This window comes from Corapipo altera, unplaced genomic scaffold (genome assembly GCF_003945725.1).
Source record: "Corapipo altera isolate COAL_440 unplaced genomic scaffold, ASM394572v1 56, whole genome shotgun sequence".
In the NCBI taxonomy this organism is placed as follows: Eukaryota; Metazoa; Chordata; class Aves; order Passeriformes; family Pipridae; genus Corapipo; species Corapipo altera.
The window spans coordinates 2,021,283-2,165,461 of record NW_020884896.1 but is presented as its reverse complement, the minus strand read 5'-3'; the positions used below and the strand labels follow the sequence as shown (position 1 = coordinate 2,165,461).

Below are 144,179 nucleotides of genomic sequence, written 5' to 3'. Positions count from 1 at the left end.
TTTTAAGCATCTTTGAAGACAGCTCTTAGCAGAGCCTTCCTTTTCAAGTTGTACATTAAACATAAGAAATGACATTTGAAGAAATACTTTTGTATATGGTTAGTCTCTAAGACTAATCTTCTAAGAATAAGCCAATCAAATGCAAATCTATTTCCCAACTGCATATAATATGTCATCTTAATATAGATATCTTTCCAGGCAGTGTGGTTTCCCTAACAGCAAAAAATAGAAAGCTGTTCTCATGGAAGGGGGTGGAAATAATACAACACTGATGAAGTAATCCTATTGCAACATAGTCAAGAAGCTTTCAGACTGTAACTTGCCATTGAATCCTGGTTGTCGTCTGCAGCTGGTAGCAAAGCTAATAGTGCACCTCTGAAAAGGGCCTTGCTTCAGGGGTTTACCTCTATTTACTTCTAGCACACCAGAAATACTGTTGAAGGGATGCAAGTTGCGACATCATCAGCCCTTTGTGAACACAAGGTAACTGCACACAGAACAAAAAGCAGTCTCAGGTCAGCTATCGTCCCTGCCCAGAGATTTTAGTGAAGCAAGAGAAAGGTGGCAGATCTTCAAAGAGTCATCACCTGCTAAAGAAAATCAGAAAAACCCAAGTGACTCTTAGCTGAATGTTCTTACCTCCCATCAGTACTGAACGTGGGAAGTGAGCAACATGAAAGGGAAACATTTTCTGTGTGCGAGCTTTCTTACAGCACTGGGTGAGAACAGTAGCTTTGTTTCAGGTATAAAACATTGTAACTATGAAATTGAATGTGTTCTCAGTTTTCCCTTCTAAGATTCTTCCTCAGCAAGGAAGTAATAGTAGAAACTCTTAATTTTTGTGTATAGAAAATAATAGGAAAACTTCACAATTATCAGCTTTGTAACACTGTAAGATGTTAAACAATGCTTTATAAGAAATAACATCTTTTCTTTGACTTGATTTATGTAACAAAAACACATTTAACATCTCAGGAAAACAAAACCTAGTAGCTCAACACAAAATAACTGATGGATCACTATGGTTAATTTTCTTCAGAAGTACTAAAGTGCTGAACAACAGAATGAGAATTCAAACAGCAGTAATGTGCCAAAAGGATAATTTCATTCACAGTTTCACTTATGCAAAAATGAAGACACAAATAACCCCCAACAAGACAAAACTGCTGCAGTGAATGCAGCAAGGAGTCCATATTTCTACCTTTGTTCATCCAAGAACAATGGAAGATTTGCAAAGTGCATTCTGTTCTGTCAAAAGCACTCAGTGTTTGAGTCACCACAATGCCTGTGACCTGGAATGCCTACAACTTTTTTTTTTTGTGTTGATTAAACTTCATTAGAGGTGAAAAAGCTGCATGCTGTTGCAGGAGAGGGGAGGAGGCAGTGCTAACAGGCCACTTTCCAAACAGATTTCCCAGAAACAGAGCAATTAATAAAGGGCCCTAGAAATGCTTTTTGTGCATTTCTATTTATTGTGTCATGAAGTGCCAACTGAAAGCCTAATGAATCACAAAATGCAGCATTTTTATAATTATTTCTTCATGTCTGGTCCAGGTCTGCCTAAATAAATGAGGTTAGTAAGGTACAGGCAGTATTTGGACCTAACTTCCCCTTGGCCAAGGTCACATGCACAAAACAAATGGTTCTGTGAGGAGAGGAATTCACAGAACCTGGTTTGCTTTGGTTTTTGTGTGGGACCTGAGTCCACTGGTAGCAAACTGGGTGTAAATTTTAAAGGAAGTTTTATCTAGATTTAGGATACTCATAACATAGTTCTTCACGTGGAATCTTTTGTGTCTTGTCCTTAGTAGAGGCACTTTCCCTTGTAAAAGAGTTCCCACTCTTAAAGCTTCTCTCTCTCCCCTTTGTAATGGACTTTTGATTTTCTTTAATATATAAGAATATAAATTGCTTGGAGACTCCTGCTGTTCTCTAATTTGGTTAAAGTTTACTAATGAGTTAAAAAGCTGCCACAGCATGACACACAGATGCAAGACCACATCCAAATCACATGACTGCATAAGCCTTGTTTCCTTAGAAAACCAGGCGAAGAATTCCTAGCGCCACAAAAAGAAAGTTACAAAGAAGGAAAAGAACAATTTAAACAATATATTGACAATACCTAAAAAGCACTTCCTACTTGTATCCACAGCAAATCTACACACATAAAAGGAAACTGAGGCTAATACTGTTAATGGACTAAAAACATCTTAATGGTCTCTTTTACCTCAATAGGTTCCCTTTTTCTTACAGTAAATACAACTGAGCTTCACTAAACTACTGCCAAAGGACACGCTTCATCATCCTAACATCAATAAAGCAACTAAAGAAATTTTATCTAGTGAATGGCATTTCTTACTGTAGAAGCAAAAAGACATCAATACATGTCCATCTTATTTTCTAAGTTTTTTTCACAGACAAGTCAGGTACAAGTCTCTGTTCAGATAAGTAGGAGAATGAGGATTTAATGCCTTTAAAGATTTTTTGTGTGTGTGTCCTGTAAGCTATACAGTTTTCTTTTCACAGTATTTTTCACTAGAAACAGGATCAAAGCAAACTTTCAGAAAACACCTCCTTGGTTCTGCAGAAGCTCTGCTTTGGAAAATCGTCTCCTTTGATTCCCTTCCTTTTCCCTCCCCGTGAGCTATTTTCAGTGTTTCCAAAAAGTTTTTAGTCATAACAAGTTACTGAACCTGGAGGATGTTTTGCAATGAAGCAGAAACAAGTCATGGATGAGGTTCTCTCCCAGTAGCTTTACCCTATGAATGACACAGAAATTGTAGCACCCTGGCTATATTGATGAACCAACAATTTGGCCATATTTTAAAAGAAATGTATTTCTGATGAATAGCTTAAACAGGCATCTCTTCCATAAGACAGCTTTATGTTGTTCTAGAAACATTTACACAGGTGATAGGGGACAGGGTTGTATGGCACCAGGAAGGCACATTTGCCCTAAATTAAGATCTGTAATGATGGCCTGACAGCAACACTCGTAGTCCTCTCCCAGTTTTACACACACCTTCCATCCGTTCTTTTGTCTTTCTTCCCAGTTGTAGTTCTTGCTCAGTTTCCCCCATTTCTTCATCTCCTTCTTGGCTCCTGCTGTGGAGGGAAATGCCAATGCAGAGGCTGGCAGAGACCATGCACACTGCCTGGCAGCTGGTGCAGATGCATAATTCTCTTAAAGTTTGCTCCTTGCAATATATAGTGGTTAAATCAAGTCAAGATTTTAGTATTTCTTGTGTTTAATGGAGCACTCTTGCACAAGCAATACAGACCTCCTCTAACAAATATACTTGGAGTCTTGTATTTTCCTGGTGTGGGGTAACAGCACAATTTTTCTTACTAACTGTCCACATACACATAAAGAGTTGGCTGAGAAGTTTGTGTACAGAGAACTGTTAGAGAAGTGCCAAGTTCGAGGGTAATGTAAGTGCTCATTACAGAGGTAGCCTTTCTCACAACAATCATGCTTTGTCTTTTTAGGAGACAAGCTGTACTAGTTGTTGCAGGGTTGTTTTTCTGATAGCCTCCTCTCCCAGGGAATCAAAATCCCCAGCAAGCAGCAGCAACTGCTACAATTGCTGAGAGCAGAAATAAATGCACATTCAGGACTGATCAACTAATAGTCTTTACTCTCCTCGCCCCAGCTCATTATCTGTGTTTTGCATCAGTTACACAGCAGCCCAGAAATAACTAGACAATTCTGAAACCTGAGCAGCTGAAATTGTTTCAGTCCCTCCCTGTCACCAAGAAGCTCCATCCACCTCTGGCAATTACGCTATGGTTTAAATCCAAGCTTTTTCATTCAACTGAACATGTACATTTTTTAAACTACTCACATACACACACAGAGGACATTGAGTAACCTGGAAATAACAAGGCATTAATGCAGACAAGAACTTTACTGCTCTCATATACAGAGCATTTGTAAATTTCTTATCACTTTTGAATTGTTTTCTCATGTCTAAATGGCAGTCTGCCAGTTGTCTCCATCTCCTGAACTGCTACTTTTTGTATGCTAGATCCAGTACAAGCATCAGCATGTGTTATTATTTCTATTTTTACACCAAGTACCAGTTTGTAAAATGAGAAATGTGGTAGCACAAACCCAGAATTTACTAGAGGTTTATGATCAGAATCACATCTTTGCTGGTGAGAAGCGGAAAGATTTTGTTGGGACCTAAATGAAGCAAAGTTCTTTGTCATTGGCAGCTCTGGGGAATCAGTTGAGTACTAATTAGAAATCACCCTTCTTTTCCCTAAGATTAGATATTAAATATATCTGCTCAGAACTCACATTATTTTCTTTCTAGAAGAAAATATGCTTGAGAGACAAATGCTACCTTTCTCACCTCCCCATCTCCTCCCTTGTGGCTTTATCTCAAGTTCACATACAAATAGTTGTCTACCATTATCCTACAATGAAACATTCAGATTTGGCAGTTGGGTCCCCTTTGAGATGGCAGGATACAAATCCATACACCTTTTAAAAACAGCAAAAGGCTTCTTCATTTATAATTTATCTTTTGAACACTTCCTAGTACAAAGGCCTTATTTCTATCTCAAGATCCCACTCTGGAAAATTTCCCCCCCCAATTTCCTGTTTCCATTTAGCCATAAGAAGGCAGAATTCAAATCCTTCCTTTACCAATTTTTCCTTCTTCATTATACAGCAGCAGAGCTCACAGTATGATCTGCATCAAGTGCTCCTCTTGATTCTGCCTTCACAACAAGACACATTTTGAAAAACATGCAGAAGAAGGTAGAGTTTATATTGCTTACAGTAATGGAGCTAAGAGGATGTTGGGCAAGAGAGATAATAACCATGCAAAACAAGATTTCTGCAGGAGTAGATCTTATAATAAGCATTTTAGCAGTGGATACTCTAGTTCATGCTAATGTGATTACTAGTAGGGGTTTATCATCAAAACTGGTCCGGTATGCACCTGTATTTTGGGACAGCAGAGCCTAGCTTCTAATTGTAACAAATCAATGTTTCAGTCAGCTATTTATTGTATTTTAAACCAGAGTCAGAGCAGTTAAGACAACAATATTAATTCCTGCTGCTTTCACCAAAAGCTGAGATTTTCAGGCAGGACTGACGTATTCTTTAATTACAGAGCAGTTGGCTCACTTTGCAAAGATCTACTCAGTGAACAAACTCAAATCTAAAAAAGGCATGTCCAATTTAAAGTCCAAAGGTAGCCTCAAAATTGTACATACACAATTATATACATAAAAACTGAAATAAATACATATATACAAACATATACATATAAAAAGATAGTTAAAACAGCCTTGCACTTCCCCCTACTCTTATTTAGCTGTCTTTATCAAAAATACTGCAAGAGAACAGCTGGTATTTAGCATTTTGAACAGCACAGCTTTGGACAGCCTGCATTTGTCTTTACTTTGTCAATTGTTGAAGAAATTGGACATGAGAGGCTCTTGTTTGTGTGATTTCCCCCACTATAACCCTAAATAACAACACGGCAAGAAGCAGACTGGATTTTACTGTCCCAGTCATCTAGTTCAGGTTTGATTTTCCACCTCACCTTTCAGACAGCCCTTGCCCATAGCAGTGTTCCTGCTTTTCCTTTTGGAGGAGGTTTCAGGAAGGGACTGTTTTGGCTGGTGTTAGGCAGTCAGTCATACAATCCACTGCAAGTCCTAAAGCGGAACTGCAAGAAAATATTTCTTACCACAGCAAGAGCTGTAACTTCACTGCTTTTCAGGAGAACAGCATAATTTCTGGAGATGTCCCATGTCCAGAACATGTTCCACTGCCATCTGCAGCACTATCAAAATGTGACTCAGCTACAGTGCCAGAACCTCTCTGTAGGCTCATAGACACAGTCACACTGTTGCTCCTTACTAAAATTTCAAGTCTGGCAGTTCTGGTCATGATTCCAAAGTAATGCCAGAAAACGTTACGACTCCAGAGACTTGCAGTGCCGTTTACACTGGAGAGAAGGGTGGCCTGAGTCAGTTGTCAGAGTCAGCATTCATAAAGTCATTTATGTGCCAGGTATCTTACATAATTTCCTGCTGTGTAAGGAAATAGCCTCTCTGCAGAGCAAGGGTAACTGAAGCACTGGAGAAGTGAGGTGTTGAGATCACACTAGAAGTCTGCTACCAAACCATTTTTTCTAAGTCCCAGTGAGTCACTTTATTCCCTAGTAGGCCCATTCTCCTTTCTTTTCCATCACAACTGATCACTCTGGTGAGCTTGGTTTATGGTCATTTCATGACTTGAAGCTTCAGCTAACTTCAAGAGTAGCTAGGGCAACATCAGATGTTTTTCAGAACTAATGAGTGAAATGTATCTCAAAATTAAAAATAATTTGTTTAAAATAAGGCACATGAGAACAAAACAGTGTCTCTTATTCCATGCAGTTAGAAGATTCACAGAGAGCCTTGAAGCCTACTTCAGTTGTGATCTGGCTTGGTTTTGTAGTCTTTAGCTTAGATGATGTGTCCTCTTTTCATGCAATGATGCTGAATCCAAGTTCTTGACAGAATTTTCTGCCAGCTTCAAGATTTTGGTTACCTTGCTAGAATCTGAAAACAATGGGGAAAAACATCTAAACTCTCACCTTTGAATTTTTTTGGGGAACCTGAAAGTGCTGAGCTTGCTGATAAATATTGTTTCAGAAGTTTTTCACTGTTGTCATGATGAGTAGGAAACAAAACTTTCACTGAGACTAAAAGTAGTGGAAGTAAAGCTCTAATTAATTTCAGGAGAGCACAGGCAGTCAAGTCAGATAATTCTTCTACAGGTTCAAAAGAGAAGAGACTAAAAGAGGCTTTGACTCATCTGTCATTTATGCTGCCCTAATATACATAGGCTACAGAACTCCTTCTGAGAGCAAACTCAGACTAAAGAGGAATTCTCAAAGCTCATTATACGGTACTTGCAAATGAGTTGAAGTGCTAAGTCTTTGATTTCTGGAGTTGCCAAACACTGGCTCAAATCCCGACCCCCTAGCACACAGCCTCTGTAACTAGGACATACACTGAGGAAATCAACAGCAGTGAGTTCTTTTCTTCCTTAAGAGTTCTGGGCAACAATAGAACCACTTTGCACTTAACCACAGAGTAATCACAACTCTCCAACACATCTTTTCTCCATGACACATCTTTTCTCCACTGCAGTGGCAAAGACAGTAATGTATCTCAGTATCCTACCCTTTTCTTTCCGTGGTCCTGAGAAGGCTAGTAGTTACCCTCTAGGATGTATAGTGTGGGTCTCCCTGTACAGTAGACCCAGAGTCTGCCTTGGTGTTCAAAGACACAGTCAGATTTGTGAAGCTGTACAGCATATTGCATTCATCTGAAAAGATAATAATTTCACTGTCTTATTTTCCTCTACAACATAAAGACTCTCCAATCTCTGAACTCCCTGCTGCAGTGCTCTGTTATCAGGCCAATCCCAATTAGCACTTGTTACAACACTGGCCAGGAGGGCAGGAGCATTTCTGTAGGAACATATTCTCTAGCTGGGCTATGGAATAGGCAAGTACCAGAGCTATGTATCTACCACAGGATTAGTTTAGAGGCAGCCCTTATGCACTTTGAATTTTGAGGTGGGGGTGTGTGTTGTGGAGTAAGCCAGCTAATATTGCCATTTCATTATTACTGTTTAAAGGTGGGTGGGGAGGAAAGGGAGAAAACTAACACGTTCTTACAAGTGCTTTTCCGAAGTGATGACATCTGAACATGGAGGATTAAATCCTCTACTAACATAGACTGACATAAATCAATTGCCTTAAAGCACTGTAGCTGCATTAGATCTGGCCCAGAGCTTCTTTGGTCTTCTTTTGGTCATCAGAAAATGTATTGTTAGTTACTTTTGGCATCCCTAGGACTCCTTCATTTCATTCCCAGGAGGTAAAAACTGATATGGAGTTATACAACTGAATAAGCATCCTTCATGTGATTTACTTCTCTGAAATCACTGAAAACTCAATTGTATGAGCCCTGTCTTTTTGTTAGCTTTGTCAGATTAAGCTGCCATAAAACTTAATAGCTGAGTCAAATTTTATAATTATGCAATTAAAATCATGCGAGAAACCTTCCACAGTCTTAACAGGAAATGGTCTAAGGTAATGGCTTTGGTATTTTTGTTAAGATGTACCTCAATTACATGGTTCTGCTATTTGGGTTTGATTATTTTTTTTTTCCAGCTAAATAGACCCATACTGTGTGGGCTGTTTTACAGAGTGCTGGTAACATCATCAAGGCTATGTCTGATCAATATGCTGGGAGCATACTAGATGGAAAAGGATTTATGCATCTCAAAACACTCCAGATGAACAGGCGGCTTACAGCCCAAGGGGGCAGAAATCATCCTTTTAGTAAATTTCTGCAGCAGGTTTTGTAGACACCCCATAGGATATCCATCACCAGGGGTTTCCAAGAGGAAAGCAAAACAGAGGGAGAGTGTAAGCAGTAGTAAATATATCATCACTAGGGCTTAAGAATGTAGTCTCTCCCACTTTGTGGAGGACAAATGGTCTAGATTGACTGTGATCCTTTCTGTCTCAGATAGTTGGGTTTTGTTTTTTAAAACTCTTAAGGTGTAATTTATTCCTTTAATTCATAGGTGAGAAGCTACAGAGTCCGCAAAGGTAAATCACAAATCATTTTGTGGTGGGTTTCTGGATTAGTAATTACACATGGAAGAAAAACAAGTCTCATGAATTATACATAGTTATTGGTTTGATTTCAAAAGCTCTTAACAGTGAGGGTATAAGTAATCTAATTAGTCTTTTGTACAACAAACCTTTCCTTTCTCCTAATGATGATAGTACATTTTAATTATTGTTGTGTTACGAGGTCAGGCCACAAATTAACTAAAACTTGATGCATTTGGTTGGCAATGATAACATGGTATTTCCATTTAACATGAGTATGTTAATGATTAAGTTTGGGGAACATGTTTTGCGTGTTCCTTCACAATTTCTGTCTCCTCTTTCACAGCCAGAGCCATGAAACAAAGTGCAGGGCAGCAAGTGTCTAGGAGACCTCGTTATGGGATGTTGTTAGAAACTGGTCTCCAAAGAACCTTTTTCTGTAGCTCTCTAGAGGAAAAACAGTGGTGATTAATCGGGCTGACCTTCATGATACTAGTCATCTGTCTTCCCTGCGTGGGAAGAAGGATGTATACCACCAGACTCTACTGTGGTCACAAAGAGAAGCTGATAACATCTATTGAAATTGGACCATAGTTCTTGCATCCTTTTCTGAAATAAGTATTCATGATAGTTGTGGGTTGCCAGGTTTCCTTCTCCTAACTACACAGCAGAAGAAAAAAACACCCTCCCCTTGTCCTTACAGTCAACAATTTCAGAGCATCTCTTATTTTTCTTTCAGGTCATAAAACTCACTAATAATCTAAAAAGACATCTCTTTTTTCCTGCTACCTACAGCAGAGAATGCATCCTGTGTTATCCACAGCCTTGGAACTCCCTTGTGTCACACCAAGGGCAAAGAAACTTCAATTTTGTTTCCTATTGCTAAGTAGAAAGGAAAGGAAAATAGATTGGTTGGTAATCATAACTCAGCTCTTGAATAAGAGGAGCCCAGGAACTATTTCATAAAATTAAGGAGCTGTGAAGTTAAGGGCTTTTCTAGCAAGAGGTGAAATTTTTACTAGGGGTTTGAAACTGTAGGTTGTGAGTTTCAAAGCTGCTTGCTCACTGTCCTCAGTTTTAAAAGACATTATGCAGTTTGCCACCATCCAGAGTGCTTGGACAGACTTGCATTTCAGGTGCTTTCAATCTAAATAAGCAAAGGAGAGGGGGGTCAAAACTGAAGGAAGAAGTTATGTTTTGGGTTTGGTGGATCAGGAAGACTGTGGGAGCAGGACAGACTGAGAGGCAGACCAGATCCCAGCTCAGCATGTGACTGGAAATGCTGCGAGCAGGTAGCAGGTAACCTAAGGACACATCAGATGATGCAGTCAGTTTAACTTACCCAGGACAGTGAAGTGATTTTCTTTGACTCTCTCCATGCTGCTTTGCAACAGTTCCATATGGCAGCTCAGTGTTCACCCCTCCTTTAACATCAGTGGTAAGCCACTGCTGAGGGTCCTTTCATATAATATTGAGTGCATTTAGAACTTTATAGGATAAATCTAAACAAACAGGAAACCCACACGCAAAGCTTTTCATTTTGGGCTTCATAGAACAGAAAATCTGTTCAAAACCTTCTTCTTTCTGCCTTACCCATTTCTTTAATAAGTGCTAAAATATTCTGATGCGATAATATAATTCATGTTGTTCTTGACTAAAATTCTGTGCCAACCCAAGTTGTGATTTTAACCTTCCTCCTGAATGGGCAAGGCTAAAAGTGAAGTATTTGAATGAATCTATTAAGTAAAATATTCCACATCTACAATTCAACATTGAAAGAAGTCTGTAGTTTTCTCACATCATCTTGTTTCACAGTAATTATCAAAATAAAAGAAGAATTATTGAATCATTCAGTTTACAAATTTGGCAGCCACACCAACAAATGCATAAAGCCTTATTGTTAAACGTTAGCACTAATTAAAGCAAAAACCCTTTTCATCACTAAAAACTACATATGCATGAACTCTTACACACACGTACATCTCTGTCATCCCAAAGCACTGCAAGAAGGGTGCTTTAGGAAGCACAAAGCAAGTGAGCAGGGACTACTTCAAAGGTTGCACAGATGTGCAATCTGGGGACTAAGGCCGTGCAGTTCCATGGAGTACCAGACACTACTGTGCCACAGTAGAAACACTGGAAGAAACTACAACTTGGATTCCTGTGCATAAAAAAATTTCAAGAAATCAACATTTGACCTGAACTGGGTACCTGGACCTTATCTCCAGCTAGAATCAGCGCATAAAACCTAGAATAGGGCTCAATGTGCTTGATCCTGCTGCCCCTCAGATCTAGAATGGAGGCATATTCAAAGCACAAAAGAATCTGGTTTAGTTGTCTGGCATCTCTTTGGATAGTCATCCTAACACATTGGCAGGAAGGAGATGGTTTGAATTTTTGGCATCTTCCATCTTCCAGGCCCCCACAGACACTGTAAAGGTGGTTCTGCACCACAGTCAGCACTAACATTGCAAACAACTATTTTTATATTTATTTTTCTTTATTTAACCTGCAACTCTTGTTTAGTTTTCCTACACAACAGAATGCCTTGATCTGCTATAGCAATGGGCACAGAGTGTAGAGAGGGCAGGGGGATGTGCTGTGTGGCCCTTAGCAGAACAGCACTCTCAGCCTTTGATACCCTCTAGTTTCTAGCAGGCATTTCTATCCCTGCCATTCTGCCCTTCAGGCTTGAGAAGAGAAGGTTTTGCCAATGTTTACAGGGAACTTCTCCTTTCCTTTTGAATCCTTCCTTCAAGTCTCTCTTTGGCAGCAACACAGAGCTGCCAGCAGTTTGGCACCTGGATGTCACTGCCATTGTCCCCCATGCAGTGGTTGCTGCCCCCCATCCCGGGGCCCTGGCTGCTCATCTCCCTCGACATCACCATCTGCATGCTTGGAGAGGTAATTCCACTTCTCTGCAGCAGGGACCAACTTTATCCACAGGACCAGGGCAATATCTGGTGCAACAGGACCCCAGACAGCAACACCAGCTCTGGGAACAGAAATGCCAGCCCCATCCATGGAAATTGGAGCCTCACATGGACCAGGCTCTTAACAGGCAGAAAAGGAGCCCATCATTCTTTGGACAAAGACTTCAATGCCCAACGTTTTCAGAGGCCACAAGACCTGCTTCTGGCTGAAGTTCTGCAACTGAAGTTGAAATTAAAAGTACAGTTCAGTAAATGTTTTGTCGAAAAATTGCTTGGGAAGAGGAAATAGGTAGAGAAAGCACTCATTAATTCAGTTCAGATTTAGAATGTAATGGTGACCAAAGAGGAAAAAACTGGGAAAATCAAAATACTTTGACATTTATCTGACATTTGTTTTGAAATTTGCCAAACAGATGCTAAAACAAAGCAAGCTTTCTCCTTTTGAGCCAAGTGAAACAGTCACAGATAAGATCTTTCCCTTATATTCTTGGGAAAACAAATCCAAGAGAATTTCACTTAGTCTCAACCCAACATTTTTCTTAAACATTCCATCTTAGCCACTAATCAAAAAGCACCTGCTAATTTAGGCAGCTCTAATTGCAAGCCACTCCCTGATCCTTTTTCTAGAAGCACAGCTTTGAGGAGGTTTTTGTTGATGCTTCATAGGCTCAATTATACGCAAAACTCCATCAGTTAGAGAAAAAACACACATCCATGTGCAATTTATGAATGTAAACTTGAGTTATCCTTTAAGTGATCTTAGTTGTAGAACCTATTTCAGCCTCATGATCTTCAGGACACTGGGTATTCCTCCACTGTCAATGACGTGTGGAGTTAAATGAGGATTAAATGTTTGGATAATCAACAGTAGAAGAGTTGTTCAAACATCATTGACGCCTTTCTCACACAAAAGGTTATTTTTTAATAATTGGAGAAAATGGAAGTAAAGAATTGCTTTCACAACCCAAGTTTTATTGGTAGAAACATTATTTATCAAGGATTGTATGAAATCCCTTATCCTTGAAGGCTGTCCTTTCAGAATCAAGATGCTGATTTAACTACATTCCAAAATTTATTGGTTTGTCTGAAATTTACCCTGCTACTTTAATGAAGTCTATTTGTATCAATTTGTTCAAATGTAAAGCTATAAGAACACTTTTGGAAAATCAAAAGCTGCCTAAAATTAAAAAAGAAGTTTGGAATCTAAGAGAATTTATCAGTCACTGTGAAAAGAAAAGGTGTTGGTGCCGTTTACAGTACTAGGGCTTTTTTACTGCAAATTAAATTGCGATGAGTGGCAATTATTCTGACTTTGGAAAACAAAGAAGATGCTTTTAGCAGCTGATCCAGACCCTATTCTCTCTCCAACCTGTAGAACTAGCAGGGGTTTGACCACAACTCAATAATCCTACAGAGATGAGACACCTGTTGAATAATCTGTTGGTAATTTTATTGCAGCTGCTGCATCTTCTGACCCAAATCCTCTTCCACGTTTTTGTTGCCAGCAGTAAACAGATGCACTAGTGAGCACCAATAAGCCATCATAGGTAGAAGGCTGAGTAAACCCTGAGTAATTAGAGTTCAGGGAGCATCATGATAACACAACCCTGTTGCTTGCTTGCTTGCCTGCATTATTATGATTTTTAGACTGTTGCAATGACTGTCCTTTGTGCACTGGAAGGCAATTACTCCCCTTACTGAAGGACAAATCCTTTCCTCTCATCCTTTTGCACATGGCCAAACAACTACATGAGAACAATAAGCAACAGAGATCATCAGCACAAATCCATGAGAATAAGTTTACATCTATAATTTTTTGCTTCACTTATTGGAAAGGCTGACTTCTAAAACAAACTCAGATCACCATGATAACATGTAGTTATTTATTTGCAATAATTTTGTACCTGAAATCTTCAGCCAAGAATTCATGTTGCAGTGCCCAAAGCCTTATTTGAGGGGCTTACCCAGCTGTCAGCTGAGTGTTACACCTCAGTGAGGGAGGCATGGTTATTACGTGCATCAGGTTCAAGTGAGAGTAAATTCAAAAGTCTAGGACTATATGTGGCTGCAGAAGCAGTAATGTATTGGTGTAGTGGAGGATTGTGAGATCACATAGGAAAAAACCAAACATGTTTACAGGAAGCAAAAGGCAGAGTCTAGGGAGGCATCACAGCAGTGAAATGCAATTTAATTAGTTTGGCAAAGCAGACATTTTAGGTTGTTTTAGTTTATGTTCCCTCTTCTTCCTAACACATATAATAAGGAATGAGGTAGACGTATGGTGCAGTCATAGCAAGAGAAAATGTAGGAAAATATTTCATTTTCAAGACTATGTCACACTTAATTTTTAGTTGTCCATTTTCTTTTCATTTTCCACTGTGATAGTTTTCATTCTTGCCTGCTCAGCTCTGCAAGTTTGTACAGTATCCTAAGAGGAACATCTGCTTATAACTCATTTTTCTGCTCACTTATTCAGGGTTAAAAACAGAAAAAACTTTTTCAGTTTTAGTTTAGGAATATCCCCAGCTCTGAACATCTCACTTTCCTAAGAAAGCTCAGCAGATAGCCAAGCATGCATCAGTAGAATAAACTACCATCCTCATAGTTATCTGTTCTTGCTGGAATTTTGTATCAACACCTAAAGAATGAATGCCAAACATCACAAGTAAATATTAAATGCTTTCCGTTTCCCTTTAGAAGTATTTTTAATTGATAGAAGTACTTCCAATTATTCATGTTTTTGTATTTTAGGTTTATTGCAATACTTTTCTCTGGCAGGAAAACAACTGTTATTTGCACATAAAGAAAAAGCTGTTAGAAGAAATTTACCCACATGAGCACTTATCTAGGTATTTGCATGGCCCCTGGCTACACAAATGTCCTCTTATGCAATAGGATTTAGTAATCTGCAAACAGATTTAACAAGTGCCAGCCAAGACCTCCCTAAGCAAACCTCCACATGACAAATCAAATGTACAGTTCAAAAATAGAAACTAAGCATAAGGTTAATGGAGTTTTATGGAAAAACGATTCCACTATTTTATTATATAAATCCCCAAAGAATGAAGAAAAGAAGGAAAACGCTTGGTAAACAGGCATAAAATTTCTATTTTGTAATAATTCAGTGACTCAGGAACTTACCTGAGACACCATATACCTGGGTTCACAACCTTACCACATCCTATTCTGACAAGAGCTTTGAACCTGTTTCTCTTTCTCCAGGGAAAATCTAATCAGTAGCTATTTGCTGCCCTGTTTTTGTATTCTGGTAGTGACAAGAATTCGAGGAAAAGCAAATTTCCACTAAAAAAATGAGTCTTTTTTAGTGAATCAATGTTTTTGATTTGGAAATATATAAAAAAATCTTTATCAGTCCTATTCCCAGAGACACCAAGGGACTTTGGAGCCACTGAGCGAGGCTTTGCTTCCCAAGGCACCTGGCAGCAGCCTGAGGCTGGAAGTGCCATCCCTGCAGGTGGAGGACCTTCTCAGGAAGATCTCAACAGCAAAACAGCACAAAATCAAGAGAACCAATAAGAATCCATCCTAGTGGATATTTAAGATCTGAGGGACTGCAAGAGAGAAAGAGTACACAGTTCTTTATTTACAGGTTATTTGATATGCTGTGATTTGAATTTAGGTTTGAGAGAGACAGTGGTGGAGAGAAGACATTAAGACTCCAAACTGTAGCAGAGCAAGGATCAAAGAGGGATGAATAGCTGGGTGGCTGCTATATGAAATTTCCTGTAGGCAGAGGAGAAAATGGAAAGCAATCAAAGCGAAACAGCCACATGTGCAGTAGCAGAACCTAAAGCAAGAGCAATAAAGGCATAAGGAGGAGAATAAGCTTACTCTGGGTGAACTTGGAATTATTGAAAATTGGAAAACCAGAGTCTTCAGGGAAGCCTTATCCTCAGGATTTTAAAACGAGAGCAGAAGAAAGTGAGAAATTATTTGAAATAGGAGAGAAATTGCAACACCTTGTCTGTTATATTTAAGAAATAAACAAGAAAAGCAAGAAGGAAAAGCCAAGGAGTAACACTTATATGTTTACATTAATGATAAAGTTGTCTTAAAGAAAAAAGGTCATCAAAACCTGATTAAAATACCTTGCAGATCATATTCTGTGATTATCTTAGCCCTTATATGACTTCTCAGTCTGCTTTAGTCTAAAGGTGGTTCCCAAGCTTCTGCCTACCTTGAATTGGGTTATTTTGATAGCTTCATGTCATTACCAAAAAAATTACTTTTAGCTTGACCTGAAAACAAACAGGACTGCTTTTTACTACAACAGGAAATACTGGGATTGGTCTTGCAGGGACTCAGTGGTTGACAAGAAGAAATTTTATTCCATCTTACTCGGGTGCTAACAAACTGGGACAAGCATATGGAAGTTTTTATCATCATTCTGATGAGTCCTGCAATTTTAATACCACAACTCATTCACATGATAGTACCAAGGGAGCTTTATTACAAGATCACCAGTAATTACTGTTGGAATCAAAGAGGGGACTCCATAATCCACACAGTGGTGCCCACTTGAAGCCTGGTATTGACTGCTGTATCTCAGCAACAATTAAACTCCACTGAATTGAAGGAGTCAGGCTGCCACATTGGTACAGCCTTCTGCAAAAGCATGAGCTGGAGCAAAAGTACTGATATTTTTCCACATGGATATTGACTATTAAGCTGAGAAAACAATCTGGAATCAGGGGATATACGTAAGATCAAGCTGATCATTACTGTGTCTCAGTCAGCTACAAGAAGACTGTAGACATCCAGACTGAAGCAGTGCCACAGGAGGGATGGCACTGTGACAATGTGAGAGCTCAGAGCACTAAGCAGTTGTGCATCACACATGTATTTTCCAGCATATATCTAAATATCTCTTTTTGCCATGTTCATTGTATGGCAAGTATAAAAGCACAGATTTGGTTCATTATGGAATGACTCTGACGTGAGACAGATAATTTCAAAATATTTTCTCCTAGAATAAGTTGCCAGAATGTTTTTCACATTGCAAAAACTTGTATCCTCTGAGCTCTCAAGCCTGTCTCTTGAAAATGAGAAAAATTCCCAGGAGGATTTGTCCCAAAGATATCAGCATGGAAAGTTTTATCCCAAAAAGCTGCTTATAGTTTCCTTAAAATAAATTTTAAGAGGTACCTTCTAACTTCCAATTCCCCACTAATTCTTTACGGGATAGTTTGCACAAATTCAGCACTTTCTTACTGTATCTCTACCATCCACAGAGAGTACCTCTATGCCATTCCCATTTCTCCTACCACATCTAGTCTATGCCAGATTATCGAAACTCCTGTAATATCATGAGATAAAAAAACCAGAAAGAACAAGTTGAGTTTTTCTGACTAAAGAAATATGGACAAGCTAAATTTTTGATGAAGACTCTAAGGTAAATAGTTTCATAGCCAGTAGTTCACTGTTTTAAATCACCCATCCTTATGATATGAATCAATAGGTCTTAGAAGCACATTGAGGGAAACGTAAAAAAAAACCAACTTTTGCATCATGAGTAGCCACCTTATATCTTATAGCTATTGTGCCTCCTCTCTTCTTCCCTCCCCTTTCATTTTAGACATCTGCTCACCATAGTCTTCCCAAGTAAGTTTTCTGCTCTCCACTTTTTCCTTTTTTACCACACTTAAACCTCATTTAAATAGAGTATAGGTGAGTGCTTCATTTTGGGAAATATTGCCAGAGAGCAAACCACATTGCTCATCCTGAGATAGTGCTTGGAGGCATGCTTTGTACACCTGATGCCCTTGACCCGGATCCTCTCCATGTCCATCCAAGATGACAAAGACACTCTTGAGAAATTTCATTTAACTTTCAGTGTTGGATCAACTGTTGTACACTTTATTAAATTCTTAAAAGCATTGAAGCAGTCTGCTCAATGCCCTAGTAACCAAAGCACGGTGATCCATGGAAATCTGTTCAGCACTGGTCTGTCTAGGTTCCTACACTCAGTTTATCTTCTGAGCATCTTCCAGCCTGGCATTAGAAAACACAGCTAAGGTCTGTCACATGCTGTTTGTTTCTGCTCCTCCTCCTCCCCACCCCATCCCCCTTCCCCCAAGCACATGTAGCTGAGTGCTTTGCTTTAGCAGCTTTTCCCCCCCCCCTGAGAACATACATCCTGCTATGTTTCTGCTATAGTTTGGATGATATGCAACTTGTTCTTGGGATTTGTTTTTTTGAAAGCTACCGCAATCTCTAGCTTGCAGGAGAACATGTTTCACTGTTTTGTAGACTGTCCCAGGAAAGATTCATCTCCTTTTCAGACTTGCATGTGCAAGTGCACTTACTGACTGTGGGAGACCTGCAGGCTTGGCTGACAACTCACCAGGATGTCAGTGTAGAGGAGTGAGCAATAGGTTAATTGAAAAAGCCTAAGACTTTTTAGACAGAGTCTAAATCCCTGTCCAGTGCTACCATTGCTAAAGGTGCTACAGACGCAGCTGCTCTGTGGCAAAGTCACAGGAGCTACCTCTGTGCCAGCTCTGCTGGTGCCTCCAGTGCTGAGACAGTGAAGGTGCACAGAGTCAGGTGAACTTTGCAACAGAAGCAACATCCACACAGGGCAGTGCCCAGTGCAGCCAGTGTGCTGCCTGCAGCCCTCCTGACAGCTCTGCTGCTTCTGGAGCCCAGGGGAATGGTCATGCTGCACCAAACTGCCCCACATGAAATGCAGAGAATAGTGAGGAGTTGCCAAGTGTGCATGGAGGAGATGACTGCACACTGTCACATGAAACAAATATACCCTTCAAGAACAAAATAAGGGTAATCTGTATCTGCTCCCAACACAAGACATGATCCCCATTCAATTTCCAAAACACTCAGAGGAGCTAGCTACTAGGAGTTCTACTTGTTAAAAATGAGGACCTGCAGAAGCTTGCAGAAGCTTACAGGAGCATCATCATGTAAAGTGTGGATGTGGCCTAACAACCATTCCACCCTCCAAGAGCTGATGTTGGAGAGGTCTCTCTTGCTACGGAGTGCATTGAGATATTTTGTTCACAGGACACCCATTGTGGTACCAGATTGCAAGGCTGAATAACTTGTCATCCCCAGATGCTGTTAACCAAGCACTGGTAACAGTTTAGTGCTGCTCTGGGAAAACCTGAGCCATTTGCTCCAGCACACTGTTAAACAGAAGTTCCTCTCCCTCTTTCACTGCTGGTTGGTACGCAGGGCCCTCCTGCTCTTGCTCCTCTCTCCCCAAAATCTCTGCAGAGCCCAGCAGGGGTAGGACTTCAGTTTTTCTGCCTTGGGAAGTTAACACCAGCAGACCTTGCCCACTCCCCAACACTGAGACAGAAGAATTTTCAGCACAACTGCTAAAATCCATTTACCTTCTAAACTCCTCAGCTTTCAGCATATTTTCCTTGCATTGAGATGAAGTTTTCACTCACTAAAGAGTTTAAGTTAAACTGATCTGGTTCCTCCCTCCCAAAGCCATCTGTGATGTCTTTCTACTTTACACAGAAGCACCACAGGGCACCTGCCTAAGATACCCTTTAAGTCATCTTCTGCAGATGATTAACTCCAGAGGTCTGCAGGCACAACCTACAGCAGCAGATAATTAAAGTACCAAGCAATACTGTATGGTTTTGAGTATGGACATGCAGAATTTCCTGGCTTAAATCCAGAGCTGTGTTGGCCCTGTCAAGGATGAAAGCAGAGGCTTATGCCTTCAGTGGTCAAAACTGAGGATAGATTCAGAGACTGCTTAGAAAGTAAAAATTCAGTTTCTGATAGGGAAACAAGAGGAGGAATATCACCACCCTGTTGCCATGAAATGAGGATACTTGGTAGGCATAGTCAATAAGTGAGTACCTACATGAGATGCAGACTGGTAAGAATCAGTTCCATAATCCCTCAGCTGCTTCTTTTCAGAAGTAAGATCACCAATATACTTTCTACAAACCTCCAAGATGTAAAACCAGTTGCACCAATAAATATCCCCTTCCCTAGAGGTGCTAGGTAAGTTTATTTAAGAAGTAAAAGAGATCCCCTTTCCTCTCTTCCTCTAGTCCTGGCTATGACATTTCATGTGGAACACAAGAGTTTCTCTGAACTCTCTTCACCTGGAAGTCCAGGATGTGGGTCATGCTTTGATGAAGTCCCACAAGGATCCCAGATATGCAGCTTCTATCAAGGAAGCTATCAAAGAGGCCACACATGATGCAAATTTCTGCGTAGGCCAGTGGTTTGCCCTCAAGAAGTCAGACCCCAAAGGACTGCAGTCAAGCAGAAAGACGACTCATTTCAGAGGGCCACGCTGGTCTGTCAAATCCTCAGATGAGCATGCATCAGCTGGCATGAACTCCTGCCAGCCTGCACAAGAAAACAACCCCCCAACAGCATATGTTGTCATTCTCCACAGGAGAAGCACACTTCTGCAGTTTTCTTACCTCTCATTATCCACAAGGATCTCTGACCACTTACACTGTGATTTCTGCAGCTTGTCACATTCATTTCTCCCCCACCATTCTTCCACTTGGACCTTCTCCTCAGGAGGTTCACTCTCACCATCATGGAAGCACTGGATTTGCTTGCCTATCTCATAAGTGCTTTCAGTGCAATCCCTTGATTATCTTGCTCTGTCTACTCCAGTGACTTGTAAATGGCTTTTCATCATGTTTTAGGCAAGCAGATTACCAGATCATTCTCATGGAAGCTCCTATGTTTGGAGAAGATGATAGAGAAGGGCTAAATGAAAATGGGGTGAAGGGGGTCTCTATTTCCTGATGCCATTTATGTAAGAAAGAGTTCAATACTCCACTCAGCTGCAGAGCTTTCCATTGCAAGACTTCAAAGCACTGATTTTGACTTACAAACAACTGCAAGAGGTGAGAACTCAGCTAAGGTAACAGAGAGCCTCATCCTCCCATTTCTGCCCCAGCCTCACTCTGCAGCCTCTGGCAAGACACTGAATTTCCTTGTTCAGCTCCACTCTACAAGTGCCTCCCCAGAAAGATGGCAGAGAGGGGCAGTGTTAGAAGCAGAGTATGCTTTCTTTTCAAGGCACATGCTTAGTATGAGACTTAGAGAAGTAAAGGCAGATCCTCCTTTTCACACTTATTACAGGAGCCAATACCTGATCAATCCAAGGCTGTATTTAATGTGTTTTTCCTCTAACAAAACAACTTTAAAGCTATCTACTCCTTGTTGCTAGTGCTGCCAAGCTGAGTCACTTTCTTAAAGGCTAGGTGGAAGGTCATGGGGGCCCTTACTGCTTCAATAAAAGGAATTTTATTACAAGCTGCTCTTGCCATTTTGTTCTCCATTCAGCATATATGGCAATACCATCTGATTTATTCATTTCTGGAAAAGAGGTATCTTATTTTATAGCCTTCACACAGACACATTGCATTGTCATGAAGAAAACAGATACATGGGATAAAACAAAAAAGCTTCCAGTGTTGGTCTTCTACAGTCTTTCATTTTACTTGGAAGTTGCTTCCACAGATCTGCCTTCAGAGATATCAGCAAGGAGATCTCCATCCTTAAAGTGCACATATCCTCCATGATGTCTGCTGGGCAGGCATTGAAATGTGGGTCTATAACTCCCATATTTCAGGGAGAGCTCGCATGTGAGCAGAGCAGATATAGCTGGCAGGAAAACAAAGTAAATGCAGAGAAGAAAGAGTGAGGAGAAGGCACTCATGTCTCACTTTACAAGATCCCCTGCTCCCAGAGTGAAACTCGTTGCTTACACCAAGTGTAAGCAGCATATGGCTGTTATTCCACGCTAGTTCAGACTCTCAACCTCCTTTGCAACACATCAGCCTGGAATAAGCAACCCTATGAACAAGGACACTCTCAGATGGTCACACCGTGTTAGACATTACATGTCTATATAGGACCAAGTCATGTGCAGAAGACAAAAGAGGAAAAAAGAGGGAGGAGGGAAAGATTTCTGCAGAGGGAGGTGGCATTGAACTATTTATGGTTCCTGCCCAATACTCTTCAGAGAGAGATGTATCCCTTAGTATAATGTTTCCATCAGTGAATGCAGTATTCCAGCTCATCCTTTGCCTTTTTAAAACTCAAGTTAGCAAGTAATAACCTGCTTCTATACAGGCAATAACCTGATCTCAGATTAAGGCAGCATATGTTAGGGCTGGATTCAGCCACACCATACCTGCCAGGGTGCCCATAGAGCCATGCTCCTCGCATGCCAGGATGAAGTGGTTGAGGATGCCTGGGGCAGACAGGGAGTCTAGACTCTCCTGCCCTAGGGTATGTGAAATCCTGCCAAGGCCATGCTGAGACTGTTTAATCCTATTAAAGCATAAGCTGGAAGTACACGATACTCATTAAAAGAAATAGCTTGCTTTGTTCCCAAGATCTAAACCCCACAGCAGCAGACACTGTGGGATAACCCACCATTATTGATCTCTGCAGGCAGGGCTTGCCATTGGCTTGCCATTCCCAGCACCACTACCTGAAGAAATCCCACAGCCCTGCTCTTTGCTCACATATGGAGACATAGGTTTACGATCCCTTCTCAGGACAAGTGCCAGAGCTAGATCACACGTATTTCCAAAGGGAATTTGCAAATACAAGGGCCCAGCTAGTCCTCCAGCTGGTGCTTTACAGGCACACAGAGTCCATACAGGGCCACAGCCAGTTGTCACTGTCCCCACACTGGCCTTCTCACTATTAAAGTACTGAGTAGACAAAACCAGGCACATCTATCCCCCTCACTCAGTGTGTTGCCAAGTCTCTCACTGTTGCTGCTGACTTTGCATGCACAGTTACAGAACGCTAAAAACAGAGTGCACAGAAGCCTTCAGGCTAGGAAAGAAGAAAAAAATATTATCTGGTTGTGTAAGTCAATAAGTAAATCTGTTCAGGAATAGTAATCATTTATCAAAAGATGGAGAAAAAGATTGAGAAAGATAGGCTGTGAAAACTCATCCAGATCTCTTAATGTATGGAAGGGGCAGGAATTCTATGGCATGTGGAGCTTTTCTGCAACATCCAGCTTAAGCAGGGGGTTCAAGACTTCCAATGGTTTTAGCTGTTAAACTTAGTAATATCTGAAACATGAAGAAATTTTCCCCTTCCAAAACTGTTTATTTTTAAGATACTTGTGCTGCAGTATAGCATGCATTGTTGGTTAGATACCACATTACTAAGGAAGTGATGAAATCATCATTGTTACTTTTGTTCATTCCACCCATAATGAGTTGAAGCAATTCATGCCATTCAGAAAGACAGAGCTGTTTGTATCCAAGTAATCACTACTGGCACTGCAGAGCTTGACGCAGGTGTGTGCCCAAGGACACATTTCCCTGAAGCTCACAAAAGGACCGGGAAGGAAAGGGGCAACCCTACTGAAGCAATAATGCATGTGAACCTATAGAAATCAACACACTTCTCTGACCATGTTCCCCAGAGAAGCTTTGTGAGGTGTCCAGATACTTGTCTGCTTTGTGGCTACATGGAGCTGGGCAACAAAAAACCCTCAAAAACAAATAGGAAGAGAATCAATAAGACAACAGCAGCAAGAGGAAGACAGACATGTGCATGTCACCAAGAATTAAATAGTTGTCATTCCTTCATGCATATTTCCTGTCTTGTGGATCAGCATCCCCAAGTACTAGAGCATCACCTCCCTGTCTTCTGATAACAGAAAGCCTGCCCCTCAGTAGTGACCATAAAACCTGTTATTTAAAGGGACTATCACCTGATCCTGCTTCCCTGCCCCCTCAATCAACTGAGCTGTCATTCTTCCCTCCCCCTTGATGCTTGCTTCAGGTAACCTCCCTTTAGATCTTCACTAAAACTATTAATTCACTGTGCTGCTGAAGAATCATCATGGATCTTTCCATAGTCTCTGCATCCACTAACAGTTTACACAAAGCGGAAGTCCTCCATTCTCTGTACACAGGAATGTCTTTTTAAGAAAGTGATGCTGTCTAAAACAAAACATGAATTATTTTTTACCAAAACAAAAAAAAAATTACACAACACTGCCTTCACATAGCCAACTGCAAGTGGTTTTTTTTCAGAACCCATGCAGTCAGTTATTTCTTAAGAAGGTGCTTTATATGCTCTCCAAGGCAGTATTCATACTATCCCACATATTCTCGCTGTTGCTATGGAAATCATTGCTCCGTAAGCTGATGTGCAAATGCAGGTCTCATTGCTGAGTAGAGAGGCTAAAGGTGTGCATGAGTCAAACTGTTTGTTGTGCATTATTCCTCTGCAGCCTCACTGCTGCTGGGGAACAGGGGAAGGAACAATTAAATGTCTGCACTGAGAGTGCCTGTAACAAGGAGCTGTGGAAAGACTTAGCAGGGTGTTAGCAATGCTAGAGAGTCATAGGAAGGCTCTGGCTGTTACCTGCAACCAAACACAATTTAGTCATCCAGCTCACCTGCTCTGGATGTTACAGAAGTGACAGGATTCAGGCACAAGAGGTACAAAACATCATTCATGGTGTTTTCAAACATTTCAGGGGGAAAGTAAGTCATGAGGCATCATCATGGATACAAGGCAGGCAATACCCTTTCACATCTATAGGCCTGAAATTACTCAGAAAAGTGAATGATAAAATCAGGTTTTTGACAAGGACCTGCTGGTGGCTAGAGAGAGGCAGACTTGAAAGCTGCTGGAGATCCCTCTAACTCTGGTGAAGCAGCAAGACCAAAGGGGAAAACCTACAAAAATCAAGCTTCTTTGCATATGCTGTTTGGCAACTCAACTAAACATGGTTTTCACACTGCTTAATACCTATGAATAAGCATTAAGGTGAATATTGGAGTACTCTCAGTCAAAACACAGCTTGATGTCAGCAGGCACTTTTCAATAACAACCACTGCCCTTTCACAGTGCACCAGAAACACAGGAACCTGCTGCCTTCAGGACTCAGCAACCTTTTACTGTGAGTTGAGATGAACCCATTGGAGCAGAGGCCATGTGTGGCAGCTGCTGAGCTCCTCTGTGCCCCACTCCAGCCAAACACAGGTACTTCTCTGCATATGGGAGGCTGTGTGAACATTTCAACACAAACATCCCACACCCATTTCTTTCCATCTCCCCTGGAATACTTGGTAGTAATTTTCATAAATATATTAAGTAGTATGTCTCAAGGTAGTCCCCATGCCTGGGTAGTTTCTTAGTTCATCCCTTCTGCAGCCTGTGGGTGGGAACTGGGATCAAAGAGGGAACAAGGGGTGTAGTGAACTCAGATTTATAGTAGGTTTTTAAGGGAGAATAGGGCTTTTCTATTTTTTGCAAGTGTTAGAGTGACCATCTGAACATTCAAAATTTTTTTTTCTTCAAACAAAGAAATAGACAGCTGTAGCAGAGAAATACAGATTTATCAAAAAAGCAAACATGGGCTTTTTTTTTTTTCTCCTTCATCCCACTGAAAAAACTGCTCCTGCAGAAGATTGACAAGCGGTCCATCACGCAAACTGAAGGTTTCTAATCACATCTTATTTCCTTTCTTACTGATCTACAAGAAACAAGTGTTCTACCAATCCTCTCCTCTGAATTATCATCTGCCATAGACATTAGGGAACTCTTAGAAGCAAGGCAAGAAACTTAGAGTTACAGAGTCACGGAAGTTCGTGAAGTTTTTACACCACTTTTTCCTTCTGTTTTGGTCAGTCACCCTGCAGAAAGGCAGATAATTAAAGAACAGATTCCAAACACACAAACAGAAGTCTGAACTTCTACAAAATATCTCAGATCACAAAGACAGTAATTTCAAAACACAACTCCTTTGAGGCACCATTACATATGACAATTAAACACAAACACAGTAAACAGGCTACAGCATATTACTGTAAAGAAAGAAAACAGATCTCCCTCAACTGTAGCCCAAAACATAGGCAGCACTTACTTCAATTCAGGACTAGAAGGGAGTCTGTTATCACCTAAAGCTGCTGCACTCCTGCTTGCTTTCCCACGTGGAGGTGGTCTGCTCTCTTATGAGCTACCTGGAGGGGGTCAGCTGCTCCGTGGTCCTTAGGAGAAACACCTGCTAGTTCAGCATAGCTTGCTAGCAGAGTGCAGGGGTGGCTAGCATTTAAAACAAAAGAAGAATTACTTAACGATTCTTTATAAATATTGTTGGTTTTAATTATTCATGAGCTATAATGGGCATTTTTGTGGTTAAAAATAACTTACTCGATAAATACCTCCTAGTATTCTAGTAAACTGTTATACCATCTATTGAAAATGCAACGATAAGCAAATAAAAGTGTTTCTAGTTGCTTTAAGAAGATATGGTATGAATGTGAATGAATTACATTAAATCACAATATCATAGAGAAGTATCTTGTGATTTATAAATTCCTACCTTATGTAAATTAGTGCCACAGAATTCTGCAGCCCCATGGATAGCTGTCCTTTGTGTTGTGGTATGAATAACAAACTATGCCTCAAAAGCTTCCTAATATGTGGGTGGGAGTTGGAGAATACAAATGACATAAGAAACTAGAGGGGTTTATTTCAGGAACAGCTTAGTATGTTAGAATATAGTATTAGAGATTAGAGGTTATGGATTAGAGATTCACTGTCTTGTTAGGAAGGGTGTAAAAGAAACACTGAAAGAATAGTAGAGATATGGCAAAGAGCAATGTACACATGTGCACTTAACATAATTAATTGCCATTCCTGTTATTTTTAGTATAATGGCATTCACAATGAATCATAGCATGAGTGCAAATTTAAGAAATGTGATTGTGAATGGATTTGGTACAATCTGTTTATGACACTCATAAGTACAGACACAACGCCACCGTCAGAGGGACTAGGAAGGATTCTTTTCATGTACATCACAGCCAAAACCTATAAATTTAAATTCTGAACAAGTTCTTAAATTTGCTAATCATTAGGGCCATTTTTTTTTTCATTTTCAGGTGCCTCATTTCATGTAAACTCATCGTGTCTTGGTATCCAGTTCAGGGGTTGAGTTTGAGCTGAAATGCTTCTTAAAATATTTGATACTCTTCTGTAACAGGTGTAAGTGAATTTAGAAATACAGATCAATCAAAGGATAGACTGAATTCAATAGTTTTCTAGGATAATTTTCTTCAACAACAGAACTAAAACCCAAGAGACAACATTCTTGCAAATGTTAAGAAAGCTTATGTTTTCAGGGATTTCTTCATTATAAAGTGAAAGATTAAATTAGTACATGTCAAGAGACAGGATGCACATCAGAGAAAGGGGAAGAGGCATTACTGACTCAAGTTCTGCTAACTTTTAGTTTTCCCCTGGGGCAGACACTATTTTTCTGCTTTGCATGAGGAAAAGTTACTGAAAAAGGACTATGCTATGGAAAAATTACTGAAAAAGGACTTCTACCTCTCATCTCTCCATAGCAATTGCACCTTAATTTACATGTGTGATGACAACAGGTGACACAAAATACACATTTCAGTGCCAAATCCTAGAATTAAACTGCAGGGAAAAAGGAGGGCTTGTCAGCATTTGAGAAGCAGTATCCTTTCCATCACACTCCGTATGAAGTACACCCTAAGATAGCAAAAGCTCTCAGCTCTGATTAACTCCCACAGGAGTTTAGTGACTCAGCACCAGGCAAGTGATCTCAGCACATTTCAGGATGAGGCCATTTCCCTACTTGATAGCAAATATTGCAGCAGTTCCTTAAACTGAGTCTGTATACATAAATATGCTCTAGTAAATCTCACCATCAGTGCATCAGCCCAAAATTGGTTCTCTCTTGGCTGAACATTATGCAACTTGGCTTCACTTGACCAGCAACACACCCAGAGGGTCAGATATAGGGGAGATATTTTCATCTGTTAGTGAAACCAAAGGCTATCCATCTTTCCCTGCCACTCCCCTTTGTTGCTGGATTTATTTTCTGACAACATTTGTCCTATAAACAAGAAAGAACTCATGTGCCTGTTTTTGTAATTTTAAAAATAATCCCAGAACCTGTTAAAGGTTGATAGTGTCTAATGTAATGTGTTCTGTCCTTCCACAGGAGAGGAACTGGGCTCTAGTGTTTTTTCTCTCACAAAGCAAAGAAAGCAAGTGATGTTTCCTTCTCTTCTGGCTGCGCTTTTGGCCTTGATTTCAAATCTCTGTCCATCAAATCTAGATTTAGAGCTGGAAAAAGATAGATGACCACATATTATTATCAGATGAACCGATTCTACTGACACTTGGGGTGGCAATATGCAACCTACTTCAAGAGGAAGCTTCTGGTTATTTGGCTGTTGAACACAGCCAAGTTGTTGTTGTGCACACAATAGAACTGTTCCGAATATTTTCACTAAGTCCAGCATATCCAGGATGTGTCTGGACATGATATGTGATCAGATCAACTGTGCCACCCCCTTGTGTCTGGACTGGAGTACCCTAAGGGCACTGGAGCTTACAAAGAGCTGGTGCAGTTTGTGTCCCTAACAGCTCCCGTGTGTGGGATGCATTGCACTGTTGGTCACTGGCCTGCACTGCACCCCTACACAGTATAGTAGTTTCTCTGCGTGCTTTACAGCTCCTCGGGCTGTTCGTGGCACCTCATTGTATGTTAACAAAAAGCAGATTTTCGTAAGATTGCAGAATTCTGTGAGTTGGAAAACTGATTGATTCATGGAAATATTATTTCAGGTTAGTTCTACAGTGTAAATCGGTAGAAAGGCATGTTTTTGCCAGAAGACTGACTCAGGATTACTTGAAGAAAGGAAATGCAGAGTAATCCAGTGGAAACCTCACATTGGTCGGTAGCAGCTCAACTCCCTCCATTCATCAACAGAATAAATCCTCCATGTGTTTTCTTCCGATGATACCAGACATCAGCACAAAAGGCCCACTGCCTTTGGAAGCACAAACTTCCAAGTGCTGTGGAACAGGATGCGCATGTCCCTTGTCCTGCTGTAACCTGGAACTGAACCTGATTTAAATGCAATTCATAGACAGGGCTACTACAGTTACACTTTCTCTCCTGCAGTGAGACACAGTGGCAGCTACTCAGTCCTGGTATATCTATAGTGGTAGAAAACAGTAACTTGATACAAAGAAGGCATCAGCCAGCAGTCAGAACTCACTGCTCAGTGACAGCGGTTTGTGGTCTAGGAGTATAGCTCCAGATGATGTTAGGATGACAGCTCAGTATCCCAGCCACAGTGAAGGATACACAATTGTCCCCATATGACATGAAAGGTGACACTGTCCACAACACACAGTTTTAGCCATTAGACATTTGTCATGAATATCTAACAGCTGCAGCTGGGAATAATTTCTAGTGCGAAGGTCTTGTGTTCCCTGAGCAGACAGAGTAGACGGGGGAGTCAGCAGCTGCTGCAGTTATTAGTCAGCCAAAACTCTGCAAGCTTCTGACCCCACATGTTTTCCCTGGATTTAGTGGCTCCATGAACCTGCAGCTGCAGAGGCTGTGGAGGCGGTGTTGCACTTGCTCTGATCAAGAAGTGTGTTGCAGCTCCATGTTCAGCTCCTCGGAGTAGCTGAGTTTGTCCACTTCTGACTGATGCTTCTAAAAGTTACTTCACTCCTCCTTCTCACAACTATTATGAGTAATAAATACCTCCTGTCATTTTTTAAAAGATACTATTAGCAGCTATTCCCTTTTATCCCTCATGTTCAAGCCATCTTAATGAGGTAGGAAGTATGCTCACAGAGTCCACTGCACTAGTTCAGCCTAGCAAAAATCTCACAGATAAATGTCCTTGCAAGCTGGGAAGAGACGATTGTGGAGACTAAGCTGTGTTTAGAACAAACAGCACTTAGTGAATTTTTCAGATAAGTTTCCTTTTCTCTCCTGTGAGCAGAACTGGTATTACTAACTTGTTCCTGGGAAATCTTGTGGTTGCATTTTTGTGTTTAGTTGACTTAGAAAAATATCCTGAAAGAGAGGTGAAAAGCCTTGACACAGAGACAAGTTGTGCACTTCAACAGGGTGATGTTTGATTGCATCTAGGGATGCTTTCATATGTATGCTCTGCTTCACGTGACAGTTCTTTATGAACCATCTCACTGGCTGACAGCACACAGATGGCAGGACAAAAGTGAGATAAATTTGCTATGTGCTGGTCAAAGAGAGGGTGTAATGATTAGTTTTCATCTTAAGTGAACTGAGGCAACCAGTGTCAAGTCCAGAGTAACTGTGGCACAACGTTCTGAGAAGATGCTGAAGGTAGCACCTATTTCATTATTACTGGGTTTTCAAAAGGTGACTAATTTATGATTTTGGATTTCTGCTTTTAACTGATGATGCTCTTACAATGCAATGGAGTAGCTCAAGGGTTTCTTCTGTTAGCATCATCTCTGTTTTGGACATATTGGGAAGTTTCATACTTGTCTGTGGCATCTCAGGAGATGATGGATTTTAGGCAATAGACTTCAACTCATATAAGTTATGAACTGAATACTACCTGGAAAAAGAAATAGATGGAATATCCTGAAATGCACAGGGAAAATTTACCATTTCATCCCAAAACCTTTGAATTATTTGCTTGAATGAAATGCTGGAATTACAAAAATTTAAAATATGTTCAGTTTTGTATTTGTAGGCTTATACTTTAAAAGAATCTATAGGCACCACATGGACTGACTCCACCTGACTGTAACTTTGTAATGAACATGGAGGAACTCTCAGACCAAGAGCCTGCAAGTTACCTGATTCTGTTTCTGAGCTGGTATCGAATTCCCTTGTGGTTTCTGATGGTTAAGTAACTGCTACAGTCCACTGTGCTTGGTTTTATTTTCAGTAAGAAATGGGTACTGTAGTCTCTGAGTGTATTAGATACCATTTTCATAAGTGTACACTTCACTGGAGTACTTCTGTGCCAAGTCAGTGATTTTGGGACAGTTCATAAATGCAAAATGTCTTTTGTGTGTAAGGAAGAGCAGCACCCCACTGCAAGCAGAAAACAAATATGGGATTGCTTCAAAACTACCAAGGCCAGTTACCTTGGCATTTACAGGTGACAGAGTTTGCAACATTTTACAGGTTTGAAACTTTCTGTTTTAGTCTTTCTTTAAATTAAAATGTCATAAAGATGTCAGTGAAACTCTATCACTCTGTGAAAGCTGCTACATGTCCCTGCCATTATTCTTAGACAGCAACTACCAAGAAAATGTTTGTCTTTTTTTCCCACATTCTAAAGGCTCCGTTAATATATAGATAACTGAGATCTTCCTGAGTAGTAAATAATCGTATTAATTAATGATAATGTGAAACAAAATACAAAGAAAACATACACTTCAAAGGACTATTTATGTGCATGTTAGTGCCAGTAACTCCAATGGAGACAAGTGGGAGATGCATATACAAACTAAAGGGAGAATATGTTCACCACAATGGATGGAAAAAGGCCAGCCTGGAAGACAGTGGAATGCATAGAGGGATTTTAAGCAGGATTACAGATGCCTATGGCAACTCATGACAATAAATTATAGTAAGATCAAAGAAAAACAGAATGCTTTGATAAGAGATTAACAAGTGCCTTTCTCAAATGTACAGTTGTAACTAAAAGCAAATAAAATTACATTTTAATCCCATATTCAAGGTATTACTTTTTTCCCCCTAGTTTTATTTATGAATGACTTCTGGCACCTGGGGATAAAGACAGCTTCTTCAATGTCTTCATAGAGTCAGCCACCAAATAAACATGCACTCATTATTTTCGTGTACGTATCAAGAGCTCCGATACAGGACATGGGCTTTGGGTGCAGGTGGTGTAAATTTCAGAAAGATTAGGTGACATGCTTAAGCTAAAAGGTAAAGAGAATCCAGACAGCAAGGCTGCTGCTTTTCTTGGATTGATGGCTAAGTATTTACCAACTCGTAATAAAGATAAAAGCAAAATTGGATTTGCTTTCATCTATTTTCTAAAATCATTTCTTGCCCTAAAACATAATGAACACGTGCACTATTGCTTATGCAGCGCAGTAAAAAAAAGTAGTTCTTTGAAAAATCAGTGGAAAATTAAGCAGTAAAGTCATAAGTTACTACAAATGTGATTATACTTTCATGATCTTATACAAAATGAAAAAATTGCCTTTTTTTTTTTTTGTTGTTAATTTACAGCTAGCATGGGAAGATGTATTATGACTGTTCCCCTTCAGCATCAGGCACCTCAACATGCATTCTGCAGTGACTCTGAGATGGCAGAAGTATTTGCAGGTGCTTGATGCTAAATTCAAAACAGAAAGGGTAGGCCTTCAAATCTAAGCATGTTAATGCTGCAGTTGTCTAGAAATTCTGTCTTTGGAAAAATCACTTTCACATGACTCTTCCTCATTTCTGAAAAAAATGTTCAGACAGTTAAATCTCATATCCATCAGAAAAAGGAATCTAGGTGTTTGTTTTTACATTTCTTCACCATGAAATTTAGTGTTTCATTTGTATTAATGCTGTCCTGTATCCTCACTCTCGATACACCGGGGAGAGGAAGAAGTATCTTCCCGGTCTTTCTGTCATGTTATAGTGAGAACAGCCTGCCTCTACACTGGCTTTGCCACACAGATGGTCTAAAAAGACATGAAGAAAGAAGCAGAGCTCATAGAAAATTTCTTACAGGGTATGTGAGTTAGATATGGGCAGAGCTTCAGGAAGAACTGACTGATCCTAGTCACAGCCTAGTCACCTTCCCAGCTCCCTAATCTGGATAATAACAGACTTTTGGGAAATGGCCTACCCCATGGTCTCCTTATCCAGCTGACTGTGGTGTGAAGATGCCTTGGCTGAGACAAAATAGCTACGGGGGAAATTTCTGGTATTTTCCCTGTGAAATAACAACTTACTAAAAATAGTGTCTGCAGATTGCAGACCCAGAGAAACCAACTTAGATAATTCACTCCTTCCTCCTTTTGCATACGCTCCCTACACTTTCTCCTGAAATGAAACAGAATACAGAAATCCCATGTCAAAGGGTTGCAACAGACTCCTGTAAAACTTCTGTGTTACAGAAGGGCACAAGATTTTTCTCCAAGTTCATCATCTGGCATAAATTTGTCTCTGATTATGAAACTTTAGAGGACAAGGTACATTTGGGTTTTTTTGCCTGCTTTCTTTTGTTTTTTTCTTGGTTGGTTTTTAATTACTCTCTTCTCTAAAATTAAACTCAAATTGCATTTTTAGTATATGCCATGTACCTATAACAAATTGACAAATAAAGGGCAAATTGACTTTTCTATCTGTGTTTGCAGTTACAGAAATACTTCCCCTCTAGCCTCAAGAGGATGACCAACATAATATGATGTAATGCAATTTCAAAGTTGCATCAATGCTTTTCCACCCTCACTGGTATTATCTCATTCAAAGGAGATATTTGTTAAAAATAGCTTGGATATAAATCCAGTAATACCTCACTGACAATGAAACCTCATCTCATGGAAGGGGAGAAAAAGCTTTTCAGCAATTTAATGTGAAGCAGGTTTACACATTTACATTTTAATTGCAATATGTTAAAAGCAAAAAAAAACCCCAAACAATAAACACTCCCCCCCAATCCCCAAACATAAAAGGGTTACTTTTTCCAGGTAATAGTGATTTTTAAAATCTCCTCAAGCTATTTCTAACATTATAGTGGGTATGACTTCTATAAATGAGAGGCTGCTCTGCCTGAGTGCATATATTATAAGTGTTGTGACACACTACTGTTTGCTAAGAGATTACAAAATCAATTCTTTATGAAAACATCATTATATTTTAAAGCAAAATCCACCCAATTCTTTCTCACTTTGGTTCCCTGAGCTCCCTTTTATTCACAAGATGCAGGAACCTCCCTAAGGTAGAACATCCTCTTGGGTTGGATCCAAAGATCTCACAGCACAGCTTCAGTGTCAATAAAGCAGAGAAGCTCCTTTTTGTTACTCCTTAGCTCCCAAGATATTTTGATTGGTTGAAAGAGATGAAAGAGTAAATAACAGGGAGGCTGACCTGACTGGGTTCCCAGAAAACAGGGGGAAGAGTTAACCAAAGCTTTATCAAGAAAGAACCAGACACATTACATGCAACATGCTAATCCATGTGGTTGGATGCAAAGCAGATCTTTTCAAAAAAGTCTCTTTTCGTAGGATGAAAGGTCTGGTAGAGAGCACTATTCATGTTAATGCAGTTTATTTGGGTCTTGCCAAAGCATTTCATTTCACGGCATATGTTGGTATGATTAAAAAGCATGCATTGTATGGAATTAAAAGGATGTACTTTGGAAGAACTAAAAGCTGGCTCAGTGACAGATTGCAAAGTGGTGAGAGTAACGAGTGGAACTATTTCCAGCAGATTCCCACAAGGATCAGTTCCTGGTACAACATCGTTTAGTATGTTCATCACGTGTCCAAACAATGATGTAAAATCAGTCTCAAGCTGGTTGGGGGCTGGAGCACTTACTATGTAAGAAAAGGCTGGGTGAGCTGGACTTGTTCAGACTGGAGAAGACAAGGTTTTAGGGAAAACAAGAACAGCCTGTGAGGTTACAAAGAAAGCAGAGCCAGGGTTTTTACAGAGGTTTGAGGGAAGAGAACAAGAGACCATGAGCACAAATTGAAAGAGGGAAAGTTTCAACTGCATATAAGGAAAAAGAAATCACTATGAGATTACTCAGGCATTGAATCAGGATGGCCGGGGGGATATGAAATCTCTTTCCTTGGAGGTTTTTAAGATCTGACTGGATGAAGCCTGGAACACCCTTACTGAATTAAATTTTCACTTTGTTTTGAGCAGAAACTTGGACTAGATGACCTCCCACGGTCTCCCATTGTGAGGAATGTAATTGGGTTGATTCTGCCTGGAGAGCAATTTGGGAATCCTATTGGATAACTACTTCAACATGTGCTGTAATGTAAGGCTACAGGGAAAAGCAATGACTGGAGGTTATTTGGTCACTGCTGTTAAGCAGCCCCACACAAAACCTGCTACCTTTGCAGAGCGGAATTCCTAAAATAGAAGCAGCAGGAAGTGAACATCACTCCCTCAGGTACAGCCTGTGAAGTCTTGCACTGCTGCCCAGAGGAGCTCTCCTGCATCTCCCAAGCTGCTACTTTTGCTGTGTAAGTGGAGAGAAGGACAGCTGGGAGCTAGATCTGTTCCTGGGCATGCTATGAAGCATTTCAGAGAGAGGTTTGTATCACCAAAAACTATAGCAGAGCACTACTGGGGTGAGAGGGAATACTTAAAAGCTTTCAGGTAAAGCTATTGCAAGATTCAAAAACTGGAGGCTTTAAGTTAGACAATATGAAATTCTAAATAAAAATAAAGTTAAAACATGCCACAGCTTCTCTGGAGTGAAGTTGAATTCTCCTTTGTTGCCAGTCAAAAGTACTGTCCATACTTTACTGCAGAGCAGGTGGTCATTGTAGATGTCTGTTGGATCATGACTCAAGTGACCAGGATTTGCAGGCAGGCTCTCACTGTTCTCTACTTTAAGCACTTTTCCCTTCCTGCCTGACTTGGAGCTGTTCTGGAGTATTTATGAATGGCAGAAACCTTTTAGACAAGTCCACACTGATACAGAAAAGCCTTTTTGAAGCAGCGGAAGGAATAGTATACATTGTTGACCACACACAAATGTAGTTAGAGGTTACATGAACAGCATCAGCATAGGTGTGCTGGAGCAGTGGGACCCTGACCTATATTGCTGACTAGGAAGGCAAGCAGCCTATAGATAAACTCATTTGACCACAGACAACAACCCTCCGGGTGCGTTTTGCTGCACTTGCTTGTTAGCTGAGATCCATTAAGATGAATTATCCAGATTTGCATGTTGTAAAAATGCCATTATGATAAAGCTCACAGCCTCAGATAAATTCAAATACCTTGTTTTTAAATAGAAATCACAGTTGTATTTTTATCTATTATGTGAAGTCCCCAACTCTGATGTCATTTGAGGAGGGTTTTTTTTAAGGTATATCTTAAGTGATGCAACTATTGACTCATTGCTGGTTTGGGTTTTGACACCAGAGGACTGTGTTGGCCAGACCAGCAACCTCCTAGATTATAACTCCTTTGTTTCTTTAATAACAACTGATCTGAAAAAAATGGAACTGTAATCTAATTTTTTAATTTAATAATTTCTTACATTCTAATTTTGTACTGAGGACTAACTTTCTATTCCTAAGTGAAATAGTTTTGTGGGTATTTTTCCCTTATGGAAACAATGTGCTTCTCTTTAGCAGTTTCATACACAAAAATACACATTGATAAGAAGTCTCTAAACAAATGACATGACCTGACCACTTTAGAAAAAGTAGGCAGAAATATATATCACTACGTTGAAAAAGTTGGAACATGAGCAGAATAATTTTTATATTATAGTTGATTAATTCCCAAACTGCTTTATATCAAAAGTATCAAAGATGAATAAAAGTGTTTCCTGCCTTTTATGGAAAACCAACATCTAAAAAGAAAGAGGAGGAAACAAATGCAGTTCTCACTATATACGATCCTATACTGCTCTGTGGTATGTGGATATATGTAAAGCATGCTGGATGCTCACACACACTGCAAAATAAACAAGCCATTACACACCAACACATCACTAATCCAGGAGGAGTAAGCTATAGGTCACTATTTCTTCTGTGTACCCTGGTTATGAATTTATCTTTGGCTGCAAACATGTGGAACATAATCTGCTGGATCAATAATCTCAGGTGCAGAACCCCTCCCCAAGAACTGATTTTTTCATACCTTTACTTATTCAGCAGGAGGAAAAGGACAAGAAACAGCCAGGCAGAATGGCATCCAAAGGGCAGCATCTTCAGATGTATGGACAGAGCCAAGGGCAGAGTGCTGGAAAATGTAAGATAGACAAGTACAGCAGTGACGGCATTGAAAACAGGATGGTCGTACACTTGACAGGAGGTGGCAATATCATCTGTATCACACATGATGCTTTCACTCTACCAGTAATCTCTTAAAAAAATGAATTACAAACATTCTTTACAGTAGTCAGAGAGTTTCTGTTTTGATAGCAAGGAGCAGGGTGTGCCATAGTTTTCCCTCTGTCATGCTGAGCCTACCATCCTTTTATGTTTTCTCTGTGGAGGATTTTTGTGACAATATCCAGTTGCCTTACACCTTGCTGATCATTGCTCTGCCCTTATCCTTCAGTGGAGTGGCAAAAGTTTTTCAGATTCCCATCACACATCGCCCACTGACCATCTGCTATTACCACTGTAACGAGAAATCACTTGGTGAAAGGTGATTAAGTGGTTACAATCCAGGACAAGGTTAGAAGCTCATTATGCTACTTCCCCTCCAATATTGAGCAATAGTGATAAGCCAAGAGTCTTAGCTGATATGAATCAGTGCATTTCTGCTATTTCAATAGTGTTGCCTTGGTTTACATGACATTTAGCTTAAAAGCATTTACCATCAGGCTAATTTAGATCCCAGCCTTTGGTTCAAGTGGGTTTCTGTGTGCCACCATTTTAGAAGAGAAACTTGGGATAATCAAGGAATATTCTTTTCTATTCTGTATTATTGTTTTAGTCATCATGGACAGAATGCTTTAAAGACAAATAAGCTGTGGGGTCTTGGTAGCACTCATGATGCAAGAATTTGGTTTCTGTTTCCCCTCAGAGCACTGAGGTTTCCTGTAAAGCTACTCTCACTCTGGATTTATGTACCATTTGCAGAGGAAGCCCTATCCGCTTAAAGCTTCCAGTTAAGCCTTTGCTGAGTCAGTTTTATAGTCAGTTTTATATATCAGGCTGTTAAAAAAAAAAAAAAAGGAAAGCAAAAAGAGGGAAAAGTGAGCTTCAAATACAAGTCCAGAGGAAGTTCGTAGCTCTTTAAACAGTTTTTGTTCTTAAAGCGAGCATTTCTCTTTCCACATCAGGTCTCTGCTGTGATCTGCTTCTGCTAAACCAGAAGCACTCTGTGCAGCCATCTTTTAGGGTTGTGGATTTCAAGACAATCTCCCAAATAAGATTCACAGAACTGAACAGAGTGGGGTAAGCTGTTGCAGCACCTTTGTAAACTAGAAAAAGCCACACGGAGCTGAAAAATTGGTGTGAAAAAAAAGTCTGGCAGTGTGATTCAGGACATACCACTTGAGGGGAATGATACTGTTGCTGTACTTAGGTTTGGAAAAAAATGTCCTGAAAGGTTCTCTTGCTAGCACATACTCTATTTTAGTTCTGGGACTCATCCTCTAATGTCATATATATTCTGAGTGGTAAAGGAACCACCTGATGTCCAGCTTCATTTCAGGGAAAGGGAGGGCATAGGTATGATGGGCACTAGAAGACAAGTTTGGACGTACTCAGATTACTGGGGGATAGTTCAAAGGAGAGACACCTTGAAAGGTCAGTGTCAGGAATGCAGCATGCTAATGATGCTAATGATACAAACAACATGTGGGATAGTTATGTCTTGATTTGGTAAAGAACTTATGTACAAGTCATACTTGGAGCACCTGAGCAGCTGTATTCATTTCAGCCAGGTGACCCACATGCCTGCAGCCAACCTTACACCTCATCAGACAGGAGCTCCAAGCATTGCGCAATTACGGAACCGACTCTTCTTGGCATTTATCCACACTCTTTGAATGCATAAATTAGTGCATCTTCCTCTTACAAAACTGCCTTCTGCTGGTGGTCATTCTTCAAGTTACTCTGATTCATGGCAAAAGAAAAGCCTTCTCAAAGGATTCAATAGCTCTTTTTCCCCAAAACACTCACATCATCTGTGTATATTTGTCTGTATCCCATTTTATTGTCAAAAATGAACAAATAACTTCCGTGCCCCTATTCTCTCATATCTAAAAGAAAAATATTATCAGTACTAAGTTTTCTTTTTTTTTTTTTTTTTTTTTTTTTTTTTTTTTTTCATAATAGGACATAATTCATTATTTGGCTTATGACCATTGATGGACAAAGTTCCAGAAAAATGCAAATCTTGCTGTTTTGAGATCTTACACTGATTGTAACTTATCACATCATAGGCCCTTTTAGCACCAGAGACATCATTCTGGCTTAGTAATCCCTCAGAGAATTCCTTCCAACAAATATAGAAGACTGTCATCATGATGAGAAAAAACCTTTCCCCTAAAACTGTTTATCATCCAAGAATAAATAGCAATGAAAAAAATGGGTTTCCGAGACTTTAGAGGTAATAATCAATTTATCAGGAAGATATTGCTACAAGCATTGTACATAAGCCACTTACCCTTTCCAGTGTCTTACAGTGATCTGAATGTCAATTAAGAAAAAAAAAGAAGATGAAGTTATAATGGTGTATCAACAGGCAGCTGTCCTAGTGGGCACTGGGAACACAGAATGACTCGCATTGCTGAGCAGTGCAGTCATTGCCAAAGAATGATGAGCTCACATTTCATTCCGATTCACATACCCGGTGTGGTCAGACTCTGAGGCTCACCCCTCCTCGCCCAACTGACACCCCCCTCCCTCCCTGCCTCGACACCAGATCTGGCTCGTTAACATGTCTGGAATGAGCGTGAGCCTACCTCTCAGCTGGCAAGCACAAGGGGCATACTTGGATTCCCAGGTTGGAAGATTATCTCATTCAAGCACAGTTCTCCCAAAGATATATAAGCAAAGTGAGTGTGGTGGTCCCTGCAGAGCTGGTCTGAGCCCTTGGGAGTTTCAGCCATACAGGTTGTACAGGAGTACAACCTCCAAACACCAGCAAATATGACAATGATGATGAAAGTAGAAGAGCTGGTAGGTACAACCTTCCTTCATTTACTCACAATTACTTTTCTTTCTAGGCTGTCATTACACCAGGCAGAGAAAGACGACCTTTCTGGATCACTGATTTAGCAGGTTACCAGCACTGCTGTGCTCTAGGTGCAAACCCTTATATATTTTTTGTTATCCTGTTATATTTTCATTGTAAATTTTCTTTGGGAAGTGGGCTCACCACAGATACAGCTACGTAGCTGTTTGGATTTTGCTTCAGAGCACAGTTCACCAGGAAGAAGAGACTGACCAGATTTAGCTTGTTTATTTGCCTTTGTCCTTTATTTTAATTTTTACTTTTTTAGAAGCTAGGAATTTTATGATCACTCTAAGTAATTCCAATCTAATAAGGCACGGAGAGAAGGTATTAAGGCAGAGAAACTAAAGTATTTTATAATACTAAACAAACAGTTTAGTAATAGTATTGTTTTCTAATAATATACTAACAGTTCCTACAACCACTGCTGTTCATGATGTAGATGAGCCTTTGAAAAATAATGTCTAAACCAGACCACAAGTGATGGGGCATGCCACTGCAGTGTTTAGACTAAGAATATCTGATCTGTTCGAGAAACTGGGAAAACAGGAACGATACAGTAAAGCTCTGCTTCTATTTTCCCAGATGACTATGTTAAGATGTAACTGCCATACAGCCTAACTAGTTCATGCTGTCTTCAATTCTTTGGCATAAGTTATCTCTTTGTACATACTTCATTGGGCATCAGAAATATTTCTGAAAGCTATTGAAAGCTGTGCTGCTGCACAGCACCACAAAGCTTCTGCGCGGAAACATCCTTTTCCCATTCTCTTATAAATGGGACTTTAATACTGACAGCGATGGGTAAAAACAGCCTTGAAATTATTCAACAACCTGATTTAACTGCATGGGATGTGTTTCAATAGAGCTGGAAGGTCCCAATGAAGGAAGCCTCTCCTCCCATGCTACCCGCTCAGTTCCCATACTCAACACTCGCAGGGTGAGAGTGGCTGGTTGGGGTGGCTCTTTCCACCACAGCCTTTTAGAGCCTTCTGGTGAGTCTGACACAGGCTGGCAAGTGAACAAACAAGAAAACCCTGAACAAAAAGGATGCTCTTCCCAACCCTCTGGCTTTTGTCGATATAGCAGCACCTCAGCTGCAGCCAGGCAGGGAGTTAGACTGTGAGCTGGCCTCATGGATCTGGATCCAAGGCCTGAAGATGCCAAGGGTGGGTTGCTGTGTGAATGTGGGAAATCTGTCGTTGGGTGAGATTGGTGTAGCCATTTGCACACACAGCTAACCCTGGCACAGGTGGAATGATGTCTGCACTCAGTCTGTCCCACACAGAACAGGAACAGGGTCCACCCTAGGGAATCCATCCCAGGTGATGACCACTGCAGTCATGACACTGCTTATTATATTATATCATGTTTGCATTTACAGGTGACTGGGAAGAAAGCGGATGATAAAGAGACTGGCAGCTTCCTCCCTGAGGACTTCAAAAATGGGGAGTATGAAGCTGCTGTGAGATTAGAGAAGCAGGATGACCTAAAGACAGTCTCTGAGCACTCGCTGACTCGAGGTGATCTGGCTTACGAGAAGGGGAAAAACCTAGAAGCAGAGGTAGGCTCTTGGGTTTTCTGCTTGGATTTTTATCATCCTGTGTGCATTTCCTGCTGCAGTCCTTGAAGTTTTGCCTCTTTCTAAGTTAGAAATATGAGCTAGATAAACCCTTGGGAGATGTCCACCAAAGGAGGTTGGTCTAAAGTACACTGAACGCCATGGAGATCTGCTGATTTCTGTAGCCTATGGCTGCAGGCAGAAATGCTTTGAGGCAGAAGCCAAAACATCCCCTATAATGTCTGACTGAAACTGTAGGGGCTCCCTCCTGCCTAGTCACCTGGTGCCAGCTGTCAGTAAGGGGGGAGCAATCAGAGCCAGTTAGCCACCTTCAGCTTCCACACCTAATGACTGCTACCAAAAATAACTAACCCAAAAAAGACATAAGAGTGCATTTCTGAAGCCAGAAGTCTTATTTACCATGAAAATGTTCTTTTTATGAAAACATGGCATTACGCTTTATGCTTACTAGCACAATTGGGAAGAACAATTACAAATGAAAGTGATACTGGTCTACAGAAAAATACCATTTTCTATTCCTGGAGCATGACAATTCTCCCCATTTCCTAAGAACTGATGCTTTTTTTTCCCCCAAAAAACACCTTGAATTCTTTGGAACGAACTGGTCTAAAAATTTAAAGTGATTTGGAAATGAAAAAGTTTAACTAGCAGGGGAAACAAGACTTTTTTCTGAAAAATGAAGAGTGGGAAACTGAGTCTCAGAAATATTAGAATAAACACTACTACTTAACCTTCAACAGAGACATCATTTCTTGCTATAGAGGCTTTTTGAGTTCCTCCAAAACTGGGTCCTAAGAACTTTCTGGGTCTCCAGTTGATCCACAGTCCACTCAGCATAATTATTTTCTATAAGGTCAATGATCTACAGATCAAACCCTAAATGGAGAGAACAATAAAAAGAAAGGGTGGAAATAGCCTGAATAAGAATTCAGTTGACAAAACTGTATTCTATATGACAGGATATCATCAAGGTATTTACCCTTAATGACACCATGAATCTGCCATCTGTATTGACCCTGAGTTACCCCTTGTTTGTGAATTCCCCTTCTGAAGTCAAGGACACCTCATGGGATCTCAGTTCAGGCAACACATTTTCCCTTGATATTAGCAGTGCTCCATACTGACTTCATGCCTGGATGCTTTTTACAAGCAGGTTTGAAGAAATCTTAAACATTTATTGAACTGCCCATCAAGGACACTGAGGACATTCTTTGTAGCTTACCAAAATAAAACACTTGCTAACTGAAATGCTAAGATCGGTCTAAAACTTGTTCTTTACTTAAGGGTATGTTTTTAGTCAAAGAGAATTAAGTTCCAATAAATTAGGGGCTGCATCATGAAAGTGGTTGAAGAAAAAATGCTTGGTGGAAATCAGCTAAGACTGCAGGAGTTTCTCAGCTCTGATAAGCTGCACATGAGATGTTTTAAATTTTTGTGCCAGAAGGGACTGCAGTGCTGCTCTGACTCCTGGCCTAAACTCACGCTCTCTAGCCCACAACATATGGCTGAAGTAGAAGCTAGGAAGAGGTCCAATGGAATATGAAAAACTACAGATGACAAAGAATTTCTCACACACTTAGTAACTTATTCCAATGGTCAATTAGCCCTATCTGCAAATAATAATATTTAAAAAAGACAGCTTATTTCAAAGTTCATACAATCTTAATGGAATTCAGCCGAATAGTAACACGCTGTCCTGCCACTTTGAAAAGGAAGAGGTGGTCACACTCAGCTCAACTTGCTGGCTTCCCTGATTTGTTTCAGTTGAAGAAGAAGAAATTAGAGGCAAGGACAAAACTCGAAAACTTGGAAGATCTTGAAAAAATTATTCAGCTGAAGAAGAAGAAAAAATGCAAGAAAGTGAAAGTGCCCATTTTAAAGGAACCTGAACCAGAAGTTATTGTAAGTTACTTCAAAGTACCTTATTCTGGATAAAGCAGTAGTGGGTGTTTGTGCCACACATGTTTATGCCCTCTATATTCTTTCTATCAGACAGGACCTGTGGATATACCCACGTTCTTTAAAGCTGCCCTGGAGAATAAGTTGCCAGTAATTGAAAAATACCTGTCAGACAAAGGGGATCCAAATGTCTGTGATGAGGTACAATCTTCCTTCCTAATGCAAAGCCTGCTACAGAAGAGGGGTTATTACAGAACAGACATAACTTTTACCACAAAGTTTTGTAGCTTCCACCCTTATGAGGAGGAAAAAGGGAGGGGGGGGAGGAAATAAATGCTGGAAGTTTTGTACATCAAGTTTTCTAGTGATTAACAAGCCACTGAGACCCTTCAAAGTCATATTACCTCAAAAGAGTCTTTATATTTAAAAGAAAGTGGCTGGTGCCCAGGAAACCCTGATTTTCAGTAGTAGGTGATCTTCCAAACCTATAGATGAGGAGATAAGAAATTTGTCTGCAGAAAGACAGATATAAGTGATGCTGCCTACCCTCACATTCCATAATACATAAGCTGCATTTCCAAAATGCAGCATAGCATGTTGGATGGGGAACTCAACAGGCATCATATTAAATTTGAATGCCATACTGCAGATACTTCTCACATCCTTTAAAATGCTGGGTAGGCAGCCCTCAGCTATCAGGTTGCTATTAATATTTAGCAGATTTCAGGTTTCAAAAGTATAAGCTGTTAAAAATGAATCAGCACAGAGTATGTATTTGCCATCATCCTAGGGAGAAGGGGAGAAAAGATTTTAAACATATGCTTGTGCGATACATCATGTCTGACTTTGCACTGTTTCAATTGCCAGTACAAACGCACTGCATTGCACAGGGCATGCTCTGAAGGACATCTAGAGGTGGTGAAAAAGTTGGTGGAAGCTGGAGCCCGGCTTGAACAGAAAGACATGGTATGCATATCCACTCACACCTTTCCAAAAACTGCTTGTTGTTTTATAAGTGCCAGGAGAAGCACTTACAGAAGTGCTTCTTACAGAGAAGGAGTATTAAAAGGCCTTACAATGTCTTGTAAGTTTATCCTTAAAATAACACTTTTGAGAAGAGGTTTCACTTTTGAGGAGGGGTTGTCTGCCTTGCTTTGCCAAAACGGTTGCTGAAAACACAGGAAGTAGAGGAACACACTGGCCAGTCGAGTGCCACAAACAGTAAAGCCTAACTTAGGGTAAGAGAGCTGAGGTCAGGCTACCACTTCAGCCTGCTAGCAGGTGCTGGAGATACCACTGTCCCACACACGTATCCAGGGCTCACTGCAATGTGCACATTCTCCACCAGGATTTCAAGGCAGGCTCAGGAGAGCCCCTTGCTCCTCTGGAATGCCAGCCACAAGGGTTCCTGACTATCAACAGTTTCTGCAGCTGTTCTTTTGCTTCTCCACTCCTAGCTCTTTGTCCCTTTGCTGAACAGTTGGCACTGGCCAGCCTTGCTTCCCCAGCAGTGCTCATGTAGGCTGTGAGAAGCAGGAGGAACAATAGGAACAGTGGGACCGTCAAGGGACATTCCACTCCTTCCAGCAGAGCTCAGAGCAGAGAAACTGAATCTTGTAGAGGAAAAGGGTTCTAATTCACTTTGTGGATCTGGATAAGTTGTGGGGGTTTTGTCTTTTACAGAGAACCATTCTTTCCCTTGAGCTTAATTTTCTATGCATTTTAGAACCCAAAAGGCATTGAATAAAAAACATTAACTAGCACATACCAGCCACATACCTGGTGAAAGACAACTTTTAAGCTCACAGAAAAGACAAAACACATCCTCTCTCACAGCAGCATTGCCAAGATCTCTGTCTTTAGGAGCAACATGCAGCTAGCACGAAGAGTGAGAAAATCACAGTGCTGCAGAAATTAGGGCAAAATAAGAAAAGCTGTTACTAGAAACAATTCAGTGATCACAGTGAAGTGCTTTAGGTTAAATTGCATAAAAATTATTTTTTATTTAGAAATTTGAGCAAAATAGTTTAACTTTTTTAATATAATGATATATTAAATTCCTTTTAATTTGTTTTCCTACTGCAGCTTCAATCTACAGCTCTGCACTGGGCATGCCGGGGAGGTAGTCTGGATGTTCTGAAATTCTTACTGGACAAAGGGATAAACATAAATGCAAGAGACAAGGTATGTGCTTCTGGGACTCTGCAGCTTTTTTAATTGGATATGAAAAGCAAATCCTTACTCCTATTAGATAATTTTTGGCAGCTGTTTTTGAAGCAGCTTTTACCTGTTCCATGCCACTGACAGCTTCCTCTCCTCTTCCCTCAGCTGCTCAGCACCCCTTTGCACGTGGCTGTGAGAACAGGGCGATACGACTGTGGGGAACATCTCATTGCCTGTGAAGCAGATCTCAACGCCAGAGACAGAGTAAGTACCAGCAACCTCTTACCTGTCAGCTACCAGGTGGCATCAAGCTGCTGACTGCCTTGATAGTTCCACTTGCCTGTAAAAATCCCTGACTGTGCAGTTGGGGCTGGACTGTGGTGCTGGACTGGCAGGATTGACGTTGTGGTCCATGTCTTGTGCCTCTAGGAAGGAGACACTCCAATGCACGACGCCGTGAGGCTGAACCGCTACAAAATGATCCGGCTTCTGATTCTGCACGGAGCAGATTTAACTCTAAAGAACTGCGTAAGTAATAGCACAAAAATGAAGCAATTCAAAATGCTTTAAAATAAGTTTCCCTTCAGAGCAGTTCCATAGGCTTCAAGGCTGGGAGAAACTACTGTGAATAGACTTAATAAGATCACTTCAGAGCTAATTAAAGCAGAGCTGCAGCAAGGAAAGTGTAACCTGGGGGGAGGTCAGGGAAAAAGAGAAAAACCCAGTACCTCTTTTAAAACTAGAAAGCATCAGCTGCCACTTAAAGAGCATCACATCTTTCTAAGATTTATTTTAATCACTCATATCATACATTGAAAAGATACAATGGACAGACATTTACTCTGCACAACTCTTGGGCTTTGACCACCACTGAGACAACAAAGATCTTAGCTTGTCAGAGAAATCTCCTTTCTGTTAAGCCCACAGCTGATAGCCAGCCCCAGCACTACATCTGGATGACTGGCTGTTACCACTGGGCAACAAATCCCTGTGGCTCAGGGGAGCTTCAAGAAGTCCCACACCTGACTCAGCTCACAGCTGCTGCAGCAGCAGCAGTGTTGCTGGAGCTCTGCAACTACTTGTTAAAATATAGCATATCATAGACCCTTTCTCCCAAATCCAAACCTACCAGCAGTAGCATGGGGTTTAACATTGCCAGTCAATGTTTTTAAATGACAATCAATCAAAACTTCAGGGGACAACGAAGAAGAAAACAGTCACAGCAGCACTCTGCACTCCCTGCTCCCTGCCCACCTCCCTGAAGCAGGGTAGCTCCTGGCATTATCCCTCATCAGGGTATGACAATGATAGAAGACAAAGCCCCAAAGGCCAGATACTTGCTTTCTCAGACTTTGTCTGCACACAAAAATTGGTCTTATTTAATTCCTGTGGTTCATACCCTAATTAACCAGTACAAATTCTCATCTGAATTCTGAATTAAAGAAAAAAACATCTTATTGAGGTTTCACCTAAATATATTTCTAATCAGTTGAAACTAGAAGAAAAGAAACACCTGCATGTTCTGCTAATCACAGTATTTGGCAATATGGTTAGACCCACTAAAACCTTTTGCTCTGTAGAGCAAAAGTACTCTGACCTTAGGGAGTGAGACTAAGTCTTGAGCCTGTGCGTGCGGAGGGGTCTCAGATCAGGAGATGTACTGATGTATCTAGGAAAGAACAAGGACTCGGCAACCACTGGATGAAGTTAATCATGCTTCCCTGCTTTTTTAACCAGCAAGGGAAAACCCCCATGGATCTTGTTCTTCAGTGGCAGAACGGCACCAAAGAGATATTCAACAGCCTGAAAAACAATTCCAAAAAGACTATCCATCCAGGCAAATTCTGAAGAGAGAAACCAGACCACTCTCTTTTTGCTGCTTTGAAATGCTTCACTCAAACCTGGATGAAGATGCCCTTGAACACAGTATTTTTATTGAAAATATTTATGGCACTGGATTATTTGAGGTATCTTCACTGAAAACTGCAAAAAAACCCCTGCAAAGTAATTATTTTAAAAGACAGATTGAGTGTTAAAATTCCACTGGCTCTAAAATGGCTTTATTTATTTCTATTTATTATTTATTTATTTAAAAGCAATTTTTAATGATTCTTAATATTATTTAAGCTTTTTTTTAATAGAGCTTTACATCCTAATGCAATCTTTGTCAGCAACATAAATCCTTTTGTCTTAAATGGCAGTATTTCCAACCACATTAGCAACTTTCCTCAAGCCTTCCAACAGCTCTAAATAGCGAATACTTGCAATTGTTGCCTTGTCTCTGCTGAATTCTCACTATTAAAATAATCTGTGAAATGAGCAGTGATATGTGGAAGAGCAATGGAAGAAGGTATACTGAGATGCCAAGTGGATTTAAAGAAGTAGTTGAGTAATGGTGTTTACGCAGGGTTTGGCAATCGTGGTTGATAAAAAGCTCGAGGACAGAGCTCCAACCATCATGTTATCATTTGGACTGGAGGATTAAGATGTCATGTTGTGAAGGTGAGAGGAGGCAGTATCAGAAATGTGAATTTTTTTTAAGCTAGACTACTACTAAGTATGATGACTGAAGAATGCAAAATCAGATTATGTATATTTGTAAATTTGTACTGCTTTTTCTGTACATTTTGAACTGATTCATTTCAGATTAAATAAACAGAGTGGTTTCTTTTTATTTGCTGGAGTGGATGATGGAGTGGTGAACATGCATGGGGTTATTTTTTCCCTCTTTAAAGGAAGTTCACATCTTGGCCTCTGTAAAATTCTTAAAAACTTAGGAAAGAAGTCTGAGCTGCCAAGAGCAGCCAGCCCTCAAGCCACCTCCCTGCCACTGTTAGATAAATCCCATCTCTTACTTATTTTGTTTAATGGAAGCAGATATGAAAGCAAAAAGACAGTACTTGAGTAAATAGTAAAACAAAGTTACAGTTTTTTTACTAGGTTTGATTAAAAAAAAAAATCTCATTCTCAGCAAGTCAGTGCTTACTATTTGGGGCACAAGACAACTCCAGTTACTCAAGCCAAGGGAGATGCCAAGTCCTGTTAGGAAAAGCAGACACTTCTCTCTTTGCTTTAGCAGAAGCAGGACAACCTTCACAATGCTGCCAGTCAGGGCATCATGTCCCATTTCATAAACTGATAGAACAATTTGGGCTGGAAGGGAGCTTTAAACATCATCTAGTCCAACCCCCTGCAAAGAGCAGGGACATCTTCAACTAGACCAAATTGCTCAGAGCCCTGTTCAGCCTGACCTTGAATGTTTCCAGGGATGGGACATCTACCACCTCTCTGGGCAACCTGTGGCATGTTTCACCACCCTCATTGTAAAAAACTTATTCCTTATATCCAATCTAAATCAATCCTCTTTTACTTTAAAATCACTTCCCCTTGTCCTATCACAATAGGCCTTGATAAAAATTCTGGCAAGATCTTTCTTATAAGGCCCCTTTCAGTACTAAAAGGCCCCAATGAGGTGTTCCTGGAGCCTTCTCTACTTCAGGCTGAACTCAGCTCTCCCAGCACTTCCTCATAAGAGAAACGCTTTGTAGCCCTCTCTGGACCCACTCCAAAGGTCCATGTTCTTCCTGTGCTGAGGATTCCCAAGCAGGACACAGAACTGCAGGTGGGAGAGAGCAGAGCAGAGAGGCATTCCATGCTGTATTCATGCACCAAACATACATATACATATATATATATGTATATATATATACGTATATATATATATATGTATATATGTGTTACTCCCCAATACCTATAATAAAATGGCCACAAAGTCAACAAATAAAGTGGTCAGAAGTCACAAAGTCAACAAATAAAATAATAACATAAAGGAAAAATATCTCATTATTTGTTGAATGAAGCAAAAGCTGTTGTGACTTACACCAGCATTATACAGAACTGTTAAGTCTACTGAGAACTTCCTCTATTCTGCTCAGTCCAGTTACCAAGAGCTCAGAGATGACACAGTATTCTCTGTGTTACGACTTCCACTTGTTGTCAGGTGCAAATAGAGAACCGGAATATTTGCAATAAAGCTCACTCAAGTATCTAGAGTACAGTAGCTTACGTAATTTTTATATTAGTTTAATCACAAGAAAAACTTCAGTCAACATTTGGAAGAGCTCTGAAAATGCTCTGCTGATCATAAATCTATTATGATTGGTTTTTTGGCAGCCAGATCAGGTTTACTGAGGCACTGAAGGAAGGAAAGGCAAGAGGCAGCAAAATGAACATGTGCACAGACAACAATTCCAGAACAGGCCATAAAGAAGGAAATGATGCAGTAAAGATGATGTGAGGTGGAGACTGCTCAGGCCTAGGTGACACAGCTGTTAAACTGTGTCACCCCATGCTGAAACACCCCATGCTGAGCACACATTCAGTGTAACCTTGGGCTCTTCATTCCCATCTCTGGCAACCATCTAATGTTACTGCTTGGTTTTAAGTGCTGCAGGACACAGATGACCTTCGGGATTTAATTCTGGCAGGTCAGGTCAGTCACTCCTACTGTAACACAAATCCAAGATATCTCCTAGCAATTGACAGATCCTGGGATCTTCATTGTAGCCAGTGATCACAAAATGGAATGGGAAGCAGATTTTTTTTTACTGCACTATTATCTCTTCACAGGCCATTGAAGGTAAACTTCATCTACTGGTTTGCAGTTGTACAAAGACGTGTTTAAAACTTAAGAAACCGTAAGAGCTAGACTATGAAGGCATGTGTTCTTAGAAACACTTTTAATAAAAACGGAATGCACATGTACAAGTCAAAATTTCCATGTTAGAAATGTTCCATTGACTTTGCACTAATTCCAGGAGACCTAAGGCCAGGTGAAGAGTCAGTCTCCTGGCCAGAAGCCCAGCATGACCTTTCAGATGTGGTGAACTAACATTCAGCAGTCTCATTCACACAGCTTTCCTCACTTGAACAGCAGAGGAATAATTCTTCTCAAGGCTAAACAAAGTAGTAAGGGAGGAATTGGGCTGGAGGGTGGAGGAAGACTCAACACTGGGTAAAGAAGAGGCTCCTGTTGACAGTTGTTTCAGTCCTCAAGCTTGAGTCTTAGCTTTTTTGCAGGCTGGCACTGTTGTTTCTTCCTCCTCAACCTTGCGAAGCTTCTTCACTGTGTACACCACCCCACAGGCAGTCTTCCGAGTTTCTGGAATATACAAGCAGAAGCTGCAGTACCTCAAATAAAATGACACTAATGCATTTAAGGCATGCTCAGTTCAGATGCCCATACCCCAAAGCACAGTTCAACATGTTGAACAGCCAGCCAGTCAGCATACACAGCACGGAAGCAACTGCAGGGGCAGGAGCTGGGGATTCACTGCATTATAGAATAGGGAAACTACGGGGGGATATACAATCGTGGATGTAGATTTACAGCAAACAAAGTAAAACTGAGGTCTGCAGGGACTGAAGGGCTGCAGAGACACAAAGCCATAGGAAACCAGGCTTAATCAGTTCAGTAGTCACAGGACACATTCTTGAAGCATTGTCAAAAGCATTTCTGAGCCAAAAAATACCGTTCTTAAAAAAATATAAAAAAATGCATTCACATACCCCAGGACTCCTAAACAGACTATGCTGCCAGAGGATCCCCTACATACCCAATAAGTGGCTTTATGGTATTCAAGAATTTTATTTACAGAACCCTCAACATTACCATAACTACTAGTGTGTGATGTTACCAAAATCCTCATGTTTGCCAAACAACCTGGTGAAGGCCAATCCAACTTCATAATGACTGGTGGGAGGTAGAAGGTAGAAGGTAGAAGAAATTCCCTACAAATAGTCTGTTAGCAAAGAGGTTCTGAAATAACCTTGCCAAAATATATTGACTTATTCTGGGCTAGAATTCTTTAGGGGACAGGGAAACAACATCTGCTATTTAATTTCACAGATAAGATAGATAAGATAGATGAGGGTCTTGAGAAATTCTACATAAACTTGACAAAAATTCTTTCAACACAGTCTAAGTCTCTATGCAGATGAGCAGCAGGCTGGAGGAGGACCCTGCTCACAGGAATGCCCTCACCAAGAGATCAAAGCTACCTGCTGCAAATTACAGCAGGTTCAAGCCCCACTTCTACTGAAAAAAGCGATGCAACCCAAATCTTACTGTGCATTTGCACCTTAGAGCAACTCAAGTTGTTGGGAAGGTGACTAGAAGTCACACCTACCCAACAAACCTTGACAGAGGCCAAAATTAAAGAGATGACTACTCAGAAAGTTAAACTGCCATCAGAATAAACAACAAAAATCAAGAAACTAAGAACCTGTTCTGAAACAGGGGACAGTTTCACTATGAAGCACAGCAGGCAGGTCCCTATTTTGGCTAAACCATTTATGACTCGTTAATGTGGTTAAGCGAGTGCTCCAGCACAGACAGCACCACCAGTTCCCCCACTGATTTGCTAACATGGTTAGCTGGGGAAAAAAACCCAACCCTTGCCACACAAGCTCCTCTTCATTCATTGGACAAGGGAGCTAAAACCCTAATCTGACTTGCTTTGTAAGGTCTCAGACCTTTTGGAAAATATGCATTAAGAGGAATTTATTTTAGCAAATGCACATGTTACTTAGAGGAGCTTACAAGTGCTCACCTCCATGAAGCATGGTGGCTCTGCAGTTGGTGGACACGGCTGCCTTCGCTTCGCTTTCCGACAGGCCAAACAGCAAACCTCTGTCAGCATTGCTCAGGATCAAAATGCACAGAAAGGAGCAAACAGAATAGGGAAGTCTCTCGGCACATAGGTTTGCTTACTCTACAAATAACTGGGAATTAGCAAAGCTGTAATTCAAAGTGACATTTTGCATAAGGTCACCCAGAGGCAGGGAACTGAGGCACCCAATTCTCCGGGCTGCAGTTCCCCAGCAGCCCTCCTGGCAACGTTGCTTTTTACCAGGCAAGAAACTGTACTTTTGAAAAGAAAAGTCTGTCAATGCAGGAACATTTTAGATATGAATAATCAAGCAAAAAAATCACCCCATGGAAAATTTCAGTTCTGGGGAAAGGGCACTGTCTGATGCAAAAGCATCATGCTGAAAAGTTTCCAGCCACCTTCGGCAGGGATGACACCAGATTAGGTGTGTTAATTTGGGTTGAGCCTGACTGCTCATTTTAAGAGGGAAGAAAATGTTGCGCATAAAATCCTTCCGGGCCACACAACCTCCCACACAGTTCTCATGACTCAGAGCATGCTCCTTCCCTTCGAGGGACAGTCCAGAGATGTGCTTGTGGGGTGGGGAGAGTAATAAAAACGCATCTGAATTCCTAAAAGAAGGGAAGGAAAGACGCTCTCCTTGGTTTCCAGAACACAACCACTTATTTAACATTACATATGTAACTAAGGACTGGAAAATTCAGAAGTAATCAGCACTCAGATAGGAACTTCTTGTAATTTTACATAAATACAATTTTATAGCTTTTGCTACCAAATATGTGGCACTTTGGAGATCCTAAGTAATAATTTCTTGTTTGGTTTGCAGGGTCCATAGACTTGTATGGTTTTTATTCATTTCTCCATTTTCACCCACACAGCATCAATGTATATCACAACAAAACATACCTGTAGCTGAACACAGACATTACTATCTGCAGTGACTACTCATGCCACCCCATGACCAAGATCTGTTGCTCCTTCCACACACACACAGAGCACTGATTCATTGAAGTGGTCACCAACAAGCATCACTGTATAAAGTTCAAGGACTGTTAAAGGATGAAAGAATTTCAAAACCACTTTGAACTTTCAAGTGTTACTACTAACTGCTATCTTTGACTGGTGAAAAGGATACAGATTAGCCACGTCATAAGGACCTCGTAGTTCTAGAGGCTAAAAGAAAACAAAGAAGTTGGAATATGTGTATTCCCTTGCTTGCAGGCTGACAGAGTGAGCAAGCAGGACAAGGCTATCAGGAAGGCAAGATTAAATTCTACATTATAACAAGCTGCCGGAGACACACTAGGAAATCAAACAAATACCACTGTTTTGGCAGAGTCCCCAGCTGGGAAAAAACTGTCATGGAAAATATCGCAGTAGCAACAAAAACCCCCCAGAAGCCCCAACAAAACAACAACAACAAAAAAAATCCCCAAACCCATAATACAAATCTTTGGTAAAGCAGATTGATTAAAAAAACCCTGAAGATGGCAATCATATTTAAACTTACAATTTTTATATGTTTAGTTTTTAATTAAAGCCGTATTTTAAGCCACAGATAAATCTCCAATTTGTTCTGACTTCAAAAAAAAAAAAATCTGGGACCTACCCTTTCAGCTGCACTAGATATAACTATGTTCTGGAAAACAAAAGAAGACAAACATTCATCTGTCAGACAGCATCAAGAAATGAAAAAAAAAAATCAGCAAACAGCATAGATTTTATGAGTTAACTAAGTTCAGGCTCAGAGCTCAATTAAACATCAGAGTATCTGAGGCCCTCAGATGAAGTGAACTCTAGCAGGGTGGGATCTTAATTTGAGGACATGATTAAACTCAGTTATTGTCCTGTCCCCTACACAGAGAGGGGCACTGGCACAAGCCCTCCATTGCAGTTTAAACCTCTCACAGAGACATAGGAGTTGAGTAAGCACAGCACCTTTAAGAGGGACAGGCTAAGCAGTAAAACTGTCAAGAGTGGTGGCATTAAGCAAGTACCTATTAGCCTGTATCACTCATAGTGGACTTCAAAGGGACCCTAAGGGTAAAGAAAAAAATGCAGAGTTGCAGGCACAGTGTTAAGAAGTGCCCCCTTTATTTACACCAGCTGAAAGATGCCCCATACAAACAACAACTCGCTCTGAGCTATAATGGAAATGGATTTAGGAGTCCAGGATCCCCCAAAAGCAGCTTGCAGATAGTGCCTTTAGACAGTTTGGTGCTCCTGAATTTTCAGCCTACTCTGTTGCAGTACAACTTGATGCTAAGCTCAGCATTCACATTGGCCTTAATCAGATGCACAGTGGTTCAGAAAACCTATCTACATCTAGGCAGTGGCTGCCAATTTGTGCCATACACTCATTTCCCTCAACACTGGCACCCCTATGAAAATTGCCAGGCCGAAAGAAATCCTTCTCCCTTCACTCCTAAAAGGTTTCTGCAAAACAGGTATGTGAGTACACAGGGGCTGGCAGACACCACAGCTCAGCTGCCAGAGCTTTTCTAAAGTTAAACCTCCAAGGATGCTCACCCAAGGGGAGACTGTTTTCCACAGGTAGAAACTCTGCAGCAGCAAAACTGTCTTGCACCTTTTATTACACTGAATAAAAAGCTTTGGGAATTCTTGCCTGAGTGGGTGGGAATGAGAATTGTACTGAGGCAGCAAAAGGCTTTCCCTCTCTGACGTCAGTACCACCAACACATCATGCCACCTCCACTTTCAAGGTGGGGCTTTAGATCCCTTCCTCACACTGCTATGCTTGTCCTGCCACCTCCACAGCATAAAGAGAAGGGCAGACACTGGTAGAAAATGCCCTGTGTGCAACTGGAACTCAACATGTGAAAGCTACATGAAAATGACTGTATGTTCACACTGTGCCCAAGGTTTCCTTGTGTGCTGAGGAGAGGATGGGACAGACAATTCTGCCTTACCATAAGGAAAGCCAGAAGCGATACATACATCACAGTGACTTAACAGCACACGTCCTGATGGTGCCTAGGACATTTCTTTCTGCATAGTTCACCTTTAAATTGACTGCACTATGGATCCCAAGGGTGCTTTTGAGCTTCAGTGGTGCTGACTGCAAGAGTTTGCTGGGAAAATTCAAGTCTCCTGCTCCGAGCTGTAGCAACCAAAGCCTGTGTCCCAGGCTCAGGGAAGCTCCCAGAGCAGCTGTGCAAGATCCTGAACCAGCATGGGATTGTGGTTCACCACTGTGCATTGGAGATACGCTCTGCCTGGTTCAAAGGCAACTGGCTTCCATTAGAAGATGGGTAAGACAGGAGAAGGAGACAAGAGCAGACAAGAAAAGCAATGCTAGCAAGCAAAAAGAGAGGCAGGCAAAGGCAAATCTAAGGGAAGGGCTAAAGAGAAAAACTCAAAGGCAAAACACTATCTCCCCAGGTAAAGGAGACAGAAGCTGTTCAGAACACTGCTCCAGGCAGCACTCCGACTCAGTTACCAAAACACAGGAGGACTGTGGCTATGCACACCTTCTGACTAGCAAGGCAGGCAAATCCCTTCTTCATCCCCTGCACACTTTAACATGTTTTAAGGACTGTGTGCAATGCAGACACCAGCAAATTTCTGGAAGTTTCTCTGCCCTGCTACAACAGAGGAAGAACAAAAGGATCCAAAAGTTTCTGCAAGTTCAGCAACTAAACATTACAGAAGGCAAGAGTTGGGTGCCAGGTGCCAATGCAAGTAGTCTATGGACCAGCCATCTCCTGTCTCATTAAAAAAAATTTTAAAAAGCACCTTTACATGACTGATGGAAGCAAACTGTCACTAAGGGCTAACAAGCAGCTCTGCTGGCTACAGATTGACAGACTGACAGGTGCAGAATAAAAGCCTGAGCATCTGAACATCTCACTTGCCCTGTTTGTGACATAACTCAACTGGTCCTCTCCAAATCAACAACCATGTGAGAAGCACATCTTGAACTGCACAGAGGAAAGAGAAGCACTGGTAAAAATCGAATGTCAAAGGAAAGGGACCTCCTGTTTATATAATTCATGTCCAAGTCAGTATTTTGTGCAATTAACTCCCAGAGCTGGGCTTCTCAGGAAAGGCTGTGCAAATACTTTATTCTGTAGCACCAAGGGAATTAACCTGCTTGACCCACTCTGCTGTCCTATAAAAGTTGCCATGCCTGAGGGGAACTGAGGTAATGATGGATCTACTTTTAATTTGCCTTCCAAGCTCTATATCCCACTTCAGACTAGATTTGCAGAGTAAGGCCAATTTCAGCTTCTCTGGACTAGCTGTGGCAAAGGCCATTTCCAATATAGTTGGCAGGATCTACAATTTCTTTTAACTTGGGTATGTATTATGATATGCTTCCCTATTAAAAAATCATGTCCTGAGAGGACCTAGCATGACAGACAGCTTAACCTGGTAGCTTGGGAGGAGGGAAGTTATGAAAGCAATGGATTACAGACATCTCAGCATTACTTCTTCCTTAGGTTTCAGTAGCATGGAAGAATGCAGTTGATCTGACTGCAGCAAAGCCTTGGCTGACAGCCAGCTAGCTGTTGGGTCTGTTTTGTACACAGGGAATTTACTAACCATTTAACAAAACAAGATTTCTACTTTTTTTCTTATCGTTTTCTATCCCCCCATATTCAGTATATCAAAAAAAGAGCTTTTGGTCAATCAGAAATACGAAATGGGGGATTTGAAAGAAATGCATGGATTTCAGTTCTAGTGCAAATCTTAGATCTCTGGAACTTTATTCTCTCCCCATCCCCTCCCACCTTTGTTTTGGGAATTGCACACCACAAAAAAAACACAGGTTGTTCTGAAAAAAGAATCTAACAGCTTGACAACTTAAAAAAGCAGGCAGTGGTGAAAGGCTGGAGGTATCTGGAGCTAGAATAATTGTGTCCTTGTGTTAGTAGGCAAAGATTCAGTCACAGCTTCAGATACCCTGGCATCAAACTCACTTAAAATGGCTCAGTCTGTACAACTCTAGAAGAATTTGAACTGAATTAATTACCTAGTTTTCACTTTGAGAGCTTACCTTTCCTTTGCAGATCTGCATCAGGCTGATCGCATTGGAAATTGTGTATCTTCTCATTGTGGAGTCTTTGATGGCAGGCGTGTAAAGAAGTTCAAAGTAAATGCCTCGATCTATTGCCTTCACATGAAAGAGAGTAATCAAAAATCAAAAGGAGAGAAGCCTAACAATCTAACAACTGCTGTCTATTACTGATGGAGCTTATTCTCAGTTTAACTGTTTTATATATGAAAAAATTAAGGAGGAATTTTTCCAGCAAGAGCTCAGCATAGCATGAAAGGATCATAGGGGAAAGTTCCACTGTACATCAGGTATGTGTACTGGAATCTTGGGATGACAGATAAATGAGGTTTAACAAACAAAGAATTACCAGTCACTTAGTTGTTGTAATTGGCTTTCCACTATCACAGAGATGAGGAAACAGTTAAACACTGCTGGTCAGAAACAAGTCTTGAAACCTTGAGGACTCTACTCCTCTAGTCCCACACCCTCCTGTAAGGAAGATCACCACTTCCCACAGTACCCATGTCTTGCAGATGAAGAATTTGTCCTTGCATAAAAGCAGCAATCAAGACCCTTCTTCTCCTGTCTCACAGCATACTCTGGTATTTGTGACAATATTAAATAACACTGAGTCACAGAAGAGGTTCCAAATAGTAATACTGATTATATTTTCAGCTGCTTTAAAATCTTTGCTATCTGTCAAAGTACCTCACCAAAAGCCTACTATTCTTGTTTTTGCAAACAGAGAAAGGTTAAGCAACCAGCTATGGGGCACAGTGCACTAGAGATAAAGACACAATTTAGAGCTGGGAGTTCTTTGGTCCATGGCCTATAATACATTTGCCTGAAGTGATACTCTATGCTTTATACTCATATTATTAAAATATGCTGCAATGCTAATATTGTAAGAGAGTCCAGTAACTGAATACAGATAGAATTAATCCAGCTCCCATCCATGCATGACCTCTGCATGCAAGTATAACAGAAGCTATGTATACATCAAATGGTTTACACAGAACTGGTCTGACATCTGCAAACAAGAGAAGCCTGACTTTATCAAAACCAAAACAGGTGATGGCAATACACCAACTTCCAGTCAAGCAGATTTTTAACCTCATCCCCACCACTTCAGCTGCCTGCCAATCTGTCTGTCTGGCATCGTAACAACCAAAACTGACTGCCCTGGGATGCACAAAACCAGTCCAACAGACAGAATGCCTTGCAGCTGGGAGTATGAAAGATAAGAAGTAGCTTGTAAGGAAAATGTCTCCCAACACAGGGCTCCAAGAACCACACAGCTCCTTACCTGGGTCATCTTCTGGAGTTTTAGGCAGCTAAGATACTCTCAAACAACATTTCATACAAAATCGTTATTCCAGGTGGAATGTTAAAGTTCTCAGTTTATAATAAAATCTGATGTAATATTTTTATTCAGTTTCAGAATTAATTCTAGCTAATTTTTCATTTTTATTCTAGGTCAAACTTTCTGAGAAAGGGAAGTAGGATTACTAGCCAATTCCAAATTTAAATTTTTAAGCATTAAGGTCTACATCACCCAAAAATGCCCATGTGGAATGAACCTGGACATATATTCAGAAGAAAAAACTAGTTCACCTAAGAGAATGTTCAGATTAAACTTTCTGGCAAGCCTCCAAAGTAGACAGAACTGAATTAAAAAAATATTGGATCCATGCTGACAGTCACCTTTTGTCCCACAGCAGATATTTAGCAATTTCACATTTGGTTCAATTACCAAGACATTCTTTTGTCTAAGTATGGATTCAACACAGTTGTCTTGTAAGTAACCAGCACATCATCTTTCTCCTAAATTAACACTGTCATTCATGTTTCTTGTCTTTTAAATCATGGGGCTGTTTATCTATTCTGACACAGCTGTACCACTTCTGGTTTGGGAAGCAGCTTAGTCAGCAATCACACCACATCTCATTGCTTGGCAGAGTAGTGGCCTTAAGGCTCTGTTTCCATTCCTTGGGAACACCACTTCTGCCTTCTGAAGTGGGGGACAGGAGGAGAAAAAGAAAGAATATACATCACTATGTATTAAATGCTGCAGTGGAGGCCCTGAAGTGAGGGACATCTGGAACAACACCATATATTATGCAAGAAAATAAAAGAACTGCTTGGATGGGAATGGTGGGAGGAAAGGAGTAGGGAATTCAACACAAATTCTGTATTTAATGTCAGTTCAGTCTAACAGCAAGAAAACAACTAGATGTAAATTTACCATATTCACAGGGGGCCTTCGGAAGTAGAATGGCAGCTTTTCTGTTACATTTATGCATACCAGATCCACATCTAGAGTTGTGCAAGCGATCTACAGCAAAGAGACAGGAACAGGTTATTAGATATGCCAAAGAAAATGCATAACCAACTTTAGGTGCATTAATGTTCTCTTCCATTTCTTAATGCAACAAACGTCTCTCCAAGGTCAGTTCAGTTTTAAAGTTAAGAGGTACTATGCCATGCAGGTATGCCAATAGAACAGCAGCCTGAGCATCTGAGGCTTAAACCTCAAGTCTTCCCTCACTCAGAGAGCTACTTTTTCAATAAAATAATGACCAACCCCAAAGCAAGGCTTACCGCTTTGTTTTTATCTGACAGGGGACATGCAGAAGCAATGCTGGCTTTTGACAAAAGAACTCACAGGTTCAACCTGTGACAGGAACAACCCCAGTTTACAAAGGGAACAACCCAGGAACTGTCCCCTATCCTATCATGCTCTACTTCCAGTGCAACACCTGTTTGTTTTCAGGATTAGTTATTTTTACCAAAAGCAACAAAAACTGAAAGAAAAGCAGAATTTTAGACAGTGACTGGTGGTGTTGCATGTCCAATACTGGAGACCGATCCACAGAGCCTCTCTTTCTTGGCTGGGTGGAGAATGTGCAGCTTTTTCTGAAAGTCACACCTCTGGTGGGGCCTGAAGATGGCACTGAAGGCTACAGTTTAAAAGTTTAGCTTTGAATTCATACCACAATTTGCAGGTTGTATTAAGAGATGGAGGGAACGAATAAAGGGTGGAGACTCATCACACTGAGATACAGGGAAAATCAACTGCACATGAAAGGGAGCCCTTAATTTACACTGACCTCATGCACACAAGGTATGTAGGAATTATATGTGCCTACCCGATAAAGATGATTACACAGGGCCAGAGCAATGTCTGAAAACAGCGTTGTAACAAAAAAAATAAAATAGGCTGAAGAAATTGAAAAGGAATTTTCTGTGTGTAAGGGAACTCTCTGCTTTCAGAAACCTGCCAGCAACTGCTCCAAATACACCTGGGTCAGATGCCAACCATTCATCCCTCCTCCCATCGGAATGAAAGCAGTGGGGGTTGCGGGCAGTCCCAGGGTTGGGCTGCTCTGATGCAAGGCAGCCTACTGCTTTGCAAACTACTCTTCTACCAGTCTGTTCACAGGGAATTTGGATGGAGATGAGAGCAGACACCCAGCTTTAGGAATGTTTCTTAGCTGTTGATAGCGCTCCCTCCTAGACAAAACAGCCACAGCACACATGCAGTTAAACCACAAGGTTTTTGAAGTTAAAATATCTCTACCAGGCCGTTCAGACTAAACTTTATCAACTCTGTTAGACAGGACACTGTTGGAATCTATTGCATGGAATTAAACTTACATGTGGAAGTTCAGCCCTATTACAGCCAGTTCTCCTCCTTGTCTTACATGAAATACAAACTACCAGACAGAGGTGATTTACAGGAACATGCACAGAACAAATATCTGTGAATCCTTGAAAGGATGTCAGTGAGGCCATAGAAAATACAGGAAGAGATAATGCTAAAAATGAAGGAAAGCAAAAATAGACATCAGAAGCATTCAAGCTTCCCTATGTCATGAGAAATCAAGCCTTCCTAATCAGCTCCAGAAACACTGGAAAAGTCTTTTCCAGTTTGCAAATTAAGCACAGTTGGAGAGAGAGTGACTCAAACGCCAGGATATCTACAGGATTCCAGTGACCAGAACATTTCAGAAAATACCACCAAGGGAAAACAAAATTAAGAGTCATACCTCCCCCTGAGGAATTCCTGCACTGCATGGAAAACTGGAGAGGAGATTTCTCCAGACATTCTTATGTTCAGCCAATCTCTGGCTCACAAGTCACACATGCAGGCAACTTAAGGTTACCCTGCCTGCTGAAAGGATCTGAAGTGCAACAACTTCATACAGAAAATGACGTGCAGTGGTTGCATAGCCCAGCACCTGCCTGGCCACACTGCGGGCAAGAGCCCCATCTGCTGGGAAACTCTAGACAGCCCTAAATAAATAAATTTGCCACTGTTTGGATGCTCTGAAGCAAGCTTTGGCAATATTTTAGGAATAAACATTGAAATTTGGCTTTGCACTACATCCTGAAACTTACACGAGCAAGTTTTTTTAGATACTGGTGATCAGCTAATTGCTTACAAACAGCAAACAGAGCTAACTAATACAATTAACATTCAGAAATCTTAAAAAGCAAAAGTTTTGAAAAGCAACAGGTACAGACCTTATTACTGGCACAGAGTGGGCATTCCTGTTGCAGCCCAAAACAGTCCTTCTGGGAGACTTAAAGAAGAAGCCTGTTCTACAGTTGGCAAATATAACTTCCTTATACCCTTGAGGTAATGCTGAGTTACCAAAAGCCAATTTTAAAATATGAAGTTGATTTGTGACCCACTCTAGATGGCTTTATTCTTAACGGAGAAACATCCATGAGTCATAAGAGCCAAATGTAGGTGCTGAAACCCCATATGTAATGTCACTTGTGTCAGACTCCCTGTTGACACCTCTACAAAACTGACACTGCTCTCCACAGACAGTTTAGAAAATCTAAAATCTTAAAAACAAAAGACACGCATTCAAACCTGCCCTGAACATGAACATGTAAGGATGACGTCTTTCACCTCATGTGGTTTGCAAGGAACATGCTTGGGGTTCCATCCCCAGCTCAAAGCGCTGCCAGCATGGAAGCAATGAAGATAGTCCCACTGACAATCCTGCTTCTGTCCTAACACACCTCATGGAGTCTCAGCTTAACCAGTCTCTATCTGCACTGGCCTGCCCAGAGCACAGCCATCCACTTTGTGCCACAATGACCCACATGGCTGAATCAGAGCAGAAAAGTGGATCTGTCTGAAAAATAACTTGACAAAAACTCTGGTTACTGTTCAGCCAAAAGCAGGTTCCTCAAAGCAAACTGCCAGGCAGCTAGGCATACAAGCAGCCTCATCAGCAGAGCAGTCAGGGACCTGCAGAAATGAGTGTTTTTCATGCAGAAATGTTTATGACAGCTTAAGCACCGCCACAGCTGGATGTCCAACTACAGCAGGACTCATGATATGGCTGAAAATAAACAATAATCACCCTTAAATGAGAGCACATCCTTTCCCCTAGAAACAACACAGCATACCCCCGCTGATTATCTAACTTCAGGCACTTGTTTAAACATATGATAACTGACTGAGCTCACTTAAGAAGTGAGATTTTATGCTGTTGCCAGAGATCAAAAGAGAGAGGTGGAGAGTGGCTCTTAAAAGTATTTTACAACCGTTTGCTTCCACCACATCCCCAAGAGTCCTAAAATCTTGCACGGGAAATAAAATTCAGAAATTAGTTTTATTAAGCTGTAACTGTTATAATTAATGCTTGAATTCTTCTACTGAAAGATTCTTTAAAGTTCACCTTCTTCTACAGCCTCTTGCTTTGTACTTTACTTGGACAAGTCTTCAAAAAGGAGGGGAAATAATTTAGAAAAACAAAACAGAAGAATATCATTTTAATGTGGTAAAACAGGTACTCAACAGTACTGGAAAGTGGCTTTAACTTATTTAGAAAAGCCAACCACAGAGATGGAATGTTTCCATCTACTCTCACAGTTCAGACTTAACTATATTTATGAGCTTACAACAGGTCAGACATCACAATATTGGGTTTTGTACGAAAAAAATCTATTAAAAACATCATTTGCTTCAAAGTGCTCTACCTGATCAGAACATTGACATCAGCTGTTAACAAGTATTTGAGAACAATTTAAATAAAAATATGAGGGAAATGGAGGTGAACACCTATCACCCAACAAGCCAAGCTGAGATCTCTCTGTCTCAGACAGTGTTTTAAAACTAGGATATTTTCTGGTATGAAAGTTCTATTGAAGATATAACAGCTATGAATAAAGGCTGGAAAACAATACGATGCTTGGTGCTTTTAGTAATGGTTAAAGAATTACTGCACATCAATGTATTTAGAAGTATCAACTCTTGCTAATGTCTTCTCCAGTCAAACACCAGAAACAAAACAAACCAGTTCACTGTCAAACACACTGGCAACACCTTGTTTTTCTAACATGACAGAAATGACAGAGCATTGGGGGGCTTGTTCAAAATATTTGCATTTCTATTAACATAAACCAATGTCAGAAACAATGCTGTTGAGCTATGGTCACGAATTAGTCCTAAGGTTTGAAAATTATTCACACCCACTATTTTCTCTCATACTGGGAGCGCTACCATTGCTACAAACATCAGCACCTGTTCAGTAACACCTTCAAAGACTCACCAATTTTGTGGAGGTAGTTTTCAGTTGCAAGTTTACTCTGAACAGTCAGGATAAAATCTGAGTGAGAAAATGACCGTCTGCCCTTCAAGTGTTTCCCCTGAGGCTGTTCTACTTTTGTAAAGCCTCAATGGTTTTCTCAGCAGGCAAAGTAACAGATGTATCATGAAATCACAGAAGTGAAGCTTCTCTCATTCAACTTGAGCATCCAAAACACTCAAAACAAAACAAGAAATCTCAGTCTGACAATGAAGCAAGGACTATTGGGCTTAATCAGGCATATTTACTTTTGGAAATTTTACTTTATCTGTTCATAAGATGCTGTGACAACCAGAACTGGCTCTGTCTTGTAAGCTCCTGCTCCTCTTTTGATTTAAAATAAAGAAGGAAAAAGAAAAAGAAGAAAGATATCAGCTATTCTTTTGGACAAACTTTCAGGAGAGGACCTAGGACTAAAAGGAAGAAGGTAACTCTCAGAACCTTAAAATCCTCCCCAGCATTTCAGAAACCTGGAACAATTAATGCTAACAGAAGATCACAAGTGTGTTTTGGGGAAGTTAGAGTTTGAGAAATTAAAGTTCAAGAGAGCATTTTTCTACATGATGATAATACACATATATCATGGGAAAAAAAAGGATGTTTTCTCTCCTCATTAGAGTACAAGACACACAAAGGCAACCACAGTGCAGGGGCAAACAAGTCAATTCATCAGGTAGATGTTTCAGACTTTGACCTGTCACCTCAAGGCCTTGCAGCCTCCTGCAATCCCTCCCAACCTGCTCAGACTATTAACTGACCAGGCAGCCTATAATGCTTAATTAGCCCCATAAGGTCTTTATAAAATAGGAAATAAAATCAAAACAAAGCATGTACTTAAACTAGCTAAAGGCACTAAAAGTTACTGAATAAGCATTACAGATCGGATGATTGTACTTACATGGAACAGTTTCTCAGTCTTTGGAAATACTGCTATGATGTCATATAACCTTATATTTGCAGATGTTGATCTCTACAAAAGGAGAAAAAAATTACTACCTTTAATTCTGGTAGATATCAAAGCTATGCACAATGATTAAAACCAAACTAATGAGAAGAAAATTTCTTTTTTCCTAGTACTAAAAGAAAGCCAATAATCATCCAATTACACAGTAGGTCTCTACTGTGAAGTCATTCATTCTCAATTTGAGCCTTATTGCCACCCACCTACTAAGGCACTTACACCTTTTGCTTCGATCATGTAACACTAAAACACAACCAGACACAAGGCTTGCTCATGGTCTTCCAGTTTATGCACAGAAGTCCAGAAACTGAAGAAAAGAACCAAGGAACAGAACTACTGTTCCTTACTGACACATGATCAGCAGAAGCCGTATCCAGTCTTGTAAGTCTGCACCTCTTCATGATCACATTATTTGTTAAAGGTGCAATCTCAGAAATCACTGCTGAGTGCCCTATAAAATCTAGGGAGTTCTCCCCATAAAATTTCCAAAGTTTTATTCATTCATTGAGAAAAAGAAATAAAAATTGGAAAATTGATTGCTAAATATACTTACCAAGAGATTACAGTGGGAAGGATCAGAAACAACAAGTGTTAGCCGGGTTAAGACTTTAATTCTTTTAGATGTCCCCTACAGAACAAGAAATAATATAAAAGACTTAAAAACCACCAAAGAAAAAATTTGTGGTGATTTGCACCCAGCCTGTTATAAAAAGAAAACAGTGCCTTGCTTATAGTCTTACTATACTAGTTTTCCAAAGTCTGTATTTACACTTCCCTAATTTATATTATCTCTGATATTATACTTGTCCTTACAAAGAATGACATTGTGTTTCTCTGAGTAAGGGTCAACAGAAAGAAAAAAGAAAGAAAGAAAGAAAGAAAAAAAAATCATGCAGAAAAACTGAGTATGTTTTATTACTGCTATGATTCCCCAGGTAGGTCACTGCAAGTTCCTGAATTAATATCAGTGACCTGAAACACAGTCTTGTATTTTATTATATCCAAATTTTGCTCCATCAAACCCAGGACGTTATTTCCAAAACTCAAATTTCAAGAATTGTACTGTAATTATTCAACTACAAGCAGATTCAAAATCCACACAAAGCAATCTTTAAAAATTTCCAAAATAATGAATAGGAACTACTCTAATGTGAGTGTACCATTCTTCCAAAGCTTGTTTTAACCATCAAACAATGGACAAATTTCTCCTTTCTGATTAACATCTAATATACAAAATCACATATACCAACACACCAAGGCAAAAAAATGTATCTCAGAATAATAATACACAGATAGAACGTAACTACACATACTTGTACAATAGGCAAAGATGGAAACAACTCTGAAGGAGATACTGGCTTGATGATTTCCTTAAAAGAGAATAGAACAAAGTTATTAAAAATGTGATTGGTTAGGTTTACAAGTAAACAAAAGCTGTGTTCCAATCAGGAGAAGAAATTTACCATGCTAACAAAACTATTTCCCTGGCACAGTACACGAACCATACTAAAAATTAACCCAAGGGCAACAATACTAAATTATAAAATGGGAGTTTTGTTACAAAAGATCTTTGTACTTGTGTCTAGGTGCGCATTCTACAGATAAAGCTATCTGGGAACATGCAATAAAGAGGTTGGTTTACTAGAGAAAATATAGTAAAAAAAAAAATAACCCAAAGAAAAATTACCTGTTTCTTTTCTTTAAAATCGATGACATGATTAAGAGCAACTGCAGAATATCCCACTGAAAAACACACAATAAGAGTATTTTGTCCAGTAAACTAATGGAAACAAATCCAATCAAAAAAATGTTAAACACTCATTACTTAAAGGTCTTAAACATAATAAATCAGGTGCATATTTAGCTTTCACATTATTTTTTTTAAAAGCTTGGTTCACCCAAGAAAGTGTTTTAAAATAAAAAAACCAAACTGTTTGCCTTTTAACATATCCCAGGCCTGACAACTTTTACTCAATGGCAGAGCTTTATGAACACGAATACTTGGGGTTGAGGTCCTCAAAGATTTGGCCGAGTTTGGCCCCCTTTATGACTTTCTTTACGCAAAATTGTCAAGTACATACAGGACAGTTGTTAAAACTGCAGGCAACGCAGAGCTGGGAGAGACACAGCTATGGGAGAAGGCAAATATGAGGACTCAAAATGATGCCGACGAAACTGAAAGGTGTCGTTCAGAAGGGCTCTAAGGAAGATGGTACATTTAACAGGGGCATTTAAATCACCCCCAAACACTGGGCAGGCAGCACCTGGCTGTACTGCAGGAAAAGAGCCGGGTCATAAGAAACTGCAGCCGGAAAAAGTTGTCCGCGTTGGGAAAAACACAACTGTTACGCTGGGATAAGCAGACACAGAGCCTGCGAAGCACACCACGAGCTTCCCCCGCTGCTCAGAGCCGGGCACTTGCAGAAAAATGCAGGCTGGGCAGGGAGAGCGCAGAGGCGCCAGGGAACACGCGCCCGCGCGGGAGCGGACGGAGAGGGGTCGGCCGGCGTGGAGGGAAGGAAAGGCTCACCCCGGAGAGCCCGGCTGCGCCCACCCCAGCCCGCAGGCTCCGGCTGTGCTTCCTGAGCCCGGCGCTCCCTGAGCCCGGCGCTCCCTGAGCCCGGCGCTCCCCGGCCCCCACCCCCCCCCCCCCCCCCGAGCCCCGGGCGGCCCCTCCGCCCGGACTCACGGTGCGCCGCGGCCTCCAGCAGGCTCTGCAGGGACTTCTTGTCGGGCCCCTGCGGCAGGTTCAGGTCGGCGAACGCGGCCATGCTCACGCCGGGGCGGGTGGGCCGATCCCGGGCACGGCGGCGGCGCACGGCGGCGGCACCGCCCCCCGGCCGCCCGCGGCAGCCTGGGCCGTGTAGTCCCGTCCCGTGCCGGGCCCGTGGGCCCGCCGGGCTGGCGGCACCCGCAGCATCGCAGCGGCCAAGGGAACGGGGGTCTCACGTGGCCGCGGGAGCGCTCCGGCCGGAGGTGCCCCGACACAGGGCTGCGATGGGCGGGGGAAAGCCCGTGGGCTGAATTGCTCGGGTCGCAGGCGGGGTCTCCGCAGCCGGAGCGGCGCCGGCCGAAGCTCCCCGCGCTCCTCAGAGCCGCCGTGTGCCCACCAGGTGGAGCGGTAGCTTTGCTGCGCTCGAGTGTTTATCGCCTGTTAAACTGTTTGAGCTCCACCTGAACATTGTCAATAAAAAAATAAAAGTAATCCTTTCTAGTTATTGCAAGGTCTTCTCTTTCCTACGTTAGTTGAAACACGTGAAACAAATATCTCCTGACATGCAGAAGGACTGAGGGAATCTCTAATCAGATGCAAGTTCACTGTGTAGCACTGCTACAAAAAGCACAAATGTTATTCTACCGTTGATAAATAGCACAGAATATGCAAAATACAAATGGCAATTTCCACTAGATTTTTTTTGTTTGTTTGGTGACTTAGAGCAGGTCTGTGATTCCCGTCTGACTTCAGGTGGCAGGGCCAGGGGGTGCCTAGCTTTCTCTTTATTCAAGCTGGGCTAAATGCACACCAGGGGAAGTCTACAGGGTATCTGGACCCCTGAATTCTTAATAAGGCAAAAATGCCTGTAACCCAGGCCAAGGCATCGATGCTGTCAAACCCTAGTACATCCCTCTTTACGGGGTCTGTCCTTGATGCAGCTTGTACCAGCTGTGCACAGGGGACTCGCGAGGACCTGCGACTCATTTCTACCGAAGTGATCACACAGGATGGCTGAAAAACAACAGTGCCTTCTTGGCATATTTCTGGCATTCCTGTCTGATGAGTTACAAAGATGGTGGTAGCAGAGAAGTTACTTATGGGCTGAAGACACTGCACTAGGAGTTTGGAGCAGCTTTGAGGGTCAGTAGAAAACAGCCTGCCACATATCTATGACAGGAAAAAAACACATCACTCTGAAAGGGAAAATAAGCCAAACCAGCTGGTAAGCCATCTTTGTTCTTGACACACCTATAGCAGCATTTTGCTCTTGACAATACTGGGACAAGATATTTCAGTAAAGGAGCTCTCTTTTGATTTATCTGCATCTGTAAAGTGTTCACCTATTACAATCAGATCAGCCACTACTTCTTCTTTGCCAGTCATTTGAACAAGCAGGACAGCCTGAGTGGTATTGCCAAAGTTTTTCTTTGATATGTGTAAAAATGGAAGAGCTCGAGGTATTACTCCAGGTTTTCTTTGACTCAGTGTACAATGGAACTTGATTTAATTTGTCTTAATGAATGTAAAAAGCAATCTGTAAACATGTATCAGTTATTTTTACTACAGCAGTGTTCAGAGACACCAAACAGGATTAAGCAGCTTTTGTTTCTGGCAATATACAGGCAAAACAAACTTTTCCTCGAGGAATTAAAATGGAGAACCTTTAAACAGATCTTCATATGGAAAATCTGCAGAACCTACTATTACAGCAACCATTATATGCTGTAATGATGTAAGAATCTGAGTATGAAGCACTTCTAGCATGAGGTATCATGAATCATGTTCTCAGACTGGTGCACAACCTTGTTTCCTATGGTATTACTTAGATATTGCTGCTTTTATTTAAGCCAGCCCCAGTGATCTACTTAGAACCTCCTAATGATCCTCACTGTTAAGCCACAAGTTCCTAACGTACTTTTTTCCATCAGTGTCCTGAAGTCCTCCTTGGTGAAGACAGATCTCCTCACTCCAGGTGTTTTCTTTCTCAATACACCCACATCTCAAGACATCCTTTCAGTAAATTTTGTTGCAGAAACCCTAATGATTCTTCTAACAGGTTTTGAATGGGCAGCCCATGGTAGCAACTGTTAGGGGCTTTTTTGCTTTAGTTCTGCATTTAGTACTTTCAGGGAGTTAAGAGATTATTTAGTACTATCTGTCTTAGCAACTCAGTAATATGAATGTCACAGTCACTTTTATCATAACCGCATAACCTCAAAATGCTCCTTTGTAAAGGTGCAGACTGAATCTTCAGGGTTGGGAGCTCTCACTTTCTGAGTGATACAGAATTTTTAGCATAAGTGTCATCTTAATTGTTTGTTTTCTTTTCAGATGCCAGCTTCCTGTTGTTAGCATTTGTTGGTTCTAAAAAAAGGGAAGACATCATTTCATATTTAAGTCGCACAGATGCAAGTATTTAGTTTGACAATGATAAGAAATGCCAAAGATAAGAAAGTTTACCTCTCTGTTTTACTCTCACAGAGTGATAATGATTTATCTTCACAAAGACAAGAAAAGGCAGAAAAGAAAACTGCAGCTGCAACATCTTTGCTAGAACTTAGACAAGAGTCTTATTTGTTAAACAGCACATGCAGGGAATAAAAATCGAGGTTTCAGTAATCATAGTCCATGGAATTCTAGCCAGTCTCTGATAAAATATTCTAAATATTTTGACAACGTATTTCCCCAAGGCAGAAGAAATGTATACCTATATTTTATTTGTTGTTCCCAACAGCAAGTGAGATATATATATATATATAAATATATATATAGGTTTCTAAGAAAATAGATGAAAACAAAAGGAAACAAAGAAAATTGAAACAGACAAATGAAAACAACAGTTTAGAGAGATAAACTGGCTCAGGCAAGAAGGACAAAAAAGGGGATGATAGGAAAAAGAGCAAGAAAAATTTCTGATCTGTTTATTTTTTGCATTGCACACTTATGTTACCTTCCTGGCATGTATTCAAAATCGAATGGTTTAAGAAGGATAATGTTAAGATGAGCAGGGCTGTTTTCTACAGGCAGCTGTGTTATGAAAAGTGTTACCATGCCAAGTTGTCAGCGTTTCCTCCTCCACTGCTGAAGCTCTTGCACTGCATTCCTTGACCCATTTCAGTCAGGATCCTCCAAGCTAACACAGACCTTCTGTCTCAACAGACTCTGCAAGCATTAAGTCCTCCAGGGAGGGATGAAGTATCCAGGATCTAGTGCAAGTTCTTCAACACAAACACTTTGATAGATACAGTCTGGCCTCACTAAATCAACATGTGCCTGGGAAATTTTGTTTCCTTAGCCAGTTCTGATGACCTATCTTACCTTATCTCACTAACATAGGGACAACAAATCGATACCAATACCTACTGTTATATTATACACTTAATATGAATGACAGATGCTGTAGAGGTTATGTTATTTAGAACTATTTCTGGAGAAGGAGACAAAATAAAACAAATAAGTTAATTGTTTTTGGAGAGGAAAAAATCAAAGTAAGAAGTTCTCTTGCTTTTTTTTTTTCTTTTAATCTGAAACATTTCTGTATAGCAACAGTGAAATATCACAGTTGATATTTGCAAATAAAGTACATTATCACATATGAACAAAATAGTTTACCTTCAATAAGCGAAGAAAGAATGAGTGACAAGGGCCTTAGCACAGACTTGGAGGTTTACAGACATATTAAGAAGCTTTTATGCATAGAAAGCCTAAATCACTCAAAAGGACAGGACTTGACTAAGCTCAGCCAGCAAAAAAATGATTTGATTATATTTATTGAAGCCTAATGGAAGGTGAAAAAGTAATTTCTTGGGGAGAGAACAAATGTCAACTTGTTATTCTTAACACCTAATTGGACATTTATTTCACTTCTGTATGCTGTCTGGAACAACATGTTAGAATTTGTAAATAGGATCACTGAAGACAAAAGCAGGATGTACCCTTGGAAACATCAAGCCCTACCTTCATGTATCATTGTTTTAAGTACCTAGACTAGCTGTCATCTCATGGAATGATGGATGCTCTCTACTTTCACAGACACTGAGGATGTCAAAGCCTCTAAAGCCCTCAGGGAAAGCATCTCTCCAGATTCAGCCCAGCCCTGGAAACTGAAATGTTATTTTAGATGTGTCCTAGAGAAAAGCTTTCAAGAAACATATTTTAGAGAGGTATCAGGTGCTTCATCTTTCCAAGGTTTCACATTTTCTCTGCAATAGTACATAAATCCCTTTTTATAATGGTACATAAATTGACTGAAATTTATTTGTTTCTTCAAAGATAAGATTATGAGAGTAAATACAAAGAATGGTAACATATGGCCCTTGAGAAGGAAAGACATCAGGTGATTAACTTCTAATGAACTGTATGGGCATTTAAAGTGCAGAACAAAAGATGAGGCTAAATCCTTCTTTCAGATTGGAATGAGTAGGAGTACACACAAGTGATCCTGCACATCATCCACTGAGAATATTTAGAGAGTCACGTTCCAGAAATGTATTGAAAAGCTGTCAAGAAGAATAACTGATTTAATGAACTGTGTCAACACATTTGTAGGAAGCACCAGATTATAATTTGCTCTGCCTCAGAGACATTTTAAGCAACTGAAAAATTGCTTTTACTGGGAGTATTATATTGTACAATATTATTAACTTTTATGATATGAACCTATTTTGAACAAAATTTACTCGATTCCTAACTCCTTAGCTGTACTTCAGACACTATTTTTAAAAAATGCATTCAGTCATTGAGGAAACATTCTCCTTTCTCCAAGTTTTGCCTTAACGCTTTAACTTATTTTAATGTACCCTTGCCATTTCTAAAGAACTTTTTCTTCCTAATATTTCCTTAACTGAGGAAGAGAGAAAAAGGACTTGCTTCATCACCGGGAGGGGTAACTCACCTGAAGCTCAAGGCTCATGAACACATTCTCCGTGGTTAAACAAGGAAAGCTTTTATTGTGATTAGTCACAATGGAGCAACCAACGAAGTTTAGGAAAATATGTGACTGAATAGGAAAACACTTTCAACTTGGTAATGGTCAAAGAGCTGCCCAACTAGATTTCATCCTTAACACGTGAAACTTGCTTATTTTATTATCTTAGTCAAATCAAGATGTGGGGGTGGAAGGGAGAGCCAGCAACCAAATTCCCAAACCTGCTTGCTGCCTGCTGAGTTTCTGACCACTGGAGGCTCTGCTATGCTCAACTTATGTCAGGCACAGCTGACCCCAACCCCTCAGTCCTAGGCACTCATGTATGGGCCAATGCAGTCACGCATGTTGGAAAGCCCCAAGACATTCCGTGAACCAAGTATAGAACCCTCACTTGTTATGGATTTATGTTTCAGTGGTGCCTATGACTGTCAATTGAGGGGGTTTTTTCCAATTGCTAGATACTTATTAGGCCTGTCTTAAAAGAAGATTTTAAACTCTGTATGATGTGAGATCACGTTGTAGACTCTCTTACTACTGGGTCTCACACATAGTTCTGCCTTCTGACTGGTGCATACTTAAATAATACTTGCTATATTGTTGCTACCTGCAAGATCCCCCTTCATTCAAACATAACTGACATTGGTTACTGATCCATCTGGGATCAATTGTCCTCCTTTCATTTCCTCTCCTTCTCTAGTGCATCTGGCTTCTATCTCTTGTAGAAAATACAAGGGAATGTTCAGGAGCAGGTGTTTCCTGTTTTTAATCCTTACTGTCCTTACTATACCAAGAGGTGTAATCTTCTGCTGGCATCCCATGGGTAACTGACAATTCAAACAGTTAGCTTTCACCCCACTTGGAGGCAAGACTATGACTTAAAGAACTGAGAAAGCTAGTGAGCCTCAGAGTTCAGGGAACATGTAAGAAAAGTAGGTAATTCAAAGCAATGGGAGTTTGTTGGTTTTAACTTTACTGAAGTGATTAAATTGAAAATAATGGTGTATAAATATTAATAAAAGAGAAAATATAGGTGATGGGATTCACATCAACTTAATACGAAAGAGAATCCGCAAGCTTGAAGATACAAAGAAGTACTTCAGCTCTGACCTGTTGTTGGGGGGTAGATCTTAAAAGAACGGCCACTATTAACTCTAGCAGTTATTAGAATCTTTCTGCACGGATATGCCGGTAGGGCGGGCAGAGGCGCTCCCGAAGCAGCCGATCCCGCCGCAGAGCCGCGCTGGAGCCGAGAGGCTCGCACCGCTCTGCGCCGGGGCAGCTCAGCCTGCGGGAGCCTCTGCTCCAGCCTCGGCCACCCGCCCGCAGCTTCTCGGTTGCGACCCGTATACATATATGCATATGTACATACATACATATACACGGGGGGTTCCCAGAGCGCCCCTCGACTGGGGCGGCCGCGGAGAAGCTGGAGGAGGGACCGGCGCCCCGGGTTGCGGTGAAGGGGCGCTCCCCCACCTGCCGCTCAGAGGGCAGGAGGGAGAGGGGGGCGGAGCGGCTCCCATCCCATCGCCTTCGGGAAGCAGCCGCGGGTGGGAGCGGCCGCCGCCTCTGCCCGCGGGCTGGGGGCGATGGCTCCCTGCCCACCCAGCGGCCACCCGGGATGAGCCGTGGGCGAGCCCGGCTGCGAAGGGGGAAGTTGAAGGCTGTGTCCCCGGCGGGTCGCTCGGCCGGCTGCGAGGGGGCGGGCGGCGCCGGGCGCCCGAGGAGGAGCCCGAGCATTCCCGCGGCGGGGACAGCCGGCGAACGGGCGGCGGGCGGTGTGGCTTCATGGGCTGCTCACGCCAACATGGTGCTCGCCCTCAACGGCAGCCACCTCTACGGTAACCTCCGGCCCCTGGTCCTGGAGGACCCGCGGGCGCTGAGCGGCGGCAGGATGATCGCCGGCTCCTGGCCCCCGCGCAGCCTGGCCAAGCTCGGGCCGTCTCCTGCCCCGTCGGCGCTGCCCACGGCGAGCCCTCTCCCAGCCAACGACTCCCAGTGCGGAGAGCAAATCCTCAGCTACGGCAACGTGGAGAAAGTTCTCATCGGGGCCGTGCTCTGCCTCATCACCCTTCTGACCATCGCCGGCAACTGCCTGGTGGTGATCTCTGTCTGCTTCGTGAAGAAGCTGCGGCAGCCCTCCAACTATCTCATCGTCTCGCTGGCCCTGGCAGATCTCTCGGTGGCCCTGGCCGTCATGCCCTTCGTCAGCGTCACCGACCTTATCGGCGGCGAGTGGATCTTCGGGCGCCTCTTCTGCAACGTCTTCATCGCCATGGATGTCATGTGCTGCACGGCCTCCATCATGACCCTCTGCGTGATAAGTATCGACAGGTGAGAGCGCCCCGGAGCCCCGCGGCTCGCCCTGCCCTCCCGCAGCCCCGGGCACCGGGGGCGGCCGTGGCCCTGGCGCGGGGACCTGCCGTGAGCGATCCCACCAGCCGTCTCCTGCCTCCTCCTCCGGGGCCCTTGGAAATGAGCCGCAGACGTGCTCAGAGCAGGGAGTGAGGCGAGTGCCAGCCTCTCTGTTCGAAGGAGCCCGCCGGAGCAGGGTGTGCTGCATCCCAGCCCAGGTGCCCGGTTATCCCTCTGGGTAACTACCCTGCTCTCACTGCAGAGCAGAGGCGTCAGAGCAAAACCGAACGTAAACTGTTAACGTTTACTGTGGCTCCATACAAGTAATGAGGCATTTGCAGCCACGTTAATATTTGAAACATATGTATTTAAACTGCTTTATACCACAGCTAGATTTGAGCTGATTATTCCGCAGCTGGTGACAGTGTAACCTCGCTGGGTTCAGTGGAGTTTTACCAGACCAGAGAAGGTGCAGGAATTATAGCTTTTTATGGTTTTATCTTTATTCTAGGACACCACTATAACAGCTCAATTTCAACCAACAGAACCATTTTTGACAAGTAATGTTTTATATGGAAAAATTGCTTTTAAATGTTCACTTTTTAGAAGTTTTCACCTGCTGTCTTAAAAATCAGGTTATGCTCGTTGACTAAATAGCTACTTCCAAAAGATCCAGGCACTGTGGCGACAAGGAGGTGTATGCAGACCGCAGAAGAGGATCTTAGGTGTTCAGTTGTGATGTCAGGGCCAAACCTAAGGTCTCATATTTGCCTTGACTGAGCTCTCCTCTGCAGAGAAAGGCTGACAGTTTCCTTTATTCCATGTAGGACCTGTTCTAAAGTAAATTGCAGCCTGTAGCTTCCCTCTTCCACAGCCTAAATTCCACACCAAGAATTTTGGCATCTCGAGGGTAACTTTTCATTACAACTCCACACAATTGGTAGAAATTGAAGAACTTTGTAACTAGATTGTAGAAGCAGTTTACCAAGTCCAATATCTGACAGCAATCTTGACTCTTTACTTTAGAAAGTTTTTGGAAAAAACTCTGCGTTAGGTTTCTGCAGAGAAACAGTCTTTTAAAAGAGTTTCCCACAATAAATGGAGGTTGTTTCATTCCAAGGAGCACCACGGTTTGTATTAATTTCAAAACTTTAATTTCTGTATAAGCATCCCCTTCTCCAATGATCTTTATTTTGTAACTTCTATATTGAACAGTATCTGAATGCATCTTGTAGCAATGAAATCTACATACACAGTTTGACTGAATATCAAAGGGTGGTTTTTTGTTTTGTTTGTTTGTTTTTAAATTGGTGTTGCCTTGAAATTTGCTATTTTTTAATTTAATTCCAATACTGTAAGAAAATATGAGTAGGCTTATCTGCCTTCCCAATATTATTCTCTGTACTACCTATTTCTAAGACTGATGATTTCATTTTTCTACTCTCTCTCCATAAAGTATTCCCATTCTTTGATTGTTCTTGATGTTCATGTCTGAGCTCTCCACCTCCATTTCAGCCTTTTGAAGACAGGTTAACATATTTAAGCTTTCTTACTGAAGTAGGGATGTGTGACTGATTCTCACTGTAGAACTGTGTTTTCTTAGTTTAACATTTGAGGTCACTGCTGTTTGATTAACAGGGGCTTTGACTGAACTGGTCACAGTCGTGATTGCATCTTTTGCTGTCGTCTTATTATTCTCCCTCCACTCCCCTCTCCCCGCAAAATACTAGAGAGATATATCTCTGTATTTAGAACTGTTGTGAATGACTGATTTTCAACACCAAGTGCTGATTTAAACTAGGATTATTTTCCTCTTGTCTTTGTATTCCCAATTCTATCACTAAATGTTTGTTGAACATGATCTCTTTACAATTCATTATACTGTTGTCTACTCCCTTCTTGAAACTAAAATTCTGTGAATTATGATGCTTTAACCTCTGTCACCCAAATCCATTATATAGTTAAGATAGGTGATATCATAAGTAAAAGGAGACAAGCCAGCAATTCATTAGCAAAATGTCTCTACTACACAACAATAAAAGAAATTTCCATGATTTCTAAGCCTATTTAAAAATAAATAAATTTATACTGGTGTGGCACTGCTCAGTCAGGGCTAAGATTAAATTTGAGATGAACTAATCTTTGAATAGTGAAGACGTACAAAATATGCAAGCCAGGGAGAAATTAGGAAAATTAAATGTGAATGATGAAGTGTTGCCAGTGTAGCACTAATTTAAATTTAATTTTAATTAATAAAGCTATCCTACCGGCAGTTGTTCTTACATGTATATAGTTAGGAAATCCTCAAATGATCAGTGAGGGAAATTTATCTCTGAAAAATCACATACCTCCAGATTAAGCATTGTATTTGGTATTGGAGCTGCAAATCACAACATATATAGTGCATTAGAGGGTCAAATTTTCACAAGGTCCATTTTTCCATGGGTTTGATGGAAACATTTGCATGTTTTCTGTTATGTAGGAGAAGAAGATCAACAGTGATACAGCCCTTATTAGCCTTTCTATCTCAGTGCAAAGAATACAACATCCAGAAGCTGGGAAAGAGGGAATTAAATTAATTCATTTTCCTTCAGTCTGGCACTACCTTCAGTGCCATTTAGATGCACTTGAACTTTGTAGCACAAATAAGTATCCTGGGGTCATGTGGGAGATATTTGTATAGGGAAAAGGTTAAGACAGGACAAATAGGAATAGGAACATTTTTGAAGAATAATTATGAATGGCACTGTCACCTGGCTCTTTAGGACACTTTAGGAAACCTTTGTTGGGATTCACCTTCCTGACAAGAAAGATGAGGTTATTGCAGACAGGAAATGAGTTGGCCATTTTAAAATTTAATTATTAAATATTTAGGTTCTTTCTGAAGCAGATATAAGAATCAGGTAAATAGCTGACAGAATATTACTATTGAATTAACCTTAAAAAAAAAAAAAAAGAATTTGTTACAAACTGCTAAGCAAGCTGTGTGAGAAGATGTAATACCTTTTATTAAACAAACAATTAGGTCAGTAAAAGAGAAGCTTTGAGGAGCTTCCAAACAGGATGAGTAAATTGAAAAGACTTTTTGATTTGTTTCCCTTGCACAAATATGTGCTACTCAGCTTATGCTACTGAGAGCCCTGAAATGCCAGCAGCTGGCAGGCCTATTGCTCACAGGGATGTTTTGATGCACAGCCCTTAGTGGCAGATGTGTTTTTTAGCTGAATCTATCAGTTGGAAAGCTCTGAAAGATGCAGATTAGCCTGGAATCTACCAATGGGCTGCTTTCATTCTGTTGGAAAGCCCTTTATTTTTTTCCTAATTAGACAAATCAAGCACTTAATCTGTTTAAATTGTTTCTCCTCTAAGCTGTGTAAATGTTAGGGGTGCAAAGTAGAAGTTAGTGTGCTATTATTGGGATCTCTAACTTTGTGCTGGGTGCACAAGGAAGAAGCTAGGTTGAAAAGGTCTAAATTTGTGGAGATTCAAGATTTGGACTATTATGCATTTTTTTGGGTCATATCTTCCCTTTTTCTTCACAACATGAAAACCTTCACAGAACTTTATCAGAGTGACCTCGGAAGAACATGTTACTTTTTAAGCGTCTCTGTCTTATTTAAGCCCCCACTTTGGAAGAAGGCTATCTGCTTACAGGCAGGTCTGTCAGAACTAAAATGTATATGACGGAGAGAAAAGAGTTTCTCCCTTTTCAGATTTCATGAGGATTAAACAGGCAAGACAGCTTGATACTCAGACAGTCAATATATTACCTTTGCTATTCCTGCCATCTGTGATATGAGGAGTAGCTCTGTAGAAAGGTAGGAGCTACAAAGATTTTGGCAGCAGAATTGGGTCTCAGTGAACAGTAGTCTCCTTTAAGCCTTTCTTATTAGTGTGCATTTTGTTTTGGTTTTTTGCCCTTAAAGCTCCACTTTTCTGATTCTGAATTAAATAAATTATATCATATTTAGATTCCTTTACATTCTTTATGTTTAAGAGTGAGCAGACATTAGGAGTAAATTATGAGGGATGGATACAAACCACATCCTAGTGGGGGGATGAACAAATAAAGGGAATTAATTGTATTAGAACTGGTGGTGTTTGCATGCTGATTCATCATGTTGTTCTGACCCAAGATAGCTACAGGAATGTTGTTTTGGAGAGTATCCACGGGATAACTGCATAAGTAGCAATTTTTAATTCAATTTAAAAATAGTTCTTTGGCTTAGAAAGTGATAAAGTAACATAACTACTCAGATATAGTTGATGAATTATAACACTTTCCCCACACCCACACAAGTAATGAAACACTTTTTGGGGAACTTTTCCAGTCTGTATCTTAGCCAACAGTTCACGAGTATTCCAGGCTTCCATTAAATTGATGAGGATTTAGAGTTTGTATGCAAGTAAGTGGGCCTTTTTGTTGATCCTGAGATTTTTATACACAAGTATCAGCTCTGTGTTTTTCCTTGTTTTGCCACACTCTGGGTATGAGTACTTACGCTTCTCCTTAGAGAATGTGTCAGTTCCTTAGAGCTCACTCACTGCTCAAGTCCTTGTTCCATGCCTGAGAACTGAGCAGGTCTCAAACTTCCTCAAAGAAAGTACTTAGAACTAAATTTAAATAAACTTTCAGTTTCAGTACTTTCAGTAGAATCCAGGTGTCTAAATTCTACCTACATGCAAAACTGATAATATGACCTGATAATATGAAAACTGTCAGCAATTTGCTAAACTTAACAGCACCTAATAGTCCTGTGTGGCTTCCTATACAGTATGAAACCCTTTCTGCCTTGAGTGTGGAAAAGGCTGTGGTCCACTCTGCCAACCCTGCTCAGATCGTTCACAAAAGACATGTAGAATATACATGTAGACTAGATATGAAAAAATTCTCAATGTAATATATTTCTGATCTAGAATAAACATAGGCACCCACCAGCAGTGCCACTCATGATATTTTGTTCAGTACCTATATTTACACAGAAGTAACTGAGAAATGAGAAAAAACCTAAAAGGAACGAAAAAAAAAAAAAGGCGTGTGATGGAGTTACTGCAGTTAGGGTCTATATTGCAGAAGAAAGTTTTGAGATCAATAAGGCAGCTAATTCCTTGCAACAGCCATTATTTCCACTTTTTAACCTGATAAACAACAGTAATCTTTCTGAGATTGTACGTAATTTGTCTAGCTAATGAAAGATAGAGACAGCATTGATAAACTAAAGTGAAAAAGAACAGATTCGGTTTTATTCCTTTCCATGTATTTTTTCTAATGTAGTCCACTTAAAAAATGTTCCTCAAGTTAATGTAGTTTTTTTGCAGAGAACTAATTGCTGAACACTTCTGCAGTCTCCATTTTACTATTTACCTTGAAAAGAGGAACAACACAAATTTTTGATCCCAAATCCAGAGATGAAGAAGTTGAATTGGAAGTTGGATGCATTAAGTAGCATAAGGCAGTGCGATATATATCTGTCACCCAGAACCCACTCCAAAAGAGTAAATAAAGTTAGGGCATTCTTCTGTATTAACATGATCCCTCTTCTTTAAGTACCTTTCTGTGACATCCTCAGGTATCTTTTCCTGTGTCACATAGGCAGCCTGAAAGACACACAGTTACTTACAGAGTAACCTGATATTAGCCACAAGTATTGCTTTATTATGTCTTTGCAGATACATAATTATTCATGACCACGCTGCCAGATGCACAATAAGTAAGGTGGGCAGTAACAAATAAAAGATATTTTATCGAGCAGATGGACTATTTTGTGAAGACTTAACTCCGGAGTAAACTCTGGAGTTTGAATGCCAAAACAAGTGGTAGTTTTGTCCTTTCACATAAGATCTGAAGCTTGGTAGGTGTGTCTTGTGGCTGCACAGTAGAAGGTGACAAAGTTTAGGAAGCTAGGAGGTGTTACAGAACAAAAATCTGTAGATTGATTATTCTATTGCTGTTATATACTGGATGCATTTAAGTCATGTTACTGAAGGGGAGTTACAAAGTGTGGAGATGCAAGATAATCTAGAGGTAGCAGTGAAAAGCTGACTGAAGTTGGTAACATTTCAAGATATGCATGCATGGGAATTATAGTTCAGTCAGAAGAAGGAAATTTTAAATTAAACCACATTTACCTGAATGCCTTTTCTTGAAATTGGATGTTTCATTTTCCCCCCGCATTTGAAACTATCTTCTGTTTGCTCCTACCAGGGTTTAACACTGGATGAGTTTTCAGAAGTGATTTTGGGGTCTCTAATTCTTGGGGGTTCATCCAGACATTTCAAAGGATCCTGATAAGTCAGAGGTAAGGGAACATTAATTCGTGTTTTTACCAAGCAGGGCATTCTGGAGACATTTTAAAAGTGATTTTTTTTCCTGCCAAGGTCATAAAAATAGTTTTTCCATAAGTAAGGTTGGATTTGCTTCAAAATTCACAGGAAAAATACAATTCTAGAAACACTCCTCTTAGTTTTTGAAGGGAGCTTTCAAAAATATCTCCTAATATAAATCACTAAAATGCAGATGCATATCACACTGGCACGATGGTGTAGTGTAACCTGCATACGTTTGTATCAAAATATTTTTTCCTAGAGTTTTTTTCTTGAAATGGATGAGTATCATCGAATGACACATCAAAGCCTTTGTAGTTATTATACACTGTTTGAAGCAAGATTACTATATCAGTAGTAGCATGCTCACACAAGCTTCTGCAGGAACGGAAATTAACCAGGGAATGTTTTCACTTTCTTGGAATAATTTTCTCTGAAAATTATTTCTAAAACTCCCTGAAAATTATGTAAAGAAAATATCTTGTTCCTTTAAAAGAAACACAGAATTATTTATAACATTGTTGTTGAGTTGGAAACATTTTATCAGAAATATTTGTGGCAACTTTTGGAACAGAACACCTTATTTCATCTGCAGCTGATATGTACATATGGCGCTGTCTGTCAGCTACAAACAGTTCTCTCTTTTTTTCTCTCAGTATATAGCACAGATCTGGTCCATCCTCTGTGGACTAGAAACTCTGAAGAAAGAGCTGGCCATTGTAGGTTGCAGAAACATAAAGAGCTTTTGAGAAGTAGTTGAGTTTGCCAAGGTGCAGCTGTCGTACAAGAAAGACTGGGGAGCCAAATTACAGATTCTGATATCTGCATGTAGAAAGCTCAAGTATCATAAAGCAGTGAACATTGCAGTTTTGTTCTGATGGTCACTACTGTTTGTAAGGTGAGGATAACTTCTTTCACCTGGAAAGCTTACAGGTTTTAGATTTTCTTCTTGTACTGGGTAGCCAACTGTTTCTAGAGGATTGAATCATACTATATCTCTTCCTGTGTATACTGAAAAGAGAAAAAAAGCAACTGAATTTTTTTGAGCCAACTCCTACTGCAAAGTTTGTTTTCCTTCTCAAAACACTCCAGTAATTAAATATGTCATAGGGAAAATTTGTTTTTATTCTATTTGAACTAACATAAAATTAAAGAGTGCAGCAGCTATGATTTTCTTCTTGTACCTTGCTGTTTCTCAAGGCTTTATACAGAAATCCAGATTATCTGATACATGTGGGTGGTTCCGTACACATGAGCCTGTATGCAGTTCTGGTAGCGATTCACCTCTAACACTAAAAAAGGGGTTTGGATAATGTACAAACAAGTATGAATTCTCCAAAAGTCCAGAACAGAGATGAGCAGGGAAATCAAGTCAGCGCTGAGTATATTCTGTCTATTTTTATCTCTGCTATCAAATTGAAGGTAGCAGAAGAGACCACTGGAGGAGGTTAACTTCATCATGGATAGCTATTTCACTGCAAAATGGTATGATTGTTTTAAAAAAAACCAAAAAACAAAACCAAAAGGGGATATTACAAAAATAACTTTTTTTTTAAAGTAAGGAAAACCAGGACGAAGTCTATTCTTAGAGGTACATTGTGTCATGATGAAAAAACTGATAGCAATTTTTTTCCTGAGATGTATCAAGGAAACGGGTGGGGTTTTGGAACTGTTAAGCACTCAAAACCAAGTTTTTTAGCTTGTAGAAGTGTAAGATATAACCACAAGGAAAGTTGGTAATCCATTTTTGTGTATAGTTTTTATGTCTATTTAAGGAGACTGTGGGAAGTGGAGGCAGAGCCATATGAAAGGTAACACTTTTCTCACACTGGGAGCTATTTGTCCTGCAGGGTGTAGCAGGTTGAGGAGCAAGCAGCAGCTTGCTACGTATTAATAGTGGTGGAAAAACTGCTCAGGGACCAAGGGAGGCTGGACAGAGCTTGTTGTATCTCAGACATTCACCTTGGGTAAAATCAGAACTGGCAGCAAAAGCTTGCCTACAAGAACACCATTTTTGTGGCAGAATTACGTACAAACCTTTTTACGTCTCACTCACTGTGCAATAAGTTTTCTGTATTTAAACAGATCAAATGTCTAGTTTTCATTTAAATAAACTTTTTTTTTCTGGGGGAAGGGGGTGGGATGGGCTTTGAAAACAGTCCAGTCTTTTGGGGAGAGGTGGTAACTGGAGATCTGGGCAAACACATCATGAGTTCTCCTCCCGATAACCTGGCATGCAATTGGGCCACCTTCCTTCCCGCTGAAGAATGCCTGGTGGCATTGGAATCATCATTTCTCATCAACCATACAAGTACCTGCAATCAGAAATATGGCCTATTGCTGCTGGAAGTGAAATTGAGCTACCAATACAGAACTTTCATTAACTACCTTATTTATTAACTGTTTGCTTTTCAGGAGAGATGTGGTGGAGCCTGGGGACAATGTATTTCAACATATGGTTTGCAGATCTCTAGAGAGGGACACAAAAGGCGACTACAAAAAACCCAAGTCTGTGCAGTAGTGTCTGTTTACTAGCTGGGGGACTGTTCCCATGCTAGAAAATATAGGGATTTTTTTAATCAGAGTAAAGAACAGCGCCCTAGAAGATTTACTCTTGTAGCTGGTGTTCAGGAATTGGCAATATGTATAAATATTAGAAGGTAGAACTGGAAGGCATGTGACAGATAACAGAAGTATATGCTATTATCTAAACTTATTGGAGAATTTGCCACATAACTGTCATCATGAATATAAACCATGAAAACATGTTGTGATTATCATGAAATATTTCAGATATACAGTTCCATTTGCCAGAATAATTTTCTGTAAGCCGTTTTCGATGTGGTTTGTTAAGCTTTGTTTATTTGCTGTAGAAGTTGACATTTAGCAAATAGTTGAAATATTAAATCCCTGAACAAAGAGTGTGTTGTCTGGTCACAAATTACTTGGTAGTATTTATATGCATGACCCAAAACAGCTGCTGACAAGATGCAATGCTTTTCTTCAGTAGTCTAATAAGACATTTTGATGCTAAAAATAGTACAGCTTTGGCTCAAAAGACTTAATTTTTGCATTGTTATGTACTGCAGTTTCCTTTTTACCTTAAGTATCTGCATTTGAAGGCCCACTTCTTATCAGAAGTAGTTTTAGCAACAATACTGATTGTAGCGTCTCAAGAGTGTATTATCCTATATTGCTATTTTTGCAAAAATAAGTATGGTTGTTAGCAGAACACAATCTTCATTTTTAAAAAATAACTGAAATTAGAATAGTATAGTGGAATCTTTGCCTAAACAACACAGGAAGGAGCTTAACGTTTCTAAAGGCTGTTACTTAATGGGAAGCTTCTGCACTGCTGCCTAAGTGTTGAAATGAAGGGAGATTCTTACCAAATATCCCAAACACCTGCAGCTCTCAGCGAACTACCTGAGATGTTCATAGGCCAGCCATGGTGATTCATCCCACACTGATGCCAAAGTTCTGCTCCTAAATTCAAATGCTTGTTTGAAGTTTTCAGCCTGGCAATGAGAATTGATGTTATTGGAAGCTGCAGGCATAGCAGTAAACCTTAGGTGTTTTACTCTTTATCCACACAAAGTTGATGCCACCATGACTTGGAAGAACCTTAGAATTGCCACCTTGCTGCTGAGAAAGAAAAACCTCACTGAGAGGTGAGAAGAAAGGCTTCTTTCTGCTGATCCCACTTATTTCACTGCTTTCATGTGTGTACAGTTTTTATGTCTATTTTTATGTAGCATCTGTAAAGTGAATATAGAAGAGAGTTCTGGGATCCTTGATAATCTCCAAATCCTGCTATCTTTAAAGACTTTGGAGGAGGAGATGATCTGTTGTCAGCTGTAGTTCTGTTTTAGCATAAAGGTATAACTCTAAGTTCTGGGGAATACAAAAAGGCATTGTGAAACAATTGTGACCACACACACACACACACACACACGCACACTAAGCTGGACAAATGGTTATTTGTGGGTAACCAATAGTTGAATCCGACCTCAAATTTTGTCACTCTATACAGAAAGCCCAGGTGAAGAGGGCCAGAAAATCCTCTCTTGACAAGAGAAAAGCAAGAGGTTCATTTTGTAGATGTACTATGTTTTCATGCCTGTGAAGTTGGTGTAGCAGTTTGTGTTGAAATGTGTTCTATATTTTAAAAATATTTAGTGTTGCAGATTTTATATGATTTTTAAAAGAAGGAAAAATATAAAGAAATATGCTGAAAAAAAGAATATACTGTAGTGGAAACTGGTGGGCAAGCCTGTTTTCAACTAGACGAAGAGGACACACTATCCTGGCTAATCTCCTTTCTTCAGGTTTCTCTAAGTTTACCTACAGCTGCCTTTACAAAAATAGCCCTGGTGGTATCTTAAATAGGGATTATGGACTTCTGTATTTGGATTAAATGTTACTGAAGCAGCAAACTGGAAAAAGCCAGCTACGTGGAACCACAGCCTGGTAGGTCTGAGCAAGACCCAGGAGGTTCAAAGTTCATTAGAGTGGAGGACTAGTTAGCTAGAAAGAAGTAGTGTCCATTTGGCCATTTCTTTCTTCATTCTCAAGCCTGCTGGCAAAAATGAATAAACATTATGACAAATGAACCATTAAATACTGAGGCTGGGAAAGACTGAACATAGTTTTACCCACTGCAATTTGGGCTTTCCTGCAGTTATTTTTCATCACTAGATCTTTCTCCCCTTCAACCTTCTCCTTTAGTTAAAGGGCACCTGTGTATTTAAGGATTCTGAGTGACTGCAAGGGGCAGTTATATTTGTAAAGTAATATTAAATTCCTACAAATTTTCTATTTCCAGTTTATAGAGGAAAGCTCAATCTGACCCATTTTTTTGACCCTGAGATGAGCTCAGTTGGTTAGAGCATGGTGCTAATAACACCAGGGTTGTGGTTTTGATCCCCCTATGGGCCATTCACTGAAGAGTTGGGCTGGATGACCCTTGTGGTCCCTTCCAGCTCAGAATATTCTGTTATTCTGACTCTGTGATTCTGTGATTTATTGATATTAAATTCCAAAATATCACTGAATGAGACATTTTGTGAGAAAAATGACAGCAGGCAGGAGGATTACATGTGAAGGGAGAATTTGGGATCGGATGTACAAGCATGCTGTAAATAAATATGTTAGTTAAAATGAGTGTTAAGGAAATAAATGACATATGGTTGAGAAATGTGGTAGCTACAGTAAACCTTCCATTCATTGACATGAAAGATGATGAGACATGATAACCTCATTCTGTGCCACATACTGAGCAGAAAATATACTGCTAAAATATAAAGAAATGTTAAAGAAATAGCTGGTTTTATAAGTTACAGGGAAGGAATCACCTTATTATCTAATAAGACCCTGTACCAGAAGTTTCTGTTGGAAAGGACTGTGAATAGCAGTTTTCTAAAAGGTTCTTGAATCATACATACACAATTTGATCTAGCCTCCTGCTTTCCTTCCTTGATAGCTTTCCCTCATGCTGTGCTCTTTCCAGCCCACTGCCTCCCCTTCCAAAACAAGTTATGATTTTTTCCTGTGTTAAGATATATTTGTATTAGGAAGAGAGAAATTATTTTACTGCTATAGGAAACAAGCAACTCCAGTCTGCATCTTTAAAAAACAATTGGTATTATAGGGGATCAGAATGGGATGTTCTATTATCAAAATATTTTATGAAATGAAACATTGAGATGATTTTGCTAGAATGTGGTGGGTTTTTTCAAAGTAACACAACTAATGTTATTTCCTGGTAATGTCCTCTTTTGATACTTCACAACAAGCTGGTTCAGTTCATTTGCTTGTATGTGAAAAGCAGAGTTCAGTGCACCATTGTGTTTCTAACCAGTCAATTCAGGATAAAAAAAACCTTTGGATTTTTCCTTCGTAAAATTCAGAATGAAGACCAATTTTAAAGCTTTCCAGAAACACAACATGGCTCTGCTCATTCTTTACACAGCACTGCTAGATAGCCATCAGTATGTGACTTCAGGCAGAAGCAGCTTATTCTTCTAGTGCTTTGACTAGAGTTGTACTTAGTTGCTCACACACTGGAAATTTATGACAAAATTCCTACCTCATGTTTGGGGTTGGGTTTTTTTTTGTTTGATTTTGGGTTTTTTGTTTGTTGGTGATTTTTTTTTTAACTGACTCAGCCTTATGATAGTTCTTTGCTTGATTGCCTCTATTCTCAGGTAACGCATCACTGATCTAAGTTAGACAGACAAAACATATTTGTGTTTGAGGAGACACTGTCCTTTTTAATCTTGGACTATTTTATGAAACAGGATTACTTAGATGCTTTGGCTGCTTCAGTGTCTCAGTTACAATTGCAAAGTTACAATTTCTCATTTTTTTCTGTTAGTGGGTTTTCTTCTTGCTTTCAGACCTATTTGGATTGAGAGGATTACATTAGTGAAAACTGTATTTTAGTCTGAACTGCAACGGCAATATTTAAAAAAGACTTTTAAGGAAAGGACTGAAATTAAAACTCATGGTGCCTACTTCCTAGAAACAGTAGGTACCTCTGTATGACATTTCCACAGGTACCATTGCAGAGAAAACTGAACTCTAGACAAATCCTATACAAGATGCTTTGCACATCCCAAAGTTTTTGAAAGGAGACTCCTAATTAAACCTGCTTTAGACTTAGATTTTCCTGTAATATCTAACACAGTTTACTGATATCCTTTGGTTTTTATCTATCGGAGCTTGGACAAACAATTAAAGCCTGAGGTCAACATTTATAATTTTCACATACCTGGTCCCGTGGAACATAGCAAAATCTTTATGTACTTTTTGACAAATTCAGATCTGCCTTCGGGCCAATACAGCTATAGAAAAAGCCAAAAATGTCCAAGAAGGTTAGTTCTGTACTGAGATTCACCCATAATGACTATATAGGTGTTCCTTAGGGCTCTTGCAAAATTACTGTCACGGAGAAGCAAAGAGGAGAATCTGGACCAGTATTTTTCCTGTCTCTTCAGAGAGAGGAAGAGGAAGAAGGGGGAGGAGGGAAGAAGTATTCTAGAGAGGGTTGTTCCTTGAATCTGGAGATATTATGTTTAAACTTTTTGTATTCAAGGAAGGAAGAGAAGGGACATACATATCGGCACATTTATACAACTAATTCCTGAAGACACTTTGTTTTAATACAGTGGTATGATCAGTTCAATGGTCTGTGATTTTTCATTTCATTCATCACTTATACTATGGAAGTTTCTGAAATGCTTCATTTAATTGTACTGAAGACATCAGTCATGATTTGTAGTTAAAGTTGTGGGAGGCTTTCATTTTTAAACACCATTATAACTTTCAAAATAATTCCTTTTAAGCTGATGTTTAGTGTCAATCCAAGTGACTCATGTAATGAAGCTGGAGAAAATCACCTTAGCCATTTCTGCTTTAGAGGAGTCTGGTGAGGGTTTACTGTTTTAAAAAGAACAGACGGTTTTTCATAGCTCTGAAATTGAGCCTCCACACATTTTAGGTATTTGCAGGTATCTGTTATCTGGCCTCTAGAAGCACACACAAAAATGGTTATGTAACTAAAGCAGCAATCTTGGCTTGTGATGACCCTGTGATCAGGGTCTATAGGCTTATTTTGTGGTTCTGGGCAGGCTACTTAAACTGCACCTAAAATGACGGCCTGATATGCTCAAGGCAAATCCTGATATTTATGTTCCCTGCTCACCCAGAGCAGAGGTCTCTGTAGCTCCATGTGTGTTTGGGCTCTCTCCTGCAAAAAGCAGGGGGCTCAGGAGGCCTGAGTCATGTGCCAGTGTGTAGCCAGGGAACAGCCAGAGCATTCAGCTGGGTGCAGGGACTTGGCAGTTCTGTGTTTTGAACTGGACAACGCAGTACTGTTTTGGCAACCTCCTCCTCCTGAGAACCATCTAAAGGCCTGACTCCATCCTGAGGAAGTCTCCAGGCTGCCTCAGCTGCATCCACATAGGCACCATCCCTTGTGGAATGTGCATCAGTGGGTACTTCCATACCCTCTCTGAAGGTCCTCCTAGGGCTTGCTCTGGATTCAGTGTTTTTTTTACATGTACGTTCTGGGATCCACCATGCTGACAGTACAAAGGGGTCATCTGGGGTGTGTGTGTATGTGTATGGCTGCACAGACATGGAAGGAGAAGATGATACGTTGGTCAAAATATAGACACAGAATCCTGTGGGCTACCAACCTACCTCATTGCTACCTGAGGAATGTTTGTGCTGGTGTCTGACACAGTACAGAACTGAGAGAAATCACATTGCAATTTTCATTACAGCCTACTTGAATGCTTGCACAGAACAGGGTGGTTCCAAGACTGAGGCATGTCTGGTGGTTGTCTCCTGGCACATCTCCTCTGGCCTGGCTGCAGCCAGCAGACTGGCCTGGAATCACGACTGCTCATCTTGGGAGGGGGAGAAAAAGTATGTTAGATGTGCTGCAAACTCTGACAGAAATCTGAAATCTTCATTGTCTTTTACAATACCCCTGGGTGTGAGGAACAAGAGGGTTAAGATGGGGGAGATGGGGGGAACACAAAAGGAAAATTAGGATTTTCCGGTTCCTATCTGCAAAACATATTCTTTTCCATTTCTCTGTTTTCTTTTGCTCAGGAACTGCCTCTGTTTAGCAGAGTAGGGATTTCATCTGAGCTGGTGTTTCAAGAAATCACGTCTTTGCTTAAAGTTATTCTCCCCCACAGTGGAGAGTAAGTCCCATGTAACACATTAAGCAATATTTCAAGCCAGGCCTCATCCTTCCTCAGTAACTTTTGAACTATGTGCACTCACGCTCAAGGTTTCTGCTGCTCCTCAAGCTCACTGACAGCACCACCTCCCTCCAGTCATGCTAAATCCTTTACTCAGATTCATTTTCCTTTTTCAGATTTAACCAGTTGTCCTCTAAAATACAAAAGACCATGCGAGATAAAACCTCTTTCCCTAGCTTTCTTCCAACCTGAACTTTTTTCCTGCACGCTCAGTCTCTGGTGAACATTGCAGTACAACTAGACTGAAATAAATGAGAATGTGATTTCTCTTTAATTCTTTTTCTAGGGCAGAGCTTTTCCTATCTTAGTCTCCAGATAGTATCAGAAGGTTAAGGTAGCTTCTCTGCCCCCTCAAAAAGGCATCTTGTAATAACTTAGTAAAATTAAATACTGCATCATGCATATAAAGGTGAAAAAATAGTCACATAAGACAGTCATCAGTCTACAAGTAGTTAGATATTTAGTTAGATATAACAGCTGACATGATGCAAATGCACTGCATTTGTTCCTATCAGTCTAAAATATTTTGGAATAATAAGAAGGGACTCAATGTGGAATAAACCTTGATTGATAAAATCACTTAACAAGTACTGTAAATCAGACCACAGGGTTCGAATCTCTTGACAGTGTACAGGGCCCTGGCCATCTGCACTTGTGAATTAGTTTGTGTGTATACTATGATGAATTCCATTAAGAATTTTTCAGTGAACTGAGATATTTCTTAAAAAGCCTGAGAAGTTTTTTCCCGAGGGAATATTCCTAAAATGCTCCTGATATGTATTGTAAATTATAGTTTACCCTATATTTTGATTATTATTTTCTACTTTTGAAAGGAACAACAAATTTAGGAAGAGCATTTTGACTCTTTTACTTCTTCCACAAAAAATAGATCTACATTAATTAAAGGGAGTTTGCAAATATGGGAAGGGGAGAGGTGGTGGTGGTGGTGAAAGGGCAGAAATGGGTGGTGTGTCCCCAACAGAGTTATACATTTTCTTTTAGAAAAGCATGAAATTATTTTTTAATTTTCCCTCAACCTTCACAATGTTGAACAGTGTAAAGAAAAATAGATTCTTATGTGTGACTTGCCTAGATTTACAGAATTTTTGCAGTGTTACAGATTATCTATCAAGAAGTGGGGTGAGAAGCACTTTTGAGCTCTGTATATAATTAATCCTATTGCACTCAGTAAGCAAACCACACTTGTATACAGGAAACTAGGGATGATGAAACACACAAAGTTGGAGCTCAGACATTTTGGAAAAACTTAAAAATAGGAAGTCTTCCATTGCAGAGTGCAACTTAATTCTAAATAATTCGTGCTCAAAACCTTTTAGTTTTCAAATGCATCTAGTTTCTAGGAGGCTGGTGAAGGATTAAGTGGGCTAAAATGCTTATGTCTTGTACCTTTATGTCTGGTGAAAATAGACAAAAGGAAAATATATATATATTGTTTTCTTCAAAAGGATTTAATAAGAGCATTCAGTCTGTAACATAGAATATTTATGTGAGTAATTGCAAAATATTGGGTAGGAAATACATATTATTTAACATTCAGGCAGTGTTGCAAAGTAAACATCAACAACTGCATGTTGAGAACTTTTCTTCACAGGGTACAATTTGCAGAGGAAAAGAAAAGGCTACCAAACTGGTTTGTCAAGGAGCTGAGAACAAGGCTGTGACAGGTGATAAGTACTTTGACATATCAGTCATGCAGGGGAAAACAAAAGGCAAAGGGTGAGGGCAGGTGAAAGAAATTTGCCAAAGTCTGAAAGGAAAGAACAATATGGTTTCAGAAATGGCATGTAAGACAGTAGAAGCTGAATGGAAAGATGTTGCACATCTCTTTCTGGCAATACAGTTGTTAGGTATTTCTTAGAATGAGAGCAGAAAACATCTCCCTGTCTATGAGATGGATATCTTAGATTGGTAGGCAAAAATGAAGAAGGGAAAATACAGAGCTAACAGATAAATAGAAATAAGACAGCAAGAAAGTGAAATAAGAATGAGTGAAATAAAAGAATAAAAAATGAGCTAAAATAAATAAGAAAAATATGAAGCTGTAAAATTATACAATATGAGAGGAAGAAAGTCCATGAAAGTTCAGAGAGACTAAAATAACTGTAGGAGAGGAGAATCTTGTACTATGCAAATTACATTCCTTTAGAATGAATAGATATTTAATTTTGATTGACTTAATCATCAACAATTGCCAGGAAAGCCTACACTTCTTCAGTTCCATCACAATGATTTTTGACAAAAAGAAAAATCAAGTCAGAACATTTACTATGTAGAATAAATTCAATATGTACCCACTATAGCAATGGTAATAAATGTCATCCTATTATAAAAAGAATTTAAGAAAATATGATTAATTTAAAATCAGAAGGGGAATAATGGCAATTGTTAACCTTGCTGAAAACAAAACAAGTATTTCATTCTCATTCTTCCAAATATCAAAATTAAAGTATCACTGTTTCAACAATAAGAATACTTTTGAGACTATATGAAATGTGAAGCATAAGCATCTAAAAGAATAGATACCAAAACATAAATTTAAGATCTTTCACATCAGTGCATTCACCATCAAGAAAGATGAAGATGAGCTTTCCAGCACTTCTAGCAAACACAGTTAAGATGTGGAAGCTGGCCACTGTGCGAAGATTTTTTATAAACTGTGAACTAGTTCACAGCATAGAAAAGATGCAACTAGATGGAGCACAGAATTAGTCAGTCTTTTTCTCTCCACTGAGTAATGGTTTCATTTTGTTAGTTTTGCCATCTCTAACATTAATATTTTATGTTTAGGTTTTAAAGTGACCCAATTCATATTCTAAAAGGTTTCATATATGCAATGAAATCAGTAACTTTGTTCACTTCTGGTAAGGAAATGCCTCTGAAATATCCTCCTCTTCCAAGACAATGAACTGGCAGTCATCATGATGTGATTGTGAGGCCAGTCTGTATTGCAGAAAGGCAGGGATCAATACTGTTGTATAATAATTAGCGAGGTAATTGTCACATTATAGCACCATAGCTGTGCACTGTAATGCTCAAGTCTCAGGACTTAGGTCTTTTCATGTTTCTATTCATTTGCTTCCATCTCAATTACTTAAATATGTGATGGGAATAGCATCTCTCTGATCAGTTTTTTTGTTTGTATGTCTTATTCTATTTAAAAACAAGTCCAAGGGACAGAGCTTCTCTTGCGTTGTGTAAACACATCATCTTTGAAGAGAACAGAACAATTTCTATTAGGTGTTTTGACATAGCCATAACAGAAAGAATAGATTTGGTAATTGTTTCAACCTGTTACATTTACATTTGACTTACTATTTAATGTATTGAAGTACAAGGAAAAAATTTATCTAGATCAATGACTATACTAGGAAGAATATTTCTAAATGCTGGATAGCTTTTAAGAATGGCATTTTGCTCCTATTCTTGTGAAGTATCTCACAATCACAGGGTAATTAATGTTGAACTGAATCAGACAGAAAAAAATATGAAAGATTATGAGAGAATCATAGCCACTGAAGAAAAATCAGTAGATCAGCATCGTTCTTCAGAATAAATTATTATTGCAGGTAAATCTCCAGACAGAATTCTATTGCTGTGGGTTGGCAGAGAAAACAATACATGGAGACACATATTGAAGATGGAAAGCTTCTGTACTAGAGAAAGAGGATAAAAACACAGGAGTAAGCATTGTTGTGTCTGTGGAATAAACAGTTTTATGACTCTTAAAATACAAAAGTAGGAAGAACTGAAAGAACCCCAGGTTAAGCACAACTCCAAGTCAAATGATGAGTGATAACAGAACAATATGTTGCAATTCCTTGTAGAAATAACTATAATATACATCTGTATCATTTCCAGTACAATGTTTCTAGTTCTATTCCATAATAATCCAATTTGCTTCATAAAAGTTAAGTCAGACAGTGAAAGACGCTAATCTGATTCTGGAATCTGTTAGATCAAGTCAGTGAATTCCAAGAAAGAAATGTGGACTAATTAGAATGGAATTCTATCTGCCTATACCATACATGGAGAGCAGAGACAACGGAATTACATGTGTGATACAAAAGTCACATAAGTGATGTCAATGTCATGGTGCATTCAATTTATTACTGAATTGGGCAGGAAGCTTCAGGACTATTTTAATGCTTCTAGCTGTTAGGTTTTCTATCGCTCTGTGACTGCTCACAGCGAGAGACTAGTCCTTTTACTTTTTTTTCTTTATCTTTTAGCCATGTAATGGAAGGTAAGAAAGAAAGGTTTTGGACACATGATCACAAATTGGACCATCTATTACTATTTTCTTTCTATTGTTGAAGTTAATGTATCTGTAAAGTCTCAGTTTGCTTTCTGGATATTTCAAAAGGTGTGAGGACTAGACTCATCTCAAAGTTTCCAACATAGTAATGAAAAATTCACCGTTTTTACAACTTTCTGTTATGGCTATGTCAAAACACCTAACAGAAATTGTTCTATTTTCAAAGATGATGTGTTTACACAATGCAAGAGATGCTCTGTCCCTCAGACTTGCTTTTAAGTAGAATAAAGTATACAAACACACAAACTGATCAGGGAAATGACATCATGCTTGATATATTAAGTGGGGGGAAAGAAGGAGGAAAGGAGGGAATTTGGAGTGATGGTTTGTCTTCCCAAAGAACTGCTACCTGTGATGGGGCCCTGCTCTCCTGGACATGGCTGAACACCTGTTTGCCCATGGGAAGCAGTGAATTAATTCCTCATGTTGCTTTGCTTCTGCATGCAGCTTTTACTTTCCCTATTAAACTGTCTTTATCTTAGTCCATGAATTTTCCAGCTTTTACCCTTCCAATTCTCTACCTGATCTCACTGGTGGGGGAGTGAGTGAGAAGCTGCGTGGGGCTTGGCTGCTGGCTGGGGTTAAATCATGACAACCACAAAGAAAAGGAAATTAATTTTTCTACTGCTGAAAAAACAATCAGGTTCACACCACACACATACAGACAAAAAATTCATGCCCGGTTTACTTGAAATGCTGCAATGCCTGGCACTCCTGATTTTTACTTCCTGGAGGAAAAATTGATGTCTTCTACATCTAGAGAATTACTAATCAATTCAGCTACAAACTGAGGTTATTAATATGCAAGTGTTGAGAAAGATCTTCCTGAAACTTATTCTAGTGGATGATAAGTAGATGGCTATGTGAATTCATTCCACTGTTGGGTAAATAAAGCGAACTACTTTTCACAATTTCCTAGATTAGAGAATGAAATAAATATATTCTCAAGAAAAGAAACTGTATTGCAACCTTCATGTTTATAGTTACCTCTAGTGAGTCATGGTGGCAGTCCAGCTTCCAGTCTGATAATCACTGTGCAAGCTGTAAGGTACCAAGGTGCCACAGCCATCACAGCGAGCAAGTAACTAAGACAAATGAAGACAGGAAGAGGCATACAAAGAATCACAGGGAGATAAATTATATAGCAATCTATTATCTATATGTGTTACATCTTAATGCATACTGTAGCATTTAATATATAGAGCACACTGTAGTGAGAACTGCCTGTGCGATCTACAGTTCAAGTGACAATGGAGACTTTTTTTAGCCCTGTAGAATAAAAACTATTCTGTGTGGCCATTGTAATGCATCAGTATCAGAAAAGCCAGAATGAAAAAACCCACAAACTGAATGATCTCAGGAGCAGTCCAATATAGTTATAATGGTTTTACATTAAATTGTCTGTAACAATTGCCTGTTATCATACGGTAACAATTCAGAGATATTGGGAAAGAATACTGGATTAGAGGGAGCCAGAATTTTATAAAGCAAAAGGAAAGAACTTGTTCATTTACTTTTTCCATTGTTGGTTTTCATTGCGTGAATGTGGCAAATGGCAATTTTATACAATAGCTGACAATAGCACCCCAACAAAGGAGGGAGTTCTTTACCTTCCCCCTCCCATGTTTGAACAGAGCTCCAGAAAGGATGGTGCAGGGTAATTTTTCCTCCCTGGAGTTGAATGACACTGCAGCAAAGGAACCAGTTTCCAATCCTCCTACAGGGAAGAAAAGACACTGAAGAAGTAACAAGAAACAAACCCAGAATGGGGATGTGCTCATGCATTTACACACATTTAAAAAGAAGTTTACTCTGTCCTTCACCATGTGCCATTTTTTTGGTCTATGCTGTCTGGTATTTGAGCAAGGGGCTGTTTTCCAGATTTCAGTGATGTAGCAGAAAAAAGGTTCTCATCATCCTTTTTTGTTGTATCCGTTAGACAATAGTCTAATAGCCAGATTCTTCCTTCTCACTGTTCTCACTCAGCACCCTTGGAATGGCAGCAGGACATGACTGCTGTATGTCTTGTGCCTCTCGTAGGGTTGCCCAACTGGTACAGCATCCTGCACCTCAGTGTTCTGCATACAGCATAAGGTAGTGCTGAATGAGAAATGCCATGACCAGTTTATAAGAAATATAAAGGCTGTTTCATCTGTACTGCTGTGCTTTTGGGGAGTTACCTAGACACAGACCTCACTGTGCTGGGTGTAATATGCCCTGTCTGGCAGAACCATATAGTCATGAAATTCAGAGGAGAAAGAACACAAAATAGCATTGCCCTTCTCATACAAATGAGAACTGAGGCACAGTTTCTTCTTCACCAAGATCAAAATGAACATCTGTGGCATGTAAGAGAAACAAATCTCAGAATAACAAGTCTGAGACATTTCTTTCATGTGGGGGATAGCTGAGATATATGAAATGGGCTTTTTAGGGACTTTGACTTCATTCTTTGTCAGCAATAAGACCTCAAGGTGTTACATATTCTTGAATATGTTAAGTTCAGCTGATTTGCCTTCAGGGTTTTTTTCAGGGTAGTAATTACAGATTAAGCATTACAAAGCATATTTTTACACTTATTTTGACACAATATTTTTGAAGTTCATGAATCTATAAGTCCTGAACACTCTCCAGTATAGACAACACTAGTGATTTACATTATTTTGGAGTTGCAAATAAGTTTTCAAGGGTAATGGATTTCATATAGAGAGATTAAAAAATAACATTCCTTCATTTGTGCCTGGTGACTTCTTTTCCCCTGTCATACTACATTTAGCAAAAAAAAATAAGGCAGAAAGGATGCTGGTATATTTTTATGTTAATTAATGTATTTTAATTTCAAATAGCATTTCTGAAGCTCAGATAGACTCCAAAAAAATTGGTACCAGGGCAAAACTAATGAATTTTAATTCTTTTCAGTATACTTATGCTTTCATGAATTCTTTTTGTTATATTCTGGTGTATGAGAATGCATCAGTAGGCACTCAGAGCATACAGCCCACAGATCTGATTTTTACAGAAATCCAGCTTAACTTTTTTAGCTACATAATAAAGTGCACCTCAGAAGTGTGTTATTTTTAGTGACCAATTGGGTAATAACTAGAAAAAAGCATACTTCAGACCAACTTTTAAAAGATTTTTTGAAAACAAGGGATTGTAAATAGCAAGTAGTCTTCCTGCACAAAGGATGCATTTGACTGTTTTGTAGCTAAATTGTATTATTCTTGGACAAATTTTAAGGGTGTGCCACTCATCCCAGAAAGGCTGCAGCTAATAACTCACCCTTGCTGCTGTTAAATTGTTTAAAGCACTGTGATCTATCCCTTAGGTAGTTAAACTGCACTAACTCTGCTCTTCCATATCTTGGAGCACCTCGAAAAACTCTCGGCTCCTTGGGAGTGCAAATGGTTTTGGCCATGCTGCTGTAAAACAGAGAAGTCCATGATCTCTGCAGTTTGCCCACAGCTGCTGGAGCTGAGCAGTGACTATATTGTGATGCTGATGGTGAGGGGCACAAGAAGCAGCCTTGTTTAACATCATAGTCCATGGATTGCACTCCGTTAATCCCAGACAATTTTAATAACAGTTCTTAGCTCCAGGCACAGATTCACTGGCAAAATTCTGGCCTGTTGTAATTTACTTGTGCATCCTGTTGAGAGTAGGGCACAGTAAACCGGTCTGTCCTTTGTGCAACACTCATCATAACAGCAATATAAAATCAATGACATTGTTGAGAAGAATTGTTGTTACTCATCAGAACAGACCATTAAATGACGCTTTTTTTTACTTCCATAACTAGCATACCTAGGTGTTTGTGCAAAGCAAGAGCACCAGCCATAATTTACTGCATTGTAGTAAAATCAACAATGCAGCATTCCCCAGAGCCAGACAAATCTCATATTTGATTTGCTAAGTGAATAGAGAGAGAAAACATGCTCCCCAAAAATATTTTTAATCCCATTACTATATTTCTTGTTTGTAACCCTCCAGAACCCTCACTGTATGAGTAAACACTGATAACTCTTGAAACCAAAACATTATTCTGAAACCTGATTTGAAACCATTTCTTTTACAAGTAACAAAGCTAATCACACTGATTTTCTCAAAATTCTTCCTTTTGGAAGAAATAAAAAAGAACAATTTGAGAAGTTAATGGTAACTCACCGGTAAGTTTCAGCTGAGCAGAAACAAATTTGAAACAAAAAATGTTAGATGTAAAAAAAAAGCATCTGATTCCATCTAAGAGAAAATTCCCATAGCTAGAGAGGAAACTCTCTGTAGTTTAGAGTAAATTCAAATTTAGGATATTATTATCCAGCTATATATAGCCATAATCATATTTTTTTAATTAGAAAATTATTCATAGTTTAAGATACTGCAGAATAGGAAATATAGATATTTACAACAGACTAATTTTTTTTTCTATGAAAAAATTGACACATTAAAAACATTTTTCTTGTCTGTAAAATTGTGTTTTCTTCCCCAGGTCTTTTTGAACTGTGATAGATTTTTATTTTGTTTGGTAGAAGTTTGGACATTGAATAAATATAGTTTCTTTCTAATTAAATGATGATAAAAAGAATTTTGTAATATTGAAATAATCTACTCTTGGTATAAGTTTGCAGTTGGTTGTTCCTACCTGAAACATGAAGGTAAGAAAGACAACTCATTGTCTCAGCTTAGTGGTAGGAATCTTCCTAACTGTTGAATATGTTAGAAGAATGGAGATGAATGTTTGCTTGTTATAACTTAACCATTCGCTCAATACAAAAAGTGGTAGGCTTTGTGGACTGAGCATTCATCTATACTCCAAGATTTCATAAGTTTGCAAATTTAAATTTAGGTTTCAGAATTGCCTTAAAAGCCAAAAAAAAAAAAAAAGAGTTATCTGCATGAAGATTGTACAAATTGGTTAAAATCAGAGCCCATTAGATCCAACAGGAGATTTCTTTCTGGAATAAAAGACCTTTTATATAAATATCAACACTATAAATTTTAACATGAAAGACAAATGAATTTACAGGTTGGAAATACATACAAAGAGAGGATTGAAAAATATAAAATAGAAAACTTAGCGAAAGATTTTGGCTTAGAGCAGACTACATTAATTTTAACAGTTAAGCCCTGCATAATATAGTAACTCTACATTATTGTTCTAGGTACCTGGGAATAACAAGACCTCTTACGTACCCTGTAAGGCAGAATGGGAAGTGTATGGCCAAAATGATCCTGTGTGTATGGCTTTTATCTGCCTCTATCACTATACCCCCGCTCTTCGGTTGGGCCCAAAATGTAAATGATGAAAAGGTTTGTCTGATCAGTCAAGACTTCGGCTACACCATTTACTCCACAGCAGTTGCATTTTATATCCCCATGTCAGTGATGCTTTTCATGTACTATCAGATTTACAAAGCTGCCAAGAGGAGTGCTGCTAAACACAAGTTTACTGGTTTTCCCCGTCTGGAAGAAACGGAAGGGATTTCTATGAATGGAATTGTAAAACTGCACAAGGAATCTGAAGAATGTGCTAATTTTTCACGACTCCTAAAGCACGACAAGAAAAACATTTCCATCTTTAAAAGAGAACAGAAAGCTGCCACTACCCTTGGGATTATTGTTGGGGCTTTCACTGTCTGCTGGCTGCCCTTTTTCCTCCTCTCAACTGCAAGGCCCTTTATCTGCGGGACGTCATGCAGCTGTATCCCACTCTGGGTTGAGAGAACATTTCTATGGTTGGGCTATGCAAACTCTCTCATTAACCCTTTTATATATGCCTTCTTCAATCGAGACTTGAGGACAACTTATCGCAACCTCCTGCAGTGCAGATACAGGAATATCAACCGGAAACTGTCAGCTGCAGGGATGCATGAGGCTCTGAAGCTTGCAGAAAAGCCAGAATTTGTTCTGTAAGGTCACTCATCCTTTACTATGATAATTTGTTGTTTTATCACATTAGCTTTTTCCCCACAGATTTGAAAGAAGAGTTATAGGAAGAACCAGGCTTCTTGAGGACTGTTAATGCAGTCATCAAGAAACTGGAAGGTAGCAGCGTAGAGCCCACCTGTGAGCCTGGAAAAACAAGACCACCATCTGAAGAATCTGGGTGTAAGAGGAATATTAGAAAGGAGGAGAGTGAAATGTGGTGCAGGATGTATGAGCTGCTAGTGAGGAAAGAGCAAAGTTGGTCTAACCCACCTGTTTGGTCCAAACAACTGAAGGTCTGAATGTTGGATGCATCTTGTATCCTAGAGATTCTTTGCTGTAATAAAGACCTGAGAATGGTGAAAAGTTTACTGTAATTCATTACTTTCCACTTTGTTATTATAAAAATAAACCATTTAAGAAGAAGCTGGATCAAAGAACTTCTATCAGTTAGAAATATTCTTTATTATAAAAACCCATATGTTCATTAAACATTCATTTACTAGATTGCCTGGAAATGAACTACTTTGTGAAATTTAATATTGCCTTTGCACAGCAACTCTGGCACTGAAAGAATACATTATACTTCCAACGTGAGTATAAGAGTTTGAGTAAAGTCACAAGGACCAACTTCTACTGCTGCATACAGTCATGCAGCACAGTTAGTTCAGTGCTGCTATGCTAACTACACCAGGTAAAGATATTGTCCTATATTTCTAACACAAGAAATATATCTGATTATGTTTTATTCCAGTATCTGTCTGATCTTTGTCCGTCTCTTCAGTCTTTAATTCTCTTGGCTTTCTTAGCTGAGCCCTTCTCTAATCTAGATGGAGACTCTGTCTGTGCTCAAATAATTTCTGTTGATGTATGGTTAGTACTTGTTCCACTTCAGTAGCTAATTTACTGTCTATTTGAAAGCTCTTCTACTTGGGGTTTCTATCTCTTCTGAAGTCAGTAAGAAAAAAATAAACTTAAAACTTTATGACTTCAGAGACACCTGGACTTCATCCTTACAAACCAATTTTAATCATCACTTCTTCTTAAAGTAATTTAAAGCCTTGCCCTTTGTAAGAATCAAGATAGTTTACTGTTTCTAGCTTTTCCTACCACCACTGCAGCTTGTCTAAGTATGTGACCCTATTTCTCCTGACTTTGGTAACAAAGTTCTTCCCTCAGTGGAGCAGGGCCAAATATTATAACAGTGTTTTTATTTAAAAATTAGTTATGGAGGTGTTGATTATAATAATATATTTTAATAATGTATTAATATAATATGCACTGATTGCATCAGGTATTACTGTAAGAACCTAAAATAATGTAAAACAACTCATAATATCAAAATGCTTTCTCTGGACTGAGTTTGCGCTGCACACCATGTTCCAGATGAAGCAACAGGGTATATTAGTGAACAGAGACTGCTTCAGAGCTTGATCTACTTTTTCAGATATCAGGACCTCAGTGAGGAGACATGTTCATTCTCAAATTACCTCAGCATCAGATTGCACTTTAGGCTAACTTCTGTCCCCGCTTTCTCCAGTGTGAAGCCAAAATGACTTAAATGAGTTAATTTGGGATAAGTAGTGAGAATTTTGTGCCAGATCCCTTGTTCAAAGCATTCAGACATAATTGCAAACACGTGAGCTTTTAAGTAGCAGATACATTAAGTCTTGGATTAGGTATGCTGAGCTATGTGTACTGAAACATGCTTAAGTCATTTCAGATGCATTTATAGACCAGGATACATACAGTAGGAAGAACATTTTTGTCTCATTTTTAGAGAAGAATCCTAGTTTTGTAATAGTAAGAGGCTTTAAAACAGTTTTCTAAAGAAGTTTCACATTGATTTGGAACAGTCCTGTTTCTTTTAAATATTCCAATATTAAGAACAGAAGAACAAGAAGATATTTAGGCCCAGAACATACACAAGCTCTGGAGTACAGAGTAGAGCTCATATTAATTCAAGCATATTTTCCATATTAAACATGAAATTACTGTTGTTTCTTTGTTACCTATCAGAGTAGCAATTTTTTGGTTTCCAGCATAAGTGAGGCATTTTCAAGGCCTTCTGTAAATTCTTTTTTCTGTGTAAGGATATATAAGAGAATATATACAAATAAATGTATCTGTGAAGACTCCAAGTGGAACTATAAGACCTCTGAAGGTGATTTTAGAATTCTGGGCAGAAGTTTCAGCATTTTTATTCAGCAGAAAAGTCTGAGAAGTTGTGTTCCCTCCAAATAAGATTTTTCTTTTTTTTAATTAAATGTGTGTCTTATGAGTCAGAAATTGATATTTGCCCAGCTGTCACTAAAGGCAATTCCTTTCCTCAGGAAGGACTCCTGCAGGACTCCAGTTTTCCTCTGTTTCAGGTAATGAGAGCCCAGGAAAGAATAAGAGTTGTTACGGGCTGTGTACCAATCCTTGAAGTTTTTGGAGATAAACATCCACCTTTCATGTCTGGATATGTTTGGAAAGAAAAGAAAAACAAAACAAAATGAAACTAAAACAAACCACCACCAAGTTTATGTATATACCCAAACCAAAACATAGACAAACGGAAGCTGTTGTTAGATGGACCTGTGTTTGAGGGGAAAAGTAGAGAATCAAGATTAGAACAATGTCTCTTTGCCAAAGCACACAGATAAAAAGAAAAGAAACGGAGGAGAAAGTTTTCAGACAGAATTCTAATGGAAAGAGGCCTGGATAAGGAGGGAAAGACAAGGAAATAATTGCTTGAGTTGATGAACAGGACATTTTACTTTTTAAAAAGATAAAGAAATAGAACTGCATTACAATAAATGCAGCAGTAGCATTTTTTTTAACTTAGATAATTCATTGCACATCTGACAAGGGGGTAACATATGAATGGGTGAGAGAGAAGTCTACATCAACATGTGTGCAGCCTGGTACATGCTTTTACCAAACCCAAGAAGAGATTGCACTCTTGATCAGTGTGTTTTTACATGTGTTTCGAGAAGAAAGCAAAAGGAGTGAAAAAATATCTATAAAATACTCCAAGAACCATCCAGAGCACAGGGAGCCAGCATAACACTGACTAAATGAAAGAGAAAAGTGAGATATTGGAAGTAAGACATGGAAGCAGTTCTGAGTTTCAGACTTGTGATAATTACTTTTGGGAAAATGTGCAAAAATATAGAGGTAACAAAGGTACATATCCAAAAAACTGAGAATAAAGATGCAAACCTCTCTAAAATATGCTTGTACAATGCCAGTGAAGAGACTGTTGCTACCTCACTGCCTAAAGGACAGCTGGGCTCTGTAGGTCACCACTGCTCTGGATTTAACAAAAATCTATTTAAAAAAAAAATTAATAGCAGCATGAAGAGAATCTCGACCTTAGGTAAGATCTGTTGATGGGAAATCTAAGCCAATTCTTCTTATTTAAGAAGCAGTTCATATTGTCTAAATCCACAAATTGTAGTCAGAGAAGAATGTGAATGCTGTTGACAGCTCCCTCTGCAACCCCACTTCTGGGAGGTTTGAAGGATTTCAGCTCTCTCATCCTTAAGCCACAGTCTGAGATGTGAGAAGTTCCACATTAACTACAGAGTATGCCATCTTACAATATTTGGCAATCTCAGGTTTTCTAAGAAGGTAGATGTCACTTTGTGTAAGTTGAAGTGTTTGACAGGAAAGGTTAGAGTTGTTCCTTAGATGCACAGGGCAGTACAGTCTGGAATACAAGACAGCATGGAAAAAGTTATCCTAGAGAACAGGATTGCCCTTTCACTACAGTGCAGACCTGGCCTTACCCCCAGATGAATTTTTTTCATCTGGGGAAGCTCAAGGCAGCTTTTTTTATTAGCTACAGGACCCACATTCAGTGTTTCTGATTAGAAACCTCAGTCATATTGCTGCACATCTTAGACCATCTTCCTACCAGCTGGTAGTTATGAAATTGATTTCTAGCCACTATGGGATTTCTGGATGGTGGAGGTGGTAGGAAAATGGGACCAATGCCAAGGTGATACTGGGAAATGCAGTGGTTACCATAGCCTGGGCTAGGAGCTGAGGAAATCAGGAAGTAGCTGTGCAGCTTCTGGCAGCATCTAGACCTCCTCTTCATCCAGCATAAGCAGCCACTCAGTCACAGCCTTCAGCTGCAGCACGAGATATTCAATTGCTGCCAGAATTATCTAGATATCAACATGCCAATTAGACCTTGTTTACTTTATACAACTCTTTGTTCACCTCTAAAGTGTGTATAAAAGTGCTTGAGAGTAGCCACTGAGTGAGGCGGTTCCCTAAAAGGAATTTTAGTCACAACTACGTAAGAGATCCTTCCTTAAGTCCACTTTTCAGTATCACAAGCACATTTGACCCAAGATAAACATCGCCTGTGGCCAAAATAAAAGCAAAATAGCAAAGCTTGAAAGGCACAGAAACCACTCCCCTCCTCCTCTTACACAGCTCATTATATGGTATTAGCAGTACCCTATTTATAATTTATCTGTAAAAGTAACGCCAACTCTTAAGGAATTCCAGATGAGATGGTCCTGGATGAGCCTCCTTTACTTGAAACAGTCTTTTCACAGCATGTCTGACACCAGTAATAAAGCACCAAATGTATAGATTGTACTTTACCAGGAAGTCCCCCTGTTTCCTTCTCTCTCATCCTGCTCATATGCACCACGTTTACATCAATTTTCCTCAATGAACAGGGCTTCAGATCAATAGACTTAGATTGAATAAATCTCCTTAGTATATCACTCTTGGACCAGAGTTTGAGGTAACGATTTAGTGTGGCCAGTTTGCAGCCTTTCCTGCTCACCTTGGACCCTCCCACCTCTGGTTTCAGTTAATTACCCAGAGTCAAATCAGTAACTGTTGCTTAGATGTTCTGAAGTGCCACATAGGACCGTATTTCTTGATTGCTGTTCCTGCTGACAACTACCTTTGCAAATATACAATGTGCTATTGTAAACCCCACTCCCATTTCATGGTAGCACTTAACCTGCAGTAAAACTGGGCAGAAACAACACATAGCATTTCCCACGGTGTTTTCCCTCCTTGTTCAAATAAAACTCAAAGATTTGTGGCAGTATCAATACATTGTGAAAACTGTACCTCTCCTGCTCACTTAATACTGCTTTTTTGAGGGAGACTCTTGCCACTTACCAGCCTATAGGTTTAATACTGTAACACAGTACTGGCACTTACTAAATTCCTCTGTTTAGGAGGAGTCTTACTGGGTAATAATAGAAATAACAGAGTAGTAAAACGTGAATTGACTATAATATCTTATTATTATACATCTATTGCTTCACATTTCAGTTCCATGAAAAGAAAAACAACATCTTTCATGCTCTGTTCAGAGATTTACTAGCTAGAACCACCTGCAGAAAGATGTGTGGAACAGTGGGAAATAAATCTACAACGAGACATAGAGGAGAGAATTATTTATCAAATTAATACTATAAGTAATGCAGACAATATCCATTCACTCCCTCACCCCTGATTTATAGCAGGAAAATGGTTTTCCAGGCAACCACTGCTCCAGGCAGCACAGCATCATTAGAAGAACATTATTGAGTTAAGTGTTTTGATTGCTGACCAAGATGCTGCAGTTACACATCTAGAAGGTGTTGGGAGCAATGCTGTTTGTTCTCTTGCTTTCTCCTTAACTTTTCATATTATTTTCCTTATCTTTCAGGAAAAACTATTTAAATTACACTATTCTCATAAAATGTGCAAGATCAATGTGTCATCAAATCCTCTTCACAGTTTGCTTAAGAATCAGTTCTTGTCTTTTAAAATGGTGTTGCTCAGGAAGACACAGGGAGAGAGAAGGGAGAAAATTTAGAATGGTCTTAATGTGCAAAATTGTTAATATCCTGGAACAGAAGACACCCTTTATTTCAAAGAGTGAGGAGGTAACAATTGTGAGAACTAGATATTTATTTCTTTTAAGAGTTGGACTCAAGTAAGTAAATTTAAAAGTAGCCTAAGAAACACTGCTATCTTTACAATGTGCAAAAACCCAAACTTATATCCCTCTTCATGGTCTCAAATCTCTAAATAATTATTGCTGCTAAAGAGTGGCTTCAGCATGAGTTTGAAGTGAATTAGTACTGCTTTCTATACCCACTTTCTAAACATTTTGTGGACCTGTCCTTCCCCACACTCGCTATCCAGCTGCTCTGCTGTATTGTCAAATCCCTTCTCATAAAGTCATATTTCCAAAAGGGCAGAATGGATTTTGTTTGCTGAAAACTGAAAAGATGCTTATGATTCCCAGTTCATTTTTCACTGCTGTAAGCAAAAGAAAACCCATTGAGATATTGTATTTTCCTAAGATAATAATATATGTTTGCTGTCGGAGAGAATATTTTGATGATTTATAACTTTGTGACTTTACTGATTGAAATTTTTTGTCATTTGTGATCATTTGCATAGAACCAGTCAATTTAGTTCAGAAAAAAAGCATACAAATGTATCAAAGTTTCCAGAAGAGACCATGCAGTTTTATAAACCAACATACCAGACTGAATAAATATTTTGCTTTTAGTTTTCTATCTACTCAGTCAAAACCAACAATATTTCATTAATTCAGTAGTTGTGTGGTCTTTTTAGTTCCAGAAAATTCTGTTTACAGTGTACTTATTTTCTTCTGCAAGAGAAGAGAAAGCAAGCCACTGTAATATACTTAGTTCAGCCCTTCCGGAGAATCTGTGTTTTAAAGCATGGAAAAACATAGAAGAATGCATCTGGATAAGCTCACTATTGTCTCAGAAAACTTTGCATCTTTGGCCAAACTAACCAGGATTTCAGCAGCTCTGTGTTAAAACAGCAGAGATTCCTCAGTCAAATCTATCATCCTGAAGATGGTTGCAAGGAAAAGACAAAATTAGGCAAATTAAATGAACATCTGCTTCCCAGCAATAATTGCAATAGCAAAACAGCTCCACCCAGTAAGTAAAACCAATGATGATATTCTTGTAATCTGAAGTCTGAAACAGCACAATGACAAAATATTACAGGTGCTTCATAGAAATACAGAAATTAATACCTTAATGGTATGTTTTCGAACTGAGTTAGAGCTACTTGCCAACAATTTTAGGGACTTTTCCTTTCATATTCAATTAATAGAGACTTTCTCTAAGGAATGCTGGAGCAAGTTGCTGTGGTTTTGCAGTCTATTAAACAAAGCATGTGTTTGCTGTAAGGAGGATGTACACCTTCTGTGTACTGATATATTATAGAGAACCTACTCAAGGTATCTGTTGCCTCTCCAAGCAAAGGGCATTAAAGAAGCCCAAATATTTATCCTGATACTGAAGAAATAACAGGAATAAATAAAAGTAACATGGGCAACAAACACATACAGAGAACTTGAAATGTTTGTGATATTTCACTGCAAACATTCAAAAAGCCTCTCTCTTCCTTCCAGAATATTTATTTTTTTTCTTGGCTTGTATACAGTAAGTATCCTTGACAAATCCATAAATTTTATTTCTGTCTTCAAAAAAAGAAGTAAATGCAGCAAGTGAAAATCATGCTAAGGACCTTTAACTTGTCATTACAAGAAAAAAAATCCAATTTTCAGTTAGACACATAAAGTTAATGCTACAAAATAACATTTTTTTTTTAAGATTAGTATTTTCTTTCCAAAATAATCTCCTGTCAGCCCAGAAAACAACCTAAAAACCATCAGCACTAAAATGGTCTGGAATGATTTATAAAAGCAAACTTTTACCCATAATAATGAAATAAAACATTGGGTTTTTTCCATGTATTTTCTTAAAAGTTGCTCATCCAATTAATGTGATATCTAACAGACAGTAACATTTCTTAGGGCAAATTATATAAAGTCCAAAATTTTTTTCTGGTTTTAAAAAAAAATCCACAACTAACTAAAACATAACGTTTGAAGATATCTTTATCTTTCCTTTATACGTAATTTTGAACTTGAATGTAATTACCTGCCATCCTTTAATTTGGATCAATTTTTGCAAATATTTGTTTTCATGTAATAAAATATCTGAAATAAGTGAGAATGCAGGTTTGTCTGTAAAAATACCTGCTTTTGATACATTCAAGGTATGAACAATTCCATGATTGATTTCAACAGGGAGGCTATAAAAAGACAAAACAGTACCTTGCTGCGTGCTATATCCAAGCAAAATTGGACATGGGATGCCCTGAAAACCTGTCTTGTAATCTCAAATGTTACAACATTTCAGTCGGGTTACTGTAGAACTTTGTTTCTTCCCTTTAACAAACTTGGGAAGAGAGGTAGGAATTTGTATTTTCCACGCAAAGCTTTTGCAGTCATTATTTGTCTGCAGACAGTTTTATGAAATTGAGGAAGAAGTCTACATTATTGCTCTGGCTCCTTCCTCCCTCTCTCACACGCGCGAGGTCCCCATGAGCAGTGGCTCGTGTAGCGCTGCCTCCGGAGGCTGCAAGGCTGGGCCAAATGCAGGGATCTCAGTAAAACCACCTACATTTTCTAAAATATTTTTGGGCTTTTCACACTGAATTGCATAAAATGGACTGGGAACTTCCTCAGTTCTCACAAGAACCCAAAATATAATGAATATGAAGGACTGAAGGCCCCCAGAATGCTCCACTTTCCCCTAGCTTCTTTCTCTGTATGGCACCTCTGAGAATTATCTCTATAGACATGATCTAATTGCCTCTTAAGAAATGTTTCAGTGGTACATGGATCAGAAATTTTAGTTGCTCCAGGATATTTCTCATCTAATTCATCCACTTTTTTAAATACAGGAGGAGTTCTGATTTCTCCAGGGAAAAAGAGTCATGACCAAATGTGCTTTAAAGCAGCCAGAATAAGCCAAGCCAGAACAGGAAGAAGAAAAATGAAGAGTTGGCTTCTAAAGATCTGGATAGATTTATGAAGCATACTTCATCTTCTTTTGATGGAAATGTGCTAAAAATACTCCATGAGCTCGATACATTACATTAATACATTTCTGTTGGAAGCAGTCACATCTTGTTTGTTATGAAGGAAAGTGCTGCTATACACAAATGAAAATAGTTTTCTGCCTGAGAAAGCCAAGCCATTTCAGCAATAAGAGTTTGGCACACAGGGTTGAGAAACAAACATGCAACTAAAACTCAAAGATCTAGCATTGTACAGATTTCTACCACATTAAACAATGTAGAAGAGTATTCATATGTTTACCATGCTCATGGATCATAACATTAATATTAATATTCAGGGATTTTCAGTGATACTGAATGTATTTTGGTGCACTACAAAAAGAGATTTTCAGGCAAATTCTGGCTCTATGGATGCTTTCAGGGCTTGTGTTAGAGATGCCATGCACCTGGAATGGGATTGAGAACAACAACAATAAAAGACCAATTTTTGTAAAAACATTCAAACATTCTATTGTACTAAGTAAATGCCTGTTACTTGTTAACATACATGTGGTTTGTTCTCCCAAACCTTTTAAAAAAGCTGCTTTCAGTTATGCTGTGACAAAAGTTAAGAGACAGAATTAGAACGCACGTGTATTACACCACAGCTAATTTACAAATATGATTGCTTTGATTTAATGTAATTTTCATGACCTACCAATTTACAAATTTCTATAATTTCAACTCAAATAAGTATAAAAGGCTGGAGAATGTCCATAGTTCTTTGCTTTTTATCTTACTGAGTAGCTAGAGAGAGATTTAAAACATTTATTATTTTAAAAAATGTGTTTAAGAAGTATTATTTCTGCCAATTTTTTTTATGATTAAAATAGATCCCTTTGGCTTGACAAAAATCAAATAGGCAAGTATTAATGAATGTCTGTCCCAGGGAAAATTGATTCAAGATATTGTTCTTAAAATATGCCTTCGAACATTTGTTTTGAGCTTCTCATATTCATTTCCCCACAGAGTTTCTAAACTATGCATGGTTATACCGTCCACAAGGCAGTGGCACATCCCATTCCTAAGGGCTATCTTCCTTAAAGGTACATCTCAGTGAGCACTTACCCTATTTCCATAGCTGTGTGATTTGTGATAACATGGTCTCCTACTTGCAGTTTAACCAAAATGTGGCTGGTAAATCACACACTGACTCCACATGGCATCATGGCTTTGATTTCCTTTGTTTAAGTTAACATACAAGTTCACAATAGTCACCAGGCATATCAGGACGGGCCAATTCATTTCTTACTGGCAAGAGATAAGTATTGGAAGCAAATCAATACATGTTAAGCCTATGTAAAACCTAGAACAGAGAGCCTAATTCATCTTCTACACACTGCCCTGAGACCCTAAGATAACTCCTGTGGTTACACAAGAGAGCACCAGAGTATCATATTTTCATTGTAGTAGATTAGCAAGTCTCTTTTCAGTATTTCACTGATAAAACTAATCACTGTGAACTCTGCATTTGAAGCAAAATGAGTCCTATAATTTGCTTTATTTCCCCAATGGAATGACTCAGATATGCTTTTTACTTGGTTAGCCTTAAGTGTTTAACAGGAAATGGGACAGATATTGTCAATGGCAAATGGACCATTTCTGGTTGCATTACATGAAAATGCATTCAGAGAAACAGCCGAAGGCAAAACTACACTAGCAGATAATATTATAACTGAACCTAATGAGAAAGGGAGAGAATAGATCCATAAATGTAACAGTAAAAAAAAAAAAAAAAAGGTGTTTCTTGTTTTAAAAAACCCAAACCTTAAAATGAAGGGCACTAGTCATACTCTGAAACTCATTTTCAAGCTTTACAGTTTCATTTGCATGCCTATTTCACAAGGGCTATGAATCAATTTTACCTTGATGAATTAGACAGTCGTTTTCCTTGTTCATAATATTGTGCCAAAACCTTAACTTGAAGTGAAATGGAAAAACTATATGTCATGAGAATCGTTCAAAGGATTAACCCCCCCCCCCCAAATAAAAAAATGCTACCAATGAAATTTTTCTGTGAAAATTTTTGGGGTTACTAATGTCATTATTTTAAGTTTAAGTGAAAAGACATGTTTTAGGAGAAACTTAATGGAGGGCAAAAGAATCAGAAAGAGCTGTTAGGGAGCTACAGTTTTAGTTAGATATAACTATACAGATATATAACACACACATTCATCCCTCATATTTTAGAATGGTACTGCCTCGTGAAAAGAAGGCAATAAAACTAATATTACCTGATAAAACATCTGTTTCTTTTAATACTATTACATTCCCAGAATTGTGCAGAAATTAAAGGATATTTTAGGATGGGCTGTGGCAACCTAATAAAGTTGCAGTTCTACCTGTTTCCTTCCATAAAGAGTTTTTCATCCAGGAATTTTCAGACACATAACCCAGAGAAAATTGGCAACTACAGAATACTGATGCTTTGTCATACAAGATAAAACTCATTTTTTTCCGGCTGTAGCTGCCAGGTCTGCCCCCTCTCAAACCAACATGCTAACCTGTGCAGTAACTAGAAGTCACTCAAGGCTAAGGACATATCCAAAAATAGCAAATAATGCGTATAATACTTTAGAGGATCAGAGAAAAAAACAGGGCTGATCAAAAGAAGTCAAGTGATTGGATGACCTGTTGGGATAAGGAGTTGAGCTTTCAGTAGTTCCTGCAGCCAGTAGTACAAGGGCAGCACACAAACCTGGCCCACACTGAGATAATGCAAGTCCCCAGGCTGTAGATATAAAACCAGCAGAGTGAATAACGTCAGAAACAAGGCTCACACTCACTGCTCTGGATCTGCAGAAGATGCCTTTCTGGCGTCTTGTTCTGGGGTGTGACAGTGAGTAGTTTGTATTTTCACAGGGCTGCCTTATGGTAGATATCATTGCATTTGTCAGTTTTAATGAATAAAATTAATTTTAAAGAAAATGTGCAATTCCCTTGATCTTTCACTATCCACCCCAGCCTGTCTTGTTCCCCATATGTTCTTGGGTTGAACAGATCACTGAGATTTTTGGTGGACCAGCCTACTACACCTTTATTATACCTCTCTTGCCCTTCCCTCATTACCTGTTCTTTGTCCAGGTTGATCTGTTCTTTAAAAAACTTAAAGCCTTTTCCTAGCTGTCCCCTTGATTTTGATTTTACTGCAAAGTTATTGCTAAACTATCTAGTTTTAGTCATATCAGAAAGTGATTAATTTACTTCAGACCTGAGCAAAAAATAAATACAATGATAAAATAAGAAATTTTTCTTATTATCACAAGAAACACTGATGAAAAAATTTATGTGAAAGCACGAAAACCATATCTATGTACAATAAAAAACCAGTCAGATGTTCTTGATAATTTCAATAGGTAAAAGTGAATTCTATATATTGTTTCAGTCAGCTGGGGCTTCTTGTATGCAAAAGTCACTAGAGGATTGAGTTGCAACTCTATTTTCGGTCATATATTTTACCTTGATGAGAGCTAGTAAAACATAAAAACATTTAACATAAAAGATTATGTCCCACAAGTAGCTTACTAAGAAATACGGATACAAGGAAATGAAGCTCTTCAAGTTCTGAGTGGTCTGTGCTGAAGACTCAGAGTGTCTTTTGTTGTAATATGAGTCTTATTTGTAAAAAAGAGAATTGCTGCCACTTGTATTGAAAATTATTCAAATTTATACAGCAGACTAATTTAGCAGAAAAGGAAATATGGTTCTTCTGTATTAGGTACAGAGTTATATTATGCTTTTAAAATGTATAAGCTCAGAGGAATATTATAATGTTAATTTGGATAGTGTTTAAAAGGTAATTACTTTTATACAATAAAATAAGAAGTCTCCTGAATACTAATCTCTGTGTCATGTGCTTTCTTTGAATTAATGCTACATAAAATAGAGAATTCATTTGTATAAGTGATTTTAATTTAGATTCATGGAAGACATTCTCATCTACAAAAATGTCTGGTTTTTTTCAGCTCAAGCAATTTAAAATCCTTACTGTATTAAAATCAATGTTAAAGAAAGCTATCTACATTTGTTGAATAGCCCTGAACTGAAAGAAAGAGAGATAGGAAATGTTAATGACTCTCTTAAAGAAAGGGTGGTTTGGTGTGCTCAGCACAGGCACTGTTACAAGGAACACTGGCACAGACCATACTGAGCAGGTCGAGACTGATTGCCCCTAAACGGAAGCTGATTTCATCTATTCAATCCTTTTCAGGGAATGGGAAAGGCTCAGAAATTTTATTTGCATTTCAGTCTAGAGAAGGTTGAAAGATATTGAAAGACAGAAAGCATATTTTGTCCAATTTCTTGAATTCCATGAACATCTAATCTCATCTCTGATAATCTCTTCAATGCGCAGAGGGCATCAATCTTGGGACATCCTCAGAAAACAATATTCAGATTTTTTTAATATATTTAATTTATGCAAGCGTTTTCTTCTTTTTTCTCTGTTGAATCAATGGTTGTTTCTTTAGCTAACAACTTCTCCTATAGTTGACTCCCTATCTGAATTATTTTGTTAAAATACCAAGTATCTAAGTGGGGTATTTAGTCAAATAAGCAGAGATTATTTCCATCTGAGTTACAATAAACTGATAGATGAGACAGCCACAGATGATAATTTGATTACTTTTTTCAACATATCATAAAAGAGGTGTTTAGAAGACAGAGTATTTTGAAACTGCTCTCAAAAAAATCAGTTATGCACGTAGCCATTTGAGTTGTTCTGAGCGAACTTCCTCTCTTACAGTTTTAATTACCAGATTCAGGAAAAATGAAAGACACAAAGAGCACCACAAACCATGACGGGAAGTCACATCAGAGAAAAGTCAGTGAGAGATATATTTGAGACAGTCAGCATGTATACACAAATCTCCAGAACAAATGGAAACCAAACAAGCAGGTTGTACCTGTGTCCTCAGTCTGGGGTTACTTCCCATTGCCTGAATCCAGATGTGTATCTGGGGCAGGTACCACGAGGCTCGTCTTCTCTCCAGCACCATTCCCCATGCTGTGTCCATGAGGAAGGGAGCAGGGTGGGCACTGAGCAGGATGGAGCACACACCATGTCTCCTGCTCTGATCAGCTCTGGGACACATCTCTCCCCAAAAGCATGGATTGCTGAGGAATAAGGGCTCCGTGAGCCCTAAGGACCCACTCCCAAAGTCAGGTCACCAAACCTTTTCCCAGGGCTCAACAGGTCACAATTAACCCTCTTTTCCTGGAGAAGTGTCCTTGGTGAAAGGTCACATCCGGCTCCTTCTGAGGAAGCAGTTGGTGAGAATGAAGCAGAGCCAAAAAGACTCACCTCTCCAGTTCCCATCTTTCTGACTGTAGCTGTCATATTACTGAACGGAAAGGAATCTTTGCGCTATCCCAGTTCTTAATTTATTCTTGTCAAGCTGGACATTTTTTAACCATTGGTAAGTTTTTAGCAAGAATAAGAAGCCCTTTCTAAAATGATTTCTGATGAAGTTACAGCCAGTGCAGATGAACAATGTAAGAATCTTTCACATGGTGAAACTCAGGTTGATCTGCGCTTAAAATGAGAAATGTTAAGAACCTTTCTGCTCTCCTAGGCCATTTACATATGCCCACTCCATATTGATTAGTTTGACATTTACTACTCTTATTCTGTCAGCAGAAAGTTGATTTGATTTTCACTCTTGCTAGTACAATGTCACAGGTGTAATAGCACTATGAACAGCCCAGTATATTTAGAGATTGAATAAAATATGATTTCTGAGGAGTAATTACTGGTGGGAAACTAGATTTTAATATCAACTTACAACTGGATGGCAATTAACTAAATATAATTATTTTAATCATTATCACAATTTATAGATTAATCATTAGAGAAAAATGCCCTACTACAAGCTTATCTCTCATCTAAAACATTATGAAGATAAAGATATAGTGAGTGATCAGTTTCTTGAAAAGGACAGCAAGGGCAAGAAGCAAGCAAAGAGAAAAACAGTAGAAAAGCTGCAGCCTGTTTCAAATCATTAAGAGCTGCCACACTAGAAAAGCTTGTTTTCAAATCTGAATGTGATAATGAAGTGAAACCAAGCCCTAGTTTTTACACATATATGATCAGGAAATAGTAATTTTCGATCAGAAATATGGTGTATATATAATAAATATGATGTATATATAATAAAAATTATCCTGAAGGGAAAAGTTTTGTGAGATTGAATTAAATATTTCTAAAATTATGATCCAGTAAAACCCTACCTAGCTGCCATCACAGCATGGACATCTCTGAACAGCCAATTCTCTGGTTGTAAACTCCTGCAAGGCACAGAGGTCTGCAGAGCCAGAGCCAGCCCTTATGAACTGTCCAAGTTGTCAATCCAACACAGGCTGAGAACATGGCCTGTGTACCCACCAGAACTAGAGCTCTCCATGTCACAAATCCGGTCACCGCCTTTTAGAGATGCTTGTGAGAGTGGTATTATCTATGTTTCTTTTAAGGTGGTCTGATCACTTAGCACATGAAAAACCTTTCATCAAGGCTCACATCAAATCCATAATCTCCTTGCTCCTAGAGTGCTCCAGCCAACAGGCTATTTCGAGTGACAGAAGCATTGTCTGTCCCTTTTGGGGAAGACTCTTTGCAGAAAGCAATTCAATATTAATCAGACCAAACTGGAACTGAAGGGGTACATGACTCCATAGCCCAATACTTCAGATGTTAATTTACATTTAAGGAGTTATTTTATCCAGTGAGAGTATTGTGAAAGTACATTCAAAGTTGTTGACAAAATTCTGGGAGCAGAAACCAGGACTCAAGTTTACTGTTTTCCAGACGAGCTTCATCATCCCATCTTGCAGAATCAAACCTCTAGAGATTCTGTTTGGTCCACAGAGCTCAAATCTTTCCCCATAAAAGAACATTACTTCAACAGCAGAGTGGGAAACCTTTCCACTGCCAAGTCAGAGGACCTTGGTAATTCAGTGCATTCTCAAGAGGCACCCACGGATCAGATTTCTTATAGTAAGTATCACTGTCTGCAGAGACTGTCATAAACAAACACTTCTCTATGCCCACAATACAATTGCCTTTTCAAAGAAAACACAGATCTTCCCTGAAATCTTTGAAAGGAAAGAGCATAGGTGCCCATCTCTAGGAATGAACCCAAAAAATAGTAGGCATATCCTAATTCCAGAAAGTTGTTTAAGTATAGCATAGAGTATTACACTGGCTAGTTGAAGGAAGTTTTATTGCTCTTAGATCCCACCCTAAGTCTACCAGTCCCTCCTCAGACACTGCAGAAGAAGCCTATATACCTAACATCAGCATTGTCATTTTATTTTGGTCATCAGGCACTCAAGAAGGTAAGCCCTGTATTGGATTTGATGCAATTATTTTCAAAGTATGCTGGAACATACAGATGAAATCATTATATTATCGACTTTAATTAACTAAAATAAAATTATACTGTTCTCTCTGAGGAACAACTAAGATGCAATGAAAATAAGTAAGTTCAGAGAACCACTGTGCAGCTTGCACAGGGACAGAAATTATTTTACAGTGAATGATTATGTTAATTAACATAGTTTACCAGAGGCAACTCAAACCTTCATTTACAGCTTTTCATTTTTATGTGTTTGAAGATACGTTTCTATCAGCAAAAGTAGTAATTCCTTCCTTATGATACATTTTGGACTTACAGTAAATAAGAAAAATCCTCAGTGTTACTGGTATTTTGCATATAGACAGATAAAGTTTTTAAGAATGTAAACCAGAATCAACCAATATGTATATTTAAGTCATTAATCTAAAGCCTTTAGTTCTATGTTCATCTTGCTGTTTGAATTACCAGTTCATATTTACTTTCCAAAGGCTGTATGTGAGATTATGACTATGTTCTGGTTGCTTAGTACAGTGTAAGTCTCTGCTCTAATTTACAAATATACTCTCAAAATGCAAAAGTGAAGTTTCCTCATATCTAAGTAATGGCTGAAACTTCACAAGACTTCAGTAAGAAAGCACTGATATTTTGCCTATTAGTGAAAAGCTGTGCAGGTGTTATGAATACACATTAAGCACAACGCAAAAAATATAACTTACAGGGAGGGTTTCAGACCAGAGGCACTCCTTCAGCCATTACACTAATACTGATGTGATATTAACTGCTTCAGTGAGGCCTTATTAGAATATTTGGCATCCTTACACTCAGTAGTTGGAAATAATAACAGAAACTGGGCAAGCTCCTTTATTTGGATTCATTCTGGTGAATTTATCCCTGATTCCTGGCTATCCACGAAAGTTTAGATGGCAGAAATACTTTCACAGAGCATAACTGAAGCTAAAAAAGTACCTGTTGCATATAATACACTAAAATTTTACATAGTATAAGCTTGGATTTGGCAGGGAAAACCTATGTAACAGTTCAAAAAATATCAAAATACAACACTGAAAATTTAAGATAACTTTTATAATGTAGGGTCTCTTATTCTTCTGCTCCAATGTGACTATTCTGAGTGCAAGATCTTCAGACTAAGCATAAGACTTTATATCAAAGCAAGTTTTAAATGGTTGTTCAAAATTATTCTGTTGTCACAAAGGAACACTATAGTCTTTAAAATTCTCCCTTTAGAACTGTCCCAGATAATCGACAGGGTGAAAAAATATTATTTGTTAAATTATCACCTAGAAGGGGTTATAAATAGATTGAATTTTCTCCATTTCCTTAAATTGGCCTACCTAATTAGCTGGTTAAGCAGCACAGCAGATTGCAAAACACATACCTAGAAGATAAATAACATGAATGACCTCCAAAAATATATTTCTCTTTATCTGCTATAGTTCCATAAACTGCAGCTCACATAGATAAACCTTTTTCCATTTAGACTTCAAACTCTTATCTTCATATTACGGCCTGTAGAGCCCAAACTGTGATTTAGGGAACGAAGTAGTAGAAAAGACTGACTAGTTCTGATAAAACACAGAGAAAGATTAAGCCTTTATTTGAGAAAATGGTCCTGAGATTACTTGGGCTACAAACTCACATGGGTATCTCTGTCCTCCAATTGACATTTGACATACATATTTCAACCTTTTTTAATTTTTAGTATGGAATTTTTATTCTTGGCTAGCAAAGGCTTTGAAAGAAACTGGGAAACACTGACCATTTGTGGATTATAGTGGAAACAAGCAGCTCTGCCTTTTGCTGGTGCCATACAAATATGTCTGCTGGCTGACTAATTTAAATCCACAAAGACCCATGAAGCAAACTTGTTGCAGTTGTTGTTTATTGGAAGACAGAGGATTACTTTTTTCCTTATAGGAAGAGGCAATCAGAGCACACTTTTTTTTTTTTATTACGGATTTTTTTGATTATGGATTTTTTTCCCGGACACAACTAGCTCAAGATGATGGGCCTGTGATTGATAAAAACATACTATAGGTTGTGTAATTGAGTCTGGGTGCATCTCTCTGCATCCCTGTATCATGTACACCATGTTAGCAGCCATTAATAAGTTTTAGTTTATGCTTACTGAAAAGGTCACAAAGGTCAGAAAAGTTTATCTTCCTTAACTCCTTTTGGTCTTCTGTGATGATGATTCAGCACAAAAAAAATTTATACTTTCAGAAGTTCACTTTCTTTTTAAAATGATTCTAAAATTCAGCAGTTAGACTAATTTTAAGTGGTTATGCAATAGTGGTAAACTGAAATTCTTAAATCGCCTTTTAACTTCCTATTTAAACCAGCAAGGAAAAGGTCTTGAGTTAAAAGGCCAGTTTTAGTCTTTAAATTTATACTTTCTGCTGTATTTCAAAAGGAGTAGTTTTCAATAACTATCAATTATTAACATGTACAGATTTGTAGATAAATGTAGCCTTTACTTTAAACTTGATACCTGCCTTTGTTGACAAAAAGGACATGATGTGAGTGTTCAAGAACTTATATAGTTTAATGTGCATGTACTCAGAATCTTAAAATTTAAGTTTTGTAACAGGTGAATGATATTTCTTATTAAATATTAAGAGATCTGGGCTACAGATTAAAGATGTTTTAACTGGTGTTATACATCAAACTGTTTTTAGAATGGAAATTGAAGTTTAATGGATTTGAAGAAAAACACCACTTTATAATTGATTTGCTGTGTAACACAAAGGAGAAAGGATGTATTCTACACTTCTAAAACTAAGTGATTTATTAACCTATGGTAACAGGACCTGTATTTTAATGAGCTGAATAAATAGTTTCCTGGTCCCTCTGCTCCTCAGTATTTCAGAAGTGACTGGTAACAAATAGTTGCACACTTTATCTACAGATTCAAAAAAGAAAAGAAGCTTTCCTGGTTTTACAGTGAATTAAACCGAGAACATTCAAAACATAGCATCTTATCTGAGATCATGGTTACCAAAAGATGACCTGGCAGCTAAAAACACTGTGGTATCAGATTTGTATTTTGATACTTCAGCTAACTCAATAGTATGACCCTTGGTAAGGCAAAGTGGTGGTAAATGTATACCATAGGCTCTCACTGACAAAATTGTGATTTCTTGAACCTTAAAGGTATGTTCTTACCTAACAAGAAAGGTTTTAGATAAAGGATTCACTCCAACATATATTTTTTTTTTTAAGCATTGTCTTGATACTGTTATACCCTAAATAAGTTTTTCACAGGCCGTTGAGGCTAATATGTTGATTACCTTAGATTTTTTTGCCATATAACCTCCACAAATGAATCCTTCACTGATGTTATCTATTTAACAGTCATGTTGTATATTGAAAAGGAAGCAGAAATTTGTGAATGAGGACTATGTTAAATCTAAACTCAGTCTACATGAAACATCCCCTGTGGGCAAAACCCACATTTATAATAGCAGGGAAAATACAGAATAGTACATTTATAAGTAGAACTCTAAAAATTCAGAGATAAATCCAAACCTGTCTTAGTACTCTTCACTGTTATTGAAAGTAAAGTACAGGGCCATGTAGATTGATAATTCTCTGGTCCAGAGGTTTCTGCACTACTGGAACTAAAGAAGTGCCCTGTGGCCTCATGCTTAAGCTTTCTAACTTAGGTCAGCAATAAAGCAGGATATTCAGTGTAGGTGTGTAATAACAGCATAAGTTACTTTGAAGGATGACACAAAATTGAATTTGCTACAAGCTACTTAATTATTCCCCTTGGGAATGAATAGCATTCTGGAAAAACAACTTTTGTAAGGGTTTGTTTGTTAACACATGCATCTGCTGTTTTCTTAACTCCTCTGTGCTTTGTACCACATTATGAAGCTATTTTTCAATAAAGGGTAATTATTTGTTACTGAAAGTGTAGGAAGTAATATTAATAACTGATACTTCAATTTTGAGTCACCATGGAAAATTTAGCATCTAGAGGTTAATTATCAATCCCCTTACATCTCCACGCAAGAATGTTTTTCTTCATTTTTCATTCATAAAGAGCTCTCTTGCATCAAAACTTATGACATTTGATGTTTTTCTAGCCCAGTATTACAACCCAAATCTGTCATTCACTTTCACTTTTATTGAACTTGCTGTGTCTTGGGCTCTTGGTGCTTCAGATTAGTGCATTATTGTTCTTTTTGTACTGATAATTCCAGATTCAGACTTCCCCATCAGCTCAAGTCCAATGCCTCCTGACTAGCCTTATGTGCAGAAGGGGTAAGACCAAGAAAAGCAGGCAAAGGTAGAGTTTGCAAACAATAAATTCACCCAGCAGTTTGTAAAAACACTTCTCTGCTTGAGAGTCTGAGTGAAACCAAATAAGTTCATTGTGAAGATGCTCACAGTGCACGATGCAGAGCAATTAAAACTCAAACATGACACTCCTGCAGGACAAGGCACATAATAGTAGCAGGATAAATCAACATCAGTGTGCTTACCTGCCAGAGTAGCAAAACCCAGTACTCCTCCTGGATAGCTTCAGCCTCCTTCTCAGAGAGGCTGAGCAGAGTTTTCATCTTTCTATCGAGTTATTGCATGTACCTGCTGGGGGATACATATACATGGAGAGCTGCCTTCCTTAACTCTGAAGGACTCTTGAAAAATAGGAAACACCTGGAGTAAAACGGAACAAGAAAATGTGGCATAAGCCAAATATCAAATTCATCTCCTTCATTCAGATAATGTTATAGACTACAAAGTATAATAAATTCTTGTGTATGAATGCTACAGGGCCTTACAGATGGCATATTATATGTATGCTACTGCTTGTACTCTAAGTTCTGTATATAATCAATCAACGGGATAAAGTAAGCGAGGCTTGAAATTAAAGAAGGTGCACAGAAAGGTATAACTCATGATGGAAGCAAAGAAACAAGTGCAGGCTGACCAGAAAAGAGACCAGACACTATAAGAGCAGCATGGCTGAAAAATAGAAGCATATGGTGAAACCAGAATGGCAAAATTCATGATGTAAAACGCGTGAAGATTGATGCAGAATACCAAGAACCTGGAGATTTAGAGGTGAGAAAAGAACTAAAGCACAGCTGCAGCAGTTTGTAAAATGGAAACAGCAGGTTTGCCAGTGAGCTCTCCTACATTTTCTCAGGAATATGGTATACTTTTAGCTATCAGACATCAAATAAACCTACTAGAAGATGAGATAATATCTGATCACCCTGTCATACGTGGTAAAGTTTGACACCATTATTATAATCCCTTCCTCCTGACATAAAATCTAGCCAACAACAGAACTTACTGTATTTGAATTTTTATCCAATGTTGCTGTTAGGCTTGACTGAGGGAAGAAGACTTACGAAATTGTCCTCCCTAGAGCGTCTGGCATGGACCACTTTTTAGTAGTGAAACAGTCCCTGCTGCAAAGATCTAGTGAGGTACAATTCCTGTCCTGAAACAACTTGGCTCTGGGAAATTTCTGAGTGTGTTTATTGCTCTGAAGGCAAGGCATGTGAGCAGGAGAGTGCGTGACTGTATTTATATACATGCATCTATAGAGATTATTATATTTACACATTTCCATATTTAAAAAGCAAGCAAAGAACATTGTTCTGCTTCAGTAAACTATTTAAGCATATAATTAATTCCCTTATTAGTCAGCAAAGCATGTAAGCATGCATTTAATCACGTATCAATCTCATTAAAATCAATAAGAGCAAGTGGAGCTCAAATGGTCAGATAAAACTGAGCCTCATTAGGCTAAAATAAGGAAAAAGAAAGGATTTAATATGGTTGTATCTAGGACAACTTTTGTTTGTTTGGTATTTTCTTTGAGGATCCTGTTTCAAAACCATAAATAAATAGAAAAACATCTGTATGAGACTGTAAGCGTGGGGTTCTCTCTGCATTAACACAGAAGAAAACCCAACTCAGCAGCTATTTGTGAACCAATAATAACTTCTGATATCTTGAGTGTCTATACAGAGGCATCAACGCGAGATGGGGAAAGAGGACGACCTCCAGTTTAGTAAAACACTTTGACCTTTGATCCTGGGCCAATGGATTTTTAGGAAGCAACCTTGAAAAAAGAAAGTTAGCTTTTTTTTTGCATTCTTGTTTTATTTTTATAATTTTTTAAAATATTTTTTTATTTTCTCTGTTATCTTTTTGCATGTATCAGTTAATTCTGTAATATCTTTAACATGTTAAATTATTCATGTTTTTTATTTAACTGGCAGGGTAACATTCTTCTATATTGTTTACCTACTAGTTAAATTATTTTAAAAATTAATTTAAATAAAATCCAATATTAAAAACAAGAACTTAGTCATATACATGAATTCTAGCGGCACAATTATAATAAAAGTTGTGGTCTTAAATTTCAGAATGAATAGAGAAACAGGAAGATGTAAAGAAAATCATAAAAAACAAAGAAGCCCATTTTTCATTTAGCTATTTAGGCAGGAATGAGCATGAAGTGATATAACTTACTTGGCAGTGACAGTGCTAGCTGTCAGGATGAGATAATCATGACTGGGCATCTGATTTTTGCATTTCTCCTAGGAAAACTTTTCTGTAGAGAAAGCTGGTGTATTACTATCAACATATTCCTAAAAACATTTCATAATTATATATATTTGAAGGCAGCTTGCATTTGCTGAAATGAAATAGCCTAAGAAATGTATTTTGGATAAACTGCTTTTCTGTTTGATTTTGTACACTACAAGTACAGTCTGCTCTTCTCACAGACGTCTCAGTGATATTTCACTGGTGGTTGATTAGTTTATATAAATGGCCTTTAAATATTTGAAATAAATAAATTCACATATGTCAAGAGTGCTGATTTAGACAAAAAATTATTCTGGGCATTTTGCAACCCAACTGTAGCAGTTCAGAAGAAGAAAAATCTCACTATTTTCAAAAATATTTTATAATAGTCCTGGAATTTTATAATTATTAATAACTTCAACAAGCCCTCTCGATCTGCCCAGATCAAGATTTTTCCAGATTTTACTTGGGTTTTTTACCTAGTATTCCAAAAGACTGCATCATCCTTTCTGTTGTTCCATGTGCATCTCCAACATCTCAATATATATTTAAACTCACCCTTTTTAAACCTTGAGTCTAGCAACTTTTTCTCTCTCTATTCAATACAATGCCATGGAAATTTGTGTAGATCATCTATGCTTCGCCATTTAATCCTGGCTGTTCTTTTGTCCTTGCAAGACTTCTCATTGCCCATTAAATCCTTGTATCATTTAGTCCTTCCAAGTCAAAATTGAGTATTCCATTGTGATGGTCATCTCTAACATCACTGTGCCAGCATCCTGGGTCTTTATTGTCCACCCTTCTGCTTCACCCCTGAGCTTCGCTCATGAGAGAAACTTCACGATTTTTCTCATGATGTTTTTTTTCTGCCTGAGAAGAGTTCCCTCAAAAACATCCTTGACAGTTTCTTAGCTCACCTACACACATGGTAGAGATAAAACCCTGTCATTTACTATATAAGAAGAAAATGGACTTGTTATATTGATATCCAGTAGGAATGCAAGGAACAGCTTAGAGCACAACTCTGGAAAATGCTAGGAGGAAAAGAAGTTATTTCCTTTCTCCAGGGACTATGTGTCCACTTATGAAGAAATAGCTTTGATGCTCCTTTAAACATCAAAAATCTAGGGCTAAATCACTCATCATGCTGCCCCAAAGCAGTGGGTGAGGCGGTGACCTTTAAATTGGAGCAACAATGTCACAGACAGCTCAGGTTTCATCCTAAGGAGAGTAGGGCCTCAGCAAGTAGGTAGGAAAACACTTTTAGTGTAATAGAACAAAATAACTGGAGGAAGAACAAAGCTATCAATCTTAGTTAGTTCACTTTTCATCAATTTGTACTTCTGATTTTCTATCTGAATGAGTCTAGTTATACATGATAGCAGTTTCTGTCTTCCATAAGTCAGAGACTTCACCACTAAGTAGACAGCTGAGGGCATGCTCTCACATAATCAACACACTTTCTAATCTGTCCCTCTGGGCATTAATGTTTTACCCACTCTAGTTTAATCCTATTGATAAAATCTGACATATCCAGGAAACTGTGGGTGTTTCCCAACATACACTAATATTTCTTATGTGACCAATTGGTAATTAGTATTTATAGGGAAATAAGCTATGATGTACGGGATTCTTGTTATGAAGAACACAACCTATAAAGTAACAACACTTGCACTGCAGTATAGCAGGTATATTCAGTACTATACTACAAACACATATTTAATGTTGCAAATATGAGTAATGAAGATTTCTAGACAGACATTTGCCTGCTCTCAATATTTTTAGAAGTGGTACCAAGTTGTTCATGCATTCATATCATTCTGCATGAGCTGAAATCTGTAGGGCCTAAATTTTGCAACAGCCTTACACAAACAGCCCTCACACTTAATGAAGTGTCCAGGGAACACAATAGGAAAATGCATTCTGTGTTGCATTCAGGCAGTAGTGGAGGGTTCATTATGAGGACACAAGCCTTAGTTTACAATTAGTAAACTTAGTTACAATAAGACAAAACTTAATTTCTTTAAAAGAATTGTAAATATATATTACTATTCGACCTGTCACTTAACATATAGCTATTACTCTGATGTGTACTTTACCCCAAAAAGGCATATAAATGCAACTGTAAAGCTACAGTGTCTGAAGAGACACATTAGCATTCATTAATAGGAAGCACTAAAGAAAGACTACTTTAATGTTTATCTCCTCATTGTTATTCAGCTCAGTGTATAGTTACCCTGCAAAGCAGGCTTTAAATCCCTATTTACCATGTGTAATTAGAATTTAGATTTGAAATAAAAAAATTAGATGCAGAGAAAAAGTTGCACAGAATAAGCATTTTATCCATTTTGCTAAAACTTAATTCTTGCTTTTGATTCTTCTGTGCTATGCTGAAATGCCAATATTCACTGGCAGCACAGAACACTGACAAGGATAAGTAGAAAAAACAAGTGTGCCTGCAATGGATGTGATGCTCAACAGACACAGGAGTCCAGAATAGGACCCAAAAATGTATATGGCTAATTCAAAGGGGGAGAAATAAGAAAGTTCTGTAGTCACAAGTTATCAATTAAAGATAAATACATTATCTTACAGACCTTTATGTTTACCTTTATGTTTTTCTCCGTTGTTTTCCCATAAGATTCCCTTAGTAGGAAAATTTGCATTGCTCAGTGCAAAAATAAAGGCAGTTAACACATTATCCCTCTTCATTTGGTCCTTCTGTAGCAGCGGTACCCATTGAATCAACCACCCCTCAAACTCTGTACAGAAATCTCTCATCTAAAAGTGATTTTACCATTTCTCTATTTTAAGACACTCAGTGAACCTTAGAAGTTATAAGAAATGGCTGAGCTGATCCAAGAGCTCATTCCTGCCCCAGTTGGAGGTTTCCCTCCTCCCTCTCATCTCTCTTGGCCAGAGCCCATCCTGCACTGTGGTCACTCTCCATTACCTTTTGGGGCTGCAAGTGGCAGCAAGAGTTGGCTGAGACCTACTCTGGTCCGAAGGAAGAACCTGCATCTATGTGTAGCTGTCCAAGGGAAGGCGATGGCTCACAACTGAGTCAGCCTTTGAACTATTTCTGTGCAGGATCCAGCAAGGTCTAGAGCCTCCCTTCTGTCAAAAGGATGAATGGTTAAATCAGCCCACACCATCTCACACAACTCTAGAGCAAACATTTTTACGTGGCATTCATTCTTACTCCTCCCGCTCTCAACTTCATAAAGTGTTACCTGTTGCTGATGAAATGCCTCCAATATACTCCTCCCAAAGTGCAGCTGATGCACCTTCATCGTGTCTAGTCTGTCCCTGAGTTGAAAGTCAAACACCCACGTCCCTCTTCCACCAGGAACAGTCAGTGATAACTTCATTTGTGGGTCTGCTCTCCATTCTAGTTGTTTGGCTGGAGTTCTGCTGTGGCATACACAGAAAATATAATTTAAACTTTTATAAAGTCATGCTGAAATAAGCCCTTGTTTCTTCCATCTTGGAGCGAAAAAAGGGGAGAAGAAACTCGACCCTAAATCCATTCCCTTTGAGTGGCATCAGCTGGAGTAAAAGATACCATAATTTTTCAAGGACAAAGTCCATTATGTGTGCTTTCCTCTGTTTTTGTGTTCCAAAACATGGGAACAGTACAAAACCCTTAGTAGTGCCTAAGAGAAGGACTCACACAGCACACTGACATTAGAAAACTTTAGAAGAATCTCTCTCTGCAGCTTCAACTCAAAGAGATTTTTAACACTAATGTTAGTCCACTAATTAAACAACCATTTTAAACTGTTTATTCATGTTATATTCAATAAAACCTTATTTTAAAAATAAACAGGTCCATGCTTAAAAATTTTAATTAGGTGCTTTAAAAAAAAAAAGTAGTATTTATTTTGGTACAGACTTTACAAGACTGGTACAATGCTAGAAACAGTTCCAAGTTTAAAAAGGCTACATTTTGTTGTTTGGCCTTATTTACATTACTTTATGTGAATATTATCACCAAAGGGTGCTTTTTTTCAGAAGCAGAATTTCAACTTTTTCAATTAAAAGAAAACAAAAGTCCTATTTCCCTCTGTTAGCTGAATTTTCAGGAATTACTGACTAATGTAAATGGCAATAGACCCAGCTTTACCATTTAAACAACCATAAGCTGTAAAATAGAGGAAATCTACATAGAAAAACTAGATGACAGTTACCAGAGGATATATTTTTGTCATATAACCGTCAGTTGCTATTTCTATGATGTCACTAGAAAATATCTGAGGTGTAAAAATATAAAAAATTAAACTAGATATGCTATTTGCATCTTAATTAATTTGAGTTCCAGAGTATGATAATTTCAAGGGCTCCCCAGCTGAAGGAAGGTATGCCCAGCACATCACAAACAATGCCCAGCTCCAGATAAAGCACACAGCTGGTGGAATCTGTGCTAGTGGCTCTGCCTCTCCTATTCCCTGCCACAGGTAGCTTTAGAGCCACTGATACCTTTTTTTCAATGCATATATAACTACTTTTTAAGTTTCAGTATGTGTCTTACTTTCCTGTTTTCAGAGCAGGCTGGCATGCTGGACCCTGAAATCCCCAGAAGAGTTGCTTACTGTGGAGCTAATTGCAGCAACAACAAAAACAGGAAAGCAACGTTTTGTGCATAATCCATATGCGGCATAGCTAAAATTAATCCAGCAACAAAAAGTACAGATGGAAAGAGCCCAACTGTTGCTATTCTGATGCTGACAGCTTTCAGAAGAGGATCAGGTTGTGGGGTTTTTTTAAAATCATCCTGGCTCTTTTGATGGAAAAACACTTCCAGGCACAATCTGAATCTGCTTCAATGTGGTTAAGATGGATAAATCACGGTTTTTCAGTGCAGAACACATTTCTGGCTTCTACCTGATGAACATATACTATTGAGACTGTAAGTATGTAACGTGCTACAGCTTTGATTTTGAAAATTGAAGAGCCTTTTTGTTTCCAACTCATCATTTTTTACAGTGTATATTAAAATGTTGGAAAATTTGAGACATACCAAATGCTAGTTCTGTCCTGCTCTGTTCGGTCAACTTTACTAACCACTGCTTTGGGAAGTAAAAATGGTGAGTAGCTGGTGAGGCAGTGACAGATATTCATGTGATTGTCTCTCTTAGATCCATGTATGATGTAGAAAAATGTTGGTTGTGTCAGGCAGTTGCATCAACCTGACACAGTTCTCATAGCATACATTTGTTTAATATGTTAGGGGTATGCTGCAAAGTCAAGATAGACCATGTAAAGAAATACAACTGGAAAAAATCCCAGTCAGCTAAAAAATAATTTCCAGTACTTCTGGAAATGACAGGCAAAAATAGAGAGAATGGTTCATGGGAGAAAGTTACAAAGCTAAGAGTAACTAATGTCGCACTTACTGCTTATTCCATGAGGAAAAAGTAGAGAATATACCTAAATTGCACATTAAAAAAAAAATAAAATCATAAGATTTACAACAGTCCACAAATGGAAAGATTTTCCTTTTACGCTCTTTTCCTAGCAGCTTATTCTGACACCCAGGCCAAACACTCCAACACTCCAAGCCCCTCTCAGAAGACAGAGCAAACTGTGCCTTCCTTTCTGGTTAACAGAGCTCCAGATTAGGCTAGTGCAAACCAGCAGCCTCACTGTCACCTGTCAACCACATCAGCACAGACAAGCTCTCCTCCATAATCTAAGTGCGAGGAGAATGCAAATATTCTAAGCCTGACAGGAAGGAAAAAGAGTTCTTCCCATGATTCCCTAAGATTACTCCTGCTTGTTCAAACATTTGGATTCAGAAATGTTGCTGTGGTACCTCCTGAGTAATACAGCTGGGTGCCTTCTGATCTCATTCTGGGTGTGCCAAGTCTTTATGAATGTTATATTTCTCTGCACATGGTGAAGGAAGCAAGACACATCTGGTAATGTTTGTCTAAGCATTTGTCAGCTACATGGGCCATAAAAAACCCTGAGATGTGAGGAAAGTAAAATACAACTCCTACGAGGCATTACCTCAGCACGCTTCACTTACAGAATCAGAGGAGCCTTTGGCATGAACAAGTAGCAGCACTTGCTGTGAAAGATAGTTTGACCAGGAAAATGGTTTGACCAGGACTACACAGAAATATCTGTCCACTTGCTAGAGGTCCCCTGCATGCTACATAGGAATCCACAGCCAGGGAGCTGCAGTTGGTTTCTCTTTTGCTTTGATAGTGTAGAGGAGCGTTATTCTAATCCCTTTCAGGGAGGCTGTCATCCACTCTTCAGTTGTAGTGTGTTTGACCAGGAAATGCTGCACTTGAGAGAGTCGTTTGGACAGTACTTCATCTCCTTCATGCTTGGGAAATTCAGATGAAGTCTAATTCCTTAAGCAATCATAGTCCATCTGAGTATGTGCACTTCTAAATCCTCCCTCTATTTTCATATGTACTGTTAGACTGAATAATTTGTTAATAGTACCAATCAAAGTTAATACGAAAAGGCTACAACTGAATAATTTGTTTTCCTTTTGTGCTTCGTTATTATGACTAGTACTCATGTATAAATTGTGAATCACTATATGGCCTACAGATACCATACACACCTACAGTAAGCCATATGTAGCTTGAACTTATTTTTCACAGGCAACAGACTGCTTATATTAGAGACCTCTGCTCTTTGCAGAAATTCTGACTTCAAATGCTGCCTGTAAATCAATGAATTTTCAAAACAAAGCTCATTTACAGTGGTCTACATTATTACATTAAAGCTACTCCAATAGTAAGCAGTGACATTCATATTTTTTGCTCAGCAAAAGAAAATTATTCTAGCAAAATGACTCATTTTACTATACTTTATTATCTGGGATTATTCTAAGTGAATAAATGTTGAGGAGCTTAATTATTTTATCATCCTAGTTTGATTTTGTAAAGATTTCTAAATTATTCCTAGGGGTTTTCCCAGGTGATAGTAATTCAACTTTAGCCTCAGGACAAAACAAAATAACACACGTTATCAGGATAAAATATTAGTGGAGAAAATGAGAGTTAAAAACTCCAGGAATGTCCAGACAAAATGTAAAAGCTTGTTTAAGAGACTGTCCTCCTACTTTTGCAGATACGTTCATCATCTTTTTGCCTCCAGAGACTATGGAACACATTCTACCAAATGGTTCTGTTTTTCAATGGTTGCAAAAAAGTTTATCAAGCAACCTTCTTTGGATAAAAATGTCTTCATTTAAGCAAATAGTGATAATAAAAATATTTCAGATATTCTGTTCAAAATGTGTGACCGCTTCTTAGATTGACATTAAAAAGCTACATTTTTCTAGTTGAAGGGGTCTACCAAGTCTGCAACTTCGACCAAAAATTGCAGCAGCTCCAAATGCCCTTAAAGGCTGTGTCTATGAATGAGTACCAGTCCTCAAAACACATACATCCCATGCAAGACAATTAAAGAGGGTTATTATCTAAATCCTGATCTGCTGAATCTGAGAAGCTGGCATTAAAAATAAATTACTTTCAAAATAAGTGCTTTCAGAAATTATCAACCTTCAATAAAAAAATTCCTTGTCTGCAAAATGAAGTCATACAAAGAAAAGGTGTTTTGAAATCACAAAAGTATTTCCAGTTTAAGCCTGTTTCCATAGAAGACAAGCAATGTAGCTATTGCTGAGAAGAATTTAAACTACCTTAATGCAAAACCACATGCATTATATAAATAGAGATGTTCATCTTACACCATTTAATTGTTTTCCAGTTATGGAAACAGAGATATGCTTTTTTGTGTGTCTGTGTGGAACCAGAAAGTGATGGTGAGCATGAGCATGGCTCTAAAGTTCACTGATTCGGGCACTGTTCTAGAAGTAGAGTACTAGTTTATGGTTTATGTTCTAGGAATGTTTCATTTAATTTCTAAAAAAGTACTCAAAGAAGGAACCGGAACCGGTGACTCTGCCCTCCAAGGTTAATGCCCCAACTGCTGGTCTGTAATGTTTGGATCTAACCTGACCACGCTTTCAGTCCATTGAATGATTTTCTGCATAAGAGAACTGAAAGGGGAGAAGAGAGTTATTCTCACCTTTCTATGGTATGTGACCAAGTCTATTAGAATAGTATTCTCAGGGGTTGAAAGAAGAGATTTTAATGCTCTTGGATTTATTTAAGAATTGAACTTCTCTTTCCTGCATCTAGGTTCTCTAAATGCCACATTAATGGGTTTTGCAATAAGGAAGTAAGAAGGGAGAAGCTATTTTGAGAGAAGCCCAGTTCTGTCAGTGAACATTAAGACATTTTCTGCGAATGATGCATAGAGAGACTCGCAATACCTGAAAACCAAACTGCCATTTAAAACACTTAAAAAATCGAGTAAACATGTTAATGACTTGCAAGGCAATTTGATTTGGGAAGAGGGAGTTCGATGAGACGTGACTGGAATTGCTGTTGATGAATCAAAACACCATGCTAGAAAAGTTTCACTTACAGAGAAGCTCCGAAGCATTAAATTAGCACTCAGAGGCACTTGTTGACATTCCTGGGTCAGCTTTCCATGAAATGCAATGTCCTTTGCAATATACTAAACTGTCAAATAAAAGTCAACATATCACTTTTCCCAAAGGTTCAGAACTACTCTTTCTAAAATATTAAGTAGATAAATGTGATTAAACTGCATTTAAGAGACAGAACAGAGACAAGAGATGTTTTAACAAACAACTCTACTAAATGTGAGCTCTGCTAAGTGGAAGAGCTCAGAGCTCAAAGATGAGCTATTATTTTTCTCATTTCATCAGCTGTACTGAGTATTTCTGTCAATCCTGCAGTCCTCAGGAGGGACTGATGGATCTGGCCCTGACATTTTTCTAATTTCTTTTGTATGGTTGTATTGTTAAAAGCTCATTTGCAATCAGGAGTCAAAGACAGTAATCAAAAGAATGAGCTCGGTCAGAGCACAGTGTTAGCTGCGATTTTATTCCCACAGAGATTGCAGTGAACACTGGTAATCAGATGTTCTTGGGGGCAGCAGCGAAAGAGGCAACTGTAAATTTATGTAAGAAATGGCAAAAAATGTTATTTTAAGCTGAACTTAACTATTTACAAGAATAGGCTCAAGCAATCAATCCACACGGGAGACAACTGTAGAAATGCTAATCTATAACAGTATTACACATCATCAGCATTCAGGTCCTTCAAAACAATCTTAAATGACATAATTCCCTCTGTTTTCTATGATATTTTCTGTGCTGCAAATTCACCTGACCTCTTGGAAGTCCTATCAGTTTTCCTATGCTCCCTTTGGCTGCCAGAGAGACTCCAGCTAACGCAGGTTAGTGAGTGATCTTCACTATTGTGCCTGCATCTGGCAGCCTACATGGTTTTCCATCCATAAGATCAGAAAACAGGATTACCTTTATGCCAAAGCAACTGAAGGAAATGAAAAGAGCTATTCCAGAATCACTTTTCTATAACAGTAACTCATAAGACCACGTTAACTCAGAAAAAGATTTGGAGCTTGCTTGCATGTCTTGAATGCCTATACTTTTGGAGGCATGGGGCAAGATGAGTACCCTTCAGTCTCACAAAATACAAAATGTTCTATTGTCTTTATTTCCATGGTTAGGATGTGTGTGGGGGTGTGGAAAGTAAGTTACATACCCAAGTTTTGCTTCCTGCAAATTATAGAAAAGTTGCAATGAAACTACTTGTATTTCTTCCAAAATCACAAGTTTTGTCAATCCCAAGACAAAGGCTCACGCAGACAGCCTCTAAGGAAAAGAGAAATAAGAATACATGTTTCTTTTTTGGTCTGCTAAGACAGGGTGTTGAGAGTCCCTGGCTCATGGTTGAAACCACAGTAAATCTTCAGGTTCAAATCTTGCTCTTAGGTGAAAGACTGGACCAGAGAAATCTTCTTTAGCCTAATGGCTAATCATGTGTTTATGTGCTTCTGTATTTATAAACTAGTGCAGAAGCGTTTTCTGCACTTCTTACGTACTGTGCCAAATACCTTCTCTGTTCCCTTTTTCAGTCCTGCCTGCTTTGGGCATGAGGATTGAGCTCCACTCTTTACTAATCAGTGACAGACTTGCATCCTTTAAACTCTCTTTGCTATTAGTGATAACCATTCATCATTTAGCCTGGGAATAAAAGAGAAGACATCTCTAAAATAACAGTAAATGTGGCAACATCCCCCCCGTGGATCCTAAAAAGCAAGCAAGTAGAATGGGATCAACACAAAACAAGACATAGGAAATTTAGACTAAGCATCCTTGCAGAAGGTTTCAAAACATTCTCTGCAGACACTGCTGTAATAGAAAAGCCCATCTGCTCTGTACAAAGCTAATGAAGACACTTGGCATAATGTGTCTTTCCTGCCCTCCTCATTGCCCAAGAATTCCTTCTCAAATGATAAGTAGACACCTTTAACGAAATGTTGACTTCCGTTTTTAATAAATTACCTTAATGGATAAATTCTTTTATGATCTTAAATATTTAATCAATTTTCTTATTTTAAATATTAACAAAGAGGGGAAGTTAATACTGATTTATCATGAGATCCAGATAATTTTAAAATCAGATCCATTAACAAGGATAATAGTTCCTTTTTCAGCCTGGATGAAGGCAATTTATGAGTGCTAGGAAATTTTGCAGATTGCCTGTGGGTAGAGCTTGGCATCTATATAATTATGTGGGATCTCTGAAGGCATTTAAAGGCCAATTGACTGCTTTTAAATCATCTCTTTAAACTGGTGACAACTAGGATATAATGGTTTTGTGGCCAAATGAAAGAACAGTATTTCAGTGTTGCCAATTCTAACTCAGCAATTCATGAGCCTTGAAAGTTCATACTTGGATATATTTTATAGGATATATATTTAAAATTAATCACAGAATTGATGTTGGAAAAGAATAATTAACTAAAAAAAAATATTCTAGAGCCATTGGAGAAAAATTTGAATCAGTGAATGCTTTAATTATAGGAGGCAACTCACAAAGCTTGCCTGGTTAAAGGAATCAGATCCAGGTATGTGTTATTGGCCTGTTCTTCATATATTTCTTCATGTACGACTGCCACTGTTAGCATTCTGGCTATTTATCAGAGGGGAATTACTGTGCATACAACAGTCAATCTGCTCATAGTTTCAGACTTCCCACACACACACACACTAACACATGCACTGAATCATTCCCAGCATCCAGTTTTACTGCCTATTGTATTTTAAAAGACAAAAGAAGCCATTTCCTTCCTTTCTCCATAGTGTTCATATTACAAATAATAGATATATATATATCTCCCTGTCACCTCTTTGGATTACAAAAAGGTTCCATACACTGGTTCAGTTCTTCTCAATTTCTACATAGCAACTGAGCTGTGTATATTTTCTTATGATTGCTAACAATACCCTTGGTTACATACATTAGTTAAAGGATATTATGGTACAATTCATACAGATTTTCAGTAAAAGTTATTCTGAATGAGTGCTTCAGTGTGCTAACAAGTAGAGTTGCTAATTTTCTCACGTAAGAAGTATACTGGAGACCATTTCTCACTGCTTCTAGTTCACCTTCTAGCTTCTGGATACCAGGAATCACCATTCAGCATCACACAGCACAGAGGAACTGAAGGGTAAAGTTTAACTGCTAAACAAGCACATTACACTCAGACCTACTGCATCCACTCATGAAATTCTACTGCTTTTGACCCCTAGTCCCAGGCAGTGGGATGCAGTGGAGCAGCCACCGATACACAGAGAGCTGGTCTGTGTGAAGTGCAGACTAACACACCAGCACAGCCATGATGCCAAAAGGAAGGAGAAAAAAAATAGAGGACACATTCCCATAAAGGCTGTTCTTTCCTGCACTTTTCTGTCTTGTCTATTATGAGCTGCACCAATTCATGTCTTTCATGCTGAAAGACACAATGAAGCCAGAAGAGTTTCCACCAAAATGTCAGTAGAACAAACTATTACAGAAGAAATTTTTCTTCACAGAAAATTGCAAATGCCTGTATTACTTCTGACTAGAGCATAAAATTTAGAGCTCAGTGTTCAAAGAGATAAAGAACTACAGTGCTCTTTGCTGTAGGAATTAAAAAAATAAACTAGTTACAAATATTGCCAGGAAAGTATAGTTTATTTAGCTGTAATTTATAGAAGAAATTAATATATCTTTGTCTTTATGCAAAAACTGCTTTACTCGTTGAAGAACTAGGTTTTTAGCTACTCCTAATGATCTATTAGTCATTTCATCACAGAGTTACAGGCAGCACTAGGAAATCATTGCATGAATTCTACACGCCTTGTTCTGGACAGATTTTTGTTTATCTTGTTCTTTAAAGTCTCCACTTATGAGGATTCTCTATCTTCCTTATGCAAGCTATCTCTATGCCTTATTGCCTCCAGAGCCATAGAAACAACAGGTTACGTTTCCATTGTCATTTCTGCCCAGTTCCTTTGATCAGTTGTTTGACAGTGGAGATCACAACAAAGAATCTGATCTCAGAAATTCACTTAATCAGTTCTTTTCTCTCCTAAGACACCGAAAAACTCCTATCTCCAAACTGATAAAGTTAATCATCACATACCATGATTTGCAAAAACAAACTGCAACCAAACTGTGTTTTATAAACATGTGCAAGTTGCTGCATAACAGTGTAGTTATCTACCAAGTATTTACAGATTTCAAGAGCATAAATCAAGGAAATGGATAATTAAGTGGAACTCCAAAGTTAAAGAATTCACTCGAGCTCAGAAGTACACATTGATTTAAAATATTGCAACAGCTCACTCAGATTATTCCTTCAGCAGTGATATTAAAACTGAAAATCTTTTCAAGGAACAGAACTGGAGATTATATTTGCCCACTGTTGCATATACTGTTGTATCCACTATTGCACCACTCTTTTCTAATCAATCTCTTTACATTATGCTCTCAATTCCTACTGGCAACACTTGGCCAAAATACTGGTCAGTTAAAAATTATATTTAAGTGTTGATAAAGAAAAAATAAAGAAAAGATGTCTAGATTCCAAAATGAAGTAAAGATTTCTCTCCCTACCAATTATAAAGCTTTAATGAAATATTGCCCTTAATGAAGCAGATACTGAACAGTGACAGAATCCACTTACCTGGAAAATGATGCAAGTTTTCAAATAAGTAAGTATTTTTGCTGATCCAGTTTAGTTTCAGTAGCTGTGACTTGCTTTACAGCAGTACTGGTTTTACAGGTGAGATCAAATTCCTGAACTCATCATATTATCTATAGAAGCAAACTTAGGGTGGCACTGAGATCATGAGGAAGGAGGAAGAGAGAAAAACTAAGAGGTAGGAAAATGATTTCGTCAGGCAAATAATTCTAATTATTTTTGGCTTGCTTGAAATTGAAGCAGAGTACTTAATCTTTTGCAAATCCCCAGAACACTGTACTTTCAATGGTTTAAAAAGAAAAAAGAATCAGCAATTTATTAGCACAATATTTGATGTCAGTTACAGTTTGGAACTTTATTGAGGGGCTTTATCACCTCACAATGGAATGCATATTCCTCTCTAAACAAACTTAAAAGTGCTTTACAGAGGCTAGAGGATAATAGTTAGGTACATAGCAGGAGTGGCATTTCTCAATTAGAAAAAAAAAAAAGAATTTGAAGTGTCTTCATTTTGATATACTGGAATTCCAAGTGAGATGAATAGTCTATATTCTACTTGGCCTTATCATCTTGTTCTTAATGTCAGCTATTTACCTGCACAGAAACCTCAGATTCAGATAAAAATCTTATGAGAACCTTAACTAATAGCTTTGAGAGTACAGCTGAAATAATCATGTAGCAATAGGTTTGAAAAGAGAAACAAAGTATTCAAAAATCTAAACCTTAATTCCGGTTTCTGTGGTTATTAAAAAATTATCTTAAGATCCTTAGCACTGTTAGAAACTATGATGAGTTATAAATACAAGATTGATAGTAGCATTAATTTTATAATAATTAAGTAAAATTGGAGCACGGTATTTCTTTATGAGGTTTTTCTGCTTCTTTACAGAGTTAGTGGCATAAAATGAGGGTAATTATATTTACTTCCTTTATAAAGTGATTTGTGATCTACAGATGAAGCTATTGTATGAAAGAGGTATGGATATTATTACTAAATCATATGGCTCAGTACATTAGTAATGTAATTATCTCTTCATAAGCAAGGAAAAGAGTGACTTCTTTGCTAATTAACTGAATTCACAACATGATTTTCACCTCTGCACCTCACTATTTTAAAAAAATATAATGCTCATGTATGACATTCAGCTATTCAAGAATTCAGATTTTTTAGTGTTATAATATTTTAAAATATTATAAGAATAATATAAAAACAAAATTAAAATTCATCCATATTTTCACTCTAAATATGGAGGATAATTCAGCAGCACTTTTGCCATATAAAAGCTTGTTTTCAAAATGCATTTGAGGAAAATTTGCTTTCCAGGTAAGTTGAAGACCTAACACACAAGAGGTTTACCTAATTTATATGCTCCCAGCTCCTAGACTGCAAGTTCCAAGTAAGGCTGCTTGAAGATAACCTGGCACCACTGACCTGACAATTGTTTTTTGTCAAATACCTCAGTGCACACCTCTTTGGAGTGACCATCTAGGTATTACGGATATGAGTCCTGTGTCCACCCTAGTCCCATCATCAGGGTTAAGTTTTCCTTGGATTTGTCATGGAAGGAATGAATTCAGCTCGGCCAGTCAGTTTTCATGACCTATTACGAGAGCAACGATGCCTTTTGTTCTTCACAGTCTGAGTTTTGCACTGCCGGTGACAACCCCTTGTTAGGATCAGCCCCCTGTACTGCAGAGCAGCCTTCCCACAGCCACCTTCACCCGGTGTGAGCTGCTCTGGGGCCCCCTGATGCCACTGGGAGTGGTGTCAGTGATCCAGTCCTAGTCCCTACTGCTTTTAGGCCAACTCGCCTGCACATAGTGAGCACCGAAGGGTGACAGTCCCTGCTTCACCCTCAAATCTCCAGAGGAGCTACAGTCATTCCTGATCTGATCCAAAGTAACTGAGAGAAGAGTCAGGACCCCATTTGCCCGATGAGCAAATTCAGCATCAACTTATTCCTGACAATGTGTTTTTTTAATCATACCACAAAGTTGTCTCAGCTAATTCAGCTTCAGAAGATCATTAACTTTCCTAAAACTTTCTTCCTTTAAGGGCTTCTTTAAACTACTTGGGAGGTTTAACCTGTGCAATGCCTGCAGATCTATCCATGATGATTTTTACTTGTCTTGCACATTAGGGGGGCTGGAGAGTAAACTGTAAGTGAAGAAAATTCAGAATAAAAAGCATATTTATTACACAGCTTGATTTCATGTTTTAACCTTCACTGTTCCTTGACAAACCTCCTAAACAGTGAAATGACACCTAATCTAACAAAGCAGCAGCAGGAAATTATTTCATACTGCAGTCTATAATTTAAATAAGCCAGTATGCTATGATTTTGGGTTTGGTAGCTGTGGACACAGCTAGCAGCAGCCACTGAGGTTTCAGCTTAAGGTCAATTTGAGCATTAACAGCACAAGACTCTCTAATGGTAATTTAGCTTAGATTACAGTTTCAGTGATTTATTTAAGGTTCTTCTGCCTTTCAAAATGCTGTTAGTTATTAAAACATTATTTAAATTCTGTCCCATGGCAGTAAAAATGAATACCAATAATGCACCTTATTTAATATTATATTTATCAGTTTTCTACAATAGAGTAAAATAGAATAGAAATATGACTAATCTGGACTTACATCTAGTTCACAGTGTTTAGGTATAAAATTTAAAAATGTGCTATGGATTAACAGTCTCTTCATATACCTCGTGACAATTTCCTGACATGAGTTGACCACAAATCATTTTGAGTCACAGACATTTCTTTAATGGGAAGCTGACAAGGGCAAGTTAATATTGCTAAAGGAACTGAGAGTTTGAAAATTGAATTTTAACTGTACTCTGGGCAATAAAATAACCTTTAGATTACAGGTATTGCCCACTACATGTCATGGGACAAATTAAATAGAAGTGCTTCTTTGATCTTGAATTATTCAAAGCTATGGTTTCTTTAAAAAAAAAAAAAAGGAAATGGGAACTTAAAATTTAGTTGTTTCCTCACTACCACCCCCCCCAATAGTTAGAAATCATACACGAGCTTTTTTAATTGTATTTAGCAGGTGAAGGATAAAAGGAAATATTCAGTCATGTTTCTTGGTTTTGGTAAGTGCCTTCTAAGAAATTTTGTTAAATACTAATATTATTACTAACACATTTCCTTCAGAAAAATTGTTGGAATTTTCTCAGCTATTCTTCAGAAAATAACCAAACCTCGCAAATCCTCTTAAAACAGCAGCAACTAATCCACTGTCCCTAGAAAATATTGTTACATGTCTCATATTAAATAAGCAAAGTTACATACAGGGAAACATTAATATCTCAACTGGTAAAGTTATTTACCCATAAATTTTTGAGGCATGCTAAAACCAGAGAGTTTTAACTAGTGTAACAAAATCAAACAGTACTCTAAATTTAATTTCTAACTTTTGTGGATTATGACATTTATATAAGACTTTCTCAGCAGCTGATTTTGAGGGTGTTTTCCATTACCTATACAGATTAGAAAACACTGTTCTAATCAATCCTATTCACTGATACAAGGTACCCAACTGGGCTGAAATCCAAACAGTGTTAGCACTGCTTACATGCTGAAGTCACTGGGTTAAATCCCCACTGCCAAATGAACAGACATGCTATACTTCTGGGCATTAGTTCTGTCAAGTCTGAGACATACTAATAGAGGGATTAATTGCTAAACATTCATAGTTCTCAGACACCCAGCTCTTCTGCATATTCCAAGTACTCTGCATGGGAAGGAGGGGCATCCAAAATTCCCTCTCCTGGGCAGAAATAGCCACAGGTTTAACATACAGCACACATCAAATTCCCAGCTACAGGCTGGATCCATATATCTGTACCAAAGCCAACATTTCTGCTCCCAGGTACTTCAGTGTCTTCTGAAGAAAAACTATTGCAATAAGTGTCAAGTGGGACTACAGCCATTACACGGCACTAGATCTGCACAGGGAAGAATCCTGCAGATCTGAGAGAAAACAGCCCAGTTCACCTAAGTAAAGTGCAAACAAATATTACTTGATTTCCTCTCAAGCATTACACGTACACATTTTTAGCTACACAAGGCCATATCTTACACAACCAAAGATAAACATCACAGTCAATAACTTATAAGATAAACCAAAAATGTTGCATGGGATACACATAATTTTATTTCATTTTTTCATGTGCACAGAGTTTACAAACCACCAGGCTAACGAGAAGAAGCAAACATTGTTTGGTAATTAGTAAAATGAAGCCACTCCTTTCCCAATCTGCATTCGGCTTCTGATTAAATACTGATTAGAAATCAGTATTCCACTTAATTGAATTGTCAAACACTTTAGTTCAGTGACTCTTAATATATTTTAAAGTATTTATTATTGGAATAGAATTCCCAGACAACCTAGCAGTAACATGAGCATATTGTTCTCCAAATGGCATTTTATGAGCTGGCATCTGACATTGAAAGCATCAAGAATGTGCTAGCTACTTGCTATATGACTGCTCCTTCTTCACTTGAAGAATGAGCATTTCTGGATGCAGAAAACATAATTCTGATAATTTTTACTATCCTGGTGATGAAGTAAATGCACCAAGCTGTGAGAAATTAATGGATCTGGTAAGAAGGCAGCAAAAATCAGAACTTCTTGGTCATGTGCCTGAAACTTGACAGCCAGAAACTAATTCTTTCACCATGACAGAATCTTTCTAAAATACTTATTACTTCCTATTTTGGCCACACTAAGCCTGCTCATATTCAAACCTAGTATTTAGTTGTCTTTGTGGCTTCCATACTACTTTACCCCTTAATTATCTACTTAAATTAAATACTGTGCTGGTTTAGATCCATGTGACTATCACAGGAGCTAAGACAAAAAAATCAGTGTACTAATTACTTCTATGTTAACATGCTGTATTATCCCAAAACGCTGTTTAAACATGACCAGACAGGTGCCATTTTCTCCTGCTATTACCTGAAAGAGAGTGATTCCTTTTTGCTGAGCATCAGTACAACAAAGCACTCACATCAACATGAGGGGCATGAACCATGTTGATGAATGTACCCTTATTATACTCACTGTTATTATATACTGCAACATCAGTAAATAAGCTCACTCGATTATTTTGTGCATGGCACCTATAACAGAGTTGAATTGCAGTTTTAAATATTATTTAAATGGTAACACACATTTAAACACATTCTATAGCTCTAAAGACTTTAAAGTCAGAAGAATGATCATACAGGTTTTGTTCAATCTCCCATATAATATAGGTTACAGTTTTCCCTGTTCAAAATCCACTGCTGAATTGATTCTTTTGTGTAAAGAACTTAGAGCTACATCCAGTAAAACAGTGACATGCCTGAAGCAGAACTGTGCAGTTTCTGTAGAAGTGTTCTTAGAAAATACAATGTTCTCAGAGGGACTAGCATAGCTTCCTTATAAAGTCAGAATTAATCTAAGAATTAAAGAACAGCCTAAGAAATCTTTCATTTTTGTTTATACATTATTATTGAGAATAGTTGAGAAACAGTTATTACCGTAAATTTTAATGGAATTATCTCTATCAAGTTCACAGAATCATAGAATGTTAAGGAGTTGGAATGGACCTAAAAATCATCTAGTCCCAACCTCCCTGGCCATATGCAGGGACACCTCCCACTAGACCAGGTTGCTCAAGGCCTTATCCAGCCTGGCTTTGAACACTACCAGGTGCAGGACATCCGCAATCTTCCTGGGGAACCTGTTTCAGTGTCTCTCCACCCTCACAACAAAAAATTTCTCCCTAATATCTAACCTAAGTTTTCTCTCTTTCAATTTATACTCATTACTCCTTGTCCTATCACTACAGTTCCTGATGAAGTATTCTCTCACTGGTTTGCCTCTTTAGATACTGAAAGAGGGGGTCTCCTTGCAACCTTCTCTTCTCCAGGCTGAACAACGCCAGCTTTCTCAGCCTGTCTTTGTAGAGGAGGTGCTCCAGTCCTCTTATCAACTTTGTGGCCCTTCTCTGGACTTGCTTGGAAAGTTCCGTGTCCTTAGCATCATTTAGATTCTAAAAGACCTTTAGGATCATAGAGTCCAACCACTAAACCATGTCCCTAAGGACACATCTACAAAGCTTTTAAATATCTTCAGGGATAGTGAATCAACCATTTCCCTGGGCAGCTACGAATGCTTGACAACCCTTTTGGTGAAGAAAGGATTCATAACATCCAAACTAAACCTCCCCAGTGCAACTTGACATTATTTCCTTCTGTCCTGTTCCTTGTTATTTGGGAAAAGAGACTGACCCTCACCTGGCTACCACCTCCTTTCAGGTAGTTGTATAGAGCAATAAAGTCTCCCCTGAGCCTTGATTTCTCCAGGCTAAACACCCCCAGCTCCCTCAGATGCTCCTCACAAGGCTTGTGCTCCAGACTCTTCACCAGCTCTGTTGACCTTCTCTGGACACACTCTGGCACCTCAATGCTTGTGATGTATTGAGGGGCCCAAAACTGAACACTGGATTTGAGGTGTGAGCTCACCAGTGCTGAGCACAGGGGGATCACAGCCCTGATCCTGCTGGCCACACTATTCCTGATACAGGCCAGGATGCCCTTGGCCTCCTTGGCCACCTGGGCACGCTTGCTGGCTCATGTTCAGCCAACTGTTGGCCAGCACTCCCAGGTCCTTTTCCAATGGGCAGCTTTCCAGCTGCTCTTCCCCAGCACAGAACAGTTTAACTATAGATCTTCTGATGACTCTTATTCCCGTGAAAGTGCAAAATAAGTGTTCTTTGAAAAGGCTTTATTAGATTAGGAAAGAGAACACTGACCGTCATAGAAAGACACTTCCTTTCACTGTAACAGTTTGACTCATGTGCTCTGTAACATAGCAGTGGTATTTTTAGATATGAAACAAACCAGCTGTTCTCCTGCTATTAACTTACCTAATGATGATGTCAGACATGTCATCAGCAACCACACTAAGAAAATATATGGGATGATGAGACTGGCTTCTTTTGAGTTTACTAGGTGATCTTTTATTGCTGAACTGAAAAGAAAGAAGAAATTATGAGAACAACTAGTTTTCCAATATGAAAACATTGGGGTTTTCTCACTATAATGTATATTACTGCCAAAAAAAAAAAGAGTAGTAAGACTATATTTATCAACACAGATACATGAATTATCTTCCATGAATTGAGGATGAGTCAAAAATATTTGAAACTTATCACTTGGGTGTGAATTAAATTTGCATCAGGAAAGTTTTAGTTGAATACCAACAAGAAAATGTATTATGCAGTGGAATAAGACTACTATTAGTGAGGTACATAAAATCTCAGAGTACAGTCCAGTATTTAAAGATATCTGACCTGAAGGATCAAGTTCACTTCATTAATTTTTTTTTTCAACAGCTCCTAATCACATACAAGAACTTTAAGCACTCCTTAAAACAATATAATTTGCTTGCTTTCCTGAGAAAAAGGAAATATCCAAAGTCAAATCTGCCAGAATTCACGTTCAAAAAGCAGATCATAAAAGGACGTATTTCTACAATCTAAGATACCAACTGTCAGAGAAGCAGACATTGAGCATGAGATTTGATCCCTGGAGGTTACAAGTTGAAAGTGGGGTTATTACCCTTAAATTCAAAGAGATGAAACTTGCAATTTGTAAAAGCAGTTGTCTGCCAGCTCTCCATAGACAAATCCTGACATCTCTCAATAAGACTGAAGTGTTTAAGTGAATACATAAATGTGGAGAGGAACTAGTTCAGCTGGAAATTTAAAAGCCAGCATAGGAAACTGCAAACTGCAGTAAAAAAATTAATGTCCTCTTGTGTTTAGAAAGAGAACTAGCCATGGTTTTATGAAGAGAAATTCTGAAAATAAGGTAATTTAAACAGGAATATCAGCTACACTGTATGTTGAAAGTCACCTAAAACGACAATAAGGCACAAGATTGTGTATACTGATTAAATCTTCAACCTTTTCAAGCAGAAGTTAGAATATAAAGCCATAAAAATTTAACAGCCGAGAAGATGGATTTAAGTCACGCCACTTCAACACTGCAAACCCGAAAATGCCAATTTTATTTCCATCAAACTGAGGAGAGGCTTTTAAACTTTCAGCATTCTCATTTGCACTTAACTAAAGCTTTATCCCTGAGCATGTCCAGAAATACTTCAGCCTTGACAGGGTTGGGCAGCTGGATTCAATCAGAACTAGCTCCTCTTCAGTGGCTCTGTGAATAAAGTTTTATTTCACATGAAGCAATAAGTGCAAAGCCCTTGTGCTATAATATGAACACAAGTGAGGGCTTGGTGAAATCAGCATTGAGGAAAGTGGGGGGCTTGGTTGTTTAGTATTTTCTTTTTTTTACAAGGAGGATATTTTAAAGAGACAAAACTATGAAATACGATACAGAAGGGAAACATGTTAGATAGATGAAAGAAAACTAAAAAAAACATAAAATAGTTCAAATGTTATCAATGTTCTTCAAAAAAGAAAGGAAACAACAAATAAACAGCAACATATGCAACTTTAAAACCAGACATATCTTCAAAAAGGATGCTAGAATCAGTAAATTACATAAGAAAAAGAAGAAATAACCAAGAATGTATAGTGTATTAAATGTGGTGATGATGTGTGAGGAATTCTTCAAGAAGAAGTGATAATAATATCCT

General features: G+C 39.0%; 3 protein-coding genes and 2 long non-coding RNA genes across 7 annotated transcripts; 3 read left to right on the top strand and 2 right to left on the bottom strand.

The window, feature by feature from the left end:
• Positions 1-25,543: 25,543 nt before the first annotated feature.
• LOC113949427 lies at positions 25,544-38,775 on the bottom strand. Its single transcript, XR_003528447.1, has 3 exons — positions 38,727-38,775; positions 36,575-36,728; positions 25,544-25,639 (listed from the first exon to the last, which is right to left on the bottom strand). It is a non-coding gene; the product is annotated as an uncharacterized LOC113949427 (long non-coding RNA).
• A 359-nt stretch (positions 38,776-39,134) lies between these two features.
• Positions 39,135-47,611, top strand: ANKRD1 (ankyrin repeat domain 1). The gene is made up of 9 exons (XM_027647992.1): positions 39,135-39,241; positions 40,681-40,860; positions 42,643-42,780; positions 42,871-42,978; positions 43,645-43,743; positions 44,863-44,961; positions 45,106-45,204; positions 45,370-45,468; positions 46,678-47,611. The coding sequence occupies exons 1-9, from the start codon at positions 39,212-39,214 to the stop codon at positions 46,786-46,788; spliced, it is 963 nt and encodes a 320-aa protein (XP_027503793.1). The 5' UTR covers positions 39,135-39,211; the 3' UTR covers positions 46,789-47,611.
• Positions 47,612-49,007: 1,396 nt separating this feature from the next.
• RPP30 (ribonuclease P/MRP subunit p30) lies at positions 49,008-67,020 on the bottom strand. The gene is made up of 11 exons (XM_027647994.1): positions 66,893-67,020; positions 65,891-65,946; positions 65,517-65,573; positions 64,757-64,831; positions 64,141-64,212; positions 58,877-58,966; positions 56,632-56,748; positions 53,221-53,250; positions 52,747-52,784; positions 51,552-51,631; positions 49,008-50,101 (listed from the first exon to the last, which is right to left on the bottom strand). The coding sequence occupies exons 1-11, from the start codon at positions 66,972-66,974 to the stop codon at positions 49,992-49,994; spliced, it is 807 nt and encodes a 268-aa protein (XP_027503795.1). The 5' UTR covers positions 66,975-67,020; the 3' UTR covers positions 49,008-49,991.
• Positions 67,021-73,283: 6,263 nt separating this feature from the next.
• On the top strand, positions 73,284-112,296 carry HTR7 (5-hydroxytryptamine receptor 7). 3 transcript variants are annotated; one of them, XM_027648165.1, is made up of 3 exons: positions 73,284-74,180; positions 98,798-99,544; positions 108,315-112,296. In XM_027648165.1, exons 1-3 carry the CDS (start codon positions 73,468-73,470, stop codon positions 108,349-108,351), a joined length of 1,497 nt encoding a protein of 498 aa, XP_027503966.1. In that variant the 5' UTR covers positions 73,284-73,467; the 3' UTR covers positions 108,352-112,296. The 3 variants fall into 3 exon arrangements, with proteins under 3 accessions (XP_027503966.1, XP_027503968.1, XP_027503967.1); XM_027648167.1 differs by having other exon boundaries at positions 98,798-99,549; XM_027648166.1 differs by lacking the exon at positions 108,315-112,296 and having other exon boundaries at positions 98,798-99,983.
• Positions 74,967-76,814, top strand: LOC113949501. Its single transcript, XR_003528457.1, has 3 exons — positions 74,967-75,041; positions 75,417-75,476; positions 76,687-76,814. It is a non-coding gene; the product is annotated as an uncharacterized LOC113949501 (long non-coding RNA).
• Positions 112,297-144,179: the final 31,883 nt, after the last annotated feature.

Coding starts and splice junctions, on each gene's coding strand:
- ANKRD1 (XM_027647992.1), top strand. CDS start 39,212: ATGACAATGATGATGAAAGTAGAAGAGCTG. Junction 40,861..42,642: donor GGAAAAACCTAGAAGCAGAG/GTAGGCTCTTGG, acceptor GATTTGTTTCAG/TTGAAGAAGAAGAAATTAGA. Junction 42,781..42,870: donor AACCTGAACCAGAAGTTATT/GTAAGTTACTTC, acceptor TCTTTCTATCAG/ACAGGACCTGTGGATATACC.
- RPP30 (XM_027647994.1), bottom strand. CDS start 66,974: ATGGCCGCGTTCGCCGACCTGAACCTGCCGCAGGGGCCCGACAAGAAG. Junction 65,947..66,892: donor GCTGGAGGCCGCGGCGCACC/GTGAGTCCGGGC, acceptor TGTGTTTTTCAG/TGGGATATTCTGCAGTTGCT. Junction 51,632..52,746: donor CCTTATGACGTGGCTAATCT/GTATCCTTTTCA, acceptor CAATGCTGACAG/AGGTTTGCTGTTTGGCCTGT.
- HTR7 (XM_027648165.1), top strand. CDS start 73,468: ATGAGCCGTGGGCGAGCCCGGCTGCGAAGGGGGAAGTTGAAGGCTGTG. Junction 74,181..98,797: donor TGCGTGATAAGTATCGACAG/GTGAGAGCGCCC, acceptor TTATTGTTCTAG/GTACCTGGGAATAACAAGAC. Junction 99,545..108,314: donor GAAAAGCCAGAATTTGTTCT/GTAAGGTCACTC, acceptor TTTTAAATACAG/GAGGAGTTCTGATTTCTCCA.